The sequence below is a fragment of the Mercenaria mercenaria genome, chromosome 2 (genome assembly GCF_021730395.1).
Source record: "Mercenaria mercenaria strain notata chromosome 2, MADL_Memer_1, whole genome shotgun sequence".
In the NCBI taxonomy this organism is placed as follows: domain Eukaryota; kingdom Metazoa; phylum Mollusca; class Bivalvia; order Venerida; family Veneridae; genus Mercenaria; species Mercenaria mercenaria.
The window spans coordinates 92981278-93103981 of record NC_069362.1 but is presented as its reverse complement, the minus strand read 5'-3'; the positions used below and the strand labels follow the sequence as shown (position 1 = coordinate 93103981).

Here is a 122704-nt window from a genome sequence, read left to right as displayed (position 1 = left end):
AAGTTGTACACCAGCAAATGAAACATATGAGCAAATGCATTGCCAGATATTATACTCGATGTAGACTACCTCTGTAGTTCAAACTCATTCTTAAACCCTAACAAATATTTTCATTACGTGTTCTTTTTGGGTACTTTAGGACACATTGTATATATTTCCAGAATTCCAGTTATTTTGGCAGACTGAAAAATTATGACAGTTTCTTTTAATCAGCAGGCGATGGACAAGTGATTCGAAGTCGACTTCTCTTACCACCTTACCATTCTAAAGTGTAGTAATTTTCCCAAACTGTAAACGTTTTTATACATTTTTGGTGACACCTTTATCTATACGAAGCGATCATTTCTGTAAAATTATGATCGTATCTTACTACTGGTTCTACTGAACAATGTGTCCTAAAAGAATGAGAAAACCGTATAAATTGTTCATCTGTACGCCAATTTCGCACGATTTTTATTTGCCGAAGTTTCTTTCAGGCCAGTTGCGCGCGCATCGATTCGATATAGGCCTACTGGGACATGCGGCTCGAACGTGTATCCTGTTTTCACCCGGTACACCGATTCCGCCCGATTTGTACCAGTTTCGGTCGGGCTTGATGTATGCGCATCAATTATTTAGACAAGCAGGACATGCCCCTTGAAATAGCGCGATCGAAACATCACGGCGCGTTTCGGTGTACCGAATGCTGCATGAATCAAGCTCATTTATCACGGCGCATTTCGGTGTACCTATCTTGTATGAATTGTGCTTACCTGTTGACTGCAACAGAGGCCTAATTCAGCAAAGAGTATTGAAAAAATAATCGGCTGGCAAGAGAAAAAATGTTAAGCAGAAAAGGTAGGGTGCGCGGTATGTATGTAAGGTACATTGTACTGTGCATTGTTGGACTTATACTTTTCCCCTGACTTTTTTGCCACCAATATTTTGAAAATATGCCCATATTTTCGAGAACCTAGATTTCACTATTATCTGTGTATGGACTTCAGAGTCTTACAGATGGCTGCATTGTTATGGATTTTAAGAAAACATACAAGTACATGATTTCTATATCATTTATTTCTTTCAAATCTCTATGTTTAGGTGATTTCTGCTGATATAAGTAAGACGGTCTATGCTAAGCGACTTGCTCAAAGTCCGGAATTGTAAACTTTTGGGAGAATAGAAATTGTCCAAACATCTGAATCTAAACTGAGTGAATCCTCTGACTGTAAACATCCGTCTTGCTGTAGAGAAGTCCTCGAGAAACTACATGATTCAAACCTCACAAAAACTGTAAAAAAGGTAAAGGTAAAGTTTCTTGTTTAACGTGGGTAGCCGACGAAAGTCCCCGCCTGGAATGGATGGAACAATTTCCAGCCGAGCCCGCGGCAGGCGTCATATTTACCTCCCCAGCATCCAGTCTAGGCCGATACTGCTGGAACAGTGTCAATTTAGGTAAATCACCCAGCACTGAACACAAGTCAGGATATCAGCCGCGACCGGGAATCGAACCCGGGCCGCTGGCATTATAGTCCAACCTGCTAACCACAGCGCCACTTTAAACCTATATACTAGAGAAAACAATATTTTAGACTTATTTTTCGAGACAAGTCCAACTTTGGTCAATCAGATTAACATCTTACCTGGCATTTCCAACCATAAAAATGTTGAGGTCGAAGTAAATAGATCTACTTCCTCCAAAAATTGTTACCAAAAGATCCCACTATGCAAAAAAGCAAACTTGGAAGGAGTCAATTCATAAGTACCATTAGGAAACGTTAAAGGATGACAAATATTCCATCATACCAGTTAAACAACTATAGGGAAATTTCCCATCTACTCTAAATAACTTGTCAGAAGAAGTTATTCCGTTAAAAATGTCCTCCATTAGAAATCACCTTCCCTGGGTAAATCAAAATCAAAAGAAAATAATCAGAATGCATGATAGAGCCTTCAAAAGATTTAGGAAATAGAACAAATCCTCTGATCGTAAATATTTCTTGGACCTCAAACATACATTCCGAACGAAAATAAAGGAGGTTTATCTAAAATACGTTGTATAGATATTCTAATGTAACGAAACCAGCCTGATGCCTCCACCACATCAAAACCAAACATAAAAAAATCTGCTCCCTCCTCGAACATTCCAAACAAGATTCAGCATCCCTGCCACCCTTAAAAATACCAGAACAAACACCACTTTGATGAAAATTCAAAAGCAACAGCTCTAAATAAGCAGTCCCAGTCGATATTTAGCTCAAAGTCACCTTTGAAATTAGCATTCTGCTGCAAGACGAAACTCCAAGACACATAATTCACTACCAAGAATGCCAAATATCCATGTAAATGCCAATGGCGTAGAAAATATGACATGTGGGCCAGACAAGATTAAGCCTATCATTCTCAAAACATTTTTAAAGGAACTGTTACCTTCAGAGGGATGTATACCTTTCCATTGGAAAAAATGCAAATGTAACCTCAATCTATAAGAAGGGCGACAGGTTAGACCCAGCCAACTACAGGCTCCTATCCCTCACATGCGTACTTTGCAAAACCTTGGAGCATATAGGCCTACTGTCCTCATCAATTACAAAACACTTTACAAACCTTGATATAATGTCCAATATTGTTTTCTGTGTGTGACACAGCTAATTATGCTTGTAAATGACCTTGTAACATCAGTGTACAACAAACAACAGGTTGACCCGATACTATCATATATTTATCAATCAAAAATTATCAGAACCAAACCTGATCTTCTTAAATAGATATGCATTTTACATCAAATGAATGCAAATGCCGGCCAAAAATAAGGGCGATTTTTTTCCGCAACAATTTAAGTATGATCCGGTTGGTTAAATGGTATATTATTAGCCACATTTTGATGATTTAGCATTTATTTTCGGCATAAAGTTTGTTAAAAAGAAATTTCAAAGAAACATTTTTCAAAATTGCAGATACCAATAATAGCATTGATTGAATTTTTATTTATGTGATATCTGAAGTATTCCTGTTCCTTTGTTATTGTTTACCATGTTATTTTTTACTTCATTTCTATATTAATTCAAAGTATTTATTCTATTTTGTCATTCTCAGTTTCTTTTACCTTCACCTTTACATAAAAAGAAATCATAAGATGGCTATGGAATTGTCTATTTATTGCATGCTAGTTTTAGTTTATTATTACCTTTCCTATGAATTATCCTACTGTTATTATTACAGTTGGGGGAGCGTGGGGTCGCTGCTCTTGATTCATCACGAACAATGACGTACGGTTCAGACGGGGTTTAGAGATTTTCGGTCATGTGATATACTAAAATAGATCTGTCACGTGATAAAATCTTATGACAGGATGCAAAATGGACGACGGAGGAAAATTAAATTTTAAAACATTGTATTTCTTTTGTAAGTTTATGTCTTTGCCTAGTTTTAGATAAATAACTTTTTTATTTGTTCAGCAACTTCTTCTTTATTTCTTTGCATGAGCTTGTTGCAAAACTAGATATCATTTGCAGGATATTTTAAAATTTCGCTTTCAGTTTCAAATTCAGTCAAAGAGCTATAAAAATAAATAGATTGGCAACTTGAAAGGCATATAGAGCAAATCTCGCCAACCTCCCGTGACAAAAAAAACGAGATCTCGTTTACCGAAAGTGGTGCTTTCTCCACGCGCCATTTTGTATGCGGAAGCAATTATTCATCGGTAAAATAATTATCACCGTATGACCACGCTTCTTTCGATGGCAAAAAAAACTGTGTACTTCGTGTCTTAAGACCATTTCACATTAAACTAATTTTGTTTTAGAAGCTAACATGTATTTAAAATGTAGTTTTAAAGGTACAAATTGTAACTCCATGCTCGCCGATGTTTGTTTTTAAGTAAGATAACGCCGAATCACGCTCTGACACGAGCTCACGCGAGATTACAGCCAGTTACCATTCTGTGTATTTTATACTTCTTTGATTCAGTGAACAATATAAATTGCTGCCTTAGTGTGAGAAATACAGGGCTCAAATTTTGTGCTTGCTAACTTGCTAAATGCGATAATAGCAAGTAAATTTCATGGAATAAGAGCAGATAAAAACATCACACAAATTTTTTTGCGAGTACAAATAATAGTCGAAATTGCTGCAGTTTTTTGTTAATGTTTGCAGATTCGGTTTCGTTTGAAGACGAGGCAGTGCCAGGATTTCCCTTGCGTGCAGATGACAGAAAACAATATATCATCTTTTGTTGGTGAACCATTTTTGTTGAATGGTTTACCATATAAAGAGACAATAGGTCTATCCGCGATAATTAAATCTAGAACGTAGTCTACCTTACTACCAGTCGCACCAATGCATGAATCGATACTTACTTATAAAATTGGATACGAAATTTGCGTCGCTGTAATTTCAGCTGGTAGATAAATTGCGCCATCAATGATGCGTTCAGAATTATTTTGAGGGTCATTTTGAGCTAAAATGCACAAAATTGTACGTCAAGGAAAACCCTGCAAACAATATCAATTTTCTTACAAGATTTTTAAGGATATTTTAACATTTTTAAATGAAAGTCTAAATTTGCAAGTTAGCAGGTATAAGTAAGAAAAAAAGCTACTTGATAAAATTTGCACTTATGGTCAAAAAAGTTAGATTTGAGTCCAGAAATATACATTGGCCATATTCCTATGACTATTCAAGAGTGTTGTCCATGTTCCTTTGACTACTCAAGAGTGTTGGCCATGTTCCGTTGACTGCTCAAACAGTCAGGGGTGTAACTGTTTCAAGGTATCACAGTTTATAACCCATTTGAGTTATTGGGTTTACTTTCATTATACAGTGCTCCAGCTAGGATTAAAAAAGGGCAGGGTGCTGGCACTGAAAAGGGCACTTCTGGGGTGGGGGGGAGGGGGGTCAGTTCGGGACCATGCTCCCCCAGGAAAAAAATATAACTGGTCCATGCATTCAGTGCATTTTAACATACTTTAGGCATGGAATTTAGCATAATTTAGGCATGCTTTTTTGGCACACTTTAGGCATGGTATAAGGCATACTGTGTCTTTTAATAGGCTATGTCTGTCATCTCTAATACTCCTATTTATTAACTAAAAATTCTGCTGTTTGTATTTTACTTGGCACTGATTATCAACTTGTAACATTTCTTTGTAATTGCATACTGAATAACAATATCTATATGTTTAGGCCTATTTTACTTGTTACAATTTCAGTACACATCTTCTCCATGTACTTGATATTTATACACGCAACATATATACAGAAAATAAAGTTTAAACTTCCACTTAAATAAATGAAATCAGGCAAAGTTTTTAAATTTCAACAGTCTAAAAGCAAGTTTAGCACTTGTAATAGAACGTATTCCGGGTATCCAAAATTTTGTATCCGGGTACATAGGCCCCATCTAACGGTATCCTTTTTCTTACTATATAAATGCTTTACCATAAGGATGCGTTAGATGGGGCCTGTGTCCGGGTATGGTTACACTTTTTTTCTAAGAGTCGTCTAATGTCCAGTTTAAACAATATTTTTGAAAAAATATTATGATGCAAAGACAGTTTAACAGCATTTTACAGTATCTGACATTAAAGTGTACCCTGTCATTACATCTTAGAATACTAATTTCAAAGAAATCTTCATGAAAAATCGGCAATTTCACAAAGCAGACGACAACATACTTTCGATTTCAAAAACTTGTAAAACGATAAAATCAAAATATTTTCCTATTTAAATTTGATTGTGATCGATTTTTATTAATTAGATTTAAATGTCTGTTGTCTGGACTTAAATTTCAGTTGTGTATAAAGGGATATTTACGACTATATTACCGAAAACGAAAGTACACTTTGACAGGTGGCGCGAAAATGATAATGATTTCAGGCTGGTTTGCAAACTGTTTTAACACTAAGGTTCAGTGATTTTAATGCTAGTGGAGCAGTCTAAAATACCATGGTCTGCCTCGGGCACGATTACAGCAGGTAATTGTTTGCTAATTATGTCAATGCCCCCCAGCGTGTATCACTCGATAAAAAGGGGGCAATAAAGCAGTGTATTATAATCACTGAGGCAAAAAAAAGGGAAGTTTGGCTAAAAAAAGAAATGAATGGTTGTAAAACGGGCAGGGTGCCTGGCGGGGCAACAGGGCGGAACGAATTTCGGAACGGGCGATGCGCCCTGCTGTAAATAGCTAGCTGGAGCACTGCTTTCATAACTTGTTTCAGTTATCATAAAATATTACAAAGCCCTCCTGTGTCAATTCCTCATTTTGAATGTGACTAATGCAATCATTTCCTGAATCCTTGGCCTTTTATCTTTCCAGCTATGCAGTAAATTTTTTTACGCAAGGCTGATAAAGTCTTACGCAAATGGTTTTAAAGCTTTAAAACTCTTAACATCTCATTATGTTCATCAGGTCATGATCAGACTAAAAGAGAATTTGATTAACCACAGTTTGCTACTAATTACACTTTAAAGGTCACTTTGTGAGAACAGCAAAAACGCTTTTTTTTGAATAACTTACCTGGGTTATCTATATTTTATAACTAATACAGGTTATAAAATGCTTGAAAAAGTAACTGAAATAGGTTACATAACTTAAAACAGTTACACCCCTGACTGTCAAGAGTGTTGGCCATGTTCCTTTGACTGCTCAGAGTGTTGGCATGTTGCTTTGACTACTCAGAGTTTTGGCCATGTTCCTCTGAGTCTGACTACTCAGAGTGTTGGCCATGTTCTGTTGACTACTCAAGAGTGTTGGCCATGTTCCTTTGACTGCTCAAGAGTGTTGGCCATGTTCCTTTGAATGCTCAGAGTGTTGGCATGTTGCTTTGACTACTCAGAGTTTTGGCCATGTTCCTCTGAGTCAGACTACTCAGAGTGTTGGCCATGTTCTGTTGACTACTCAAGAGTGTTGGCCATGTTCCTTTGACTGCTCAAGAGTGTTGGCCATGTTCCTTTGACTGCTCAGAGTGTTGGCATGTTGCTTTGACTACTCAGAGTTTTGGCCATGTTCCTCTGAGTCTGACTACTCAGAGTGTTAGCCATGTTCTGTTGACTACTCAAGAGTGTTGGCCATGTTCCTTTGACTGCTCAAGAGTGTTGGCCATGTTCCTTTGACTGCTCAAGAATGTTGGCCATGTTCCTTTGACTGCTCAAGAAAGTTGGCCATGTTCTGTTGACTGCTCAGAGTGTTGGCCATGTTCCTTTGACTGCTCAAGAGTGTTGGCCATGTTCCTTTGACTGCTCAGAGTGTTGGCATGTTGCTTTGACTTCTCAGAGTTTTGGTCATGTTCCTCTGAGTCTGACTACTCAGAGTGTTGGCCATGTTCTGTTGACTACTTAGAGTGTTGGCCATGTTCCTTTGACTACTCAGAGTGTTGGCCATGTTCCTTTGACTACTCAGTGTTGGCCATGTTTCTTTGACTACTCAGAGTGTTGGCCATGTTCCGTTGACTAAGTAAGTACTCAGAGTGTTAGCTGTGTACCTTTGACCCCAGAGCTATAGTGTTGGCCATGTTCCTTTGACTACTCAGAGTGTTGGCCATGTTCCTTTGACTACTCAGAGTATTGGCCATGTTCCGTTGACTAAGTAAGTACTCGGAGTGTTGGCCGTGTTCCTTTGACCCAGGAGCTATAGTGTTGGCCATGTTCCTTTGACCACAGAGCTATAGTGTTGGCCGTGTTCCTTTGACCCCAGAGCTATAGTGTTGGCCATGTTCCGTTGACTAAGTAAGTACTCGGAGTGTTGGCTGTGTTCCTTTGACCACAGAGCTAGAGTGTTGGCCATGTTCCTTTGACTACTCAGAGTGTTGGCCATGTTTCTTTGACTACTCAGAAAATTCTGCACACACTTTATGTCAATGGAATAAAAAAAAAATGTTTTCCAGAATTTTTAGAATGTTCAGTCTTCTTCTTGGCATTCACCGTTGAGAATGTTAAATGATTTTCAGTGGAGTTATTGCTCTTTGTCATATATTTTACTTTGTCTGTGTATCTGCCCCGATACAGGGAGAAATTACACCAGTGCAGTCATGTGATAAATATTTAGCAGGTCAGAGAGATAGCTCTTTTGAACTAGGTTCAAATGAACCAGCCTTGTGCAAAAGAGCCACCTTTCAGACCTGTTTATCACTGGATAGCAGGTATTGGTTCCTATCCATTTTTGTACAAATCTCAATGGGGTTGGCACTGGACAGACTGAGAATAGTGTACAGTATCATTACTTTGACAAAAAATACCTTAAAGTTTTTAGAACTCTGTTCTGAGTAGTTTAAGGAATAGTGTGACTTATTGTTCTCAGTAGTTTAAAAAATAGTGTTACTTATTGAATGCCCAGAGTAACCTTCATTGCACCTTGTTCTCATTTAGTAAAATCTTCTTGAGTTCAGGCTTGTCTTCTATCCCTTACTCTGATTTCTTACACTTCAGGTGTTTAGTTATGTTTTATTGTCAAGTGTTGATGGACAATTACAGGTCCAGAATTCTAGATAATAAAGGTCTTTCATAGTTCTGGCTACCATAACTTAACTGATGCTATTTTTAGCTGCACTATTTGAAGAACAGTCGGAGCTATTCTACTCACCCTGGCATCATCGTCACACCTTGTTTAAAGTTTTGCATGCAAGTATGTATAGCTGTTATTAAGTTTCAAAACATGTTATTGAAAGGCAATGTTTTAACATTGTTTGTATATAAGCTTATTTATAGTTGCCACAGATAACCCATATGGGCGACTCCTCCAGAAGTCTGTTAGTAATGTTAGTAGGAGGATAGTGCAAGATACAGAAGACGCTACAATTCCAGAAGCTATCCTGGTTCTTTAGCTTCCCTCTTCAGTCTTGAGTTTCAGAACCTACCGAACGCCCTGTTGTGCCAGACGTAAAGCGTAATACACGGGACTTTTATCTCAATGTTAGTACTTTTAGTTGGAGGAGCGGGGGCTCGAACTCACAACCCCTGGTTTCTTTGTCAGACAGTGTTATCACTGGACCACTACATCTGCTCTAATGTTTTAACATGTTAGACAAGTTTGTTTTATAAGATTGATTTTCACTTAACTCTAGTAGAAATAACTAGGTTTGGTACTGTCATAACTCTACTGAAAATCATTATTATAGGATTTTGGACTTTATGTTAAATCAAGGTTGGCAAAGTATTTCCCAGGGTGGTATTTCCCAGTATGTCCCCAAAACAGCAAAAGTGGGAAATACTGGCTAAAATATAGAATAACACTATAATAAAATGACATTTAACAGTTAAATGTGTGCATGGTTGACACATGCATGGACACAATAAAAAAATAATTAATTTAATCCTCATTATTCCGATTATACATTTTCTGCATCAAATTTTCAAATAAAATTTTGAAAACAAACTTTTTTTGAACATTGTACTAAAACCACGATCATCTGATAGGAAATGATCCAACTAAGAAAATTAGTGCTCACACTTACTTGTTTTGTTTAGAAATTTATAAAAGTTATCGTCGTTTATCCAATATTGCTGCTATCAGTTTCGGTATTGTTGCAATGCTGAAATACGTGCATAAAATGGGTTCATCAGTGTATGAACATCTCAGCTAAAGCAATCAAATTGCTTGAGTTAATGGATATTCAAATTATTAAACCGGAACGTAACTATGATATGCACAACTAAGCTTTATTATGAGGACTGTGAGTAAAACTCAAATAATACTGAAGTATTTCAGCAAAATCGGTACTCTACTCAATACCAAGTAGTCCAGTACTCAAGTAATACTGGAGTACGTACACCCAGACAGTACTTGACCCAACCCATATCATGTTTAGGAATATGATTATGTAATAAGCATGTTAAAAGAGGAATTTCTAATATTCTCATTTAATACTGGTACTTTCTGAGCACCAAATCCTCTAACACAACACTAGTCATAATGAATTGGTTACCAGGTGCCCAGAAAACCTGTAGATGACAAGCTAGGCTTCCTGTAACTGGACAGCAGGCTATTTAGGTTTGAATTCAGCCTAGTATTTGTTTCCGAGTAAACATTGCTATCTTAGGCAAGCAAAAACTGATAAATGTATTTAATTCAATACACTGTTCATAAACAAATTAATTACTGGACACACAGAAAACTGAAGAGGGCAGGCAGGGCATCTTGTAACTGGAGAGCTAAAACACAGGCTATGCATCCAGTTACTGGATGGCTCAACATTCTTAATTTTATAATGAGGGTAAAAGATTAAAATTTACACATGAGTGTTTTAAATCATTTCTACTTTCTTGTTTAAGCATCATTTTGCTAAGTTTGACAGCTGTGGTGTAATTAATATGTTTACAAAACCAATGCAAATACATGTATTGATAATGTCATACTACTCCTGTTTCAAGCAAAAAGTGCATGAACAAAATACTGGTGCCCCTCTTATTTGGGTGATGATATATTGTCAAATATCGATGGTTGATAAAAGGTCCATACTCTTAAAAATAAATTGTCTGTAAGTATTGACTTGGCATTCATGAATATTCCATATATTTTAGTAAAATAATTTTCTGTGTTCCAACCTTAATAGCGATGTTACTATTGAAGAACAAATATATATGAACTTGTGCAGATAGATATGTGGACAAAAAGTTCAGCTGCCAATCTTGGGGTTGTGGGTTTGAGTCCTTTGTCTAGCCATTTCATTTTTTGCTCAGCTACCACATTCAAAGAATAAGGATGGCTATTGTACAAGTTGGCATTGCCTGAAAGAAGTAAAAGCTGACTGTCTACCAGGAGAGTTGTAATTATGTCTCCCCCAGGAGACATATTGTTTTTGCCCTGTCCGTCCGTCTGTCCGTCCGTCGTTCCGTCCGTCCGTCCCATAGGGTTGTAGGGCTGCTGGAGTAGACGACCCCTATTGTTTTTGGGGTCACTCCGTCAAAGGTCAAGGTCACAGGGGCCTGAACATTGAAAACCATTTCCGATCTATAACTAGAGAACCACTTGACCCAGAATGTTGAAACTTCATAGGATGATTGGTCATGAAGAGTAGATGACCCCTATTGATTTTGGGGTCACTCCGTCAAAGGTCAAGGTCACAGGGGCCTGAACATTGAAAACCATTTCCGATCAATAACTAGAGAACCACTTGACCCAGAATGTTGAAACTTCATAGGATGATTGGTCATGAAGAGTAGATGACCCCTATTGATTTCAGGGTCACTCCGTCAAAGGTCAAGGTCACAGGGGCCTGAACATGGAAAACCATTTCCGATCAATAACTAGAGAACCACTTGACCCAGAATGTTGAAACTTCATAGGATGATTGTACATTCAAAGTAGATGACCCCTATCGATTTTGGGGTCACTCCATTAAAGGTCAAGGTCACAGGGGCCTGAACATTGAAAACCATTTCCGGTCAATAACTTGAGAATCACTTGACCCAGAATGTTGAAACTTAATAGGATGATTGGTCATGCAGAGTAGATGACCCCTAACGATTATGGGGTCACTCTGTGAAAGGTCAAGGTCACAGGGGCCCGAACATTGAAAACCATTTCCGGTCAATAACTTGAGAACCACTTGACCCAGAATGATGAAACTTCATAGGATGATTGGTCATGCAGATTAGATGACCCCTAACGATTTTAGGGTCACTCTGTTAAAAGTCAAGGCCACAGGGGCCTGAACATGGAAAACCATTTCCAATCAATAACTTGAGAACCTCTCGACCCAGAATGTTGAAACTTCATAGGATGATTGTTCATGCAGAGTAAATGACCCCTATTGTTTTTGGGGCCACTCCGTTAAAGGTCAAGGTCACAGGGGCCTGAACATTGATAACCAGTTCCGATCAATAATTTGAGAACCACTTGACCCAGAATGTTGAAACTTCATAGGATGATTGAACATGCAGAGTAAATGACCCCTATTGATTTTGGGGTCAGTCTATTAAAGGTCAAGGTCACAGTGGCCTGTTCATGTAAAATCATTTTTTGGAAATAACTTGAGAACCACTTGACCTACAATGTTGAAACTTAATAGGATGATTGGACATGCAGAGTAGATGACCCCTATTTATTTTGAGGTCACTTGATCAAAGGTCAAGGTCACAGGAGCCTGAACAGTGACTGGAGAACCACTAGGCCAAGTGTTGAAATTTAGCGGGATGACTGGACATGCCAAGTAGATGATCCCTATTGCAGCCAACCATCAGTGTCTCTTTGATTTTTGCTCCTGACCCCTATTGACTTCTTGCCTATAGGACTTTGCATTGGGGGAGACATGTGCTTTTTTACAAAAGCATTTTCTAGTTTGAATTGATGCTGTGCAAAGGAGGTGTTGACTGAACACTCTTAAGTATAATCATGTGATGAATGTCTTTTATTTAATACAGGTTTACTGGTATGTCTAAGCCTAGGCAACGAAGAGAAAGATCCGAAGAAAGTATGCAAGCATGTGCCACAGAAGAAGATAGATACTGCATTTGTTACCGTGGAAACACATGGTCATAAAAATGTTACTGTAAACTTGAATACCATAACGACAGAATGTTATACAGTAAGTTTAGCTAAGGAACAGCTTACTAATGTACATTGCTCCTTTGCTAGAACAATCATTTTCATGACTGTTTCAATATGGATAATATATTTTAAAATTAGTCACATTTTCTGTTTTAATAAAGTGAATAAATCACTTGAGTTTATGACCTGGTCATGTGTGTTTTGCAGATGTTGGTCGGTCTGTTGGTCTGTAGAACGCTTGAGCATAGGATCATGAAAGGTGATAGGAAAGTCGGTCATGACCAGCAGATGACCCCTACATATTTTGAGTTCAGTAGGTCAAAGGTCAAGGTCACATTGACCCGGAACAGTTAAACAGTTTCTGGACGATAACTTGAGAACCTTTGGGCTTAGGATCACGAAACTTAATAGACACAGAACAGTAGAAGTTTTTTTGCCAAATAACAAGAGAATTAATGCTTTAGTCTAAGGTCACATTTGATACCGTGTTCACTTATGACTGGAAAATGGGGGCATTTCGTGTTCTACGAGCTCTTGTTCATTGTTACTTAACTGTCTTAATAAGCTATATATGATTACTAATTGAATATACATGAAGATAGAAAAATTTCATTGAAAGTTGTAAAGTAACTGTGGTGGTGTCAGGGCAGTAAATACTGGAATACTGTTCTACTGACTGAGCATTTTCTCCCCATTTTAATATTTAAGTCCTATACTGTGCCTCATGTATCTGGACTTCTTTCATCATTTTTCATTAACCAGTTCTATAAGGACTTGTAGTTTAAATTTGAACACTTTAAACAAATGAAAAATGAGCCTTATAGGTTCTTGGTCATGATCCATCTAACATAAAATTGCAAATGACTGATAATGACATTATTGTCTTATTAATTTTAAACATTTTATTATACTTTTTTATTAATAAATCTCATAATGTAAACAAAACTCACAAATCTAGCATAATGTAAACAAAAGTAACTTAGTCATGCTAAATGATAGAGCTCCTTGTTGCAGTGTTATAGTGTGGTTTGTTGTAAAATACTTTTTAGCACATAACAAAAGGATTGTTACAATGGGGCTCCATCTGGAACGTTTTGTTTGGCTGTCATAGTTTTTACAAGACTGGATCACGCTTGATGCTTGCAAGCCTAATGTGATCAAGGTCTGAAAAAATCCATTCTAGTTGAATACAGCATTCAAAATCAAGCTACTGTTATAATATTTATCCTTCAAATCGTACTGCCCTTCAAATGAATTTGAAATGAACTTTATTATGTTATTTTCTGTGTACAGTGTGACCTGCAGTTGACAGCTGTGGTAGAGCCACACCATAACACATGTACTGTACTAGTGGACACACGATGGAAAATGAAAGTCAGCATCAGTACAGATAATGACAGTTTTAAAGTGTTACCTAGCTGTAGGTCAGTATATATTGGTTCTTCCTTTAAAGCAGTTATTCTAGTTTTATTCATGTTAGCAGGAAAAAATTGTGAAAAGAATTCTGCTTCAGTATAGACCCAGCAAGTCTGTTCAGAAAGGATGGAAATTTTTGGATACTAGTTAATATTTGGGAAGAAAAATTTTACTTGTTGTTCTATATGTATGGGCTTGCAAAGGAGTTATAAATCGTTTCCTTCCCAATGTTTTCCAAGTCTATGATTAGGTTGTATTCATAGCTCAACTATTTGTAGAATAAGGTGGGCAATTGTACTTAACCCTGGTGGCAGTTACGCCTTTGTTCTGAGGTTAAATTGTTACGGCTTGCGTTTCAATTCACATATATTCTTAACCACTGCCTCTGTTATCATCTGACTTCACATAAAGGTTGGTCTTGGTTATGGGCAGACATCTCATAGATTACTTTAAGGTCAGGAATCTTAAAGGTCAAGGTTACTGGGGTCAAATATTGCTAGTTAAAGTTTTATGACAAGCTTCTCAGTTTCGCTATATTTTCTTAACTACTGCACCAGGTCCTATAATCATTAAAATTTATGTAAGGATTGATCTTTTAGTAAGAGGCAGACATCTTTAGGTTTGGGTCGGGTACCTCAAAGATAAAAGTCATGTGAGTCACATTTTGTAAAACTATCGGTAAAAGTTTATTTGCAACCAGTTACACTGTCTGAACCTCTACCTCCCTCAAAAATGTACATTCTCCACACCTAACTTCTATTTCAGAATGTTTCTTAGGTTTTTTATGCCCGCTTTCTTTACCCCTCCAGCCAAGCCGCCCCCACTCCTTTTTCGAAGAAAAGAAATGTTTGCTTATATGCTTTAATAGTAACATTTTGGTGAGCCTATTTAAATAGCTAACATGCTATCCCTCCAGCAGCTCTGTTATTTTATGTATTTTTTCAGTGTGAACAACTTAAGTAAATGGTTTCTGGAAGGTGGTAATTACAGTATCATTGTTATGATAGAGAATGACAAGATCACCTGTGAGAAACCTGTCCTGCAAAATGATACTGTAGATAGTAATATACGTAAGTTGATACCTTTATTGTTTTCCTGTACAAAGATTCCATATCAGTTTATTTTAATAGATCTAGTTTATTCCCTTATTTATTAAAAATTTAGTCTGTTTAAGCGTAGTTCTGCATGTTTGAAAACTTGAAGTCATAGGGTAATGTCATTTATTACAGGATTAAACATGCAGGAAATAATATTCTAGCTCATCAGATGGGCGTTTCCAGTGATTTTATGGATGCCAGCAAATATCATCTTGCACCCCCAGTTAATGACAACTAACGATTCATACAACGATAATGTTATGTTTATGTAAAATGCATTGAAAGTCAAATATGTTGGCAGATGCACTGTGTTCCTTTTAGTATATTTCTCATTTGTTTTATGGAAAAAACATAATGTTACACTACAAATGATGCAACTAAACCACAGTTTTGTTTACTTCCCTGAAAAGTTATGACTTTAGTCATTAGTTTCACGCGCTTTGTTAAAATATGCTACTGTAGGAAATCGTGCTGCAAAGAAAGCATTTCGTATTGCTTGGTAAAATACGGTAACAAGAAAGCCAAGTTACTGCCAAAACAGTTACCCAAGAGCCAGATTTTTCCATCTGCATCTACGTCCAGTGACAGATTATTGTATTCAGTCCTTAATATTAGCTTAACTGTTGGAAGAATAAGGAGGGCAGTTGCACTTGCCCCAGGTGTCAGTGTTAAATAAAGTTTTTATGAAGTTGAAATACTTAAGATATTAATTTGAAACTTGCTATACTTGGTCATTGTGGCAATGTTCATTAGTTTTCAAGTTGTGAAAATCTACCTGCGATATTTCCAGATTTATGCCCCTTCTTAAGTTAAAAAATTTGGTTAAAGTTTTTATATACAACCAAATGTAGTCCAATATCTTCTTCATTACTTAAGACCTTTAGTTGAAACTTGGTGTACTTGCTCATAGTGACATTGTACATTAGTGTGACAAGATGCATAACTCTTCCTGCAAAATTTACAGAATTCTGACCATTTTAAACTTAGAAATTTTGGTTACAATTTTTATAAAATCCAATATCTTCTTTCATAAGAAATTCAGTTGAAAATTGCTGTTCTTGCTCATAGTGACATTGTACATAAGTGTGGCAAGATGTGTAATTTTGCCTCAGTACTTCCAGAGTTATGGCCCTTCCTACTTTTTAAATTTAAAGGAGTGCAATACCGTTTTTAACCCTGGCAGATACTGTGTTAAAACTTCACACTTAACTTCAGGTAATAACACAAGGTAAGGGCGTCAAGTCCCATAACTCTGTCAACTTTTACAATAAATAGATAGAACAGCTAAAAAGACAAATATCGTAGTTTTTCTGAAGAAAAGAAAACATAGACTAGTTTCTTTACTTGAAGACTTTACATGGTTTGATAAATGTTATTTAGTACTTTTCATATATTTCTGTTTTATGATATGTACTTTTTCAGCTATTTATGTTGCCATGGGAGCATTTGTTGGACTGGTACTGTTGTGGTGGTTACTGAAGTATATGTATAGGTAATTCATTTTATTAACTAGATGAATTCTTTAAGGTTGGTAAATATGTTAAAATAAGCAGTCATCTGCCCCGCACCCAGTCTAGGTTCATGCAGTCGGAATTAATGCTCATTGAAGTAATCACCGAGTACTAAACAATAGTTGGGATATCAGTAGTGGCAGAGAAGTAGACCTGAACCAGTTGACTTGTAGACCTGTTGACCTCTGTACCACTGACTCCTGCTTTAAGCATCATATTTCAACTGTAATTAGATTGATCAGTTTGAAATGATGGCAGTACAAGTCCTCTTGGATTTCCATACCAGTACTAACTTGTTCTCTGCAAGTGTCTGATTACTTCCTTACACAAACCAGAGGTGGAAGATGACTAGCCTAGCCAAGCCATTTGTACAGCTTGTTTGACTTTCTGTAATGGATATGGGATACCTACATTATATCGAGTGGATAGGTTACAGGGCAGGACAAAAGAATGACTGCCTAGATGTATTTCTCCAGGCTCATTGTCATGGAGAATATTTTCTTGCCTGGTGTATTGGGATCAAACTTATGGCTTCTTGTTGTCCTTGTTGAGATAATCCAGCAGGCTTATTTTTCAGATAATGAAAGTTTAAAAACTTATGTTGTCACAGAAATCGTTTCTTATTGTTTGAAAATACAAAAAATGAGAGATAAAGAAAAAACAAGAAAATTATTGTTACAGGGTAATCTGATTGATGTTTTGCTAAAACTTCTGTTTTTGAAGCATGAAATAAATTGATACGATTTGCCAACTGATTGACTTAAACATTTTGACCTGCTTTTGTATTTTTGAATAAAGTTATTTTTGTTGTTTTTAGAAACCATTTGTTACGTAGGCTTCAGTATTGTTTGTTCCCAGACTCTGCTGCATTTATTGATCCGGTAAGTGTTTTTTTACTCAGTAAATAGAGTAAAAACTCCTAAGCTTAAGTGTTCATTATGTATGTAAGTGTATGTCAATCTTTGTAATATTTAGCCTTTCTTTAACCCTTACCCTGCTTAATTTCTAACATGAACTGGTCCATCATTCAATTTGGGCAGTACCATTTATCATTCAGAGGGGTGTTCACTGAAAATTTACTGTGCAGGCTGATCTTGGTCTGCATTGGTCGCAAAGGCAGAATGGCATTGCCGACAGCAGGCTAAAGGTTAAAGATGCACAGTACAGTATAATCTTTCTTAAAAACACTATCCAAGGTAGATATTTCATTTGCATTTAACAAAATTATTTATCAGCATGGTTTATTGTATGATTTACCACAGATCAGACGTGCAGAAATTGAATCACAAGAGTATTAGCCGAGTCGTTAGATATCCAAGAGGCCAAAGGCCAGATACAAGAATGACTTTGTCCGGAGCATTTCTTCTTCATGCATGGAGGGATTTTGATGAAACTTGGCACAATTGTACACCATCGTGAGATGGAGTGTCATGCGCAGGTCCCTTCTTTAGAGTTACTTCCCTTTGTTGTTACTATAAATAGCTTATTTTGAGGTGTATTTTGACCTATCTCTACCTGGTAAGGATTTTTGTGTGGACATACAATTTTTGGGGGGGATTTTTTTTTTTTAAAGATTAACTTCCCTTAGTTGTTACTATAAATAACTTATATTGTAACTTTTTTATGATGACCGTAGGGAAAAACCAAGACCACTTTTCTGTGGTACAACATAGAAGTTACTTTCAAATTTTAGGTGTATTTTAAGGTATCTCTACCTGGTAAGGAGTTTTTTTGTGGACTTAGAAAAACAAAAGAATTACAATAATTACTAAACAACCACAAAATTAAAATTCCATTTGCAAATACAGGTACTAGTGTAAAGAAATTTGCTGTGATGGGTGTATATTGTCACATTCTGGCACTCTTGTTTTGACTAAAAGACAAACCAGATCATAGTATAGTATATTAAACTGTCTTGATCAACAACCTCATTTAAACAAACACAGTAAATTATCCCAGTGGTGTTCGCTCTAGAAAGGTTGAATTGTGCCTATTCAGATTCTTAAGATAGCATGGTTTATTCAGTAAAATGTATGTTGCACTAGTTACTTAAAAAAATGTAGATAGCTGGTTGTATGATCGTTGTTTCTCTATTGGTTTAGTTTGGAAACTGTTATAAATTCTATATAAAATGTTTGCTAAAGTATTGTGAAAAAAAATTAAAGAAACTATTTTTTTCCATGAAAAAGTGGTATTTATAAATGATAGAATTACCGGTATGTACCCACCAGCCTGTGTTTTCCTTCTGCACATAAAAGTTTAACTTGTTAACTATATCTGCATCTCTTACTTTATATTCTCGACACAACTCACTTAAAAAGCTGTTTCTTTACCAGTAACTTCCTAGTGATACGATTATAACTGTATGAATAAATGTAATATTTCTTAATGAGCATAACACAATGGAAAACAGCCTGACTGAAGTACACTCGACCCTACTTAGGTGAAGTGTTTTAAGGAGAGGCAGATTGCAATGAGCTATTGAATTATAAAATGTTGTAAATAGTTTCTTCATCCCAGTGACAAGGTCACTGACATATTTCTACCTAGTTAGGTACAAATACCTTTGCCATCTCTGTGACCAGGTTGCTCTATGGCTAGCTTTACCTTTTCTTTGATCAAATTCCGAAGTTTTTTTACTCTGTGATCAGGATCCAAAGAGAAATGCAAACAAGACTGAATATGATGTTAAAAAAGACAAAATTGAAAAGCCTAGCCCTCCTGTTAAGCGGTATAATCTACGTAGGCGAAAAAATGCAAAATATGAATCAGACTCAGCCCCTTCAAAGGTATGGTGGTGTTTTTTTCTCATATTCTCTAATAGAGGGCTAGAAACCTTAAACTTATCTTTAATTACCGTTTGGAAAGCATGTTTGGTGTGATTGGTTGCATGTTCCTTGTATGAGGCAAATCCTGCTGTCGACAGTATGGAGTACTTTGAAGGTCAGAGGAACTTGGGGTACTTCAGGTGATTAAGAGGTCCTACCTGTTTTTTACATGTTTAACCACAATAAATTTTCTTTGTACTTAGCATGTATACTTTTGTACTGCTTTTTGCATTAAATACCGCACAGCACACCCTCAAGCATAACTCCACCCATAAGCTTACTCCAAAAGATCCTTTGTAGACTGTACTTAACAGGGAACTGATCACATGTTGAAGGTCAAAGTCCATTTTTATTTATGCCAGTTTTTTTTCTTCAAAGAACATGATGTTAATTTTTTATATTTGATATCAAGATACTAGATTTCCTTTATGACAGAAATGTAGAGCAGTTTCTGACTAGTATACATGAAGGGGATACCTTTAAATCTAACCACAAATATTGTTTAACTTTTTCTGCTATTTTAATTTCCCAGCCTTCATTTTCAATGTTGCACAGGTGTACTGGAAATATTGTAAGAGTTCAAAAATGAAACAAATTAAAACAATATACTTTGTTAAAGCCTAGGTTTTATTTTCTCACTTAACTATTCAGTTACATGTACAAAATCATAAGTTATATTCATCTAACTCAGAATGAATATGCCGAACAGGATCTGGGAGTGCCAACTAATACATCTGAAGAAGATGCTGTGAGACCCAGAAAGGAGCGATTGAAATCACTGGATACATTCAGAGGGTAACAACATACAAATGTTTATTGAATGTACCATGAAACAGCTGTTTTTGATTACCTTGGCTAATAAAATGCATTAAAGAAACCAAAACTTTTTATGCCCCCGGCATATACTGATGCGGGAGGCATATAGTGATCATCCTGTCCGTTCGTACGAGGTTAACCAAATGGGACCGTTTTGTCTAGCATCAATACCCCTTACTAGAATGACTTGATACTAATGCAGATGTAACCTGTGACCATTCTTCATCTTCAGACATCACCTGACCTCAGTTTGACCTTGACCTTGACCTCATTTTGGACTTAGGTTGCTTTACATGGGCCATCTCTTGGTTAATAAAATGGGACCATTTCGTCTAGCATCAATACCACTTAAAGAATGAATTGATACTAATACAGATGTAACCTGTGACCATTCCTCATCTTTAAACATCACCTGACCTCAGTTTGACCTTGACCTCATTTTGGACTTAAGTTGCTTTATATGGGACATCTTTTGGTTAACCAAATGGGACCGTTTCATCTAGCATTAATACCGCTTACAAGTATGAATTGATACTAATACAGATGTAACCTGTGACCATTCCTCATCTTCAAACATCACCTGACCTCAGTTTGACCTTGACCTCGTTTTGGACTTAGGTTGCTTTGTATCGACAAGGATGCCACCGGGGGCATCAATCGTTTATTGAACCCAGCTCCTTGTTTTTAAATAAGTCCCTTACCCATGAAACACCAAAGGGGAGTTCTGGTTTGTCTTCAACCAGTCATTGTGTCTGTCACACAAAACTGGATCCTGCCATGAATTTAAAAATAAAGATAATTTTCAGGAAACTTGGTATGTGGATAGAGGACAACTTGGAGAATATATATATCCTTTTATTTTGTTGCTATTGCAAAAAAACTGGTTGCTTTCATAACAGATACTCCAAAATATAACTTCTTCTTCTTTTCGTTCCCTCTGCTTAGTCAAGTTGCAGAGAAGAACTGTGTCGTACTTCTGAGATCCCCCACGTTACCATAAAGTTTTTGGTTGAGTGGGGTCTCTGTTGGCCATACAGTATTCTTTTCCTGGCAGTGCCTTTTACTCCTTTGGAGGACATGCTCTGCCCTCTGTTCTTCTTCACCACATGGACAGGTTAGTGACGGTACCAGCCTGAAATTTCTAAACATATGTGCATTCAGCTCGGAGTCTCATCATCAAGATTTGTACTGGCTTGCTAAGGTGATAGGCATCCTCCTGTCTGGGATTAAACAATGTCTTGATGATGATAACTTCCATCTGGTATTGGTCACTCTCATTAGGTTGATCTGCCTTTGCACCTTGTTTTGCAAGCTTGTCCACAGCTTCATTGCTTGGAACTCCACAGTGGGAAAATATAGCAAATAAGTGGCAAAGTGGGATCCTGTTGTAACTAGAAATCAAAGATAATATTTCATGAAGCTTGTTACATAGATACATTGCAGCATGGAGAATATACATATCCTTTTCTTCTGTTGCTGTGTATAAAAGTGTAGTTGCTGTAGCAACAAATAGTAAAAAAAATATGAAACAAAATGGATCCTGTGATAACTTTAAAGGTACAAGATAAACTTGCTACATACATAGAAGGCAGTATGGAGAATATGCATTATCTTATTTTTTGGCTAAAACTATGGTTGCTATGGCAACAAAAAGTCCAAAATATTGATAAACAAAAAAAAAATATCTGCCTTTGTAGGAAGGCATTTGCTCTTTAAGGATGTTGTGAATGGAGTTTTCTGTCAGTATTGTAGACCACAAGTTTATGTACTATAAAAGTGAGCTTTGAAACCTGTATCTCAATGCAACCTCTGATTGAATGGTGTCAAAATCTTAGGAAGAAACAATCAGTTTTAAAATTGGCCGATAAAACCCAGTTTTATAAGCTTAAAGACTGTGCCTTTAGTATGGTTGTATATGAAATGCTTTGCAGATGAGTTAGTATTAATTTAAGACATTTTAGTGGTGATATCACTCACATTTAGTGATAGATCAAGTTACTGTCAATACAAGGTTGTCTTGTCTATTGTAATACTGTAACATTACAGGATCTCTATAGTTGTCATGATATTTGTCAACTATAGAGGAGGGGACTACTGGTTCTTTAGACATTCTAAATGGAATGGCCTTACTGTGGCTGACCTCGTCTTTCCATGGTGAGTGTACGTAGTCAAGGTCTCACATCAAATACTCGTAGTCTAGTTTTTTCTTTCTGCCAAAACTACAAAAAAAATACATTTTTCTTGTCTGTGTTGAAATGTTTATTAAACTTATTTGTGGTAGTGTTGATTAAATAGTTAAAACAAAAAATATCGCCATTTACCCAAAATAAAAGAATGTATGGTTTTCATGCAAGTATTAGACCATGGGTATTTGAACAGAAGGGCTTGCGTTGTTTGGTTTTGGCTTTGGCATGCTCATACATTACTAATATTGGTTTATGGTATACACTTATTGACTGGCAACCCATTCAGTAAGTATTTTATTGCATGACATCAGAACTTATTTTCTGTGTCTTTTCCCAGTTTTTATCCCCCACCGATGAAATCGGGAGGCGGGTATTGAAATGGTGTTGTCCGTCCGTTCGTGCGTCTGTGTGTCCGTCCGCAGCCATTTCTCAGTAACTAGGAGGTAGAATTTCATGAAACTTGAAATAAACATGAACCAACATACTGCAATGATGCCCGTCAAGTTTGTTTTTTGATTGGTCAATTTCCCTTAGTCTAGAGTTATTGCCCATGATTTAATGAAAAATCCACGTCTGCAGCCATTTCTCAGTAACAAGCTGGTAGAATTTCATGAAACTTGAAATGAATATGAACCAACATACTTCGATGATGTCTGTCATTTATTTTTTAATTGGTCAGTTTTCCTTAGAGTTATTGCCCTTTAATTGTTTAAAAATCTACAGATTTGTACATAACAAACCAACCAATTGGTAGAATTTCATTAAACTTCTTCCATTCTTTTCCATGACCATTTATTATAAACATGTGAAGTTGGTCACCTGGTCACCACCTTGCCTTGGTCACACCCCCTCCCCCTCCCCAAAAAAAAAAATTCTTTCCTTTTTATTATTATTTTTTCAAACCTTCCATGAATATTTATCAACATGCAAAGTTGTACCCCACCTCACTCCTCCACCCAGTCATGCCCATCACCCCGATCAAGCATCTCCCCGCCACCCCCACCCCCCATTTTATTTTTTTCATTTTTAGCTCATCTGATTTTTTGAAAAAAAATGATGAGTTATTGTCATCACTTGAGCGGTTGTCGGCGTCGGCGTCTGTGTCAGCGTTGCCTGGTTAAGTTTTGTTTAGGTCAGCTTTTCTCCTAAACTATCAAAGCTATTGCTTTGAAACTTGGAATACTTGTTCACCATCATAAGCTGACCCTGTATAGCAAGAAACATAACTCCATCTTGCTTTTTGCAAGATTTATGGCCCCTTTTGTACTTAGAAAATATCAGATTTCTTGGTTAAGTTTTATGTTTAGGTCAACTTTTCTCCTAAACTATCAAAGCTATTGCTTTGAAACTTGGAATACTTGTTCACCATCATAAGCAGTCCCTGTACATCAAGAAACATAACTCCATCTTGCTTTTTGCAAGATTTATTGCCCCTTTTGGACTTAGAAAATCAGTTTTTATGCCCCCAAAGGGAGGCATATAGTTTTTTAACCGTCTGTCTGTCGGTCTGTCCGCATTTTTCGTGTCCGGTCCATATCTTTGTCATCGATGGATGGATTTTCAAATAACTTGGCATGAATGTGTACCACAGTAAGACGACGTGTCGCGCGCAAGACCCAGGTCCGTAGCTCAAAGGTCAAGGTCACACTTAGACATTAAAGGTTATTGCATTGATGGGCGTGTCCGGTCCATATCTTTGTCATCGATGGATGGATTTTCAAATAACTTGGCATGAATGTGTACCACAGTAAGACGATGTGTCGCGCGCAAGACCCAGGTCCGTAGCTCAAAGGTCAAGGTCACACTTAGACATTAAGGGATAGTGCATTGATGGGCGTGTCCGGTCCATATCTTTGTCATCAATGGATGGATTTTCAAATAACTTGGCATGAATGTGTACCACAGTAAGACGATGTGTCGCGCGCAAGACCCAGGTCCGTATCTCAAAGGTCAAGGTCACACTTAGACATTAAGGGATAGTGCATTGATGGGCGTGTCCGGTCCATATCTTTGTCATCGATGGATGGATTTTCAAATAACTTGGCATGAATGTGTACCACAGTAAGACAAAGTGTCATGCGCAAGACCCAGGTCCGTAGCTCAAAGGTCAAGGTCACACTAAGATGTTAAAGGTCTTTTTTCATGATAGTGCATAGATGGGCGTGTCCGGTCCATATCTTTGTCATTCATGCATGGATTTTAAAATAACTACGCATAAATGTGTGACACAGTAAGACGACGTGTCGCGCGCAAGACCCAGCTCCGTAGGTCAAAGGTCCTAAACTCGAACATCGGCCTTAACTATTCATTTAAAGTGCCATCGGGGGCATGTGTCATCCTATGGAGACAGCTCTTGTCTTGGTTAAGTTTTATGTTTAGGTCAGCTTTTATCCTAAACTATCAAAGCTATTGCTTTAAAACTTGCAACACTTGTTCACCATCATAAGTTGACCCTGTACAGCAAGAAACATAACTCCGTCCTGCTTTTTGCAAGATTTATGGCCCCTTTTGGACTAAAAAATATCAGATTTCTTGGTTAAGTTTTATGTTTAGGTCAACTTTTTCTCTTAAACTATCAAAGCTATTGCTTTGAAACTTGCAACACTTGTTCACCATCATAAGCTGACCCTGTACAGCAAGCAACATAACTCTATCCTGCTTTTTGCAATAATTATTGCCCCTTTTGGACTTAGAAAATCATTTTCTTGGTTAAGTATTATGTTTAAGTCAACTTTTCTCATAAACTATCAAAGCTATTGCTTTAAAATTTGCAACAGTTTTTCACCATCATAAGTGGACACTGTACATCAAGAAACATAACTCTATCCTGCTTTTTGCAAGAATGATGGCCCTTTTTAGACTTAGAAAATCATGGGTAGGACAATATTTCTATTACACAAAAAAAATCAGATGAGCGTCAGCACCCGCAAGGCGGTGCTCTTGTTAATTTTCCATCAATATTTCAATATTTATAATCAACATGTGATGTTTTGTACTCTCACCTGGTCACCCCCGCTGCCCCCGACCCCCAGCCAAAAAATAGCATTTATTTTCTGTTAAATTTATTTTGACTAATGAAATTATTTGCTTCTTAGTAACATCCTTAACTTTTTGCCGGATATATTTTTTTGCCATTCCTCACCACAAACCCTTTTGGCGGGGGATACCAGTTCATCGAATTTGCTTGTTAATTTAAGCCAAGCAAGTCTATTTTGAACTGTGGACTGTGAACTGTCAGTAGCACAAACTATGGACCAGTAATTAATATAAGGAGTCATGCGATAATGTATACTACCGTATTGCATTTTACTTCCTAATCACACAACTACTAATCTCTGTTGTTTGAACACTTAAACAGCAATTTTGGTTCTGCACCTGTGTTTCTATATGTACCAAGGGAAATAGTGAAATACCCTAATAAAAAAAAATATATATATATATATAAGAATTATTAAGAAGAAAAACATTTTCACACAAAAAAATGTTTAAGTTCTCATTTTATTGCTGAAAAATAAGTGATTTCTTTTGAAACTAGAATGGTTGCAGAATCAAATACTGACTGGGAGATTTACTATGTGTATGTGAGCAGTCATGTTAAAATGTACCATTAGGTTGAATTGAAGGTATTATGACACTTGGTAATTATGTCTCCCACACCACTGTGGTGGGAGACATATTGATTTACTCCTGTCTGTGTCTGTGTGTGTGTCCGTGTGTTTGTCTGTCACAAATCTTGTCCGTGCTCTAAGTTGAACATTTCTCATCTGATCTTCACCAAGCTTGAACAAGATGTGTTTGCCAGTAAGTCCTCGGCCAAGTTCGATAACTAGCCAAATCGGTCCTGGCACTTCGGAATTATGGCCCTTGAGTTACCAAAAGCAGTGATGCCAGTGATACTGGTCTTGGTGCAAGGTTGACTTAGATACGTAATGAAGAAGAAATGCCAATCTAGACGATTAGGCAGTTGTGGGAGACATGTGCTTTTCTTAAAAGCAGCTCTAATTTTCATTTGATTATGTAATCTCCCTATTCTACTTCTTTAATCTAAGGCCATTACTGTAGCTAAAATAGTCACATAGCTTTCTGTAATTGCAAAAGGAGAATATGTAAATTACCAGTCAACTACCTTTAGGAAATACAAGTAGTGGATTAGTCACCTAACAATTACATTTTGAATTTTAAACTTTTCTTTGCATTTAAATGTTCTTTGGCAAATTTATTGTTTTTTAACATGGCTTCTCACATATAGTGTTATCAGATATATATTGTGTAGCATAATTCTTGCATGTTTGTATGGTCTCTACTTGTAGACTAAGTTTGGTGATAATGTGTTTTGTGAATTATGGTGGAGGAAAATACTGGTTCTTTGATCATTCAGACTGGAATGGAATCACAGTAGCTGACTTGGTTATGCCCTGGTATCATAACTACCCCATCCACTACACTTTAATTGCCCTTCACCACTACCATAAAATTTATATTTGTATCCCTATAGCTGAAAGTCAAAGGACACAATGTTTAAGTTTCACCTATTGTCCTGGGTTAGTAAAATCTGGATATGGACAGAACTTGGAATAAATCACGATTTCTGCATTGATTAATTGGTGCTGCCTGATATTGTGTTATTCATGACTAAATAATTCAAAAATCAAATAAACATATTTAAAAGAAAAGGTCAAAACAATTACTTTCTTAGATTTTGGGTAATGAAACATCCCCCAACATTTCACTGATTTTGAACAGAGAATCCTGTCAAATTGGAAATAATTTTATATTATGACATGTATAGACAAGGCCAAAAGTGCTGTCAGGCAAACAGTTACATAACACTAGATTTATTGTACCCCCCGACAACAAAGTTGTAAGGGGGGTATACTGGTTTCAGGTTGTCTGTCTGTCTGTCTGTCCGTCCGTCTGTCTGTCCATAGACACAATCTTGTGCGCACCATCTCTCCTCATCCCCTTGACACAATTTAATGAAACTTAATACAAGTGATCAGTAACAACAGTAGTTGTGCATGGGGCATGTTAGTTTCTTTCAGAAAAAAAATGTGCAGAGTTACGGGACTTTGTTTTTTGTTACTATACTATATACATAGACACAATCTTGTGTGCACCATCTCTCCTCATCCCCTTGACACAATTTAATGAAACTTCACACAAGTGATCAGTAGCAACAGTAGTTGTGCATGGGGCATGTTAGGTTCTTTCAGAAAAAAAATGTGCAGAGTTACGGGACTTTGTTATTTGTTACTATACTATATACATAGACACAATCTTGTGCGCACCATCTCTCCTCATCCCCTTGACACAATTTAATGAAACTTCACACAAATGATCAGTAACAACAGTAGTTATGCCTGGGGCATGTTAGGTTCTTTCAACAAAAAAATTGCAGAGTTATGGGACTTTATTTCTTGTTAACATACTATGTACATACAGTCTGCATATGCAATCTTGTGCGTGCCTAATCTTCCGAACCCTTTCACACAATTTAATGAAACTTCACACAAGTGATCAGTACCAACCCTAGTTGTGCATGGTGCATGGTGCATGTTATGTTCTTTTAGATAAATATTCTGCATAGTTATGGGACTTTTTTTTGTTACTATACTGTATACATACAGTCTATATACATACAGTCCACATAATTATGCAATCTTGTGCGTCAAATTGCAATGTACTGTGTCAGTGCATGCGGGGGGTACATTCATCACCTTAAGTGATAGCTCTAGTTTTACACTTGCATAAACAATTCTTAGGATGTCAAATTTTGTTGATGATGGTTTATATTGATGATCTTGTCATTGACCATTAATTAATGACATCATGATTAGTTGGCACTGCACTGGAGAAAACTTGCAGACAGTTGTCTTTATGAGGAGTTAAATTTTTGCGATACATGTAACATTTCATTTTTGTCCTTTTGTTCATTTACCATATGTATGTACTTATGAAAGGATGGCCAGTGAACTCTACTTAATTGCCATTAATACCCATTGTAGAAATGCACACCATTGCATTGTATATTAATTATTCTCAATCATTATGCAATAAAATGTACACTACATATTCCTGTTAGTGCAGGGCATTTCCCTGTTTTGTCATCATTCACTCACCAGTAAATGTTTATTTCATACCTAGATAGTTTTTCTTTTTTTTTTTTTTGGCTTTTGCACATTGTTTGCTTGTTCCTAAATAAAGGGCAAGTTACAAAACTACTTGTAGCTTTAGAATTTATTAATATTCATCAATTGCAGCCATGATAACAGCAGACAAATCTAAGAACTAGTATTCCTATTGAATAAGTATACATTATTTTCAGTGCAAATCTTAAACAAATCTGTATTGCTATAAGTGTATAGGTTTACAAAAAAATATTATTATCATGGTTTGATAACCAGGTTGAAAAATCAAAACTTCAGTAATAGCTCCTAACAGTATTTAGCATGTATCAAGTGCTCAATGAATTTGAATAAGAGAAAATGATCAGTGTTAAAAGTTTCTAACAAATCCATAAGGTTAACCACCTTTTAACATGTTTAATGTTTTTATTGGCAAGAAATTTGAAGTGTGGGCCAGTACATGTATTAACCATATGTAGCTTTTGTAACGGCACATGTTTCATATGCAGGTTTGTCTGGATAATGGGAACAGCTATGGCATACTCCTTCCATTCTCAGCTGCGAAGATCTACACCAAAGACAAAAATGTTCTGGAAAATATTCAAACGATCATGCATTTTATTTGCTCTCGGATTGCTGATAAATTCTTCTGATGGTCTTAATCGTAAGTATCTACTTGTCGGAGATAAATATTTAGAAAAACATTTGTACCTGGTTGTGAAATATGCAAGCAAGTGCTTTACATGAGAGGGATGAAAGCAAAAATATAGTACTGGTAGTCTAATCTATATAAAACTTGCAAAAGGAAAAGTAGTTACAAATTCTGAAAATGACTTATTAGCAGCTTCTCACGGACACCTAGCTGCAGATGAAAAATTGAAGAAATTTCAAACAAAGTACAAATCATCAGGATCATTCCATGACAATATATTACATTGATATATTTAGAGAGGAAGTGGATTTATGAATAATAGCAACATCAGCAAAAGATGGTTTTCAGTTAATTTATTAGTATGGCTAAATGACTCAGTGTGTACCAAGGTTTATTCTGTCACCATTTCCAATACAGCCTTTCATGTAAACCAGTAAAGAGGTGTTGCATACACCTGTGTTATATATTTCAGCTGTAAGAATGCGAGAGTTTCGTATCCCAGGAGTTCTACAGAGATTTGCTGGTACATATCTCATCGTAGCAACACTGCACATGTTCTTTGCTAAACCAAATGATCCAAATCAGGTAAACAGGATTCAACATTGAACATGTAGACAAACAAGTTGAAGTTGTCAGTTGTAAATCTGAAAGTTTTATTTGAGTGCATTGATATGTCATTATTTTAATGAGTTTTCTTTTATTTTACACGGTTGATTTAGGTAAACTGATTGTAATACTCAATAAGTTTGTTACTTCCATTGGGATGTTTATGCATAAATATTTTAAGGGAGAAAAAAGTATCCAAAGTTTATTTAGTCACCACTTGTAACCCATATGGTTGACTATTTTTACAAAGATGCAGTGATTTTAGTTATAGGATAGTGCATAATACAGAAAATGCCTCAATTTCAGAAGCTTCCCTGGTTCTTTAGCATACCATCCAGCCCATTGAAAAAGCAACTATATTTGGGACTCTTAGCCTGAAGAATGTTAATAGATTCATTTGGAGGAATAGAGGAGTCAGACCTGAGACCTTAAATTTGTATTGCTGTGCCTTATCACTGGACTACTGCATCCACTGTTTAGGGAACATTTGAATATTAACCTTTAGCCTGCTAAATTTTTAAAATGGACCGGTCTAATATTCAATTTGGGCAGTACCATTCATTATTCAAAGGGGAGTTCACTGAAAATTTACTGACAATAGCAAACAGTGCAGACCATCATCAGCCTGCACGGATGTGCAGGCTGATCTTGGTCTGCACTGGTCGCAAAGGCAGAATCACTTGCCGCCAGCAGGTTAAGCACAAGGGCATGTTGAAAAGTATTTTATGCAAACAAGTAAATGTAGATTTCTGTTAAGAGTTCAAAATAGATGCTATGTTATTTCTCCCCAGTACACATGGTGGAGTCCTATTCGTGACATCACAGACTACTGGTTTGAATGGGTATTCAACATTGTTCTTGTTGTTGTGTGGCTTGCACTAACATTTGGTCTAGAAGTACCTGGATGTCCAAAGTAAGTTTCAGTGAGTCTATGGGGAAATTATATTTCGTAGTTAACAAGAGCTATACATAAAGCTTACTAGTATGCCCACCATGATTGTCTGTCTGAGTCAACTGGGCATGTAATTTTGTATATGTTGACCTTGAACTTTATCTTAAAAAAAGAGGTGTCATCCACTGACTACAAGCTATCTTAAGTAGCCTAAAGGCCATAAGCATTTATTGAGCAGAAAGAATTTTCAATCTTAGTTCATTGTGACTTTGACCGATGAGATACCAACTCCAAAAATAATAGTAAATTTTTGCAGTTTTAAGTATTCATAGGCCAAAGAGTGAGTGGGAGGATCCAGCTTTTTTTTCTTTTTATGCCCCCACTTTTGGGGGGGAGCATATAGATTTCCACTTGTCCGTCTGTCCTTCCTAGAATGTTGTGTCGCGCCTAGCTCCAAAAGTATTTGACGTAGAGTCACAAAACTTTACAGGAATGTTGGTCAGCATGTGTAGTTGTGCACCTGGGGTTTTGCGTCTGGATTCATTCAGACATTTAGGAGTTATGGCCCCTGACTTTGTAAAAATTGGTCATTTTAGTGTTGTGTCACGCCTAGCTCCAAAAGTATTTGACGTAGAGTCACAAAACTTTACAGGAATGTTGGTCAGCATGTGTAGTTGTGCACCTTGGGTGGCGCGTCCGGATTCATTCAGTCATGTAGGAGTTATGGCCCCTGACTTTGTAAAAATTTGGTCATTTTAATGTTGTGTCGCACGTAGCTCCCAAAGTATTTGACCTAGAGTCACTAAAGTTTACAGGAATGTTGGTCAGCATGTGCAGTTGTGCACCTAGGGTTTCGCATCCGGATTCTTTCGGTATTATAGGAGTTATGGCCCCTGATCTAGGAAAAAATTGTCATTTTAATGTTTTGTTGCGCGTGGCTACGAAAATATTTTACCTACAGTCATTACGAAGAGAAATGAGTTAGTTGATCTGTGTCCTTTGTCATGTAGTGGGGGCATCTGTGTCCCATGGACACATTTCTAGTTTTTCTTCACTTTCCTGAGATATTATGCCCATAAACATTGTGACCAAGTTCAATGAATTTGATAAGAAGTACTCAAGTTAGCATGAGGACACCATTAGTTTTTGCAATTTTTAGTAATTAAAGGGCTTTATGTCCAGAGTGACTGGAACGGTCTAACTGGGTACGGAACTTGGCTGAGATACCCTGCCCATAAACAGTGTGAACAAGTTCGGTGAATATTGTATAAGAACAACTCAAGATGATCAAGTAATATGTCCCTTCTCACAGGCATATAAAAAGCAGTTGGCACCAGCTTTCTTAAGTTATCAAGGACAAGCGACCACTTGTTTACAGTCTCCAGGTAAATGTGACCTTTGACCTACTGACTAACAAAGCAATAGTAGTCATCTGCTTATCTGCTTACCAGAACCATCATCCTATGATGTTTGAATTACAGGCTAAAGCATTCTTGTGTTATTGAACTGAAACCATTTTCTGTCATAATTTAATTTTTGGCATTCACTTTTAAACCTACTGATCCCCAATACAATTGAGGGCCATCTACTTACCACAGGCTATTGTCCTGTGAAGCTGGACAACTGTAGGCTGAAGCTTTCTCTAGTGAATGGTCAGAGACCAAATTGTCTCTACCTACCATTGAACAAACAGTCTGACCCACGGACAGACAGAGCAAAACAGCATACCAACTCTTCTTTTAAGGGGAGATAAAAAGAAAATGAATGAAATATAGTCTGTTCTTATACATTCATGTTCATTATCTTAGGTTAGAAGAATAAGTGAATTCCTTCCTTTGATAGATTTACTGTCTAGAAAGATTTATTAATACTCAGATTTGTTCAGTACAGATTAGAATTCTGTACTTAACACTGCTATGTGAGAGAATATGCTCTTCCTTATAGGTTACATTCTACCAATTCAATTCCTTATTTATTTCATATTAATAACAAAACATTCAGACCTCATTTTCAGCACTTTACAGCATTTCAATGATATGAAAACCATATATGGTCATTTAGTATAACATGTCTTCTTATCAAAAATAGAAAAATATTGACATGTTATGTTGTATATAAGAAAAATCTGTTCTGACAAGCATCACCCTCTAAAAATGCCCCCATGAAAACAGCCATTTAGCAATTACGCATAGGTAGACATTTTTCGCAAAGAATAAAACTTATTCCAAGAAATTTACAATGAAAATGGTCTAGATCTATTCTCAATACTATAAGCAATAAACATAAGCCAAAAATTTAACTGTCACCTCCTCATGTCACTCATTATAACAGATTTCATGAGTAGTCACTTCCGGTTTGGTGTAATCCGTCCTTATAAAACTATCCTTTGAGGACCATGTTTTCTTCTAGATCAGAACACAACATATTAAGAAATTGTACTTTCACATGATCATTCTAGGGGATATCTAGGACCAGGTGGATTAGCCAATGATAGCGATGGTAAAAATGTCTCTTTATGCACTGGAGGAGCAGCGTCTTATATAGATAGGACAATTTTTGGGAAAGGAAGAATTTACCAGACTCCAACCTGCAAGGTATGATGTTTCATCTTGCCCCCTTGTACGACTTTTGGTTAAGGAATATGGGATGTCATATGTTGAACATATACATAAAAAAATTATCTATTTTCCACCAGTTTGAAAATGAGTGTTATTCAGAAAATGATATAAATAGATGTTAAAGGCAGTTAACAACTGCAGATTTTCAGATATGCTAATGAAAAGCCAAACTTTTTACATTATAACATTGTGTATTTAGCACAATATTTATACGTCATTGACAGATGTTATACTGTAGTTGAGATTATTAGTCAGTACTTCATTCACTATTTTTTTAAAGTGGGGGGTGGGGGCACTTAGATTTGTCTCTGTTAATCAGTCTGTCTAATTTTGTTGTGCATATTTCAAAAAATATTTGACATAGAGTCATCAAACCCCTCAGGATTGTTATTCAGCAAGTGAAGTTGTGCACCTGGAGTTTTAATTGGGCTTTCATACAGTCAGACCAGAGTTATGGCCCATGACTTGGTCAAAATATGCATACAGCGACAAGAGTGGGGTACCAGTGTCCAATAGACACACATCTAGTTGATTTGTAAAAGGATGAAGACTAATTTCTAAACATTTTTGTTGACAGGAAATATACCTGACCACAGTACCACATGATCCAGAGGGATTGCTGGGAACTCTTACTTCCTGTTTCATGTGCTTTTTGGGTCTGCAGGTCAGTATTGTTGACAGGTTGCATAAAATTTCTGTAACTTTCTTCTGGGCTTTAACATTACTTTTGTCTCATACAGAGTTGTTGAGAAATAGATTGATGCCCTACAAGTTTCTAATGTGGTTTTTGAACACTTATTCACTTGTAAGCATTTACATTAATTTTGTAATCCTCATGAACTGTAACAGAAATTCAACATACACATATTTAGAGTCATTGGACATGTTCAGGAGATTTTTTTATCAAACATGTTTGTTTTTCAAAGTACTTTAACAAACTTAGGTAACTTTCCTATTTTTTACAGGCTGGGAAAATTTTACGAACTTTTCCAGATTGGAAACAAAGAGTAAAGAGATTTATAATATGGGGAATTATATTGGTAAGTAGTTTATAGTTCGTTCTTTGTTGGGGCGGCATGGGGGCGGGGTGAGGCATCACAGTGACACAGCTGTGTTTTGTTCTTTGTTGGGAGAGGGGGTCACAGTGACACAGTTGTGTTTTGTTTTGCTATTTATTTGAGGAGAGGAATCATTCATAGTTTTGTTTTGTTTTTATTCTTAATTAGGGGACTGGGGTGTCACAGAGACACAGTTGTATTTTGTTCCTTATTGGGGACTTGAAGGGGGACACAGTGACACAGTTGTGCTTTGTTCTTTATTGGGGGAATGTTGGTAGTGGGGGATCACAGTGACACAGTTGTGCTTTATTCTTTATTTGGGGACTGTTGGGAGGGGGTTACAGTGACACAGCTGAGGTCATATAGCAGTCATCTGAGACTGGTCTATAAACTTGGATCCAGATTCCAGTCTAGGACTTATTTCATAATACCCAGGCTACTGTGCAGAACCATCCATCCCCATAAGCCATCCTCTAAACTATTAAACACAGCTCTGTCAGATAGTACAGACATCCAGTATTTCCCTGGTAACATGTTAGCTATGTAGCAAGTTTTTCAAAAGTAATGCTATAGAGGTAGACCCTGTGTAGAACAATACACTTGGCTGGCACAAGCCAGTAGGAGGACTTCCTCACATAGTAAGGTACTTACCAACAGTATTGAGGACAAGTGGTTTTAACCATTCAGTTGCATAAAAGTATGAACCAGGTGACAAAGGTTGGTGTTGTGCTGAAAATTTGCCTTTTTCAGTAAATGAATGATATTCCCTATAAATGCAGAGTCTACAGTTGACAAGAGATCAAAGATATGCTGTTGAAAGGATTTAAATTCATTGGCATAAAATATCACTGTTTATGTGGACATGGCTACTTTAGGGACCATGACTTTGTGGAATTTTGATTAAAAAGATAACACAGATGAGAGTTTAATCAGGTTGTTTGGATTTCATTTTGTGTATTAGCATAATCATAAAATCTTGAAAAATTACCCCTCCAGTTGCTTGGATTTCATTTAGTGGATTGGCATAATCTTAAAGTCCACAAAAATTACCCCCAGCCCCCAACTGATAAAGATTTCAGAGGAATACCTATTTCTTGATAATTTTCTTAAGGTACATTTCTGTAGATTATCTACTGTGAAGTCATATTCTTGCTGAAATTATACCAATGAATGACATTTAATTCTTATGGACAAACTTGTTTATTTAGCTTCAAAATCTTAAATCAACAAAAGTAGCGTAGTTTGCTAAAACCACCCAGACTTCACAGGGAATGAATAAATTTGACATCTTCATTTATAATTCCAGGGTGTTATTGCAGTCATTCTGTGCAAAGGAGAGAAAAATGGTGGCTTTATACCAATCAATAAAAATCTCTGGTAATCATTATTCATAGCTGTCCGGAATACTGGACTTCCTCTTTAAAAAGGTTATTGAAGAAGAATTTGTTTCCCCGTATGAACTTTGAAACTTGAAGTGTATTTTTGAAATAAGCATTAGTTCATAGACACACTTAATGAAACATTTACAGGAATAGAACTGCTGATATTTTTAGTAGGATTTTAATTTGGTTCAGTTTTAATAAATCCCATAGGCCTCCATTTGCTTTAATTTTAAAAAAATGTCTCCATTTAAATCCAATACACATTTCAGTTAAACTGTGTTTTAATGTTTCATTTTTCAGGTCACTCTCATTTGTGATATGTTTGTCTTGTTTTGCATTTTTCCTGTTTGCATTTTGCTATGTAACCATAGATGTGTACAGGGTATGGTCTGGGGCACCATTTTACTACCCAGGTAACGTTTTCTATATTCATTTTTGTTTTTCTGAATTTTGACAGCTCAGCTTTTTACTTATAATTGAGTCTTCTTAACAATGGGTAAATAGTGACTGAAATTGGTACATATCAATTAAAATACTGTGAAATCATTAACATTTATGGGGGAATAATTTTCATGGATTTCTGGATCGTATCCATCTACAAAATAAAAACCAAATGAACACTAATTTACCATTAATTATATATTCAAAAGTGAAAATCTACAAATATGTACCGGTACACCCTCAAGTAGCAGTTTTGGTAAAAAACAATTTTCATGTCCATGAAAGTAAACTATTCCAAAGTATACTTGTTCTAAGTAAAACATTGTTAACAGTAATTAGTCAGTTTGTCATATTTCAGTTTGAAAATTGATAAGCAGAGATTTCAAATGGTTTCATGTGATATTTACATGTATATATAACAGGCATGAACTCCATCTTTATGTATGTGGCTCACCTGGTGTTTCAACCATATTTCCCAGTCAGCTTTTATGTGGAAGAGACATCTCACTGGGCTCAGCTTGCTATGAATCTATGGGGACCGTCATTCTGGTGCCTGTTTACATACAAAATGTTCCATGACAAGATCTTCATATCCATCTAGTTATACTGACAGCTGTTGTTTAAAGTGATCGACTTAATTTCACCTTTTACTGCACAAAATACTTGTCCCTAATCCAACTGCTATGTAACCATTTTAGTTTACCCATGATCAAATGGAGCAATACAGCTTGACTGATGAAAGGTTTTAGGCCTAGTTTGAATAATTTGTGAGCTATTTGTGATCACTTATTTACGTACACATGACCATCTATCCCTGCTTTTCTTCAAACAACATCACCTCTGAATCCATTTGAAGGAAGTTGATAAAACTTGGGCAAGCTATTCCTTAGCTGGTTATCCACCAAATTTATTTCTTGCAGAACTCTGGTTGCCTTGGCAACAGAAAATAAAAAAATTTAAGAATCTTCAGCTCAGTCGTAAAACTCTTCTTGCCTAAACCTTCAAGGCCTTGAGCTTAGGTATTTGGCTCATTATAGCTTTGTGTAGTGTTCGTTTACCAAGTTTCTTCATATCGTGCCTCTAGGGGTCAAAACTGGTCCCACCCGGGGGCCACTTGTTTTACATATATTGACCTATATAAGAAAAACTTTAAAAATCTTCTTGTCTAAAACCTCGAGGTCTACATCTAGAGTATTTTGCATGTTGCATTGTGTAGTGGTCTTGTACCAAATTTGTTCAAGTCATGTGCCTTGGATCAAACTGGTCCTTTTTGGAATTCATTTGTTTTACATATATAAACTTGCATAGGAAAATGTTAAAAAATTTCATATTGAAAACCAAAAGCCCTGGAGCTTGGATATTTGGCATGTAGTATTGTAAAGTGGACCTTGACCAATATTGTTCAAATCATGCCTATGGGGTCCCACCTGGGGGTCAGTTTTTATGCCCCCGAAGGGAGGCATATTAGTTTTCAACTGTCCGTCCGTTAGTTCGTTTGTTACGACGTTAACTTTTTGCATGAAGGCACTTTACTCACTTTACTCGTGAACCACTGCACCCAGGACCTTCAAACTTCACGTGCTGATAGTACTTATTGAGTACACGACCCCTACTGACTTTGGGGTCACCAGGTCAAAGGTCAAGGTCACCAAGTCAAAGGTCAAGGCACTGTGGGGGGCATTTGTCACCATTAGTGACAGCTCTTGTTTTATAAATGAAACACTTTAACAACTTATGTGATAGCTTTCTCAGATACAGTTTAATTAGCTCACACAGTATTTATGGTGTTACTTGTTAGCAACTTCCCCATTCATAACCAGCTGTAAAATATCCTGATTTTCAACCATATTGTATTTACAATATTTGCACCATACATTGATAATACAAATATGATCATATGTTGCATACTGTTACATCCTGGAATGTGTACGATCATGAGCGTCTGCCTTTCATATATCATATGTTAAAACGACCAGTTGGACTATAAGTGATAGGTACCCATTGAGATGTGAGCGAAATAAGGCCATCATGGCCCTCTTGTTTAATTTCAACACCATTCAAGATATAGTGGGTTTTTTGGCGTAGCACAAATTATTTGTACTTCTGTAACTACTTTGTATGCTTATACTCAAAATATTGACAATGGACTATCAGTTTTCTGAAAATTTAAAAGGAAAGATAGTGGTTTCATAGTTTATTTGTTGTTTTAGTCCTTTTTTATTTACAATGTACAATCAAAGCTACATCATTTGTGAATAAAAAACCTCTTCTCCCAAATATAAATAAGACTGCGATTGTAAAAATATTAAAAGTTGAGATGATAAATATATACCTTACAGAGAAAAAACACACTATACCTAGACATACACCCATTGTACTCATATATACATTGCCTAAAAATGCCCTTCATTTCAGCACATTGCCCTCCTGTAATGTCTTTATATAATTTGTAAAATATTACTCTTGCTAGAAAAGTTACTTGCTCAGTAAGTTCATTAAAACAGGACTACTTGATATTTTTCAAACGAGAATTTATGTTGTCACTTGCAACACAAGTTTTACATGAGCAGGTTTCTCAGAAACTACTTGACAAAAGGTTTTCAAACTCTGCCACATCCTCGATATCGTGAAATTACCTCTAGTGAAGGTTTAGTAACTCTGGTTTAAATAAGACAAAATTATGCCCCCTTTTCACTTAGAAGTTTTGCTAAATCATTCATATGTAAGCTATTTTTCATATGTGGAAGGGGTTCCATCAAGCATGCTGTCTACCCATGTTCGAGGTTCAAATACAAGAAGTAGTGCCACTTCAGAAGCAACTTTATTTACACTGCAAGTCTCATCTTATCTGATTTAATTATTATTAAAATGATAAATTTTGTTTGTAGTGACAGAAAATATCTTAACACTTTTTTTTTATTTTAGGAATGAATGCGATTTTACTATACATGGGACACGAGTTTTTCAGCCAGCCATTCCGGACGTTCTTGGGTATACAACCGAACTCACACATGGTGTACTTGCCAATCAACATCTGGGATACAGCTGTCTGGATCATTCTCTCATACTATCTATACTACAAGGAAATATTCTTTTCTGTGTGAATATTGTTTTATTATGCAAGCTAGACATTGGAATCACTGCAAAAAGTCTTCATTCAGGGGAGTTGACCAAAGATATTGAATGAACAGTAAGTTAGTGGACCTATAAAGACTATTGTAATTATCTGGTGATTAGAATACCTGTATGCTATTTGGACATTCCTTGTTCAGTCATATGCACATGGTTCCATATGTAAGGGGATTTTCTTTTATAGTTTAGAGCTGCATGAACACAGTGCAAGTCATATGGGGACTTTAGCTTTTAATAATGAAGGAAGACCCCAGGTGCCAATCCAGCATTGTTTAGACATGGATTGGCACCTGAAAAAAAAAACACCAACCATTTGTAAGCCAGTTGAATGTCTTTACAAATTTTATACCACAAGCAAGATTTTAAACCCACAGCAATGGATAAATGATACAAAGTCAACTACCTTAACCACTTCTTACAGAGAACATGTAATAGTAAAATATAGCCGATTGTGATTATGAGTCCATTATCTTAACATGAATTTTTACAGCGCAGTGTTATTTTTACTACATTTGTATGGTCTGTAAATTGCAGTTTATGTAAAATATCCCTATTCTAAAAGATTACTAGCCTAGTACTCTGCAATAAATGCACATTTTTCTATTGTAAAATATCAAATTTGACTTGAACATGTCAACTGTACCATTATTAAATAAATGGCAGTCAGAGTTTTGATGTACATACAATATGTGCTTCACAGTGTTCAAGTTATGTTGATAACAATTAAATTGAGTTACAATACAATGCCCTTTGATAACAATACCACAATACATTGTTAAATACTTTTGAGATTACTTTTACATTGATATTTTTTATGATTTAATGTGATATATCTTAGGGCAAGTCAGATAAAGGTTTGTATATGTATATATGAAGAAAGAATCATTAAAACTTGCTTCATCATTTTTTTTTTAGCTCACCTGAGTCAAAGGCTCCTGGTGAGCTTTTGTGACCGTTTGATGTGTGCCGTGCGTCCATCTACAATATCTAAAAAAAATCTTCAAAACCACTGGGCAGATTTACACCAAACGATCCTTGGGTGGCCCCCTTTCAAAATTGTTCAAAGAACTGAGTTCCACACAGATCTCTGGTTGCCATGGCAACCGAAAGGAAAAACTTTAAAAATCTTGTCCAGAAGTGCAAGGCGTAGAGCCTTGATATTTGGCATGTGACATCATCTAATGGTCCTCTTAAGATTGTTCAAATTATTACCCTTGGGTGAAAGGAGGCCCCACCTGGGGGTCCCAAGTTTTTCAAAGAACTTTAAAAAATCTTGTCTGATCCACAAGACCTAGGCTTTTGATATTTGGTATGTTGCATTGCCTAGTGGTCCTCTACCAAAATTGTTAAAATTATGCCTCAGGGGGTGGAGGCAAGACTTATGTAGGAAAAAACTTTGAAAATCTCTGAAAGTTCAAGGCCTGGGCCTTTGATATTTGGTATGAAGCATTTCCTAGTGATTCTCCAACAAGATTGTTCAAATTATGCCTATAGGATAAATACTTCAAGAAGTATCTGATCATATTTCCTGGACTGTTTAATTATAATTACCTGATGATCCAAAGTAATTAGGGGTCACTTGACCTACTTTCTTGTTTTTAGCTCACCCGAGCACAGTGCTCAAGGTGAGCTATTGTGACCGGTCATGCGTCGTCCATCAACATTTGCCTTGTGAACACTGTACAGGTCACATTTATGACCCTATTTATGACCCTATCTTAATGAAACTTGGTCAGAATGTTAGTCTTGATGATCTCTAGGTCAAGTTTGAAACTGGGTCGTGTGGGGTCAAAAACTAGGTCAGATCAAAGGAAAAGCTTGTGAACAGACCACATTTTTGACCCAATCTTTATGAAACTTGGTCCGAATATTGTCTTGATGATCTTTAGATGAAGTTCAAAACTGGGTCATGTTGGGTCAAAAACTAGGTCAGTAGGTCAGATCAATGGAAAACCTTGTGAACACACAAGAGACCACATTTGTGACCCAATCTTTATGAAACTTGGTCAGAATGTTAGTCTTGATGATTTCTAGGTCAAGTTTGAAACTGGGTCATATGGGGTCAAAAACTAGGTCAGTAAATCAGATCAAAGGAATAGCTTGTGAACACCAGTCTTTATGAAACTTGGTCAGAATGTAAGTTTTGATGATCTTTAGGTCCTGTTTGAATCTGGGTCATGTTGGATCAAAAACTAGGTCAGTATGTCACATCAATGGAAAACCTAGTGAACACTCTAGAAACCACATTTATGACCCAGTCTTTATGAAACTTAGTCAGAATGTTAGTCTTGATGATCTCTAGGTCAAGTTCGAAACTGGGTTATGTTGGATCAAAAACTAGGTCACCTGGTCAAATCAAAGGAAAAGCTTGTGAACACTCTTAGAGGCCACAGTTGTGTCCCAATATTTATGAAAGTTTGGCTTGATAAATTCTAGGTAAAGTTTGAATCTGGGTCATGTGGTCAACAAAAGGAAACGCTTGTGAACACTAGAGGCCACAGTTGTAACTCAATCTGTATGAAACTGGGTCAGAATATTTGTCTTAATCATTTCTATGTAGTTTGAAACTGGGTCATGTGGGGTCAAAATCTAGGTCATTAGGCCAGATCAAAGAAAAATCTTTTCAACACTCCAGAGACCACAATTTAAGTTTGAAACTCATGAGAATTAGTCAGAATGTTTGTTTTGATAATCTGTAGGTTGGAATCTGGGTCATGTGGGGTCAGAAACTAGGTCACCTGGTAAAATCAAAGGAAATGCTTGTGAAATCTCTAGAGGCCACAGTTGTAACCAAATCTTAATGAAATTTAATCAGAATGTTTGTCTTGATGATCCTTAGGTCAAGTTCAAGTCTGGTCATGTGGGATCAAAAACTAGGTCAGTAGGCCAGATCAACTCTCCTGAGCAATATATAGGGCCATCATGGCCCAATTTGGATGACACACCGATCTTAAAACTGACTTTCAGTGACCATGAATTTGACCTACTGACCTACTTTCTTAATATTTTAGTATCGGTTTGACATTTGAAACATGTTCACACAACTTGGAAGATTTCAATGCTTACTTGTATTTGACTTTCTTACCTGATCTCTTACACTTGTCTATGTAGCTCTTATTACTCAGGTGAGCGATCCTTGGCCATCATAACCCTCTTGTTGTTTTGTGGGAGTGTTTTTCATTTAAGGTTGACCAAGACTATTTCAGAGTTTTAAATAATTTAAGGTTTACTTTATTAATCATTTTATACTACCAATATTTTTTTTTTAACTTTTGTCGTCGGTTTGTATTGTATTCAAATGGTTTTGTACAAATGTCTTTTTAAACGTCAGGCAGGTGTAAATTTTGTTATTGCTATTAAACTGTTAAAGAAATCCTAGTGTTTGTAGTTTATTTCAAAATAAGTCAGAACATTTAGGTGACATAACTTTTGGCTAAACTATTTGACACAACTAGACCTTTTTTTTGTCAACCATCAGTGGGTTTGAGTACTGTCTGTCAAATGTTATGGACCATTCTTTTAGTACCACCCTTGCAGCCTAACAAACAAAAGCAATAAAGAGTTTTCACACCTATGATTGTAATTAAAATAACAAGCCTGAAAACCTACTTTCTTAAGGGAATTCCGGGACCAGTTCTAAAAAATCCCATGTCTAATTTTACTACAAATTTTTTATCCATTAAATTCCAAAACTGCCAATTTTAACTGTTTCTTAAAATTTCTTTCAGTTTCAAGAACTATAAACAAGTAAGCTTCATTCTAAATATCCCAAGGGGTGGGTGATAGGAACTTTTTGAAGCCTGAAGGTATCTTTTAATGTTTTATTATGGCCAAAAACGTTTTTCCATGTGAAAAAATCTGGGAATAGTTTTTTTTTACCGACACCTGCTGCTTTTATGCTAAACTAAGATCTAAAATTATAAATTGTGGTTATGTACAATCTGACTTAAGTACTTGATCTTCTAAACGAAGATCTGAGAATGACCCATTCACATTCGTCTTCTGTATATTTTGGATTTCCAGCATTGCAATTTTTATTTTCACAAATGTATTTTTATTTGAACCAATCAGACAACGTGTTCGAATGTCAAAGAGTAAGAAAAATTTGCAGTCAATCCAGGGCTCGAACCCGGGACCTCTCGCTTACAAAGCAAGTGCCCTACCGACAGAGCTAACAGGCTATCTGACATCTTTCGACACAAAAATTGTAGATATAAAAAACCAAGGCTTTTCAAAGCTTGCAGAATGTTGTAAGTTAGCTCTTGATTGGCTAGCGGAAGGGTCGCCAGAACGAGGCTATCAATAGCTCGTTGTCAGATCCTATGCGTAGCGTTATAGGAGATGTACTTTAGTCAGACTGGGTTATGTAGTACTTGGTTATAAAATATATTTGGTTCTTTTCTAGTGTGTGGTGGCCAAACGCTTTCATCCCCTCGAGATTATTTAAACTAGATTTTTATATCTATATTGTAACTAAATCTTTGCATTGACAGTCCTGTTTTTTTCCATTCACATAGACTTATTTGAACCTTTATCTCTGAAAATTGTCAACTACCGACGACTGTTTGAATAGCAAACACTTTCCAGAGTTTCAGAGTATATGTGTGTGTTTGTGTTGAGAGTAGGGGTGAAAGTTGATTTTAACACTACATCCTCTCATAACCACCACCTCCTTCTGTCAATACACAAAATATGATGGATTTTACCTGCGAGATCAGTTTGTGACCTTAACCTTTCGCTCAGCACATGGTTCAATCAACACCTACCTATATGCAAAGTTTGATTTCAGTATCTTGAATAGGTTAAGTTGTACTCCACACATGAAATGTGACAGATTTGACCTCTGAGATCAGTTTGTGACCTTAAAGGCCAGTCTAGTGTATGACCTACATCCAAATTGCAGGCAAAGCTTCTTATAAATAAGTGAATGAAAGTCTGATCAAGAAACGTTCAGATGAATCAGCTGGCTGGCCCTGGTAAAAGATACTAGATCCTTGTACCACCTTCCTTTAATGATCTACATTTGTGTAGTTTCATGAAGACCCATTGATGTTACTTAGATATAGTTAGAAATCCCTATTTTTTACCAAATCAATGAGAAAATCCCTGCTTTTCCTGGGTCAAGGGGGATAATACTATACATGAGCAAAGGTCGTGTGCTATTTAGTAAGTATTTAAGAATTTGTGATAAGATAAAACGCACTGATTATAATCGTTTTCAATTTCCAACAGACAAAAGCCGGATAAAAATGCTGAGTTTATGTCCATCTACCTTCGGTGGGGGTTAACAATAGCGGAATATATATTTTGTAAGAATTAGTCTTACGACAGGTTATCAGATTATTAAATCACACATAATCACAAACAGACACAGACTCACATGCCATCACATAAAACGGCCTTTTATTTCCTAAACAGACATCTTATCAAATAAAGACAACAAGATCAATTTAAGCAAAATCGTCTTTAATTTTTATCCATTTTTATCGCAATAACGTTTAAAGAAACAAAAATTGACACTACTGGCATATAAAATGATAAAAAGTTTACAACAAAACTAATCCTCAGAAATAGAGTTTTTTGATAAAACTATTACAAGAACATATTTAGCACAGTGTTTATTACCTTAAATGTCACACAAAACTATCACATATTACAAGGTGTAATCATAACTTTATATTACTGTGTATACAGTTCACAATTTAGTTTGTACAATGTTTCATATAAACAAGATCTGAGACCCCAAATGGCTGCTGTACAACATCCTGTTCCTGGGTGTAGTGTACCTGTGGACTAAAGTTCTATGTTTACACGATACTGGAATATCTAAAACTTGAGAAAGTAATTCATCAAGTACATACAAATTTTTTGGTTGCTTGTATGAGAACATAAGACATTTCTTTAAAAGTTTTCCTCTGCAAATACATTAACATTAATGACATGCTGCAAAATCAAGAGGTTTAAACTGAATTTGTATCAAAAGTGAGAAATCTGCATTTCTGAATATCATTTTCATATCCGTTTTGTCATATTCTTTGTGAACTTTTGCCTTCATTCATAAGTCAGTTCTAATCCAAGTGTACTGCTGTAATAGAATATCTCAACAGGAAAATGTACAGAAATCTAAATTTTCTCAATGTGCCAAAAACTGTTGGAAACCTTTTGCAAGACTATGGTCTAGAAAATTCATCAGACCTAAATCTTTCTTCATCAGCAGGCAACTGATTTCACTTTGTATATATGTATCACAATCTAAGCAAATTTTCTAATATTTTTCTTTATCAATATATCTGATGCACATGGATAATTGTTAAAATTATTTCATCTTGTAATATTTCTAACCAACATTTTTGGTAACAGATTATACCAGATTCCAACATATGGCTGCCTTGTAAACTTCCTTGCATAGGTCACAAGTGGAGGATAAATGACCAGATTTCTGCTGTCAAATCCTACTGGCATTTTCTAGCCCCATGTGGCCAAACTTGCAACCTCTCAATTTTGCTTAACACACTGAGCTAATCCAGCAGTCAATCGTAACAAGAAATGGCAATAACTGCACGATTGCTGCACTGCACTTTCTGACCATACTGATGTTGCAAAGGCACATTAATATTTTAAAGGGACACAATTTAGTACGAACTAATGCGTCATTGCATCATTTAAACATTGTTTAAAAATGCCCAAAGTCAGGTTATTACACTTATATAAATCATTGCAGTCGCCAACTTGATGTTGGGGGTTTAAAATCCAACAATGCCTTCAGATTTTTCATTTAGTTACATAATATTTAGATGTGAAAAACCATTGTCTTCCATATAATACTGCCTAATTGTCTCAGTATTCAGAAAAGTATGAAAAATCTTCAGGATATTGTGACTGCCTCTATAAAAACGTTTTAGGTAGTGGATCCTTAATAACAGTCATCAATTTCCATTCGATTATGCATTCTGCAATTTCAACTTTCCTAGCTGATACAGATGCTTTGTGCCCATAATGAGCTACATTACCAGACCAGAATGCTGAAATGGCATACTAGAACATGCATTCTCACAGGATCTGCCAACTGACATTACGGATCCACTATCTTAATTCATAGTAATTTCAGCTTACTTAACATTACAGAGTCACAATAGTTCATCTGAGCTTCTAACCAGTAGCAACATATCTGAGAACTTTCTTACTAAGCATAACTTGTGGTGGTGGAGGGAACTGACGATTTGTCAAACTATCATGAAGATCTTTTGTAAAATGATATCTTTAATCTTTCTTCCTACCAAAGCTGCATGCAAGCATTATTTTCATAATCAATAAATTCCTACTTCAAATTACTACTCTTAAGTACATTTATTCACCTACCCTTGATTTAAACTGTTGACTACTTCATCTTCAAATTTCACTGTTAAAAGAAAACAAATGCCCCTGATGCAAGTTTTCAAATCAATTTCACACAAGGCTATACATTTCATATAATTTCATAGCATGAACACCTACAGAACTATCATTTTTTTGTGAAAAATAAATTTAAATATAATTGATCTTCATAATATGCATGTAATATTTTACTGTGATAAAGATGTCTTCAAATGTTGCTACTTAATTATTAAGAAATACTGAGTAGTAACAATTATATACATTTATAAAAGCTGATGCATAAGCATGAAGTAAAAACAAAGGTAGTCACCAACATAATACAGACTATCATGTTGGGGGCAAAAAGGCCCAACAGCAATTTGCTGTGACAACTTGCCTGCATTTTCAGGATTTTCTAACTTCTCAATAATTTACAAAGTGAACTTTTTTTTTAAATTTCATTTTACTTTTAAAACGATGAAAATAAGTCACAAGTCACCAACACAATGTTGGGGGCCAACAAGACCCAACAGCAGGTACTGGACCTCCTGTGACGACTTGCCTTTCAACTCTTGAGATCTCTGCAGTGACAGCCTTCTATAAAACATGTAAGATGAGCTTAAAAATTTACTAAAACAAGTCACCAACTTTAGTTGGGGACCAAACGCCAGAAATGCTAATATTTTGAAACTGAATCAATGTAATATACTGTTTTAAGGATTATCAATATCTTGTTTCAAAGTATGATATTGCAGCGAAATACTGTCAACTCAAGAAATACTTGTGTGGGATTAATTTGAACTAATTTCACATTTTCAAATCTTATCAAAATATTTCGAAATCATTACCTTGATTTTAAGTATTTCCGTGTGAAAAGAAGTACAATACCCGTAGATAAAACCGAACATAATTAGTGTGTTTTTATATTCTGCTAAAATTTGGTCATATGAATATCTGACATTTCTTAAGTTTTCTAAAAGTATGTTTGTAAATACATCTGTTGCCTAGGTTGTATACTAGCATCTCTGAACGGCCCAACAGTAACACAGAATGTTACTGTGACATGACTTGCCTTGGTTCTGCTTCCACTTAATTCCTTGCAACTGAACAAATATAGTTAGTTAAATTAACTTCACATATTAAAACTAAACAAAAAGAGTCGCCAACAAAAGTTGGGGGCGTTTTAAATTTGCCCAACAGCAACTAAAGTCTATTGCTGTGACGACCTGCCTGTGTTAAGCGGCCAAGTTCCCAGTCTTCCAATCAGAAGCCACACTACAATCTTCCTTATTGAAATCAGCCATTCCATTAATTTTTTTTATTATGTTTCATTTTTCCTTTCATTCAAGTTATATATTCCTTAGAATTTTATCTTCTATTCAAAATTATGGAAGTATTTTCACAACACTTATTTATACTATTTCAACTAAAATGTTCCTCATGAAAATCAAATTAGACACAGTAATTTTACCTTTATAACTTAATTTAAAACACAATCAACTTTACATACCTTTCAATTGCATTGGAAGCAGAAAGATCTGTTCAATATTTACATAAACTACACATATATACATAATCTGTAATTTGAACAATTTAAAAGTAAAATAGCCTTTTTCTGCACTTACCGCAGACCTTTAACACACAAGCACAGAGAATTCATTTCTGTCCGCCGAATTTAGTCTTACCTTTTCACCTTTAAGGGTCAACTCTCGGCTGAATTGCATTTTTATGTTTTAGAAGCATTTAACACAGATTTTTATTTTTAAACACAATGCTCTATGCACTTAACTGGTGATTTTGTCACAGCATTACACATGTTAGATCAGCAATGGTTGCACTTTTTCGATTATCACAAAGACAACAAAATGGCTGCTTTCAGTATCGTCCTTGGAACATTGGTGGTCTGTTTCCTTGGAAACCCATATTATACATTCCCTGATTCTGCATACCCATCATTGCTGAAAGCACAGAAGTTACAATCATTTCAATAAATGTCTTTTTAAGCTTTTTTCTTGTTACGTCAAGTAACAGGAAAATGTTTCAAAGTAATATACATATAGTCCAACAAGATCCTTCCTAGAATAATTAATGTAAAGCATTTTCTGGCGACTGTGCTTGTTCAAATATTTATACAAGAACACCAGCCACATGAACAAGGCAACTTCCTAAGGATTCCCAGTGAATGCTAATTGGTAAATCAAACAGTGATAAATGAAATAAGTATTTACCTTGTGGAGGAATTGGTGGTCTCATCCCTGGTGCACCAGGACCCATACCTGTGAAATAAATACACTTTCAAATACTAGTATGTTCAGCAAAAAAATTTCATGTACCATTGTCAAAGTAACAAATATATTCATTTTTCATCTACGAAATAACAGCAACATCAAATTCACCATTACAGTGAAATTCAGTCAAAAAATGTTAGTGAACTCAAACCTTCTTAATATTAGTGATACAAATGCTACTCTTACCTCTTGCATTAGCTCAGGTTCATACTTTAGAATTTTTAACCCTAAAACAGACATCTTATTACTATTTCATACTAACAATGCTTACTGAAGAAACATATAAAGTTGGTACATTAATACATGACATATTAAAAATTTGAATTTTACAACGAAAGGGACCCAGCTATGTAACTGATAAGAGTTAAAGATTAAGATAAACCACAAAAGCAAGTACTTACCCATTCCCATGTTACTAGGAGCCATACCCATAGCTGGATTTGGAGCCATGCCCATGGCTGAGGTGGGCGGCATACCCATGGTTGAAGTTGGAGCAGCCATGCTTTGTGGCAAAGGTGTGAAACCTTTTACCGCAAAGTGGGCATACTTTGACATAGATAACCTTTTCTCCTCCTGTTGTATAAAATAGAGGCAAACACATGCACAGTTAGATCTTTTTATCTACATATACAGTCAAAATATATTACATCTTACCTGTGAAACACCTTTTGACCTGAAATGTTTAAATCAGTTTTATACATTTTCAATTTTTATAATTTTAGTAGTGACCTTAAATGGCAGCTTACCTGCTTGGCTTGTTTGGTACTCACCTTCAAAGAAAACTGTAACAGCATCAAAATGTATGTTTCAACATGGATAAATCCAATCTTAGCAGTTGAAGATGTCTGGAAATCCCATGTGAACTGAATATAACATCTAACTTTTAGGCTGAGACAGAAAAATTTTCATGGTTATGCCCAACTAATCTCTATATATAAATTTAATTGTCTTAGTGACTAAGATCAGATTTGCCCAGAAAACAAATGAGGAGGCAATGGTATAAACTGTCTACATACCAGGGAGATATCTTCATCAGGGTGCATCAATTTAGATGTCAAACCTGAACTAGATTCTGGTTTCTTTATCTGTGGTGCTCCTGTAATTGTGGCACCATTTGATGCAGATGGTGAAGATGTGATGGCGGCAGCTGCTGGGAATGTCGGCTTCGGCGGACCAGCCGTCGGTGCTGAGGATGTTGATGATGGGGAGGAACTTGATGACTGAAATATTTTTGGATAAAACTTTTAGCATCCCTATCTCTACCAATTTTAGTACTTAATTCAATGGTCCAGTTTTTATTATCAAAGACGAAAAGAGGTCCTATATCACGAACCTGAATATCTGAACAAGATAGTAACTAAATTTATACCATATAAAAGTGAAAACACAGCAATTTTTACTAAATCAAGGGTCATAACTCCAGTATTTCATACTGGTTTTACTCCAGTATTTTATACTGGTATGTCATTTTGCCCAATTAATTTGGGATCTTTTTATGATAACTGCTAAAAAATGTCATGACAGTTAGCAACAGTATAACATATAAATTTTAAAAACTAGATTGAGGGTCATAACTCAAGCAATCTTGTACGATAGCACTTTGCTGCCATATGGAAGCAGATCTGTGTAAAAATTGCCTACAACTGATTATTCAGACATCTCATAATGTGGCCAGTTTAATATACCTCAGTAAATACAAGTCCTACTGATGATGTTAACTGATGATGACACAGATCACTGTTTTGAATTTTACAAGCAGATCACATGATCTGAAATGAGATCCTTTAAAAATTCTGAACAAAACAGGTTACTCACTGCTGCTGCTGAAGGGAATAGAGGTTTTGATGGTGCTGACATTTGGGATGTTGACATTGGTGGCACTGCGGCAGGTCCTGGCATGCCTGGACCTCCCATAAACGGTCGTGGTGGCATTGGACCCATACCTGGACCCATCCTGCAACACATCATATGTATACAATCTACGTAAAATGATGACATACAACATAAAAAACTTTTACTTTAAATTTCTATCTTTCTAACTGTAACACTAGCTCAAATAAAGCTTTTAGTATTTAGTATCAGTGCTGGTGACACAAAATCAAGTTAGTACATTTGTACAAGTGATACCCATCAAGTCAAAAAGACATGTACCAGAATGAATTGTCTGTCATATAAAGCAGTGTTGCATAAAAAACAACAAAACTATGGTCATATCATTCTGGAATGAAAGTACTGATTAAAATTTAAATACAATCACTTATAGAAGAAAAGTCAACTTACATATGTCCCATTGGACCTGAAAAGAGAACAAACAGTATAATAAGTATCAATTTAAATGTTATGTCACTTTTAGGCAATATTAACGTTGCCTTTCACAAAATGTTAAGCCCATTCTACACAACATTGGGCTTTACATCACCCGGTAGGACCTTTCACACATAACAATACTAACAATACTCTGTAAAAGGTGTACAACCATAGCTAATGTGAGTCTGTTTTGCATAATAAAGTCACTCTCTTTAAACCTATTTATTTTACACTGCCTTTAAAGAAAGTATTTGCGAACATATCAACTTTTCTCAGAAACTTCTCCCTAGATTTCCAACCAGCATCTGTCCTTTCATACATTTAACAGTACTACAGAGACTGCAGCCAAATTCTACTCTTTATTTGTAGTGCCGCGACTTTAGAATCAAGAATCTGAGGAGATGCCCCTGCACAAATTTAACTTCCTCAATTAAATGATAACAGATAACTGAACTTACCCATAGGCCCCATTCCAGGCCTCATACCCATATGTGCCATGCCCATTGGTGGAGGCATAGGAGGCATTCCAGGGCCCATATAGGGCATTGGTACTGAAGTCGGGACTGGCGGTGCAGGAATGCCATTGGCTGCAGGCACTGGAGGCTTGGGTCCTTGGTTTGTTTCCTCATCACTCTCTTCACCTCCACTTTTAGCTGCTTGTGCTACAATAAACAACACAAACAGTTTCACTCCTTATTTGTTAAGCTCAAAGAGGAATAGTTCTGTACTGGAATTATCACACATACTGATATAAATTTATAAACTAGTTTAAGATTATATAATGGTGCGACTCCAAAATTAGAATGTTAGTCTCTCCTTAATCTAATGACCAATATCAGCTCAGTCAGACCAAACTCAAATTCTGTTATAAACAAGAGACTACAAAAGGGATTCTTTTCAAAAGCTGTCAGTAAAGACCTTATAAATACAAAGCTGAAAAGCTGTCATGATATTGTCCTAGGTTTTGTTTCACTTTTGTTTTACTAGCTATAATCAATTCATGATACCTTTATTGTGTTTTTGTCTCTCATGTTCCCTTAGATCATCATCAGGAATACCTTCCATACCATATATTTCTATTTCTATATTGTGTCTACCTGGCACTGAATTTGGTACTTTGTCTACTTTCTCTTTGTGAACCTACGAAAAAAAAAATTAACTTGTAGAAATTTACTTCCGATTTCATAATGGAAGATTTTAATGAGGTTATGGTTATAAGTAATTGCATTTTGACTTAAGAATCAACTATACATACAGGATTTTTTTAAAATTGAAAGTACCCTTCTAAATGTTCTTGCAAGGTTAGCACTTCATGGATTATAAATATATTTGCTAGCTTCATGACCTGCTAAACAATATCAATGGGTGTCAAATAATCCCCCAAATCATTTTTTTAGAAATAATGCTTTTAAAATTTCAATAAGATTTCAAATAATTAACTTCACTAAATGGAAAATATATATTACTAAAAGTTATATCAACTTCTCAATTAAAATTGATAATTTTGTGTTTTGTTAACAACTGTTAACTGTGCCATGGTAATTGCTCTAAACTCAAATCAATACAAGTAATGTGAGGAGTTACGTCTGTCAATTTCTTACCTGCATACAATGTATAGACAAGCCTGGTCCTGTGTAAAGCTTCTTGTGACATATGTGACATTTAAAATGTTTTGCTTTCTGGTGCTGAATCAGGATCTTCTCATCATCAAACTCTCTATTGCAATACCTTAATCTTGTCAAGGAAGCTTTTATTTACAGATATTGTTTTATTAAGTATTTTTATATAAATCTACAGTTTAATATTAAGCAAAGAAAGATTAAACAAAACTGTAACCACAGTCTCGGGGCCGGAATTTATAAAAATATTATACTAACAAATTTTTGTGTAGCTTTAGAAGTTATTTAATGGCGTGCACAACTGGCCAGGTAATGTACATTTCAATACACTCAAGGACTTTTGTGAAAGTTGCCATGGCACACCTGGTGGCAAGAGAGTTATTTCTCCGCGGTGAAAGAGGGCATCTGTGGATTGCTCAAAATATGGAGATACGATAAAAACAGACAAGAGGACCATGATGGTCCTGAATCGCTCACCTGTTCCCACATGACCCAGTTTTGGGTTTGACGTCGTTTTTTCTATTATTTGACATAGTGACCTAGTTTTTGAGCTCATGTGACCTAGTTTTGAACTTGACCTAGATATCATCAAGATAAAAATTCTGACCAATTTTCATGAAGATCCGCAGAGAGGTCAAAAGACTTTTTTATTATTTGACCTACTGACCTAGTTTTTGAATGCAGTTGACCCAGTTTCAAACTTGAACTAGATATCATCAAGATGAACATTCAGACCAACTTTCATACAGATCCCATGAAAAGTATGGCCTCTAGAGAGGTCACAATGTTTTTTTATTATTTCACCTATTGACCTAGTTTTTGATGGCACGTGACCCAGTTTCAAACTTGACCTAGATATCATCAAGGTGAACATTCTGACCAATTTTCATGAAGATCCATTCAAGGGTATGGCCTCTAGAGAGGTCACAAGGTTTTTCTATTTTAAGACCTACTGACCTAGTTTTTGATCGCAGTTGACCCAGTTTCAAACTTGACCTATATATCATCAAGATAAACATTCAGACCAACTTTCATACAGATCCCATGAAAAGTATGACCTCTAGAGAGGTCACAATGTTTTTCATTATTTGACCTACTGACCTACTTTTTGATGACACGTGACCCACTTTCGAACTTGACCTAGATATCATCAAGATGAACATTCTGACTAATTTTTATGAAGATCCATTCAAAAGTATGGCCTCTAGAGAGGTCACAAGGTTTTTCTATTTTTAGACCTACTGACCTAGTTTTTGATTGCACATGACCCAGTTTCGAACTTGACCTAGATATCATCAAGCTGAACATTCAGACCAATTTTCATACAGATCCCATGAAAAATATGGCCTTTAGAGAGATCACAAGGTTTTTCTATTATTTGACCTAGTTTTTGGCAGCACGTGACCCAGTTTCGAACTTGACCTAGATATCATCAAGGTGAACGTTCTGACTAATTTTCAGGATGATCTTATGAAATATATGGCCTCTAGAGAGGTCACAAGGTTTTTCTATTTTTAGACCTACTGACCTAGTTTTTGATGGCACGTGACCCAGTTTCGAACTTGACCTAGATATCATCAAGATGAACATTCAGACCAACTTTCATACAGATCCCATGAAAAATATGGCCTTTAGAGAGGTCACAAGGTTTTTCTATTATTTGACCTACTGACCTAGTTTTTGACGGCACGTGACCCGGTTTCGAACTTGACCTAGATATCATCAAGATGAACATTCTGACCAATTTTCATGAAGATCTTGTGAAATATATGGCCTCTAGAGAGGTCACATGGTTTTTCTATTTTTAGACCTACTGACCTAGTTTTTGACCGCACGTGGCCCAGTTTCGAACTTGACCTAGATATCATCAAGGTGAACATTCTGATCAATTTTCATAAAGATCCCATGAAAAATGTGACCTCTAGAGTGGTCACAAGCAAAAGTTTACGCACTAACGGACGCACGGACGGACGGACGACGGACGCTGCGCGATCACAAAAGCTCACCTTGTCACTTTGTGACAGGTGAGCTAAAAAAAATTTATGTTATTCATTTTTATATTCTAAATGAAATATGGGAAACATAGCAACTGACATCACCAGGACCTCAGCTCCAAAATAAGTTTGCAAAGTATGATATTCAACAGGTATGATGCCATTTATTTTAATTTTTTTAAACAGTGAATATTTTCTCCTGAAATTTCACTTTTGTTTAAGATGTGAAGAGTTTTGTTGTAATGAAATATGTATGCCTCTTTCTAGTAATGCTGGCATAGTGTTTCCTGCAGACTCTAAAAGGGGCATGGTGCTTCACAAGAAAAAGGGCACTTTTAGCACACTGTTTGGCACTGAAAGGGCATTTGTCCAAGTGCGCTTGCTGGCATCATTTTCCAAACTATTTTCACATTACACCTGAAAATCTTCCATATCTCATGGTAGATATTTAGTATTATTCTTTATATAATTCCTTAGTACCATGTTCAAGGGGGGTATTCGATCTACTCCTTACCACCAAAACAAAATGGCGGCCAAAACTGAAAATGTGAGTTTTTCTTACTTTTTATCTTTTTTAAGGATTTCTAGACCATGACACATGGCTATCAACCTGCTCCACTGTTTTTTCTATCTATCGGTACCTTTAACATTGGAAATAGTGCTGTAGTTTGTCTGGAATGCTGGTCATGGGATTTGAATCGATGGAAAATCCTCCGGTAAACACGGGATAAGGAATAGTGCGATTAGCAAATATAGTCTTTTTTCCTTATAATTCAAATAATTGTGAGCTGTTTTTCTAATTAGAAGAAAAGAATCAATATATATTTCCATCATGGTTAGTCTGGAGCCGATTAAAAGTCGTAATTTTAAATTACACAGTTTTTTGTCTGATGGTAAGGAACAGTGTACGAAAATAAGAGGATAAGGTGCAGTCCACTTCTTCAAGCAACTTTTTACTTTGCTCTTTTCAGAGACAATCAAGTGAAATTCTATTACAATAATATTTTGGTGATCATTTATAACTATCTCTTGCTAAATGTAGTAAGATTTAAAAGGTATCCGCCTGTTTATCAGACACGTGATGTACTGAAAGCCAAAAGTTCAGCAAGTATTTAATATAGTATCCCTCGCCAACATTTAAGTATTTTTAACTTTCTATTTGGTATAGCGCCCAAAGTCATTAACAACAAGCAATTGCCTTACAAAAATGTTGAAATATTATTTTATTTTTTTTTTGTCTTAAAAAACCATTAAAAGTTAAACCTACTTAAAATACAATGTGTTTTACTAAAGATAGTGAAAACTCAGCAACACCACTTAACTTGTTTAGGTGTTATGCATTCTTTGTAATTTTGCGTTAAAATACATATGTTATGCGACATTTAGGCACACTAATTCACGATTTTATGGATACAAAGACCAGAAATTATTCGTGGTTGAAGCTATAACTATGTATACGACTTTTCATAATTATGGTTAACTCTTACATTTTAAGTTAACGTTGGCTTAGAGTTATTAAGGAATATTACCTCGCGAGTTCGCTAGTAGATTATTGAACGAACATTTAACTGTAACAAAACATATTTAAAAACATTGACAAAAGGCAAATCGCAAACATAATAAGCTCATAAAACCATAGATATACTCTTACGATGCCATTAACATATATATCTGGAAGAGCAATTTGAATATTTTATGTGTCCTGCTTGTATCTTAAGCTGCATTGCAAAAGTAACGTAAGTATCATTGCACATAGGTATGAGAAAAAAATACATTCAAGTAAGGCTTAATATGTGGCAAATATGATTGTTATTTACCAACATTATGTATCTTATACCACGAATTTAAGAACATTTAATCATCAAGCTTTTCTTGGAAACATTTATGTCAATCAACAATAACACATATTGAACTTGTCAAAACTGATCAGAAATATGCTGATGGTAACGTATGTATCCCAAATTAACTAATAAATTCATTTTCGGGTATCAAAATTCGTGTTCAAGATTGCCATCAAATTGAAGCCGACCATTGTAAATCAAAAGCACAAATACTTATTTATTCAAATTAATTATTTCTTACGATTGTCAAATTAATTATTCGTATTTTCAAAGGCGGCTTTGGTAATCTCGTTCTCTTGTATATTTGTAAGTGGCAGCTCTTATAACAAGTGCTTTTGTCACTGAATCCATGAATCACACCAATTTAAGCTGTATATAATGAAATGCACAAAGAAAAAGTACTTACTCTAATATTAAAAATTAAATATAACCACAAGTCACCGTGTCAAAACTTTTCCAAATAATGAAGAAAAGATAATTTTATTTGAGTACAACCACATTCATGAACCAAGCACCAACAAAAACCAACAATTCTACATATAAAATTTCATTCAGAGTTAACAGTTCTATTAAGTCTGTCTTTACTGTAAAGACTTTTTCAAATATATTAACGGTCTTGTAAAAAAATATTTCAAGATATATCACGGTTGGAACAAAACTTTATGCCCTTTTACTTGCAGATTTTTACCTTAACAGTAATTAAAGCTAGCTCTTTTACCTTTCAGCTACCAGTTCTACGGCAGCGATTTGTTTTAAGGTATCGATTTTAATAGATACGAAAATAAAGTAATATAAGGTCGCATACGTTCTTAGCAAAACTACAAACACTATCTTTTCGGTTAAGCCTGCGCCCGAACAACCAAAGCCTATTCAACAAACTAAGAAACAGACTCTCGATACTCCGAAAGAAACACGGTACATTTTCACAGGGAATGTATAGTGTCATATTATACATTTCTTGTGAAAAAGTACTGTTTTTTTTTTTCGAAGTCTCGAAGTCCGTTTCTCGTTTTGTTTTTCTTATTTTCTCTCCTCCATTTTCTGTTTGCCAAAGGATATAATTAGCAGGGAGGTAATAGTTTCACTGTCTGATTCTCTCTTTTTAAAGTAGCGCACTGTCTTTAGCCTTCTCACATTCTCGATACACCTTTCAGATTTTAGCCCTTGATGTTACAATAATGTTAACCTGATGTGCAACCCACCACAAGTCAACAGTGATACACCAATAACCTATGTATTGATACATACGTTACCGATCACTGTGCTATGGGTACCACGGGTATGCTGTTTCCATTCATTTTGTATTCAAAAATATGTTAAACATGTATCTTTATGCTAAAAACACTATGACATATGACCAATTCTGTAAACAAAACCTTTTTAGCAAGAAATTAATATTAAAGCATATATTATTAGATTTTAAAAATAGAATTTGCATGACGTGTTTTAAACAAAAATAGTGATAAAAACAAAACTTTTTAGCAAATTAAAACGCCTGAGCGTATTATCTTGGAACCTTGACTTCAAAAAATAAAAGAAGCCTCATGTTGTATAAAAAGTAATATATCAGGCATGAAAGGATACATACGTTACCATACGTAACGTATGTATCAATAATTTGTACTGTGTTTATGGCGTACTCAATATGTACAACAACATAAATTTAATTGAAACAAAAAAATATAATTGTCATATAATCACAAATAGGTTTTACTTTAAGCTTCCTATTTAAACCGAACATTACCAGCGGAGCCTATTGAACATTTTCAGAAAAAGAAAACACTTCTTCAAGGACAAATGTGCGACTTAACCTGTGTGAAATCTGCATCTTACGACATAGACGATACAAACTGATGACACTGTCAATTAAAACTGAGTGACACTTTCTTGTTTATGTTATTTTAAATAAGATTGGTAACGTTTGTATCGATCACGTATCATTTTGCCATTTCTTATGCCATTTAAATTAAGAAGGACCTCTACTTCATAACAGACAAATGATTGATGTATTGAAAATGCATATACTGTTTTGGCATGAAAAAACTACTCTTAGTTCAACATGAACTGCTGTGATTTTCAGTGTCTTAGAATAAATGTAACGTTTGTATCATAGAAAGTGGAATCTTTACATAAGGAAAGTTTAAGTGAAAAATATATCACTACTAAGTATATCTTGTATCAAATGTTATAACATGTAGTTGAAACAAAACTAGAAATAACCTATAAAGACATAAAAACCATATTCTTTATATGTCAAGCTCATATATTCATAGTAGGATAGATCCATAACCAAAGTATTCCTTCATTGGCGTCATATCTTTTTTATTGTTTAGGAATCGTAATAACACAAACATACATATTATGATGCAGTTATTAATAATTAGGGAACATGTATTCTTTGCATTTACTAAAAAATCCGTCATTAACTATAAAAGCGGTCAAGCGTTGTGAATTTTTGTATAAAACTTGCGCATGGCGCCAGTAACGTATGTATCATTTTAAATTGTCTTTTGTACATTTTTTGGATTATGGATATGATAAATCCAATTGACATTAGGTAACAAGTATAAACACATATTCATTGGAATTATAGTATGTTTAATTTGCTTCCGGAGCCTATTTTTAAACAACCACGATAAGGAACACTCGATTGTTCGTCATTTAAAACTTAACGATAGGAGGGTTTACACTATGGTTCATCTACAATATTAGTGTAGTTTAACAGCCAGGGTCACGATTCAGACCTCTTTAATTATTACATGGTATAAAAATGTCAACTGGTTATCTCAGAAATGATGAAAGAAAACTGTAAAATCCGTTTATAAAAATTGCACTGCACCTTATCCTCTAATTTTCGCACACTGTTCCTTACCATCGGACAAAAATTGTGTTTTTTTGAAAATACGAACTGTGATCTGCTCAAAACCAACAGTATTAGATAAATATGTGGAAATATTCCTTCAAATCAGAAAAATAGCTTACAACCTGCGGTATATTAGGTAAAAAGACCATTTTTGCAAGTCGCACTATTCCTTATCCCGTGTTTACCGGAGAATTTTCCATCGATTCGAATTTCATGACCAGCATTCCAGACAAATTAAAGTGCTGTTTCCAAAGTGAAAGGTACCAGTAGATGGAGAAAACAGTGGAGCAGGTTGATAGACATGTGTTATTGTCTAGATATCCTTGAAAAAGCAAAAAAGTAAGAAAAACTCACATTTTCAGTTTTGGCCGCCATTTTTTTTCCATGGTAAGGAGTAGATCGAATACCCCCCTTGCATGTTGTGAATGAGCTTTCCTTTCTTTTGTTCAAAGAGGACTTTTTTTTAAATGCTACTGATGATTCATACTTTCAAACATTCTCATTCTGATAAAATAAAAGGGCACGTGATGCGAACGGGCAGTTTGGAGGGCAGCATGGTGGCACTTCAAAAGGGGCATGGCGCTGCGCCATGTTAAAAAGGCCTGCAGGAAACACTATAGCATAATTTAACTGCATTATCCAGTTACAGTTCCCTATATCTATTAACAGAATGAACAACAAGAGCACTGCCTTGTGGGTGCAGACGCTCACCTGATTTTTTTGTCTCTGTATAATAGAAATATTGTCCTACCCATGAATTTCTAAGCACAAAAGGGGCCATAATTCTTGCAAAAAGCAATGTAGCGTTATGGTACTTGCTGTGCAAAGTCAGCTTTTAATGGTGAATAATGCTCCAAGTTTTAAAGCAACAGCTTTGATCATTAAGGAGAAAAGTTGACCTAAACGCAAAAAGCAAGATGGATGTCAAGTTTCTTGCTGTACAGAGTCAGTTTTTGATGGTGAACAAGTGTTGCAAGTTTCAAAGCAATAGCTTTGACAGTTTAGGATAAAAGCTGACCTCAACACAAAACTGAACAAAGAAATCTGATTTTCTAAGTCCAAAAGGGCCATAATTCTTGCAAAAAGCAGGATGGAGTTATATTTCTTTCTGTACATAGTAAGCTTTTGATGGTGAACAAGTGTTGCAAGTTTTAAAGCAATAACTTTGATAGTTTAGGAGGAAAGCTGACCTAAACATAAAACTTAACAGGGCAACGCCGACGCAGACGACAATCCAGTGATGACAATAACTCATCATTTTTTTCAAAAAATCAGATGAGCTAAAAATAATAAATGGAGATAAAATATATGTTGATTTAGTAACTGTATTCATAGCAGAGCTCCAGATAAGCTTCTGGTGCAATTGGGTATTTCCTCCAACACTTTTTGTTTTAATAGGGTATTAGAAATATGCATTGGGTAAAAGTAATATTATTACCCAGCCTTTTTAGAAGTAATTGGATATTTGCTAAAACCAATTGGGTTAACGTTTAATGTTTTCTGGGATACTTTTATTCCATTGTTTTTTTTGCACTTTTAATGCTCAGAGATCAATTCATCCACAACATCCCAAACGATGTGTTCAACGCAATATGTGCTCTCCCGTTAGATGTCAGCCAATATCGGTGACACAATATCATCACAAACAGATAACTGTCTTTGCTGAACCACAAAATATCCTTCTGTTTCGTTTGTTTGTGCTGCAACAATGTTTACAGAGCGTCCAAATAACATTGATAAGACTGAATGGTCCTCACAGACCTATGATTTTTCTGATAATTAGCAACCTGTTCTATAATATAGACAAGAGGACCATGATGGTCCTGAATCGCTCACCTGTCCCCACATGACCCAGTTTTGAACTGAGTATGATGTCGTTTTTTCTATTATTTGACATAGTGACCTAGTTTTTGAGCTCATGTGACCCAGTTTTGAACTTGACCTAGATATCATCAAGATAAAAATTCTGACCAATTTTCATGAAGATCCATTGAAAAATATGGCCTCTAGAGAGGTCACAAGGTTTTTCTATTATCTGACCTAATGACCTAGTTTTTGAAGACATGTGACCCAGTTTTGAACTTGACCTAGATATCATCAAGGTGAACATTCTCACCAATTTTCATGAAGATCTCATGAAAAATATGGCCTCTAGAGAGGTCACAAGGTTTTTCTATTTTTATACCTACTGACCTAGTTTTTGACCGCACGTGACCCAGTTTCGAATTTTACCTAGATATCATCAAAGTTAACATTCAGACCAATTTTCATGAAGATCCATTGACAAATATGGCCTCTAGAGAGGTCACAAGGTTTTTCTACTTTTAGACCTAATGACCTAGTTTTTGACCGCAGTTGACCTAGGTTCAAACCTGACCTAGATATCATCAAGATGAACATTCAGACCAACTTTCATACAGATCCCATGAAAAATATGGCCTAAAGAGAGGCCACAAGGTTTTTTTTATCATTTGACCTAATGACCTAGTTTTTGACAGCACGTGACCCAGTTTCAAACTTGATCTAGATATCATCAAGATGAACATTCAGACCATCTTTCATAAAGATCCCAAGAAAAATGTGACCTCTAGAGTGGTCACAAGGTTTTCTTATTATTTGACCTACTGACCTAGTTTTTAATGGCACGTGACCCAGCTTCAAACTTGACCTAGATATCATCAAGGTGAACATTCTGACCAATTTTTATGAAGATCCATTGAAAAGTATGGCCTCTAGAGAGGTCACAAGGTTTTTCTATTTTTAGATCTACTGATCTAGTTTTTTACCGCAGTTGACCCAGTTTTGAACTTCACCTAGACATCATCAAGATGAACATTCAGATTAACTTTCATACAGATCCCATGAAAAATATGGCCTATAGAGAGGTCACAAGGTTTTTTTATCATTTGACCTACAGGCCTAGTTTTTGACAGCATGTGACCCAGTTTCGAACTTGACCTTGATATCATCAAGATGAACACTCAGACCATCTTTCATAAAGATCCCATGAAAAATGTGACCTCTAGAGAGGTCACAAGGTTTTCTTATTATTTGACCTACTGACCTAGTTTTTCATGGCACATGACCCAGCTTCAAACTTGACCTAGATATCATCAAGGTGAACATTCTGACCAATTTTCATGAAGATCCATTGAAAAGTATGGCCTCTAGAGAGGTCACAAGGTTTTTCTATTTTTAGACCTACTGACCTAGTTTTGGAACGCACGTGACCCAGTTTCGAACTTGACCTAGATATCATCAAGATGATCATTCAGACAAACTTTCATAAAGATCCCATGAAAAATGTGACCTCTAGAGTGGTCACAAGCAAAAGTTTACGGACGGACGACGGACGCTGCATGATCACAAAAGCTCACCTTGTCACTTTGTGACATGTGAGCTAAAAATGCGATACGCAAGCGTTTTGTAATGAATTGGGTATTAGGAATTTTAACTGCGTTTCAGCTCACTGCACTGTATGAATTCAACTGGGTTTTCTGCAACTTCAAATGGGTAAATATGCAGCTTATCTGGAGCTCTGTGACATTGTTATAAGTAATTAAATTAAGTCAAAGACACACACTTCATTACTTAGAGGGGACTATAACCGGAAAATGCCAAGTAAGCTGTAATAAAAATTTAAGGTATAAATAACCTATTCATAATTTTAAGTTCAACATGTCCAAAACATTGTGGAATGATACTAATTTAACTTCGGTAATGATTACATTTTACTCAGACTTTATCATAGACTCCCTGTGTAAAATCTTTAACTTTTTACTAAAATAATGGTATTAAAAAAAATTAAATTAAATCAATATAATATTTCAATGAAACTTCAAAGTTTTGTTGTTTGTAGCATCATCTGGGGCATGTGCAGTGAAAAATCTTAATTTGATTTCTAAAATAGTGTGATATTTATTTCTAAAGTCACTATATATGTTCATTGTAAATATACTTCATTATACCCAAGTGGAAACTGGCAGGTACTCGAAAATGCAGCTCTCTGATTAATCAATTAGAACCCCTAAAGCTGTGATGTCCTGATAAAGTTATGAATGAAATCTTGAAAAGGGAGGTCTATACTCCCTACTGGCTTATCTACCCATCTCTCATTAACGTCTAACCCTTCACAGGTTAAGTTAAGCTTTATTTAATGTCGCACATAATCTAACATACAACACAAGCTAAACAGCTCTTGTGCGACAAACTAGGTATCTGTGCTTATTTTACCTCCTGGTGTAACACTTTAATGCAGAGTGCCAATACATTTCCTATTTTTCAAAAAGTTACTTCATTTCTTTAAGGCAATACCTTTCTAAAAATGTTAAGAAATTAACTGAATTTATTGCAGAAAAGATTCAGCTCCATAAAATTGTTTCTCCTACTTTTTCTCTCACTGCGGAAAATGGTTCCGTATACGGGAGTGTACGCATTCCGCATACTCCTAATATACAGAAACATTTTCCCCGTATATGGAACATTCCATATACGGGAATCACGTATTCTTTAATTGGACATTCATGTTTTTTTCTCATGGATCCGTTCATTCATACTTAGCATAAATACCTTTCAACAGTTTATTTCAGTATTCAAAGTTAGGGATTGTCAAGGTCCAAAAAGTCTGGTATTTGGGGGGGGGGGGGGGGGGGGTCACTTATATAGGAGATTTTCTTTGCCTTTAAAGACACTGATTCTGGTATGCCAGGTATGTGACCTATGGGAATGATAAGGTCTGCGTATTGGTGGTAAGGGCCAATACACAAGACTGGACCACTGATAGACTTGCTTCTGTTTATCATAATAAGCTACTGTATAGCTACTGTGCAGTAAATAAATTGCAGGTGATATTTCTCACCTTTATAGCAAATCAGTTCTCACCTTTATAACGAGTTTAGAAAGCTTGATTGAATTAGGGCTAAATAAACAAAGTGATAAGATACAACAGTGTTTTATCATATTTTTAATAAAGTAAGTTTTTTAACAATTTCATCTCATTATTTCTGTTTTTTATTATCAAAAATATAAGAAATGCATTCAGGCACATAGCTTTTAGAAGTAATAAATTATTGTGTATTTTGAACAATGATATATCTTTATTGCTGGATTTTATTATACATAAAAGAAAGTTAACATTATTTAGACAACACAAGAGGAATTAAGCATTTTTAATATATAACATCCTTCTGTCTATATACCTTCTTTATCTATTAAAAATGCATCTGAACGCTTCTTTAATTTCTAATAAAATCCAGCAATTATCTTTTTTTTTTTTTCGTTTTTATTTTGTTACTTTTGATAAAAAGATCATAATCATTGAATAAACAAACTTGTAATTTCTCTTATTAAGTTTTGAATAATTATTTTATAGTGAGAAATGCTTTGCTATAAGAGTTATAATTTAATTGGCCAGGACATTACTCAACATGACTGAGCAATCAAAATTAGTATCTTATCAATTAAAATAATTTTGTGTACATGCTGAAAAAAGACTTTAAAAAAAAACACAGCATTTCAATTAATAAAATGCAAAACACAGGAAATAACCAATTTACCTGTAGGCAATAAAATTTATGATTCTCTGACAATAATTAGGCTACATGTCAAGTCTACAGGGGTTTTATGGACCCTTATCAGACTGGACCAGACAGGATCTTGTATATTGGGGATTAAAAAGTCTGGTATTTGGGGGGGTCACTTATATAGGAGATTTTCTTTGCCTTTAAGGCGTAGGTTTTGATCATACTTTCATGAAAGATACCTTTTATATGATATTCGTATATTATACATATATGGGACCGTATACTCCCGTATATGCACATATTTTTCATAGTGTCTCTTGATGCAAGAAAAAATGTAAACAAAAGGGAGACCACTACTTCCAACAAAGGCATAAGTTCCAGAATGCATAATTAGTAATGTTTAAGTTACTTCCCCTTTAGTGATGATAGACCATAAAAAATACAGGAAGTGAATAATTGCTTCTCCCTTAGAATTTCATAACTTCCGCTGCGCATGCGCAGTGAGCACTTTACGATTCGAAGTTTTGGAGGCAGATCGCTTGTAAATGCAAGTTGATAATGATTTAATTTCTGCAATAATAAAATAGTTGTGAGGTAATCCATCATCTGTAGGAATTTCTTTTTGTTTGCTGCTGTATTTATGAAAATTGAAAATCATTTCCAACTTTCTATGTTAAAATAAAAGCAAAGTTTCACCGCCAATTTTGTTCCTAAAGAACATGTCTTTTCCATAAAAAAAATCACGAGTGTATTTACGAATTTTCAAGCGAGTTGCACTTTCTACTTTCAATCGACGGCCGCCATATTTGTTTACATTAAAGGTCAAGGTCATTGAAATACCTAGCTAAGCAAGGGAACCAGTAACTTTTTCCACATCTATGGTACGACGCGGCCTGAGATTGTACCCTAGACCTCCTGCACTCATAGCACACACTCTACTAGTTCTGGCTACCATAACTTAACTGACGCTGTTTTAATTTTCTGATGGTCGCGTCCATTACGTTATGGAGAAATCACATTTGGTTAACTAACCAGTATCAAACCACAACATCTCGCACAGTCTCTCGTGAGAAACTGATGACGTCATGCAACAGTTCAAAGCACACGTGGTTATTTTTGAAAATTAAGATCAAAATTTCACCTATTTATGAATTTAATTTAATCATAAACATAACCATTTTTGACAAAATGCATAGAAAGCCTACCTTTTAAGGTTTAGAGGTCAATAAATAATTATTCTCTATGGTCTATTGGTTTTCAAAATGAAGAGTACCCTGATCAGGTGACAACTGTAATGGCCCACAAAATATTGCAGACAGGGGTACCAGTTTGAAACTTGAGTGTATAACTTGTGTTCAAATTATGTTGCATAGATTATTTTATGCCAGATCAAAAGAAAAATGGATTAGAAATATTTTAAAGTAAAAGGCGAGTCCATTGCATTTCATTTGATGAAATTACAGCGTGACAGACTTCTGGCACGATTCCTGGTTAGGTTTCAGTACGGGAGATCCTAACAGCATATAAACATCTCTGAGCTGAAATATTTCAGCCAACACTCTACCACTTCAGGCCTTTTTTTATGCTGATTTTAGGGCCGAAATTCGGCCCCATTCCCCAATCTAAAAAGTATACTTTTTTCCCCACCTTGTCCAAAAATTCCCCATGCAAAAAAAAATGAAATTAGTTTTGATTTTCAGTCCTGATTTTAACAACTTCTAAGCAAATATATTCCTCCAAACAATGATTTCGCGACATAAATTTCCCCTCCAAAAGGGACCTGGTACCCTTCTCCAAATTCACAAAAAAAGGGCTGCACTTAGCTGGAACTAGTACCGAGGCAGTATCCCCACATCACTTATTACCGGTGGTTACCTATTACCGGTGCAATCCGAAAATCTCGAATATTTACTTCCTGAAGAGCACTTCCGGAATCCTTTGTTTACAAAATTACACAACTATTCATCAAGTGTATCTTCCGTGAAATATGTCCTTCCTAAGGGTAAGTTACTTATTTATTCTATATGAATTGATAGAAAATATGTTTTTCCAGTGTACTTTACTGATAAACTTCAATAACACTCGATGAATTATGAATAATTCCCCAGAAAATAAGTGACAGAAGGAGTTTCCTCTTGTAAATGACGTCATCAAGCACTGCCTCACACATGCGCTTTTTGGCGCCCTTTTTTATGAACAATACTACTGGACTAAACTTCCGACTTTTCATTGTTAAGAACTGAGAAATCAAATTTCATTCAATATTGTGTGCATGTTATGCATGTGGTAAGGTTTTTTTGTTTATTTCATTACAGTTACAAGCTAAAATGTGATAAGTGTGGTCATTGGACACACCTGAAATACTGCTGTGCTGTGAAGTTTTTAAGCAGTCATGATGAGTTCTCTAAATCACCACTGCATGAATGTGATAATTCTGGTTTATCTGTGATTTTGACAAAAATGTGACAAAGTGCTGTTTGTGATATAGGAGAGATCGCCGTGACGTCACGCGTTAACATCTGTTTATCTGGTGGTTGGCAAAACAAATGATTTTAACACCGTTTGCGTATTGAATCAGAATTTTTAATTTTTAATAACTTTTTTGCTCATTTATGGATTTTCAAAATTCAAAAAGATTTGAAATACTAACAATCTTCATATTTTTGTATCCAAATATCTTTTTTCAATGAATAACCGTTTTAAATGACATATAATTTTAAAAGCAGGGGTTACGCTGTCGATCACCACTTGAGCCATTTGCGACAAAAAATTAAATGTGGCTCCGAAATTTTCTAATTGGCGAAAATGGCCCGAAGCTATGTCTGTCTGCAAAACTACGAATATTGCTAGTTTTACGAACCAAAAGGTGTGAAAAATCGATAATCTGTGTAGACACAACATCCGTTATTGAAAGGGAGGGAGCCAATTTGCAATTTTTTTATTTGATCAGGCAGTTAATTGGTGATAATTAGATTATTGAATAACAAACTGGATAATTATAATCTTCATTTTGTGCACTTGATACGATTTTATGAGCAGTCGGCCGTTAGACAAATTTTCTATGATTGCCGAGGGTTAGTTTGGGCAAAAACAAATAAAAATGCTTTAGACAAGCAGAAATTGTAAGTATTGAATAGCTATGATGATAGAAAAGCAATAAAACATAGGTATTTTAGCAAATTTTTAATTCTAACTTACGTTTTCCGAATTTATCACCCGTTTTCGCAAACGTGATTTTCGGATATTTCTGTCATTTCTGACGGAATTTTTTAGTGCAATCTTAATAAAAAGTCTACATTTAAGAAAAATATGACAAATGTTGCAAAAGGAGCTCTTATTTTGAAGTAATTTTCGAGAATAAAACATGCGAAGGCAGTGTACCCCACCCACTTGTAGGCAATGCAAAATAAGACACTGTTTTTTTTTAAACAATTTTTTTTTCTTTTTTGACATCTTTATTTTAAATGTGATTTTCAGAATTTTTTTATTAAATGGCAGATGTTTATAAAAATGATAATTTTAGAAATTAACACAAATTGATTTGCTAAATAACTTTTTAAAGGGTTAAGAAATATGTAATAACTACATTAATTTCTTGAGTAGTATGAGTACTTTGGTTTATATAATGTAGTCGTACAAGAACGTCAATGCTATGCGCTTTGCCGTTGTTGGCCTCATAATTTTATCTTCCGAAAAAGCAGTGGCTCAGAGAAAAAAATTCCCAGTGTGACCCCTGAAAAGCGGCGTAGTGATTTTCACAACCTTTAGAAAAACAGTGTAAGTTAAGCGTTCATAATTAATCCATTTTATTTCGAAATAACAATTAAAAGTAATCAATAAATTGCTTGTTTTATAACCTTTCCATTGATCAAAAAATTATTTATGTAATTTGTGTTTTAAGAAAGTTTAGACCGTTAGAAAAACATCACTGTTTACAAAAAACATGGACGGTCGGCTTCTGCCCACCCAATCACTGTCTTATCAGTTCTAAAAATAGAATTTGTATACAAACACGATCTCTCCTATTATTCATTTATTTTATTCATATTATATGTTACAATATACTGTTCTCCACAGCAGATTAAATAATCCAGTAGCCAGAACTTTAAGCTGTGTTTACTTGTTATTTTTGTGTTTCTGGATGGAAGTTTAATGCAGTAGCATTATTTCCCACAATTCCACCAGTAATAGGTAACTGTAAACATGCAAGATGGCGACCATGGTAGGTCAAAACATGACCTATAATTGACGAAAATTCTGTTCCCAGGTGAATAAAATTAACTTTTAATGAAAAGAAAATACTTTTTTCATCAAAATGAGTTTAATTTTAGTAAGCATAAGAATCAAATGTCATGTATTGTGAAATATCAATCATTAATACACCGGTAATTGGTACATCCAGGATAACTAAGCTATCGACACTAATCAAATTTTAGCAGTACAGATCCTCCTGGATATCTCGGCTCCTTCATAATATTGAGAGAATATCATAGCCAGCTAAAACATGTAATTAAATTATGTAAGACATGACTCCATATTGAATTATTTCCTTTGTTTTTTGGGGCCTTGTTTTTCTGAGGTATGGAACAGTCCCTGTTTTCAACATGTTGAAAGTTGTGATATTTTGCTCCATAATATTTGGGTAAGGTAATTCTTTGAAAGGATACCAACACCATGGCTTTAACTGCTTCTTCTTTTTTCTTCCCATTTTCGAATTTTCTAATTTGACTTAATATTTAGTCGCAACAAAATTTCTACGGAAGTGGCGTGTGAAGTGCCCGTATGCTATTTAGTTAAACGCTGTATGGGCCCGTATTTTATCCGTACAGTAACAGAGTGAGTGAGTGAGTTAGACTTTACGGCGAATCGACACAAAAAAGTCATATATCGCCAAAAAGAAGTTGTATTGAAAAACGTCAACTATAAAGATCTCTGAAAACATTTATGTAAAAATGTATATACATGTAAAGGGTTAAGATATCAGTGGCAAACAATAATATTGCAAAATGTGTGAATAAAAATATATGATGTTCAGATTTTGTGATAAATACCTATCAGCTTTAAAAAGGACAAAACATTGCTGATAAAACTCTTTCAAAGACTGAACGTCGTAGTATGCACTTCGCTGTAAAGCGAGGTCCACATAGTCGGTTTAAAAAGTGTTTAATAGTAAGCGCGTTGTTTGACATGGTTCACATTTCAGCTAGGTTGATCTTCTTTGTTCAGACAAAGAGCTATAAAAATAATAGTATTTTATACTTCTTTGGTTCAGAAGATAAGAATGAGTCAAACGGGTTGCCATTTAGATAAAATGTATTTAGTTACATTTGATTTAAAATCAGTTCATGGTAATTCATATTAGATTGTGATAATGAAGACGATTTTTTTGCTCCAGTATCAGCATCCTCGTTTCTATTAATACCAACATGACTAGGAATCCAGCAAAATATGATGGACTTTTTTTAAAGATAGTGCATGAACCCTGAGAAGAATATTTTGAATAAAAGGATTTACCATATTTCGGCTGTGAATTCACTGTAAAACAGAAAGTGAGTCGGAAAAGATAATAAACTTTTCTTCACTAAATTTTGATATTAAATGTAGAAATCAATAGCTTTTGAATCGGCTGAAAATATTGTTGCGTTATTTTGGCAAACAAATATAATTTTGATTGATGAATGTGACTGACAGCAGCACAGCCAACCTTTAAATGAGCCGTGCCATGGGAAAACCAACATAGTGGCTTTGCGACCAGCATGGATCCAGACCAGCCTGCGCATCCGCGCAGTCTGGTCAGGATCCATGCTGTTCGCTTTTAAAACCTACTGCAATTAGAGAAACCGTTAGTGAACAGCATGGATCCTGACCAGACTGCGCGGATGCGCAGGCTGGTCTGGATCCATGCTGGTCGCAAAGCCACTATGTTGGTTTTCCCATGGCACGGCTCAAATCATCTTTCGAACCGTTTGTGTAAACTGGGAAATAATCCTTGTAAGCAGACTTGATTTCATTTCTATTTGCATTTGAAAATTTCAGGGTTAGTTTCAGACTTTTTAAAGGCAGTTTTCAAATAAAAAATAACTGTAGTGGAAGTAATGGTCTATGGTGGTGTATCTGGAACTGAGTTATAATGGACAGGGATAAAACTTGATACTATGTCCAGTATATGTCCAGTATATAGTTAAAAATACTGATGTTAACAATTCAAATATATCCTGAATTTTGAAATACTTTGAACTTTCAAACAAATTTATCTAAATATATAAATCGCAATGTAGGACACATTGTCTTTTTCAGTGATAGATTCTAAACCAAAATCTATTCATCTGATCGCCAAACTACTGATATTTCGGACATTTAAATGTTTTACATATGTTTTTTTTTTTCTTATTGTTAAGTTTATTAATGTTTAGTCGTCGCATTGATAACCTCGCCGTTTCGTAACTAGATCGTTAAACACTTTAAAATCAAGTTCACCATCGGTTAGAAACATTTAAATTCTACAACTTTCGAAACTCAAGACGCCAGGTTTAAAATTAACATTTGGCCAGATTTGAAAAACTAACAAAAATTTTTAAAAAATACGTGATATGGCCTCTTTCTACGGTGCCCCTAAAGTGACATGTTACACACTTTTTTTCCAATTAGGTAATGTGAGACTTTTTTTATTTCGTTTAAACGAAATGATTTCGTTTAAACGAAATAAGTTATTTCGTTTAAACGAAATGATGAGTTATTTTGTTTAAACGAAATGATTCGAAATAAGTTATTTCGTTTAAACGAAATGATTTCGTTTAAACGAAATAATCATTTCGTTTAAACGAAATAGTTATTTCGTTTAAACGAAATGATTCGAAATAAGTTATTTCGTTTAAACGAAATGATTTCGTTTAAACGAAATAAATTATTTCGTTTAAACGAAATAAGTTATTTCGTTTAAACGAAATCATTTCTTTTAAACGAAATGATTTTCATTTAAACGAAATCACTTATTTCGTTTAAACGAAATGATTTCGTTTAAAGAAATGATTTCGTTTAAACGAAATAACTTATTTGTTTAAACGAAATATCTTTAAACGAAATAAAAAATCTCACATTACTAATTGGAAAAAAATGTGTTTAACAGTACTTAGGCACCGTAATCTTCCAGATTACTAATTAACGAAATTGTGATAACATGTCATTGTTACACAATCCATACTCTCATATGTTGCTTACTGTAGCCCAATGAATATATGTTATTTTACACAATAACTCATATGATGCTTACTTGATTTTACATAATGAAAAAGTTATAACAGTAATGTGTTTATTAATTTTATTTATAAATGTTATCATTATTAAATCTATATTTATAGTCATTTAATTCCATTGGACTACATTGGCGTAGGAGCGAGCTCAATGTTGGATGGTGTGTGTGTTTGTGTGCGGGGGTGGGGGTGGTCGGGGTGGGGGTAATGGGGACTGGCCAGCTAACCGATCCATATTTTCCGTTTTTCTTTTTGACAAAAAATATAAAAAAACAAACAAAAAACATTCTTCCACTTATTGACAATGCATATCACAGCAGATCCTTATAAGTACAGCTAAATGCTGTCTCAAATTTGCTTTCTTCCCCTTTATGTACTATTATTTCTAATAAAAAAGTATTTTGGGTCAAAAGTTGGGGAGGGGACGGAGGCGCAAAGCATATGCTTGCTCCCCCACTCTCAAAATTTGAGGGGGCGGCCCCCTCCCCCTATTCCAACGCCTATGGACTAAACACAGTCACATGAATAATGACAAAAAGTAGTATCAATTGACTAGTAGGCGGAGCAAAAAAAAAACACACAATATGTATTGACCTCGAGCTGTGAGGTCATGACATTTTTACTTCAAACAAAGCGACGTTGTACACAATTGAGCAACGCTATCAAACCTTCAAGATGTTGGATTTTATAACAAACTAATTGTTGTCTTTAAACTCCAGTATCGCAATAATGGTATAATACATTCCGGATACTTATTATCTAAAACATGAACATTTTATTGTCAGCGAGTGGAGATAGCATATATTTTCGTACATTATACTGCACAACGTTTAAGAACTGTTACTGAGTAGTCTAGTCCAGATTTCAATAACTCTGAGAGGCACAGGCATTTTATTAGTATTTGGTCCCATATACTTTTTAGTATCATTATGTTATGCTGATTTCAAAAATATAGTGTGGCCATCTGACAAATAATGTTTTACAAGTCAAAATTGCGGAAAACAAAAAGGCCGCCAAATTAAAGGGAAAGGCAACGTTGTTCTAATGTTAATTGTGTCAGCTGGGATTTCTTAAATCATTTCAAAAACTGAAAGTTTACAAAATCGGAGTAAAAAAGAGAAAGTTATGAGCATTTAAATATTTGGTCAAATTGGCGGCCATTTTGTTTTTATGACAACAAAAAAAAATGGCGGATTTATTAAATTTTTAGATACACATTTGAACTGCATTTACTCATTACTGTAAAAGAATTTCTCTTCTTTTTCCAGCTATAATGAAAGAAATTATCATGTTTTACACCTTTCACTCAAGGAACATATGGAAATTAGTCTTTTAAAAGGTTATTTGCTAAAAAAGTATTCAGCAGTGTGTAAATGACATCATAAACACACTAAAATGGCTGCCTCCATTATCAGCCATTTTCTTAAATTTCAAACAGCCATATCTTTTTCAATAGTTGTCCGATTTTTAAAATTCTTTCAGCGTTATGAAAGACTTGATGATGGCTTTCACATAAAATTAACTTATTTTCAGGCTTTCCTTACCCTTTTAGATATTTTTAATACAAATATGTAATAGTATCACAATTACCCAAAAATATGTGGGCTTCTTTATCAAATTGATGTGTAGCAAAGTAATAGATTAGATAAACAACACTTTTCAAAGATAAATAGCTTTTAATTTAAATGTGTGCTCAGTTAAGAGCAAAGAATTTAAAAAACACACTCTGACATGACTATTTTTGCCAAAGTGAAATAATTAAAAACAAAAATAATTCACGTTGGTTATAATTGCACAACTATTGTTGTATACATTACTTTAATTTTTGCAAGCAGGTCTGGAATGGGAAAAAACTGCTTGATTCCACACCAGAGCTCATAGTATCTAGACCATACATTATGCTTTTGCAAATAAAATATTCACAGTTTTTCATCACGTCATAATAAGACAGTTGCCCATGTTCAAGACCTTCTATCAGTTTTGCAATGGCTTTAAATAATCTAAATACAGATATTTTAGAGATTCCACAAAAATATGATGTTGTGTTACAGCCAGTGAGTGCATGAATGGCAAGCAAATTTCTACGCAACTCTTTAGTTATTAATAATCTTTCCAACACTGCTGACATGCTTGTGTTTTCGTTTTTTCGCTGTTACAGCCATCATCCATACTATTTCCTGCAGGTGGCAAAGTAAGAGCAAAAACCCGTCAGTATCGCTGACAGACACAGCAGCAGGGTTATAATTTTATCGTTTACTGCAGTGAACAGCCTAAAGAATGTTTCTTGTGTCAGCTTGCACCTGTTTAGCCTATAATGCATCAAAATTAAGTTCACTGGCAACGCGTTCAATGATTTCTTCTCCTTGAAACCCACCACCACCAACAACTAACGTATTTTTTTCTGTAAGGGCTTGCATGATCAGCTCTTAATATAGAACTCTAACCAAGTCAATTTTATTTGCAGGAAGTGCTAAAAAGTTAGAACAGTATTTCGACAATAATTTACATCCCTACTTTCATACTCTTCTCACTGGTAGATATGTCCTTTTGATTTTATTGAGTGATGCCTATACCAATCAAACACTACATCGATTTTTTCAGATTTTTTCCTTTGTTTAAAACAGCACCAACATAAGTATAAATCAGCATACTGACCAAATGTTGTTTCTCTTTCTATTTGCAGACTTTGGCCATATTCAGTCTTTCATTGTATGTTTATTTGATTACTCATCTCAATATCCTTGACAATCCCATCTAATAATATGAACTTCTTGCCCGTTTTGAGAGTTCTATTTGTTTCGGAAATGGAAACTGAAACTGACAACAATTCATGTTATAGCAGTTCCTCCATATGAACATCCCTATGTATACCTGTCTTATATGCAGTCGCTAAACAATGCAGGGTATTTCGATCTACTTTTAATATTTTGCCATTTACTGGACTGGTCAGCCCGGTGTCAGTATAATGTGACTGGGTGGGGTATCATGCCGCGTGTCTACGGCGTGATATTCCAGTGAGGCAGCACTATAAAGTTGGGCATTATGCTCACTGCTACAAGTAGACACCGTCGTTTATATGACTGAAAAATTGTTGAAAAAGACGTTAAAACCGAACACACACACACACACACACACACACACACACACACACACACACTTGCCATTTTCTACTGTTGACTTTGATGCTTTGTTAGTGATATACAACGAAGAAAATGTAGGTGGAGTGTTCTTTTTTATTGTATCACATAGCTGAACTTATGATACATTCTCACTGAGTTTCTCTCTGACAAAATATCAACTTGTTCGCGGCTTCAGGACAGACAATTCTATGAAGTCAGTTGCAATGGCTTTAGTTATTACATTCAGCAAACTTTCACCTTGCAAATACGGATCAGCCACATTATATCTTTGTAACTTACTTAGAACTGATTCTTCAGCTTGTTTGTCAACAGCTTGTCGCCTGCTCTTTGATGTTTCCTTGTGCACAAGTATGTCTTCGTCATTGACTTTGTACATACACTTGGTCAGAAGGCTTATGTGAGACCTCAGATTGTATGGTAAAGACAAAGCTGTATGTGTTCTCGTTATATCAATTATTCCTCCATCATTCTTCCAAGTTGAATCCAACCATTCTTGGCTTTGATCAGGATCCACCTGATTGAATATAATGTTTGACCGCTTGTAAACTCTTGTAAGACTTCTTGTGGCAGCTGATGTGCATCAGCTAGATAGACAGTTCCCAAACGTGCATATAAAGTTTGTATGATCATATCTATGAAATAAAACAGCATGCACCGAAATGTGTAGCATATTTCTGCTAAATCGGACTAGACTATAGGATATCTTGGACAAAACTATGTAGTCTGTGCTTGTCATTCAATTTGCCAAAATTATAGTTGATAAATACTTTATATATTTTTTCCACTAAATACTTATGCTTGTTAATGTTTGTTTGTTTTTAAGCCTATAAATAGTCGCCATCGGAAATTCATATTGGTTGTTCCTCCAGAATAGTGTTAGTATAATTAACAGGATGATAGTGCAAGCTATAGAAGACGCTCTTATTCCAGAAAATTCCCTGGTTCCTTAGCATGCCAGGGGTGAAGCACTCATCAGTGCAATCGTTTATTCTATTTTAGTGATTTTAGGTTTAGGAGCGGGGACTCGAACTTAAGACATTTGAGCATCTTTCATGTCATTGGAGTGCTTTTTAATTTTAACAGTTTCTGAACTATTTCCTCAAAACATGAAAATTTTAATTTCTTTCAGCATAAACCTGAGTACTTAAAATTCCTACCACTATTTCATTTTTATCAAGAGAAATATTTAAACAATCAAACTGTTTTAAAAATGTTTTCTGCTCTTTACCATCAAATTAATGAATTTTAGACCATACCACAGACGCCTGTGCGCCACGTGTTATCCGACCTGGCAAAATTCACTCCAGCAGAATACAGCATCCCAGATCAAGCTACTATTACAATAACTCTATTGTAGTTCCTATGCCTACATTTTCAGGTACCGTCAGCGATCAACTGGAAAAAGAGTTCTGCCTCATCCGGACATTCACCCACGTTGCCGTCAGCACCAGTTCCTCCGGCGGCCTCCCCTGGTTCAAACAATTATCAATTGAATGCTTAGTTTGCAAATAACCCTTGCATTGGACATTACTACTCTCTGCAAGGGTCCGCCTGTGCAATCAATGTGTACTCCGATTACCCACACCTTTAAGTCCTATTTTCCCACATAGCACATGTGATTAACCATGGTTCAGTCTATGATGTCGGAATTAAACGCCATTGAATCAAATCAAAATTCTATGAAAGAGAATCTTTCAAAGCTTGATAGAATCGAATCTGATATGAGTAAAACCTCACAAAAAGTGTGGAAACACGTGTATCATCACTTGAAATGAAACTTGTTAATACCAGCCGACGGGCAACAGACATGGAGGTTAGCTGGAATTTGATATTCAAGTTTACAATGATTTGAATAATAATTATTTAAAGAAAAGGAATTCGAAACAAAAGACCGAAAAAAATGAAAATGCTGCTTAAGTGGAGCCTGTTGAAAAAAAATGAGACTATAAAATGAAACCATATCCACACTGGCCATAGCTTTATCAGATCAAGTGGTTCCAACGTTGTTTGAGCGGTGAATTTTACGCCGATCAGATGGAGAAATATGGCTGATACTACAAGTTTCCGGTATTGTAAGTGTGATTTAAAGGAATTTCTACCTGTTTAATAACTAATAAAATGAAAACGATGGGTGCACCTGGAGCGCAAATGTGTCTTTGTTTTAGCACATGTGTCCGTTTAGCTGAGATATGTGCCGTTTATTCAAACACTTCTGTACAGTTCGGCGGGGGTAGGAGATTTTTGACAGTTTTTGACAATATCGCATAAAGTATAGTATTAATCGGGAACAAGTAACTGAAAAAAACACTTTTTATGTAAAGGGCTACCTCTTAAAACAGAGTATATGTATTTTCATAGAATTATTTAGGGTTATTTCTGAAAAATTGGCCGAAAACCTAATGCAACGCCGTTTCGAGTGGGTCGCCATGCAACGCGATCAAGTGGATACCGTTCTGTGTCTTACTTGCGAAGTATTATCCGTCTCAAAAACAGTCATTCAAGCCTAACAATGAATAAAATTAGTGAGTTATACAGCATTATAATATCCCGCCATTTCTAATATATTGTACTTTTACATTTTTATGTTAGCTTAACATTTAACATATTTTTGTGGACATTGTCAAAACACATCAACACAAAAACATAATGCAAGGACGAACATCGAACAATATCATTAAGTAAACAATAGTAATAGTTCGTAAAAAACAAGTACCATTTCACGGATATTTTTCTCCTCCACGAATGGTACTGAACTGCATACCAAAAGCGGGTTGACTCTTTAAATCAGTATAGTTACAGTTGGTAACTTTTTAGTCCCTTAAAACCAATACATTGCGATTTCCACTGATTTACTGTGCATTTAAGCCAGTCATACAAAATAAAAAAAAATGTTGATCCATGATAAAAGTATTATTCAGTTGTTTGTATATATTTTCATTCATATTGTTGGTGTAGCGTTCATTTATTTTCAGAGAGATAAATCACAGAGAACCTTAAAACTGGCCAGGGAAAAGACAAGATTTTATTTGGCCTCCATAAAACAGAAACAACGTAATAAACCTCTATGGTCGCCGTTCAAAAATGAAAATACAAATGAAATACAGACACCAATGCAGGGCCGGATCCAGACATTTTTGACTGGGGGGGGGGGGGGGGGGGGGGGGGGCACCAGTCTTTGTTCACCAGTCTTGAACAAAGACATCAACGCCGAGGCGCAATGTTTTAGAGGGGTCGCCTTTGCCCATGTTAGGTAGGGGGTCAGGGGCGGGTACGGTTAACTCCCCTGGAAATTTTTTAATATAGGCATAAAATGGTGGCCTCTGGTGCATTTTAGGTCTAAATTTGGAGATATTGGAGGGGACAATATTCCCTCTTGATCGTGGGTGGGGGTGGGGGGTCAAGGGGTTCTCCCCCTGGAAAATTTTGAAATACAGGTATTAAATGGTGGCCTCTGGTCTTCAGTCAAAGTGAATAAAGCAAAAGACACATTATTTTGCAATATTTCTAACTGTTATCAAATCGAATTAGTACCTATTGGCTTTTCTTCTTTGGTTACAGAAAGTTAAATAGTACAACTGTGGTACATCTCTATTAGTATTGCTAATCCGGTTTATTTTCTTTCATTGGTGTCTGTATTTCATTTGTATTTTCATTTTTGAACGGCGACCATAGATGTTTATTACGTCGTTTCTGTTTTATGGAGGACAAAATTAATAAAATCTTGTCTTTTCCCAGGCCAATTTTAACGTTCTCTGTGATTAATTTCTCTGAAAATAAACGAAAACTACCACAGCAATATGAATGAAATATGTACAAACAACTGATCAATACTTATATCAAGGACCAAAGTTTATTTATTTTGAATGAACAGCTTAAATGCACAACAAATTAGTAACGAAATCTCAATGTATTGGTTTTAAGGGAGTAAAAAGTAACCAACTTTAACTATACTGATTTAAAGAGTCAACCCGATTTTGGTATGCTGTTCAGTACCATTCGCGGAGAAGATAGATATCCGTGAACTGGTTCTTGTTTTTACGAACTATTACTATTATTTACTTAACGATATTGTTCGATGTACAATATATTAGAAATGGCGGGATATTAAAATGCTATAAATCTCACTAAATGTATTCATTGTTAGGCTTGAATGACTGTTTTTAAGACGGATAATACTTCGCAAGTTAAGACATAGAACGGTATCCACTTGATTGCGTTGCATAACGACCCACTCGAAACGGCGTTGCATTAGGTTTTCAGCCGATTTTTCAGAAATAACGCTGAATAATTCTATGAAAATACACACGTTTTGTTTAAAGAGATAGCCCTTTACATAAAAAGGTTTTTAACAGTTACTTATTCCCGATTAACACTGTATTTCATACGATATTGTCAAAAACTGTCAAAAATCTCCTTTCCCCGCCGAACTGTACAGAAGTGTTTGAATAAACGGCACACATCTCAGCTAAATGGACATATGTGCTAAAACATAGACATATTTGCGCTCCCGGTGCACCCATCGTTTTCATTTGATTAGTTATAAAACAGGTAGAAATTCCTTAAAATCATACTTACAATACCGGAAATTTGTAGTATCGGCCATATTTCTCCATCTGATCGGCGTAAAATTCACCGCTCAAACAACGTTGGAACCACTTGATCTGATAAAGCTATGGCCAGTGTGATATCAGAGGATCTTGTGGGAATTATATCTCGGCTGATGAGAGGTAATTTAATATTCTTTAACTTTGATGACGAAAAGTCATGTGACGCTCAAAAATTGGAAGACAGTACGGAAGAAAAATGTTCATCCCCAGCTTTTATTATATTTGACTGGCTTATCATAGTAGGTTGTCCCCCTTGAAAATTATCCGATAATCAATATTGGTTTCCCTATTGATATTACTTTGAGCAAAAGATTATATAGGAAATTTATTTTTAATGATTAATTTCAAATATGTCTTTTGGTTTGTGAATATTTTACCAGATATGACAGTAAACTTCAATTTCTTCTCTTCAATTTAATGTGAAAAATATCTATTCTAACTGAATATCTTCTTGCTTCCAACTTTGTTTTAAAAGTATCACCGTCGCTTATATTGAACATATAGTGAAAAACAGTAAACTTTTCAATGTCTTTTACTTTAGAAGCAAATAAATCATATTTTCCAAAGCATGACAATTTATTATCACATATGTAGGTATTCTTGACTTTATAAACAATACAATAATATAATTTTAAATGTAATAGGATAAAGGCTTCTTGCTTCCATTTTACTTCAAAGTATATCAAGAAATAAAAAAAACTTGTGGATTTCTTAAAGTTCTGATGTAACTTAAACGGTGTTAATTTACTGAACTGCATATACCAACAACTGACGTACAATTCAATATAGTCTTTTGAAATAATAACGTTCGTAACGTTTCTTTGCCTGTCAAATACAGTATTGCTTAGTTTATTACTTTATTTTATAATGTTTTAAAAAGTAAACTTCTAGGCATGAAAGTTAAACAAATGTACCGTTATATGGACAAGAAAAATCAGTCAAAATGTGAATACATGCATCTTCACACAAGTTTCGTTTTTCTCGAGGAAAACTATTATGTATTCATGTGTTTGTGGGAAAGCTCGTTTATGAAATAATTTTCAGGTTTCAATGTTTGGCGGGATTCAAAGTTTCAAAAGAAAAGAAATTTATTTAAATGTTTTCATTTTCTGTTACATGACAACACGAATTTCGCAGTATCATAAACTAACATTATGGTTTTTTACAGAAACGTTTTATATCTTTACATGAATAATACTTCTATATGAATCTATAAAACAACATGATTTATATCAAAAACTGGCTACATGTTTCGTTGCTTTCTATGGAGTAACATGCGAGCTTAATTTCCGTGTATTACCTAAAGCAAAATATTAGATCAATGCAAAATCCATGACAAAGAATTATTGACTTAGGTCATGAATGACACGACTTTAACTAATGTAAGGGAGGCAATCCAGTTTGAAGGGAATTACTTTAACACATTCAATAATTAAGGGAGAGAATTCTTGCAAATTCCCGTTAAAAGCTGACCATGTCCTGTATTAATGGTCTTGATATCCAGGATGCCGGAACAAGATATAAAATCGTTCGTGCACATTGTATTACATCAAATTCGACCAAAACAAGACACGACATATAGTTGTGAAATTTAATTTCCATGGCGATAAAATTGAAGTTAAACAGTGGGCACGTGGCAAGCTTGAGGGAAAACAAAACCGTATCAGCGGCCAGTTTCCGAAAGCTATCCCAGAACATTCATTCCCCATCTCGTACAAGCTAGATGTCATCTTTACATTGAAAATCGCACATATGCAACTGACAACCCACCGCCTGTTCCAACCCCGCGTTCAGCAATCTAGAATTTTAAAAATCTCAAACATTAACATTGAAAACTTTTTCATGCCCTACACTAAATATAACAAAATGGCAAAGCGTAACAGTGGTGGCAGTGTAATCGTTTTCTATAAGGATACATTTCCAGGTCATATTGAGTTCATTTGCTTGAATGACAAAGGGGGTAATTTGGACTTTTTTTTACAATCTAGAACTTGATATCGTCTGTTCACTGAAGCATAAAAGTAAACCAAAAGTTAAACGATCACCATTCTTTTTTTTTATCTATGTGAATCAAGTAAAACTGAGTTTACATATGTAAACGGTTACTGAATGAAAATCCCAATGACATAAATAAAGGGCTTTTTTAAATGCCCGGAAAGAGTTTTGTACAGTGAAGCGAAATTCTAAACGAAAGTATATGATGAAAGAGAAACACACTTCAAACCTCAGTAAAGCTACTCTAAGAAATCAAGAAATATAAGTGTAAGTCGAATATGACTCGTAGTGATGCTGGTTTAAATGATTTTATTGATATGTCAAATTCACAGCATGGGAACACTTTTACCCAAATCATTTTGTTGACAGGGACGAATCAATTATTATTGATACCCTGTATCGCCCTTTCTCTGTTGAGGAAATAAACAAGACAATTTGCAGTATGAATAGAAACAAAGGTTATGAAATTACTAGGAATGTAGCTGAATTTTTTTATTGACTTGAAGGAGTTAATTTCACAGTAATTATTTGCAAGGAGGAGAACATTCTGAAGCATGGAGTAAGGGAACAATTGTTTCTAATCACAAAAAGGTGAACGCGCTGATCTGTCTAATTAGGGATAACTCTTGTGAACGTTGTTGCTAAGGTTTTTTTTTTCACTTTCCTTACGCAATCGTATTAATAAATTTTGCGAAAACGAAAATCTGTTTGATTATTAGCAGTATGATTTTAGAGATAAATGTAGTACAACAGATTGTATCTTCCCTTCATGCAATTATTCAAAAATGTCATTAATCAAGGCTAAACTCTACTGTGCCTTTATAGACTACGAAAAAGCATTTGATACTGTAATACATGAGGTTTTGTGGATACAGTTAGTGCAGTCTGGAATGAGTTGTAAAATTTTCAAAATGATTAAAGTTTTAAACCAAAATGTTACGTTGTATGTAAAAGACACATATAAGGTCTTATTCACATTTATATAAATCGCCCGGATTGACACAAGGAGAGCCATTCTCTCCTCTGCTTTTTAGTCTTTTTGTAAATGGTATAAGTAGTATTGATTTTTCATAACTTTTGAATGACGACATAAATTTATCTATGTATATGCTGCTGTTTGCAGATGATATTGTATTATTTACTACGAATCAAGACAGTCTTCAGCTTCAACATAATAACCTCTTTGAATATCACTCAAAGGGGGTTAGAAAAATAAATGTTGTTGAAACCAGAATTTGTAAATTTGAAAAAAAGAAAACATAGATATAACATGGTTTATAAATGGAAAATATGTAGAAATTTTAGACTCTTTTTGTTAGCTCGGTATAAAGTTCTCACGTACAGGTACTATGATAAATGCTGTGAAAACGTTGAACGACCAGGCGGTCAAAGAATATAATATCCTACTGTCTATATTTAGTTCAATTATGTTTGACAATAATTTTGTATGGCTCAGAAGTCTGTGGAGTATATCATTACAAAGAAATTGACAAAATCCATCTAAGGTTCTGCAAATTTGTTCTAGGTGTTCGTGTTCACAGTTCTATTGCTGATGTTCTTGAAGAGCTTGGTTGTTTCCCACTTTCTGTCATACGTAAAGAGCTTGCTTGTAAATCATTAGTACTGGTTAAAAATAATGAAAACACCAGACTCTCTATTATACAAAATATCTATAGAACAGCGTGAACTGTCAAATGACATAGCATCAGCTGTTAAAAAACAAGTAGATAACTTAGGTTATAGTTATTTATTGAATACATTCAACTATAACTTTAACTACATGCCTGGACTACAAGACTGGAATGATGTGGTAAGACATCAGTCTAAATGGTAAAACTACAGAAAGTTTAAAACTGTGTTTAAATACGAGTATTTATGTAGCATTTAGATGTTGTAAGTAATGAACTACTAGTATCATGATAGGAAAGAAATATCTCGATTAAGAATTTGTTCACATTATCTAGAAATTGAAAGTAGTAGAATTGCTGATGTGAAAAGAAATTTGTGAATATGTAAACTTTGTTAACAAAATATAGAATCTTAATAACATTTCCTGTTATGCTGTCCATGTTATAGAAACCTTCGAGGAAAAATATTGTATTACCAATTCGTTTGCATGCATACATAGATTTATTAGAATATTATCATCGAGTAATAAATAAATTATTTGAAAAAAAAATACAAAAAAAAAAACAGCCAAATATGTCTGTCCCATTTTGCAAGTAGGAAGCGAACAATTTACAGATGTTGCTGCGTCTTAAACGCTTCACCATAATTGTTAATGATATAATTTTGTAATTGTTGTATGCTATAAAAAATACAAATGTTCAATTAATATCTTGGCCATCATTTTTTATATGTATTTGTAAATGGCCAAAGCTGGTATGTCAATAAATCTGAAACTGAATATCTAAACTCCAGTATCTGAAAGTATCTGGTATAATTAATAGTATTAAAATGCCTACGCAAAATATGATTTAGTTCTAAAATATATATTTCATTTAATTTTGTAATAGTAAATACGTCACTCGAAGCAGTAGTAGTATTTATATGCCTTCTTCTACAGTGTTTGACAGCTTTGATTATCAGACTTAATATCAAGTATAAAGCCTTATTCAAACAATTTAGATTTTCTGGAATTTGCATTATACACACAACTTTATTGACGATATAACTACCATATACCTGCTCTCTGTAAAAATTAGCAAAGTTATGATAGTCCATATTTTCTGGAAAAAAATGACCATGCAGCTAACAACCTAGCATATCAATTATCAAATAATAGTTACTACCAACATTATGAAGCTTTCAAACAAAATGTACTATGTGATGTATTTATTTAAAATGTACTATGTAAAATGTATTTACAAAAATTGGCCGCAGGCAGGCAAGAATTTTGGATATCTTAACACAGGACCTCTGCTTTCACTTCAGAGAGAGGGATGAACATTTTTAAATTAGTATTGATGACCAGGGAAAATATATATTGTGCTTATAATAAGCAAAAGAGCGAAGAAAAGTGACTGACTTGACATCATACGCACCACTGCCGAAAACTATTTTATCACCAGACTTGGAGGGCTATTCCATTTCTGTCTGATCGTTTCAGATAAACTGCATTTCATCAACTGCTATATTTCGCCAATATAGCCGAGCGCTTGATTTCAGTACGGTACGGAATAGATAGATTGGATAATTGTTGCGACATTTGAAAAAATACGCAATATGTAAATGGGATGATATTTTCTCTATGATACGCGTATGAGATCCCAAGTGTAAACATATAACAGCGATTAATCTTTTTATATGTGTTTTTGGTGACTTCTGATCCAGCGGTTGTATTCAAAAACATATTTGGTAATATCATTCAGTCTGTGAAAAATGAGAAGTAAAGATCACTAAACGTATTCGGAAACGGACGTTTTTACAATTAGAGAAAGTGCTGGGCTTTAACGAAAATGTTGGTGTTTGACTTGATAAAAGCTGTCTGTGTCCGGGTAGTGCTGCTAATCCACAGCCTGCTGGTAATATGGCTAGCGTCAAGTATTACCCACCAGCGCTTGAACTGGATCCTGGCAGTGGCTAACATCGGCTTACTCGCAGAATCCTTCGTTACATTAATAAAAAATAAAGGACAGGAATGGAAGTGGTAAGTTTTGAAATATTGTAACTTCCTTTGTATAAATCAACAACTTTGTATTGTTAAATTTAGTTCATGGCAAATACGACAATTTATATAAAGGCGCTCAACTTTTTTTTTTTCATTTATTTACTTAAAATATTTATGTGACAATGGTAACTTTTTACCTATACTGACATATTAATTAGTTTTAAAAAATACACAATGAACTAGTGATTAATAAAGAAAATTGTATGAAGAATTTACATTATAAATACATGCACATGTGATGTCAATACCGTGATTTATCTTAATTTTTATTATTTATATTGTTATTTATTTACTATTAGCTTATTAATCATTTATTCATATTTACTTAATTATATAGTTATTTCAGTTATTCTTTCTGAATCGATTCTTTATTTTAACAATTATTTTCTATATGTGTCCTTTCTACAAAGGCATTGTTTATATTTTAGAAGCATTTTAAGCAAAGGTAAATAATGTTAATATATTTTTAAACATGAGAAACATGTAATTTTTCAACTGATTGTGTTACTGTTGTAGCTACCAACATTATATTTCGTTTTAAAACATGCTTTTGTTGAGAAAAAATAGTTTGTTTTTTGCTTTCGGAAAAAACGTAAGAGATTCGTTTTTGTTTTAATATAGTGACCAAATTTCATATTTGAAGATATGAACAAATACTAAACAGTATCTATGACAAAGATAGAATAAATATATTTGTGCATAAATAATACTGTTTGTCAGTTTTCAAATGCTACAAATGTATAAGTACACACTATGATTAAAAATGGAAGTTTTATTAACACAGCAAAATTAAATATATTTGATGAGGATTTTCTATCTAGTTTTAACATATTCTAGTGAATGATGGACACGGTATGTTTTTAAGAATACGTTCATTGAGTACAGTCTACGTTACCCCAACATGTACCACATTATCTTCAAAGATGGCTTCAATTTTCACACTTTCTAAATATTAAAGTGCCAAAATATTTTGAAGGCTTGTTAATAACCAAATGCCAATGTAAACGTATAGTATTTGATTCATTGTTGAAATACAGATAACTGGTGTTCTGTCTCTATGTAAAGAATTGTCATATTAAAGCCAAATGTGAAATATTGCTTTCATTTTTATCAGTTAATATACCTTCCCTGGCAAGTATTAACTTATAAACTGGACAACAGTTAAGATGTTCTTACATAGTGGTCAATAAGATACGTATCTTAGGTTCCAACAATCACATGTACTTACAAACTTCTGTTGAATTAAAGATATCCAATGGCCATCTATCACTAAAATATTTTATCTTCAGATATTTACTTCTGCTGAATAAAGTCCCCAACATATGTATTTAACTTAATTGTATATATAAATTAAACTTGCATATATAGCTACATTCGTAATTAAATGCCATTTAGTAACAGCTGACTGTTTAAAAAAACAGCCAGTTTTTTAGTGTGCACAGTGCTTATCTATACATATTTGCAGTGTGTGCTATTTTAAACCTAATAATACACGTAAACTGTTTACACAAACTATATGAAGTAGTTATTCATGTTTTTGAATATGAAATTTGGATCTAATATACCTTTAAAAACAAACTTTTAATACCATTTTAGTATACAGTTCTTACCGTGCTTCTCCTTGCTGTTCTTGTTTCTATAGTAATAGAATATACGCACGCACTTTAATTCATTATCCGAATAACCGCACATACGGAATGCTCCAGCTGACTGAATTTCATTTCATTCTTTAGATTTTAAAAATACTCAATATAGCATTGCTTTGTCTGATATTTTTAATGTGGGGATGGAACACATGTGTGTTTTTTTCTTGCATTGTTTGTTTGTTTGTTTGCTTCTATTTATTCTTCCTTTTTAATGCGGGGATGAACCATTGACAGTTATTCGAATTCAGAAAAAAATCTTTAAACGTTGTTTTTTTTTATCACTGACGACATGGACATCCTTAGTATTCTTAACCTGACTGCCAAAAGACAGCATTTTAAACAAGATATATTTGTTTTTGTATAGGCAAGTTTTCAAACGTTTGTATCATGGTATCAAAAATTGTTTTAAAATAAGTTTTAAAAGACGTAGAGTTTTAAAAAAAGAGCGAAGATCTGAGCCCACAGTAGTGAGAGGCGAATTATTCGAAACCAGTCACTTTAACCACTCGGCCACATTAGCCCCTGAAAGTAATTTTGGAAGCATGAAACACACGCATGAAACTGTTACAAAATATCTTAAAGCAGTATAGTATAATCTCAGTAAAATGAAATTGAGAAACAGAATTAAGTTTTGAAATCATATGAAATAAGCATCGATACAGGACCATGGTATCTATTTCTGATAAATTTGCGAGGTTATTTATCAACACCAATATATTATGGAAGAAAAAAGACAAAATAAAATGTCAAAATATCACTTATTCTGTTTACTGATAATTGCAATGGGAAACAAGGCTGTTGGTCCTTTGGGGTAGTTAGGATAAAAAGTTAATATTCAGTAATGTAGCGCAGTAATTATCTTGTTAGCAAGATAACCTTTGGACCATTTTATAATCAAAGACTTCGTGATAATGGATATGAAAAATACATTTCTGCTAAATTGCAGCTACTGTTTGTCAATGCAAACAATGATTTTTTCCCCAGGAAATTTTTGGGCGATTGCAAACGTATTTTTTTATGTTCTATTGACTGACATTTTTTGATGTTTTTGTATTTTTAATTAATACAAGAACACATAATCATTCTCGTGCAATGGTGTTTTATCTGATACTGTGTAGCGTTACACTGCTTGATAATAATGACGTCAAATGAGCCGTGCCATGAGAAAACCAACATAGTGGGTTTGCGACCAGCATGGATCCAGACCAGCCTGCGCATCTGTTCGCTTTTAAAGCCTACTGCAATTAGAGAAACTGTTAGCGAACAGCATGGATCCTGACCAGACTGCGCGGATGCGCAGGCTGGTCTGGATCCATGCTGGTCGCAAACCCACTATGTTGATTTTCTCATGGCATGGCTCAAATGCCAACAAAAGCTTGCGCTTATATCACACCTACATAATTAGTTATTATCAAGGTCATATGGCGACTTCTTTGTTGCATCCAACTCTCTGAGCATTACTATATGCATGGGCGGCTTCCTCACATTAGAAACCCAGCAGCACTTGATATGTGCAAGTCATTCTGCCATCATAACATAAACATTAACTTTGCACAAGGCTGTGAATGTATACTAGTAGTTGGTTCGTGCTGCTGACAGTTTCTGGAATGTTGGTTTAAATATATACAACTTTGCTTCATTTCTTTGTAGGTTTTGCCCGTGTTTCTTCTTTTACCTGTGCAGTACTATACCTGGTATCTGGATCCTAGAGTTGGACCGGATGCAAGGATACCAGGATAAACAAGACGCCGTTAACCAGATCAACACGGATACTAGTAAACACAACGCCACCAATACAACAGACGCTAGAAAGAGCCATCCTTTTGATGACATACAAGGGGTAAACTTTCTGTTACACCTAAAATGAGCCGCGCCATGAGAAAACCAACATAGTGCGTTTGCGACCAGCATAGATCCAGACCAGCCTGCGCATCCACGCAGTCTGGTCAGGATCCACGCTGTTCGCTTTCATAGCCTATTGCAATTAGAGAAACCGTTAGCGAACAGCATGGATCCTGACCAGACTGCGCAGATGCGCAGGCTGGTCTGGATCCCTGCTGGCCGCAAACGCACTATGTTGGTTTTCTCATGGCGCGGCTCAAATGTTTTTTAGTTGCACGTACAGACGAAACACTGCTTTTTTCAAATAATTCAATAACCTCTCCACAACAGTTGCTTTCTATAGTGGTTCAATATTGTTTAAGTATAAGGTGGTGTTCAAGAGGAGTTTGTTTAGCATATTAAACAAAACTTCTTGATAATTTACCAAGTCTTGGTATTTGCATGTTTTATTTTTATTTTACAGGAACATAATCTCCTTGTCAAAGTTAACGTTAAGATAAATTCTAAAATCATACACAGAGTTTGAGCACTAAAAATAACGATTACAGGAAGATAGAACAGTTGCATATCCTCAGCTCCATAAGTATAATCTGGTATGTGCAGTAAAAGTTTAAACCAAAAAAGATGACCAAATTCAGTCTGATTTTGGTTAAGCAATGAATTTATTCGAAACTTATATGATTGCATGGTTAAGCTTATTATACCTCAAAGTACAAGGGGTCTATCTTGGACTCACACTGTATGTTGGTCCGTCCGTCCGTCCATAGCGTCTGCTGCATGTAGGAAAATTTACATAAAACTAGCATCAGTTGTTAACCTTGTCAAGACGACAGGCAGATCACACAATCCATGCCACTAGGTCGAATGTCAAGGTCACACTTGGAGGCCAAACGTCAGAAAGTTAACTTCATGTCCGCCCCATATAGTCTAGATTGCTTGAAAGTCATCAAGACGACTTGCAGAACGGATGATCCAGGCCAATAGGTCCAAGTTCAAGGTCATGGAGGGTAATGGTCAAATAGCTTAACCAGTTATCTGCTCCATATCTTCTGAACAGCTGGGAAGATTTCCACCGGCCCTAATTGTCCTATCAAGAGGACATACAGAGTGCACAACCCGGATCATAATGCAAAGGTCAAGGTCACATTTGGAGGTCAAAGACCGAATAACTTAATTATGTGGCCACTCTGAAAATATCTTCATAACAACTGGAAGGAGTTTTCATTAAGTTTGCACCAGTTGTTGGACAAAGGTCATGATCACAACTTCCCTTTGGGGGTATTACTCGCCATTAGTAATAGCTTTAGATCCTGTTCATTGTGCTCTTGATACTTGGTACAAATTTACTAATTTGACATTTCCAAACAAGTTTTACAGTAAGAATATATTTGATCACTTTTCTTTGTATGTCATGCCAAATTGATTTAAAGGTCTTCAAGGCGACCTTATCAAAAATCTAATCTAAAAAAATAATTGGAATTTAAACACAATGTTTTAATTTAAAATGAGCAAACCTCTTAAAAATAAGACCCTCTACTGGGGTTATTTTTATTCTCTTCAAAGTTAACAATGTCAGCTTTTGACGCAGTACACTTATACTTGAAAAATCATCGTAGATTTACCCAAATTAATATTCGTTTCACAGTCTTTCAGAACACATTGTTCAGCAGAATCATTAGTTTGCTGTTCTCGTAATTATACACAAATAATACCTTTGTATACATAAACGTGTCACCTATGAACTGGACTACCTGTTTTAAACCAAGTCCATTCGATTTCGAAATTTCGTCAACGTCAAAATGTTATTACACGTGACTTTGTTTCACTACCATGACGTCAAATGTCATAAATAAATTTGATTGGAAATCAGTTTTTATTTTAATGTGATTGACTACATATTAAATGTGGTCAGTCATATTTAAGCAACATTTTATGACATTTTTCAGCATTTGTATATTCTGTTAGATATTTATTTATGGAACAAAACTACCCTATACAAAGAGTTAGATCCCTGTAAGAAATGTATGTTCTACTATCTTTTATGAAATTTTGTAATTACTATCCTTTGATATGAAAATATTTTAAAGACCGGCTCTTTCTTTTTTTTAATATGATTTCTAGTGAAGTATATTGGGATGTTACAACATTCTTACCCAAAACGCAAGTTTTTAAACCCTATTCTTTTATTTCCTATCTATCTTGGTTGCATAACCAAGACAGGAGAAGGGAGGTAATAACATTTTTACAAACCTGCATTTCAGCTAAATATATAATTGTCAATGCAGATCTTTGTAAAATATCAACAGCAGTTCCTATATTCATATCATTTCTTAGACAAATTATGTTAATTAAATTGTTATACTTATGCTAAAATAACTTTATCTTTGTTTGGCAACCAGGATAGGGAAATCAAAATATTAAAAATATCTTCAGTGAAAATATAGCATGTGTCAAACACTCAGAGAACATAATTTAGTGAAAATGATCGGTTTTAAAGCTTCGAACAAGCCATAACTTCCCCAAACATTGATTAAACACCCTTTAATAGCTAGACCCCATTACTGTGTGTAAATATGATCTGTAAATTTTTGTCTAATCCACTGATGATTTGAGAAATGCTTTTTTACATCTACATAACCATAGAATTATTACTTTTCTTATTGACATTTGTGTTTTCTTCAGGTAACCATCCCAATAACTATGGAGACGGAAACTTTGGTGATCATAATGGAACAATTGTTCTTGTATCTTATGATTCTGGCCCGTTGGATATTGCCAAGAGGGGAGATAACTCGCAACGAATTGTCTCAACTTCTCTTCGTCTTCATCGGAATAGCCTCGGACATTACCGAACTATTTGCGTTATTCGAAGAGCATGCAGTCCGCATGAGTACGAACCTCACCTACGTCATTTTATGCATTTGGAGCTTCAGTCTACTTCAGTTTACGTTTGTACTTACATCTACACACAGCCCGAAGAAGACAAGGACCGCCCTTGCCACAGTATCTGCTCCTGATGACGAAGCAAATGATGTGAAAGAGAATGTAATTAAAGCTTTCTTTCAGACCGAGGTTTGGAGCATCTGTGTCAACTTCCTGCTGCAAGATGGACCGTTTTTGGCTGTCCGTCTGTACACAATGATTGAGTTCAAAGTTCTCACTTATAGTATCATTTTCTTCACGGCTAAAAACGGCCTCCTCGTCATGCTGTTGGTCTACCGTCTCTCAGTCCTCTGCATTGAAAGGCAAAGCAAGGTCGGGGCTACAGAGGAGGAAGCGTCTTCCATTGGTTCAAAGAAGGCATTAAGCGAAGACTCCAAAGCAAAGTCTGTCGAATTTATAGAGAAAATTGATGAATCAAATAAAGATATTCCTGCTGTGACTGACGCCAGAAAGCGTAACGGAAATAATGAAAGACAGAATGAGCCGTAATTGCAATCATTTACATTCTAAACTGGTCGATTTTATTTGATGTTTATAACCGGAAACAAGTCAAATTATGAATTATGACTTAATTGAAGTTTACGTGTTATTATGTGTAAAAGTCCCCATTTCCATCACTAGCTTTTTTTCCTGTATAAACACTTACAAGAAACTCTTTAAACTCTAGTGAAAAATGAGTTATTCAGTGCAGTACTCGTGCACACATGAAATCATTCACAAAGATTCGTTTCTAGTGAAACACACTTTAATATGGTAGTTATAAATATTCCAAACATGAGCCAGGTGGCGACTAAACGAGAATCACAAAAAGATGTTTTGGCATGGTATGGGCATACTAGTACCTTCTTATTTATTTTTTCTTAAATTATCAATATTGTGCAGTTTTTTATGCTTAATCATTTGAAATAGATGTACTTTATATCAAAATATTGTGTTTCTGTCAATATTCCGTGTACAGTGGATATGTATGCTGTTTACATCAATACATGTGGTCTGCTAAGGACCTGAGCTGGAGAAAAACTGATGCGTATATGTATAATATTTTTAGTTGGAAGGTAGAGAAGACGCTCTTATAACGAAGGTCTCTCAGGTTCTTTAGGAGGTGTAAATCATCCATACAGTCGCGTGATACTTATCCGGATGTAAGAAATTGTTGTTCAAGCAGCTGAGGCTCGAACTCACGACCCTGGTTTCTTAGTCAAATAGTGTTACCAGTTGACCATTCTAATAACCCTGATTGTGTTGCATTTACCAAAGTAATCTGTTTTTAAAACAAATACATGGTCATCGTTTATACACTTAAACACAACAGAAAGTCACTGACCTGACCTATTAAAATTAACTGTTCAACTTAGTTGTTTGAGATTCCTTCTCTTACGTCAAAGCATTTCGAGGAGTGAGAGCGAAATATCTCTAACTCTCTCAATATCGCTATTTGATTTTTCTCACACTTAAAATACACACAGCCATGTTGCAAGAAGCAGCAGTTACCAGCCTCTTTAAATCTTTTGGGGTATCTGTATATCATAAAAACTGTAATAATAGTACGAAATTCCATTCTCACACAAATGCCTCAATTTTCAAGCAGCAAAGTAAAGAGAAGCAAGATGGTCCATTTTTGGAACTGACCATTATAAGTAGGACATTAATCTTTGTTGAAAGTTGTCAAACGAACTCGAAGGAATGGACACTAGTTAGAGTTTCAGGCCAACTCCTGGAAGCAAAACTGATCAAAGGGGCTCATGGAAGCCAAAGAATTTGTGACATAGAGTATTATAACAATGTTATGTCCGCATGTTCAAACTTACTTGTAAGAACAGATACCTAGCTACAGGTTTTCACAACACTCAATGATCTGTGAAAACCACAAAAGACAGCTCTTGCATGGAATCTGTATAGCGTTTGAACATTGAGCCTATCACATTTTTACCATTTCTTCAAAAAGATCTGTCACGAGTTCTATCAATATTTTATCATACATTGACATCCAGGTATCTTTATCATACACGGAACTTGGATATCAATTGAAGCTTATTATATCATAAGGCACCTATCCTGGCGGCAAAAAGGCATTTTAATATGAATTTGCGGTTGGAATCAAGCCTAAAGATTTACAGTCCAGGCACCCAGGCGCGATCATGGTGTCTCTCTTCCTTTTAGCGAAAAAAAAAACAACATTACATACTTTCAACAAACCTATTTTTTATGAGTTTGGTCTATGACCTCAGACCCCGGGAGGTCGGGTTCGAACTTAAAACATACATATAACTTGTTGATTTTTGTCTCTGAAAATACACGAGACGTGCAATCTCATTGAATTAAAAGGCGAAATTGGGGCGAAAATTCAAAATGGGGTTACGGAAACATGACAAGCGAACATGAGATGTTACTAACAGGATCCGTTAATATTTCATTACTTTACAAAAATATTATGTTTGTTTATTGGAATGGCATTACCACTTAATATGAACCACAAAGGTCAGCACGTGGGAACTAATGCTCGCAAAGAGACTAGATGCCACTACGATCACGTTAATTTATTATTGCAGAACAACAAACGACAAAGAGTTAATTCATTTAGATGAAAATATCTCAAGCTTATATCAGATTAACATTTGCTGACATACTATAAGTAGGGCAATAGCTTTATAACTGCTTGTATGGCAATAGCTGAAACTTCCAAATTCCCGTAGAGATAATATGTATCTTAGTTCAAAAGAAGGCATCATCTGTCAATAGACTTATTGTCTAGTTGGTCCAAAACAACTATTGTAACGGTGGGTTGTAGTTTTGGTAGTTATACCAAAATATGGAATACGATCGAATTTTGATAGTAACTGCACCAACTTATGTTGGTTAGACATGGTGTTAAAGCCACAAATGTTTCGGTTATGTAAGTTTTGTAACGGTTGTGAAGACTGATGAATGTTTGTAAGCATCAACTAGATTTAAAGTTCAAATTTACCTTTTTAGTACAGCAGTACACATACGTAAATAATTCTAAATACTTTCCTTTGATACATTTTCGTAGAAATCTAAAGATTATATCTGGCTTCATTAGATATCTCAATCATTCCATCAGTGCACAAGGTTGAAAGGTAATTTTCATTAAGAAATACCTTTATTAATGGGCTAGAAATGAATTTGTCATATTGTCTCAGTTGAGTAGACGGGTATGTTTTTCATGTATTGGCTGTAGGTCGAGAGCGTACCAGTTTCGAATCATGAAGTTTGATGTTCAATGGCACATACGATGACAATATATTGAAATTAAGAACAATGTTGACAAAAACGCTCATAAAAACATCTTGACAGTGTAGGCTCCCATTAAACAATTATTTTTTTACGGCTCACAGTTTGTTTTTGTTCGGTTTGATAATGTAAGTTAATATATCAAATGTGGTTAATCTAATTTTGGTCAAGTTATGAAATTACGCTTACTTACGTTGACATGTTAAATTTTCACTGTTGGTATATTTACCCTAAAAATTACTATTGGAAATATATTGTGAAAATTATATATTATCCAGATTTCATTAGAAATGCATGTAAAAATAATATTACCGCAGTAGACTAGTAGATTTAATTCCGAAACTAGATTTAAAATAAATGAATTCCGAAGCTACAAACAGTTTTAAAACTTCTGTTTAAGATTGTTGGAGCACCTTGATATAATTTCACCAAATGCAAATCCCTATTAGAATATATGGACAATAATATTATAAAATGATACTTGAATGTGAATGACCACCTTTTAAATATCAATGTTCGGTACATCAAATAATTGTGATTTAATATTTTTACATTAAAACCCTAAAATCTCGTAAGAGGAAATAATTTGTCAAGCTAATTGTACCATACACTCTCCCACGAGGACTTAAAGCAAATATCGCCCTATAAGTCCTTTTATCTGGCTTCTGTGATTTTAAAAAGTATTTTGTTAAAAAGTATTCACAGTCACATAGGAAAAAATGATAATTATGTTAAAATTATGTCTGACTAGTCGCTTAAATCTATTACATTTTTCGTGCTGTGTATTTTGATCGTTTTGATGGTCAACAGCTGCTCACAGTATACTTGATATTCTTGCATAAAAATACTTTTTTTCACAGGATCCGCCCAAGTATTAACGAGAGAAAATCGTGTATAAACAAGGCAATTCAAGTGTTGTTAATACATGTTTTTTTAATTTTGAAATGCTTTGCCTGGGACGTATATGAATTTCTGCGCAGATGGACATCTGGTATCTGCGTCTTGTTTCTCCTATGATAACCTCTTTTTGTAGCATAAAAGTTGCAATCTAATCCATAGTATGTTTTGCTGTATCAGTTACCAAATCCAAACGCACTGCCCTCTCTCATACAGAGTCAACATGTGCTTACTGGCTTCTCTTTCTGTTTACTCCTTTCTGAACTCAGCGTCGGTTCATTTTATTTGTCGATAACCGCGGGTGTATAAAATCACGTGTAATTTGTACGATTGTTCGTTTTTAGGAATCATAGCAATGATTTTGGGAAGTTTTTATTTAATTTCTCACAAAATTCGAATAACTTTTGAAAGCTTTTCGTACTCATCCGTACACTAAATAAGTGTTCGTACTCAAAATAATCGAATGTAAATTTATTATTCTTGAAATTGTGTTCCTATTTACCGAATTTTAAGTGATGTGCTACATTATGGGTATTGTCATGTTTGTAATAACGAGAAATGAAAAAAAAAATCAATAGAATGGTACTTAAAAATTGTACCCAAATCGTAAAGTCAAAACATATGAAAACAATATATTTAGTTTTCGTGTCATGTTTTTATGCAGAATAGCGATAATACACGTATGGCTTGTAAATTAACGTCTGCAGAAGACTTCTGGATATGTTTGTGACCGACACGAACATTCCTGTGGGCTTCTGCAGACATTAATAGACTAAATAATATAGAATCTCAAGTTGAATGTTAAAACCTTTGACAAGATAAAAAGGTATCGAAAATAAGAAAAATAAGACACAGTTAAAGTCTAATAACGCTTTGAATTTTATGTTGAAATAGAAGAAATAGATGTCCAAATAGATATTATGCATCTGTACATGGTTGGAAAATGACTACTTTCAATACTGCACATGAAATTATACAGTTAGAGCATTAAAAGGAGGTAATCTAAAATAATTCATATAATAATACGTTTTACTTTGTTAATCAATATTCAAACTTTTGACAAATAAAAAAGAAAACTATTATCGAAAATAAAAGTTAGCATTGAATTAATATGTCCATAGCAACAAAAGGTGGCAGCCACATTATAAACAAAGGCATTATGAGCCTTTAATCAAAATAAATCATTTTCGGTGCTCAGGTAAGTCACACTCACCTGTGTGAGAAACTTACTGAAACTGAAACTTACTTCCAGCTCTTTAAAAAGTACAAAAAACAAGACATTTATCGTCGCCAAACTCGTCTTCCACCTCACGTTTCCTAGTGACGCTCCTTTGGAAAGGGGACGTCAATGTTGAGCATATTTTGTAAAACCAAACATTTCATAACTACTGATTATATTTACAATATTGAGAGGTTAATATATATGCTATTATATCAAATGAAATGTGCAGAAAAAATATGTCTGATTACGTTTTATACCGTTAAAGCTCTGTGTAGACGATGTGGGCACGTAAAATATACGGAATTCCGTTAGGTCCATCGCCTTTGAATGTATTGATCTGAAACGCGATACTCGATAGTACGATGATGAAAACGCGAAATCACGAAACCACGATAACGAAAACGCGACAGCACGATGATGATAACGCGATACTACGATAACGAAAACGCGATAATACGATAGTACGATGATGATAATGCGATACACTATCGCGTTTTCATCATCGTACTGTCGCGTTTTCACCATCGTACTGTCGTATTATCGCATTTTCGTTATTGTAATATCGTGATTTCGCAATATCATTATCGTACTATCGCGTGATCACCATCGTACTGTCGCGTTATCATCATCGTACTGTCGCATTATCGTCATCGTACTGTCGCGTTATCACCATCGTACTGTCGCGTTATCACCATCGTATTATCGCGTTATCATCATCGTACTATCGCCTTCCGGTGCCCATACGCACAGAAGAATTTCCTCTCCAGTGTTCTGGTTTCTATTTATCTTGTTATTTAAGCTCTGTTGAAATTAAAAATGATTTCTATTGCTTGCTAATGGGTTGTAAAAAGTTTTTTCAGCTAAAACCAAATATGTACTTAGGCAAAAACTCTGCAGGTCAATCGGTTTGAGTTTTCTATATAGTATATGATAACAAGAAAAAAAAAGAATGTTATATTGTACCATGATCAGGGCGTTTTTTGTTTGTTTTTATTTTGGTCTGACATGAATATTTTCACAAATATGATGGTTTATATTTCAACACTGAAAAGCAAATGCATGTCTTGTAAAGCTCAGGTCATTGATGTTGAATTCTGTAAGACGCATAACAACACTGAAACCGGAGCATCGCAAATATTCGAAGAATATTGTTTGCAGTTTTCATGGCACATAGTTTCTTTTAATGCATCAAAGTCTGGCAATTTTCTGCAAAAATAAAATAAAAAGTAAAGCAGTTTACAACCAAAAGTGAGTTAACGCCCCCTTACTCAGACATTTTATTTATGATTTTACAGGAATGAGAAATGCAGTAAAATTATATCTGCACAGCATTCTGAACCTGTTCAACATCCAACACGCTTTGTCTCCCTAAATTCATTTTCTGTAAATGACTCTTAAATTGACGAAAGCTAAAAAAGCATGGAAAAATGTCAATTATTTTTTGCTTTTGACTAACTATCAGCTGTAGCTATAGGAGGATCTTCAATACAAATCAAGATTTTCACACACTAGCACCCGCGTTCGAATCTGCATATCGCCCTATCGCTAGAGCAGGGGCTGTAGTTCTAAAAGTTAACTTCTAATCTTCTCATTTTTAACATGCACATGCGCACCGGAAGGCGATGGTGCGATAATGATAACGCGACAGTACGATGGTGATAACGCGACAATACGATGGTGATAACGCGACAGTACGATGATGATAATGCGACAGTACGATGGTGATAACGCGACAGTACGATGGTGATAACGCGCTGTACGATGGTGATCACGCGATAGTACGATAATGATATTGCGAAATCACGATACTACGATAACGAAAACGCGATAATACGACAGTACGATGGTGAAAACGCCACAGTACGATGGTGAAAACGCGTTAGTATATCGCATTATCATCATCGTACTATCGTATTATCGCGTTTTCGTTATCGTAGTATCGCGTTATCATCATCGTGTTGTCGCGTTTTCGTTACCGTAGTTTCGTGATTTCGCGTTTTCATCATCGTACTGTCGAGTATCGCGTTTCAGATCAACACATACAAAGGTGATGGCCCTAACGGAATTCCGTAGAAAACGCGTTAGTATATCGCATTATCATCATCGTACTATCGTATTATCGCGTTTTCGTTATCGTAGTATCGCGTTATCATCATCGTGTTGTCGCGTTTTCGTTACCGTAGTTTCGTGATTTCGCGTTTTCATCATCGTACTGTCGAGTATCGCGTTTCAGATCAACACATACAAAGGCGATGGCCCTAACGGAATTCCGTAAAAATAGTATCAGATATTTTGGGACAACGTATATAGTGACAGCTAGAATTCTATTATTTCACTCGGCTATGACCAAATGCTGCTTTGGCATTCCCATTTATCCAGACTGTCCAAACCACCTCACTCCCGACAGCCCAGTCTAGACATTGAAACGTATGCCTTTTTACATATATATTTAGAAAGTTTATATAATACATTTATATTTTCACAATAGGGGTTTGCAGTGCCCATGATCCTCTCATAAACAGACCCTATAAACCGAGTCTGCTATTATTTTGCTTATTTGCTGTCTATGCTTCAAAACAATCTTTTCAGAGAATTGATTATATACATGTGTTTATGACTCGCATTTAATTATATACAATATATAAAAATTCATGTGAATATGCCTCAAATCTGATTGTATACCTCTATGTACGCTTTGAACAGACTTGATTATATACATGTGTGTATACCTCAGATTTGATGCCTCAGATTTGATTACATACATGTGCTAAAACATCAGATTTGATTACATAAATGTTTCTATGTCTCAGTTGCACCTTCCTGGCTATATTTAAATAGTTCCGTTCGCTTTATCATATTTAAAGTTATAAAGTGTAGTTGCGAGTGCGTGCATGCTACATATGGGCACTGTATAGTATTTGGAAAAAGACGTTTTATAAAAATTGTAAAGTTGTTCTGTATTTTTTGTGAGCTTATTTAAATTATAAGCTGTTGTTTGCAGTTGTTAAATACATATTTTTTGTTGTTACATGTGTTTTTAGAAAATTGTTCTATGCATATACTTCTCTGTACAATTGCATTACAAAAACTGCCAAGAAGTCACGGAATTACCTTGTTACTACTTTCTAATGTTTTATTTACAATTACACTGCACTAACTAATGAAAGTATTTTTTACATGACGAAAACTGACATGCATAAAGAAAATGTAAATCTGAAGCGTGCCATGATAAACTAAAATTTTGTCTACAACACAGTTTGAGCCAGTTCTGAAATATGCGTACAGAAGAAAAAACTGGCAAAAACTTAAAACATGGACCAAACAACTTAAAAAATGCACATAACATGTTAAATGCCTAAAACAACTTGAAGAATGTACAAAACAACCAACCAAATGTAATTTAACGAACGCAAAGACTACTAAATGCACAGAACAATTAACCAATTGCACAAAACAAATTATAAATGCACATAACAAATTGGTAAATGTACACTTTCGAAGGTACAGAACAACTTATACAAAGTGTGTACCTATCTATTTATAAAATGCACATAACAACAAGATGTACATATTTACATCGATTGGAGAGAAAAGCCGAAAGAAATGTCCTGTCCTCTAAATGCCTAGTTATTTGCAGAAAATTTTCTATTCGTGAAAATGTTACCAAAATTGTGGTGTTCCATAGACGCCAATTATGAAAACTTGTTTGAGGTTCATTTTTTTCAATTCAGTCTAACAAAAAGCACATGGCCCTATCTTTTTTATTTGCAGAATTTTCTCAGTATATACTACAATTTTGAAAAATCAGGGATTAATCAAATTCTTCATTGTAGAATTTTTTTATCTGAACGTGCTTACAACCTTAATAAGCTTAAGCCTGATATTACACATTAAGATCTACATCGATATTGGAGTGTGTGCTAAATTGTACATTATGTAAATTTTGCCTTTTTCTTGGTCATAATTTATTATGTAAGCTGGTTTAGAGTACATCTTGCTATAGGCTTGAGTTTATTTAAGGTACAAATGTAGTTCTGCACTTTCGGATAAAAACAATCTGCAATGTAGAATTTGACTAACCCTGAATTTTCAAAACTTCAGAATACAGAAAAATTGACAAATAAAAAAAGATAGGGTTGTGTGCTTGATGGTTTTTTTTTTTTTTTTTTTTTTTGCTAGACTGATTTGAAAAATTGGACCTCATACAAGTTTTCATAATGGGCGTCTATGGGAAAAAATAATATTTTGTTAACATTTTCTACAATGTAGATTTTAATGAAACTCCTCACAGTTGCAAGTAATGGTATGTCTATGATATGCTGGAATAAAGTATATAGTTTTTGAGATATTTGCCCATTATTAAAGATATCCGTACATTACACGCTGATTTTTAGACATTATTTGGAATTATTTAACGTGTTAAACGTTATGATATTATATTTTATCTTTATAAAGATAGTGACGTTGCCATTTTGATAGATTTTTCACGGGTTGCTATTAATTCATAAAACGGTTTTCATTTCCGTGTATCGAGTCCTGTCTGTATTCAACGTTTATTGCACACCAGACTGGCGTTTACGGTGATTTTACCGAGGCCGACAAAATCCATCTGCCCCCCCCCCCCCCCCCCCCCCATGCCAGATCTTAATGACAACTAGCGATTCATTCTGTTCTGTTCTGTTCTGTTCTGTTCTGATTATATATACTTGCATACCGGACTGGTGTTTCCGGTGATTTTACCCATGCCAGCAAAACCCATCTGGCACCTCCATGCCAGATGACTCTCGTGCTGTTAATGACAACTTGCGATTCATGCATTGATTATATATTTATGTAAAATACGAAAAAATCAGGTACCTTGATACTTTCTCTCCGTTACTTTTAGTATATTTCTCGATCAAAATACGTTATTTTACGGTAAGAACATACCGTTGCGCTACAAACGACAAGACTAAAATGGAACTTTGTTATTGTGCGCCACTGAAACGTCATGACGTCAGTTCTCATACAATTTTACTTTGCCTGCGAAGTCTTTCGGAAGCGTTTCGGCTTTCGTGGTTCCGGTGAAATGGCTGATTGTGACTTTAAAGCAACGGCAGCTTTTAAAATTTTCAAATGTTTTTCGTCAATATGCAAGGAATCGTCGGAATCTGAATCCGGCCAAAAGGAACAGGGAGTTGCCCCATTAGGGTCAGTTTCCCTTGGGCTCTTCTGTTTCCCTGAGGTCTTTTTATGGTTTGATCGTTCCAGCTCCTGTTGTCTTAGAAGATCAAGAAAGCTTTGTGTTCGCTTTTCTTTTTCATCCTCTGTATCTTTATACGCAGACGACACAAGACAAAGAGATGTATTTCCGGAAATCTTGAACATAGCTGCAATTTTTCCAGGATTAGATGCGAGCTTCTTAAAGTTCGGTATTATAGCACCATTAGAAATTGGATGCAACTGCACTCGCTTCCATCCATAAAGCCCCCTTTTTTAGACCGTCTTCTGGGTTCTGTTCCATGGCGAAACATTTTTGAAATATTAGAATCTCCTGTTTATATATGACATTTACAAAAAACGCAATATGTAAATGGGATGATATTTTCTCTGTGATATGCGTATGAGATCCCAAGTGTAAACATATCACAGCGATTAATCTTTTTATGTCTTTTTAGTATTTTCGTGACCTCTGATCTACCGTTTTTATTCAAAAACATATTTGGTCAAATCATTCAGTCCGTGGAAAGTGAGGAGTACAGGTCACTAAACGGATTCGGAGACCGACGTTTTTACAGAAGATTAGAAAGAACAGGTTCTTAACAAAAATGTTGGTGTTTGACTTGATAAAAGCTGTTTGTGTCCGGGTAGTGCTGCTGATCCATAGCCTGCTGGTAATATGGCTAGCGTCAAGTATTACCCAACAACGCTTGAACTGGATCCTGGCAGTGGCTAACATCGGCTTACTCGTAGAATCCTTCATTACATTAACAAAAAATAAAGGACATATCTTAATTTGTATAAAGGTTCTCAACTTTTTTCATTGATTTACTTTAAAAATTGTTTATGATGGTAAATTTTGTATATTCTAACATATTAGTTCTAGAAAATGTACGGTAAAAGAAAATTGTATGAAGAACTTGCAGTATTGAATCAAACTTATGTATACATGTACATGTGTTGTCACTATCGTGATTTATCTTAGTTTTAATTATTTATATTGATATTCATTTGATAGTATCTTATCAATTATTTAGTCATTTTTTGTTGAATTACTTAGTTATTTCAATTATCCTTTCTGAATCGATTGTTTATTCTAACAATTATTTTCTACATGTGTCCTTTCTACAAAGGCCCTTCTTGTACCTTAGAAGCAGTTTTAAGCATACCGAAGAATATTCCTCCGGCCAATAATCGACAGTGGTCAGATTTTCTATATAGAAATAAGAAGGGCATTTACACATTTTACTTAATAACAAAATAACTAAAAATAAGAAACCTTAGGTGCAAAAATATTACCAATGTTCAATATTTGATTCGTCGCACGGTATTTTTAAAATAAATTTTATCTTTTTTTTTTGATTCGTAAAACATACGATTTATAATGCCATCATTTGGTCATTTTTCCTTCTTTTTTCTATATAAAATGTGTAAAAATCTCATATGCGTTTATTCAAAGCAATTTTTTGTATTCAACCATTGATATGAAAGCTTAGGTGCAAGTGATTTCCTACTCTCAATGAATTTATCTTTTGAATGATATTTATTTCATTTTTGTAAAATAAAAATTTGATGCGTCAACAGTTTATTTCCACTAATTTTGATGAATAATTACCTTCAGCGCGAAGTTGTTGTTGTTGCGTCAAATGATGCCGCGTGAACATGCGGTATCGTGACCAAAAGGTTAAAGTAAATGATTTAATCAGTTTAGTTAATTTGTGTTTGAATGTTTTATTCGACACAATGAGTGTAAGTTTTAAATTAATTTTACTTCGCGAATAATTTCTTTTGTGTTAATGTCACAAATTTCACAACATAAGTAACAATAAATAAATTCAATACGTTTTTTAAATTCATGGAAAACATCTGATTTTTTTGTTGTTTTTAATGTAGGCTTGGAATATGTTATATATATTTTTTAATTAATTTTTTTTTTAATGTGAGGATGGACCATGATGTTAAGCAGAAAGTATTCTTGTCGGGTTTAATGTCATACCTACACAATTGTTAGTCATAACGTGATTTCCCAGCTTTTGGTGGTGGAGGAAGACCCCAGGTGTTCCCCGGAATTACAGGCACGAGCGTGCACCTGGGTAGAACCTCCGACCTTAAGTAAGCCAGCTAAATTGCTTCTTCATATGAAGGAACTTCACACCACTGCAGAAGATGTGAACCCACACAGTGAGGGGCGAATGATTAAAAACCAGTGGCCTTAACCACTCGGCCACATTGGCCAGAGAAAGTAATTTTGGAAGCTAGAAACACACGCATGAAACTGTTACAAAAATATCTTGATGCTGTATAACATATAATCCCTGTCAAATTGAAGAAGTTAATCATCACCAGGATAACAATGATGGAAACAAGAAGTATCTTTAAAAAAGATACAAGGCCACATTAGGCAATGCACACTTTAAGCTACGAAACATGCACTCTGCACTTTTACAGACGATCTGGTATTTATAAAGCAAAATAAAATGTAGTTTTTAAAGTGAAATGTTCATGTTTTGCATGTAGAACATATTTTACAGAACACATATTTTACACCATACTTTAAAGAAATAATTTATAGCAAAACCTATTTTAGCACTATTTATACACGATGGGCGGTTATACGTCGGGTGTAATTTCGTACGACGTATAACCGCCCTAGTTAGGATGTGATTAGAATATAATCTAGGAAACTATGACAAAAAATAAGACTAAAAAGGAGGGGCCGAAAAGTGAGGGACGAAATGACCATTTTTGAAATTGTCAAGGGATACAAAATGACCAAAATGGGACCAAGTTGACTAGGGAAAGAGTTGACTAGGGGACGAGTTGACTGTTAATCGTTTACGGGAGATCACTCCGTATCACACCGGCAGAGTTGACAGGTTTGTAGTCGAACTCTGCTACCTCACTACCGAGGGGACGTAAGCTATTTCCACAGGACTTTTGCAACGGATTAAACTGTTTAACAATACAGCTCAGAGCACTTGCACAACCCTTAATAAAATATTATCTATACAATTGGAAAACCTGTGGAATTTTCCATCCACCAGTCAAAATGTACAGTTTTAATCAGCTGCTTAATGACCTTTGCCCCAGATATTTTACAGGAAGTAAAAGTGAAATCAGGCCGTGAAAAGACGAAGCAAAATGTCAAAATATCATTTATTTGGCTTACTGTATTAATAACAATTTAGGAAACAAAGCTATTGGTCTTTTTGGGTAGTTAGGTTAAAATATTAATCTGTAATGTAGCGCAGTAATTATCTTGTTAGGCAGATAACCTTTGGACCATCTTCGTGATAATCGATATGAAAAATACATTTCTGTTAATCTGCAAGTGTAAAACAGCCAAAACCGGACAGGAGGGTGGATGACAAGGGCGTCTTCAGAGGGGGTGCGGTGGGTGCGAACGCACCGCCTTTTCGTTCGGGCAAAGTTTGCAATCTGCATTCCATTAATATACCTTTAAAGCCATTTCTATATGTTTTCTGCATTTCTTCCGGCCCGCTTCGCTCGCCAATTTGCATATATACTAGTCAAAAGTTACAACGCCCATATGTACATAAGTATCAATATTTCATTTAATATTATACCAAATACACTGAAATTTGAGTATCTATTTTTGATCCTATACTATATGTGAATATTACGCCAAAATGGGTAACGTCTTTTGACGTCGTCATTGACGTCGTACTTTCCTGTGACGTCATACTATTTTGTTATTATACTCTGATGAAGTCCAATGGACGAAACATGTTAGTTTTGAAGTAAAAAGTATATTTCTGGAGTTAGTTCTTCACTTTATCTATTTCTTATAACTATCCTGTAACAGAATAAAAAACAAAAACTTATCAAAATACCACAGTAGACTACGATAAAATGCATTAATTGATTCAAGGGTGCATTTTTAAAGTTTGCAAGATAAAGTCAGAAGCGCGGATGTGACCACTAGCAGTATTCACTACGGCTTAAAATTGTCGTCGCATTGATGCGATCAAGCGAATCACACGGTAGTGGGAATGTTATGCCACTCCTGGATAATTGCTTCGGTTGGTTTCACGAGTTGCACATGGCTCGTATAAATATGGCATACCTGCAGCAGAACGGCTCCAACATTCTTGATTGGCCTGCGTTATCTTCCGATATGTCGCCAATTGAGCACCTGTGGGACGCGCTAGACAAGGCGATCCGCCAGCGTCATAGACAGCCTGGAAACCTACAAGAACTAACCAATGCGATTATCCAGTAGTGGCGTAACATTCCAATTAACTTTGTGCGTCGTTTGATCGCATCTATGCGAAGAAGACGTTTAGCTGTGGTGATACTGCTGGTGGCCACACCCGCTATTGACTGATCCTGCGAACTTAAAAAATGCACCATTCAATCAATTAATGCATTTTATTGTTATCTACTGTGTTTTTTTTTTTTTTTTTTTTGTTAAGTTTTTGTTTTTCATTCTGTTACAGGATAGTTATGTGTTACTCATGTCAAATTTCATTGTATTTGGTTTAATATTAAATAAAATATCGATACTTATGTACATATGGGCGTTGAAAACTTTTGACTAGTATACTTACTTAAATTACTTTGTAAGTTGTCGCATATGCAAATTTGATGCATGCAAACAGTTAAACAAGTTAAAGCATAGCAAAAGTTCCTTCTAGGGCATATCTATATAAATATAAAATGATCATCTTGTAAAATTTTGGTTGCACTGTCTGTTTTATACTGCCAAAAAATTTCAAGTAAGTATTTACGCTAGTTATTAAACATAAATTCTTAAATCCAACAACAAATTAAATCTGTTACCACTTTCAGTAGAGTAAATACGGCAATAAGACATTGACCCGGTTAATCATTTACGATTCGATGCGTGAATTTGTTGCGCATAATTAGAGGGTCGCAATGGGGTTTGTTTTCATATATTAACTATGCATTTCAAGGTAACGATAATATTTAAATGTTTACATTTAAATTTGCTGATATATGTCTATCTGGTCGACTGAATGTATGTTATGTTCCTCAAGAATGGAGGAAATAACATCCTCGGGTTTAGTAATATGTAATCCACGGAACGCGTTCAGTCAGAGAGTCGCCTCAATTAGGAAAGAATAGTCTAACGTCAGAGGTTATTTCTAAGGTCACGGAGTTTTATTGGCCTTCTTGTAATGACAACAGCTTTCGGTATCAGTAGCTCAGTCAAGTGTGACTTATTTAACTATAATATTCCTTCTCAAGAGAAGGAACAAGAGAAGGAATAATAATTACTTTATTAAGATTGCAAATTGTGTGCTCCTCCTTCAATCTGGCGAGCATACACGTTTGATAGAGTAAAACTGAGATTTTAGACATTTTAGTCAAACTTTTCGTTCGCTCGCAAAACTTTATTTCAGTAGTATTTATAAATACTGAAGGGGTTGCAGACCAAAAGCACTACTTCCATCGCAATACCTGCCACCGGCGAAGCAGAGGAGGCCCATTAAAATCAGGAAATTCACAGACTGTGATACGACAAACGTTCTTGAAAATCAAGTGGTTAATAATTCACGTGGTTTCTTAGTAAGAAACTGTAAAACTGAGCAGTTAAGAAACTCTTTCTTTGTGAAAACGCCATCTGGAAGATTATATAATGTGCGCAAACTTAAGCCGGCCCTCCGATATTACTAGCACCTCCCCCCGGCGTCCGATTCCGTAACTGGTCCTGCGCCACAGATACACAAAAGCTATCCACACTATTACACTATACATATAAAATGGTTTAAAATATTCATGTTGAAATATGTCAAAAATTATGCATTAGAATATCTTATATATAAAACATTATACAGTAACTTGAAATAATAAAATATTTTTAAATGACTTCCATATCCTATATATTAAATAGACGGTAGAAAACATGCAGAAGGCAAGTCTAGAAATCGTACGCGAAACCAATAACAAAGAAATATAATTATGTCATTAAAAAGTTTTGTTCATGTTTTGCAGCAAAACTGATAGTGATTTATATTCAAAATCTGCCTAAATTTAAAATCCTTCTGAGTAATTTGAAATAATAAAAAAAGTTTAATGAAAAGGTAATGTAACTTGAGTAAAGTATGCTACATATTGATTTTTTCTTCAATGATATGTTTACGAAATATTGTAATATAATGCAGTTCACTTAATCACACATTCATTCGAATTATGTTTAAAATGATATAATGTACATGTTAAGTGAATTTGCAGATGGTCAATTTACCCCACCCACCTAGCCTTGCATTTATTCCATAATTATGCCAAACATTATCTGTGTTACAGGTAAAACAAATAAAACATAAATCAGATTAGGCTATAAAACAATTTTAGTAATACTTGGTTGCTAAATCGTCTGGAAAAAGTAAATTCCAATGTGTTGATATTAAACAATGACAATTTTCCGCCCATTTTACCATTATAAATGTGCATATTTTATACAAAAATTGATATGTTCGGCAAAAAACTTATTTGGGTATGTAATCAAACAATATTAATCAATACAAAAACAAACAAAATAATCTTACTTTCCATATTCTAACACACGTTTTTATAAAATGTGTGCAGTTGTCGTAAAGCTTGGTAGCCATGCGGCGGCCATCTTGAATTTTGGCCGCCATATTGATTTTGAGGTTGGAGTCTCGATCGAATATTAAAGGCAATGTGTCAAACTATAATCATGCAAAGGGATTTGCTTGTAGAATTATCTGAACGATTCGGTCAATTTTGAGCTCTAAGCACTGTAACTATTGTTGGTTTATGTCTCTGAATATACATTACTGAATAAAAATGCGGTAATTGCGCGAAAATTGGAAATAATGTTTTGCTTCATGGAATATTGCAACACGACAAACGGACACGAGATGTTACTGATTGTACACCGTAAATATTTCACTGGTTTACTAGAATATTATGTTTTTTTCATTAATTTGGCATTGCTACTTTATATGAACTGCAAAGGATGGCACGTGGGAACTAACAAAGACGTGATGGACTAAATGCCAATACGATCATGATCATTTATTGTTACAGTAATAACAAATGGTCAATTCATTTAGATGAAAAATTATCATGCTTATATCAGATTAACATTTCCTGACATTCTATACCAGTAAGTAGGGCAAAAAAACTATAACTGCTTGTGTGGCAATAGCTGAAACGTCCACATTAATTTTTCCAACTTCCCATAGAGATAATATGCATATTAGTTCAAAAGTGGGCATAATCTGTTTATAGACTGTATTGTCTGGTCGATCAAAAAAAAAAAAAAAAAAAAAAAAAAAACAACTATTGTAATAGTGGGTTGTAGTTTTGGTAGTTATACCAAAAGTTAAACTTCGGTCAAATTATGTTGGTTGGACATGGAGTAAGGTCACAAATGTATCGGTTATGTAAGTTTCGTAACGGTTGTTACGACTTTTGAATGCTTGTAAATAATTTACATGAAGAAATACCTTTATCAATGGTCTAGAAATGAATTTTATCATATTGTCTCAGTTGAGTAGACGGGTATGTTTTTCATGTCTTGGCTGTAGGTCGAGAGTGTACCAGTTTCGGATTATGACATTCAATAACTCATACGATGATGATATAGTAAAACAGCGATGGCAAAAACGCTCGAAAAAAACAACGTCTAGACAGTTAAGACTCCCATTAAACAATTATGTTTTTACTCATTGCATAAGCATAAAATGGATTCGATGTTTCGTTTCTCACTTGTTCTCTGATACTGAAAATGTTTTGATTTCAATGTTCATGCGTGTTTTGCTTGTGGCAAAAAAAAAACCTGTTCAACAGTTAGTAAACCTACATAAAATCGTTATTATATATACGAATTGCATTGCCATAATAGTAAATATTTTGATCAAACATTTATTGTACAGAATGCCATGATAAGAGATAGGCATGTTATTAATTATATCTTACATGAGGTTCCGCATTTTTTCTTATATATTGTCCGTTCGTCCGCAAGCATTCTCAAGTCTAGATCCACTCACAAAAATATAAACTTCTCACTTACATTTTAAAATGTTATATTTTCTTTCATTTTATCTGTCATAAGAGATTTTTTCCTAAAATAGCTGTAGTACATATTTTTCTCCGACTTGAATGATATTTATTATAAACTTTTAAGAGATACGGCTATTGTCACTGAAGTGGCTTTTTATAGTAATACTAGTATATGGGAATTATTACGTAATTATTATGCAGCTGACAATAGGTCACCTTGGTGATTAAGAACATGATATTGGACTTGCTTGTGATTTCGACCAAAACTCATGTTACCTAGAGCCGTCCCTGCGGAAAGGAGACATCAGTTTTGAGCATATTCTGTAAACCACACTTTTTATAACTACTGTTTATATTTTCAACATTGAGAACTTGATATACACATGCTATTTTATCAAATAAAATGTGCAGAATAGTTTTGTCTGACTTACAGCTCTGTATAGACGATATGGTCACGCAAAATAGTATCAGATATTTTGGAAGGGCGTATATAATGACGGCTAGAATCATATCATTCTACTGATATGCTGCTTGGACATTCCCATAGACCATGACTGCCCAATCCCTCTCACTCCCCTGATCACAGCCAAGACATATTGAAAAATGGAGGGTATGCTTTTTCACGTGTATATTTAGAAAGTTTACATACATAAATATTTTCACAATAGGGGTTTGCAGGGCCCATGATCCTCTCATAATAGACTTTATAAACCGAGTCTGCTATTATTTTGCTTAGTTCCTTTCTAGCCTTCAAAACAACCTTCTTATGGTTTTGATTATATACATGTTTTTTGCCTCATATTTGATTATATACTTGTGAGTATGCCTCACAGTTGATTATATACCTCATTGTATGCCTAAGATTTGATTTTATACATATGTGTATACCTCAGATTCGATTTTTGTACATATGTATGCCTCAGGTTTGATTACATACATGTGTTTAAACATCATATTTGATTATATACATGTTTCTGCACCTTCCTGGTTATATTCTGTCCGCTTTATATGTTGTTCAGTATAGTTGCGAGAACGTGTATGCTATATATGTGGCACTGTATAGTATTTGGAAAAAGAAGTTTTATAAAAAATGTAAAATTGTTCTGTATTTTTGTGAGCTGTTGTTAAGTACATATTATTATTTGTTGTTATTGCATTAGATTGTGTTTTTCGAAAAGTCTTCTATACATATTTTACAAGTGTTTTTATGTATAATTGCATTACAAAAACTGCTTAGAAGTCACTTAATTACCTTGTTATTACTTTTTTTAAATATTTTGTGTACTAATAAATGAAAGTATTATTTGAATGGCGAAAGAATGGCATGCATAAACAAAATGTAATTCTGAGGCGTGCCATGATAAGCACTAAAAACTTGTCTGCAACGCAGTTTGAACCAATTCTGAAATATGCGTATTGTCATTATAGTGTGTATAGAATTAAACAAGAAATATCTTTAAAAATGATGGTCGGCGAATTGTAATAAGGAAAGAAGTTTATGAATTTATCATCTAACATTCATCTTTCATCTAACATTTTTCAAATTGCAAAACTAAACACCGCACTTTAACAATTTAAATGGTTCTCTTTTAATTTTTCGCAAAGGTTTCGTAGGGTTGCAATTTTGTTTCGTTTATCCTTAGACGAATAATTACAGCAGTAGTTTGATAAAGATTCAATAAGCGGTTCATGAGAAGAGGTTATTAAACGTGTTTATATTTTTAGCTTAATTGGTCCCTATCCCCATTTGTAACAAAATAGCAGGAGACCTAACGATATTGTTACACATCGAGTTTGATAAAAATCCATTACATTTTAGTGGTTAATGCGAAGAAAGGCTTATCTACTTTTAGCTATAGTGGTCCCTAATAGGGGCCAAGTTCCTATATAAATAAATTTGGAAGAGGACCTTATAATGATGCTCCAGACCAAGTATGACAAAGATCCACCAAGCTGTTCAAGAGACGCTGTATAAAGGCATTTCTAGTTTTAGCTCTAGAAGCCCCTAAAAGGGGTTAAATGCCCCAACTGAACAAAGTTGGCTGCGGGCCTAATAAAGATGCTACAAATCAAGTTTGATTAGAATACATGAGAAAAAAAAACAATTAAAGGATTTTTTATTTATTATTTTTATTTATTTCTAAAATAGGCCAACTGATCCCGTTTTAACAAATGCATATTCGCTATTCATGAATCTTTGGACAATGACGTCACACGTATAAAAAAGTGAAGGTCAAGCAAAACATACAATTGTAATTATTTCAATATTTCTGTTTCATAAGCAAAGTTTGACCGGAGTCATATCACATAAATAAACTGTATGCAGCGTACCTTCATTTCAGTGTAATGAGATTCAGTCATTATATAGCATATATATAATAAAACAGATTTCAACTGAGTTCAATATTTGCATATCATACTAAAGAAAAATATTCATATATAATATATCATTTAAATAATTTATAACAAATATATCAAAGCAAACAAGTACTCATTTTAATATGCAATCTGAATAAGTCACAAAAGCAAGAAACCTTTTCATATACAGACGACAATTGTAACAAGTAAAACCTTTTAAAAAGCACTTCTCTACATAAAAGACTCTTATCACACCCTTATTCATGTGATACGCAGACCGTATTCAGCTTTTTCTTTAATTTGATATATGTTGGTATTTGAACAGGTTTTTATCATATTTATTAAACTTACTTATCATTTTGAGATATATAAATTTTCTTGCTAAATATACTGAGCCAAAGTTAGCTTTAAAACTGTGAACAGCGTCGTTTAGGATAAACGCTTTGTCTACATTTCACTCAGCGTAGCACAATCAACAGAGTGAAAGAAATTGACATTCGTCCAATGTCAGAGTGTTGCATAAATCTTCCATTTTGATAAATTATCTATAATGCGTTATCAAGTAGTTTGATTTGCAAACTGAAGTCACCTGGCATAGGTAACGAAAACGAATTTAGACGGCGTCGCCGAAAAAAATACAAAGGGAAACTTGTACTACGTACAGGAAAAAAACTGGCAAAACCCACAGAACTAGTTATTATACATACACAATGTAACAACTTACAACATGGACCCAACAACTTAATTTAATTTAATTGTTAAATGCCTAATACAACTAACATGTACAAAACAAGAAACCCAATGCACAGAGGGTCATGTAATTTAACGTACACAAAGACATTAAAATGCACAGAACAATTAACCAGTTGCACAAAACACAAAACAAATTACAAATGCACATAACAAATTGGTTACTGTACACTTTTGAAGGTTTAGAACAACTTATACAAAGTGTACATATCTGTTTATAAAATGTACAGATGTACAGATTTACATTGATTGCCGAAACATTTAATGCCCTGTACTCTAAATGCCACTAGGTGGCTAGTGTATTCGCCCTGTGAACTACATTGTACGTAATGTAAATTTGCATTTGTACGTTATGTAAATTTGCATTATATAAATAACATTTTTCTCGGCCATTTATTATGTAAGTTGTTTTAAAGTACATTTTGCTCAAGGCTGGAGCTTATTTAAGGTAGTTTTGTACGTTCGAATAAAAAAATTCTGCAATGTAGAATTTGGTTAATCTCTGATTTTTCAAAACCGTTCAGAATGCACACAGAAAATACAGCAAATAAAACTTACAAAAATTATAGGGTCGTGTGCTTGATTTTTCTTTTTCTTTTTTTTTTTTTTTTTTTCTTTTTTGCTAGAAATGATTTGAGAAATTTGGACCTCAAACAAGTTTTCACAATTATCGTCTATGGGAACATCACAATTTTGATAACGTTTATGTGAATAGAAAATTTTCTACAAGGTAGATTTAAGTGAAACTCATCGCAGTTGTAAGTAAACGTACGGTCTATTATATGATGGAATACAATGTGTATGTCCGCGGTATGTTTCTGGACATTTGCCTATTATTAAAGAGATCCGCACATTACACGCTGCTTTTAAGACATCATTTGGAAATATTTACCATGTTAAACGTTTTATAATATCATATTTTAAAGATAGTGACGTTGCCATATAAACAGATTTACTGACTGGTTGACATTAATTCATAAAACGATTTTCATTTCCGTGTACTGTACCTGGTCCGGACATTGTTCTGCGTTATCCGGATAAATGACGTTACGCTATTACTTCTAGTTTTATATCAAACGTGCAAAATTACCTTAAAACCACAAAAGATCAAAAGAAGTCGTTAGGTTTTTGTTAATTTTAATACTTGATGTTTTCTTCCAATTAAACGGTAGTGGATTTTGAACAAACGAAAATTAATACTGTATGTTTTATGTGTCTTCGCTAGAACTATAATAGCTCCCACTGTCATCTTCGTAACTTCCGGTGGTGTAACTTCCGGAACCAGTTGAGTAACTTCCGGTACCTTCACTTATTACTGAAAATAAATCCGGACTAGATTCCGGACAATACAAGTCTTCCATGTCATGGACAGGCGGGTCACTGTATCTCGAGTGAGACCTACGCCTTATTGATAAGGCTTCGCTGAGAACAGATTCAACTGATGACCTCGATCTTGACATGCGGCGATCAATAGACTTACACAGTGACAAACGATTCTGTAAAACCTGGCCCAGATTTTGTTCATCCTCACTTTCTTCGCTGTCATTTAATATTTTGTTCTTCGAAAAAGATGGACGCCAGTGTAAAGCATTTTCATGTTTGTCACCACATATCGGACTATTCTTATCTCCTTCCACTTTCTCTCTCAATGAATTCTCTTGAATACTTTTCCGCACAGGCGGTCCTATCCGTCTGAGTAAATCCTCTTCCCATACAATTTTACTTTGTCTGCGAAGACTTAGAAGGAAACTCCTTCGTAAGCGTTTCGGTTTTCTTGGTTCCGGCGAAATTGCTGGTTGTGACGTCAAAGCAATTGCGGCTTTCAAAATTTTCAAACGTTTTTCGTCAATAGGCAAGGAATCGTCGGAATCTGAATCCGGCCAAAAGGAACAGGGAGTTGCCCCATTAGGGTCAGTTTCCCTTGGGCTCCTCTGTTTCCCTGAGGTCTTTTTATGGTTTGATCGTTCCAGCTCCTGTTGTCTTAGAAGATCAAGAAAGCTTTCTGTTCTCTTTTCCTTTTCATCCTCTGTATCTTTATACGCAGACGACACAAGACAAAGGGGATGTATTTCCGGAAATCTTGACCCATAGCCGCCATGTTTTCCAGGAATAGTAGCGAGCTTCTTTAATTTCGGTATTAAAGCACGATTTGAAATATTTGGAAGCTGCTGCTGTATCCGATTTGCTTCTTCTTTAAGCGGAACAAACTCGTTAAAATACACATCATATATTTCATGCTGCACTTTACTTAATCGTTTGTGACAATCTGCATCAAAAGCACTTTTCTTGACTTCTAAAGATTTATGGAAAACAGCGTTTTTATGGTGTGCCCTTATCATGCGCTCACTTCCAGCCATAAAGTCCAGTTTTCTAGGGCGTCTTCCGGTTACTGTTCCATGATTAAACATCATTGAAATTTTAAAATCTCGTGTTTATTCCAATGGAATATTTTTTTTCCAATTGTCTATGGGAAAAGATTCACTAAATCCAATTTAGAAATTATTATTTTTGGTCTGTTCGATCTTTTCATATTCGTATATCTTCGGATAGTGTCCTTGTGAACTTGCCAGTTTGTAATATTAAGACATTTCAAGTAACTGTTTATGCATATCGCAGTTTAGTTGAATCGAGAAAGGAGAAACTTTATATTTTCCTTTGTCACCACTTTAAGTGTTATAAACAAGTTTAACTGTTTGAAGTGACTGGCGAGAACAATAAATGGTTATTACATTCTTGTGTTTTGATTTCGTATCTTGCAGCAGATCACCAGGTAACAGGATATAAACAAGAAATGTTTTGCATCTTTAATTTAAAGCTAATATCAAGAATGTAGATATGTCTAAATCTCTCAGATGATATCTTCTAAAATATCATTTTTGAGTACAAACCCAAAACCCACCTTCCTCATATTTCAGTTGCCATTATTAAACTATTTTGTCGCAAAGTTTGCACAAGAAGTTAATTTAAGAAAATGAATAGATAAAAGTTCCTTAAACCGCGGTTTATTTTCTCCGAGTGGAATTTATTTTTAGGGCGTGGGAGGTAGAATAAGAGGGGCTCAGACTGGTTTGTCTGGCGTTTCTCTTTCGAGTGGGAGGTGAAATGAGTGGGGCCAGACTGCTTTGTCTAGTGTTTCTCTCGAGAGTGTGGGTGAAATGTGAGGTGGGCCAGACTGGTTTGTCTGGTGTTTTCTCGAGAGTAGGAGTTACTACTTCATTTATAATCTCATGTCTCATAAATCAGCAGTGGCTTTGACGTATTTCTGTATTGTTTTGAATTGTTTGCCCCGGCATCAAGAGAATTTCTCCAGATGTATGTCTTTCTTTTTCCAAATTATAGGAACAAGACCATAAATTTATCTCAAGTCTTTTAAAACACTAATCATAAAACGCTTTCATTACTGAAAGTTCAAAATAAAAAGTAGGACTTTATTCAGTGACTTCTACGATAAAAACACCCCTGTAGTACAGTGAATAAACGTAGAAACCGTTGGAAGTTAGAAAACCCTTGAATAAAAGGTGAAGTAAAATCTCAAAAAAAAAAAAAAAAAAAAAAAAAGAAACAGCCATATGTACCAACATTTGCTATTTACCTTTTACAAAAATCATTTTTAAAGAAAGCACTTGCCTCCAGATCGTACGACAACCAAAGAAAGAATTTTTTTAGATATCAGGAAATTATTGCTATAGTTCTTAACAAAGCTTTGAAACTTAGCTACCGACAGATTATATGTTATAGAAACATCTGAGTATCAGCTGTTTATTCAAAATTGCGAAGCGTTTGTAACGGGGTACCGGCGGAAAACTGCCCAAATTATAAATCTTTATATTTAATAACAGTACTTTTTATGTATTCTTCCGTGGTATATTGGTTAAGAACGCGGGAAAGTTTTAATTGCCGAGCCGGCCCGGGTTCGACACCCAACTCGGGCATCTTGTTTTTCTAGATTCGGCATTTTCAAGATAGTTTAGAAACAAAAACTCATTTTCTAATGTTTATAATATGACCAAGTTTCAATTTTAAAGTAACATCATTTTAGCCAGAATCTGGAGGTCAGTGCCTTTAAACGTTTATTTTTTTATTTGATTTTTTAAAAACACGCAGCAAAGTTTACTAAATACAAAATCTATAATTAAATATGATTAAATTTGATTTGCTCTGATTTTGCATCATCTTTCTATATGCAGTAACAGTCAAATGATAAAAACTTCCAGTTTTTTAAGTACACATGTAATACACATTTATTTAGCTATATACATTAAGTGTGTACTTTTTAAGCACAAAGCATAATATTGCTGATGTGCATAAACAATAAACATGTTAATTTTGTTTACATAAATATATGTAGAAATTCCTCTTATTTACAAATTTTGGTCTCGTACATATTTACAACTAAAGCATTTTCTAATCAGTTTTTGAAAATCTTGAGATGTTTGTTTTAATTTTGTCAGTTTTATTTGAATTTAAGAAAAGAAGGGAAAATATCTGGAGACATTCCCTTTATACCTGATACAAGAATATAAAACTCTGTTCCAAATAACAGCACAATAGAAATATGTCATTTGCAAGCTTTTGTACATCAAATAATAATTTCCCCTGTTCAAAGTGTCCAAAACACGAATCGTCTGGCATTTCTATGAAATGTTTATAACAAATCTTTATGCATTGGAAATAACCGAGATATATAGTCTTTTCAATGAGAATACCAATTTTATTTGTATATTTCACGTGGTTTCCATTTAAGTCCAGTAATATACAACACATTTTAGCGAAAATCGAATTCAAGGCAAAATTAAAAGACTGAAAATAAAAGTTAACGTTATTCTTACTTTAAAAAATCAACTAAGTACAAGAACGATGTACTAAAGCATGGAAGTAAACTAGTTTTATATCTAAAAATCAAACAGCAGATTTAAAAGTAAATAATAACATTTTAAGAAGTTTTCGTGATCGTACTTTTGTAACAATGTGGCCATACGGTGGCAAGAAAACATTTATGCCAAACAATGGCAATAATCTGCGACTGATGGGAAATAATAAGTATCCGTATTGTAAACAAACTGGTTCTCCTAATAAGGAATATTTTAATCAAGTTACCATGTCGGTATCCGTCGGATTTAATGGATTTCCGGCCAATAAGATCGCTCCTGACGGTCGGATTGTGCGACAGTATGGAATTAACAGACATGATGTTACCGATGAATACTTAAAAAGAAGTCGTTCAGGATATAAACAAAGGAACATTGTGGAAACAGGTAAACAACTCCACAACCGGAATGTTAGTCAGCTAAAACTCGTGTTAAATATGCCGACACGACAACGCAAGGATTCCCTGTCTCATATCACGACGGCAATCGTAAAGAATGAAGTGGTACCGCCTTTTTCACAATTACAGAATGATGAGATGCTGAGCGAACATTTGAAAAAATCAGCAATCAACTTGCAAAATATGGCGACAAAATTACCACCTTTACGAAAAAAATCCATGCAGAAAGCGAAAAGGCTGGAGCAATTTTCTTTGTCACAGATGTCAGAAGGAAAAGAGCGCCGACTGTCAGTGAAACTGGATGAACAATCTGACAATGATGAAGAAGACGGAGTTCCTTTCGACGGCATGAGACTTCCCCGACGAAGAAATAGTGAGCATTTTGATGTAACCAATGGTCCAAGGTCATCTGCGCCAACAAACTGGAAGGCAGGTCTCATGCGTCGAAGAAAAAGTTTTAGGCTACCATTCGGCTTAAAAAGCGCTGCATGTGAAAATGATTCTACGTCCACCGGTTCTGAAAGCGGGTATTCTAAAATGTTAGACAGGAAAGATTCAGTCGGGAGAATTTCTGAATCAATACGTGATCAATTTCGTGCAGCAGTACAAGAACAATTACAGTCTCAAGATCGACAAAATGTCTCCAGAGGCTCTGGTTTTGCTGATGCCAGTTTGGCAGTAACAGGGCGTGTTGGGAATGAAAGTATAGTAAAACAAGTCCCGAAAGAGAAAACAAAAAGTGTTACAACTGGGTATAAACTGCGACATGAGTATGGCAAAAATCTCGAAAGAAATTGGTTTAAGAATCAGTATATGAAGAAGCAGGCCAAGGAAAAAAGGTCCAATCAGAGTCCTGGGGAAAACGGTTACGATTTGCGCCTGGATATTTTCTACAGTCCGGAACCCCAGTCTGACGAGCTGGAAGACTCAGGTGACGATGATACAAATTTTTTCGTAGAAGACGATGCTAGTATGCAATGTGGCGGGTTTTCAACCGCAACGGCGGAACACAGGTCCCGAAGAAAACGTTTCAGCTTGCAGTCTCATAAAAGATCCTTATCAATGGATCCACCTAAAGAAATAGACGAAGACACCGATGAAAATTCATCCGGTTCTGATATCGAGATCATTCTGAAAGATAATCAACTAATACAGAGGAAAACAAAACATAAAATGCTCAGAAAACGCAAGAGGCAAATTGAAAGGTACAGGCCTTTTATTAACCAAGAGATGGATGCAGTTCGCGAGCAACAAGAAACTGGAGAATGTCCTCCACTAACCGATCAAGAAATTCGAGCTTTGAGACTGAACCTGAAAAACAAAGAAAAAATGAAAAGACTGAAAGGTAAAAGGAAATTTCTCCAAATTGCTAACGTAGTGTTCGCTGTCGTTCAGTTCAGAAACATTCTTCGACAAATCAGACGAAGGAAGAAGAACATCATTCGAAAAAGGCAACAGAGAATTGCGCAAATGGTTTCGAAAAGATGGTCCAAGAAAGTGCAGGATAATTCGGAAGAGTCTGATCGTGATCAGACACCGAAGCCAACTTTGAAAGAACAATTTTTGCAGGAAACTGGATTTAAACTTATACTTGACATAGAGAAACTTAATATTCCGAAAGAAAAAGTCAGTGTTCAGCAAGATCTGCATAACTCAGATAGTGATTCTGACAGTGACGAGTCAGACCAACAACAACGACCAGAACCATTAAAACCTGATCCCGCTCGACAGATGAAATTTGCTGCTGAGCTGAAGAAAATATCAATGAAAGACCTTGAAAACGTTAACAATATTCCAAAGAGGAAGAAGAAGCGGCACCGTAAACGGCGACATAGTATACCAAAACTTAGCCGACCATTTGAATTTCTGCTAGAAATTCCAATAAAACAACGCCACCGACAGAGCAGACCAAGAGCGAGTATCGCGAAGCAAAAGGAAGTCCGCCGGACGTATTCCCCGCCGGCACCAAAATGCTCGTGCCACCGAGCAAAGCATACAGACGCAATGCAAAGATCTGTGTCACAATCGAAAAAATGCCCACATCAACCGGAAGTAAAGAAACCTAAAACAAAGATCATCAAAGTGCAGACAGCAGGTTTGATGAGAACACACAGTCTGGAAAATCTTTCCAAGAAACGTCCCATAGAACTTAAAGATCTTCTAGCAGATATCGACATTCCTGCGAAGGAAATTAAATTACAGATACTAGCAAGAAAGTTTCGGCGTCAACGCAGAAAGAGGCAACAGATTCGTCTATCACCGTGCCGACTTCCGGAACGTCCAGTTATACAACCGGAAGATACCGATGCCGAATCTGAGTCTGGCGGAACTGATAACAGCGATGAAAGTGACTACGATTTTGTTTACGGCGGGCCGTTTGTCGGCTCAGGAGTTATGTGGAATCAAAATTCGAAAGACGCCAAACGGCCGACGTGGTCAGAAGCTGATGTAGACAGGGAGGTTAAGCGAATAACAAGACTTTTTCACGAAATGAAGGAGTGCACATATCTAAGATTGGATGGCTTTAATGATGCTATTATGAATAGACTAAAGGAAACTTCGTATAAAAAGTGATAAGTTTTAGACAGCATTGTAACTGGTTATACAGCTATTTCAGCGGTGCATTATCTCACCGAGCACGTAGTGCCCATGGTGAGCATTTAGGATCTCTGGATGTCCGTCGTCTATCCGTCATCCACAATTTGCTTCAAACAACTTCTTATGATCATCTTAATGCAAATTTCACCAAACTGGCATCCTGATAATGCAATTTCTTAAATTTGTTCAAATGATTGAAAATACAACATGGCCAGCAGAGCTAAAATAGTAAGAGTCTCAAGACCCAACCCTTAGATATAATGTTCTGGTCGTCTACAAACTTTGTTCAAATCATACCCACAGGATCAAAATGAGTCCCGACCTGATGTTGATTTATTTTACACGGACTTGCATAGGAAAATCTTTTTTTTTTTTAATTCTTGTTTAAAAGCTTAAATTAGATACTTGAAAACACTGTACAAATTTAAAATCATACCTCTTTCCGAGGTAAAAATCGACCCCGCCCGGGGTCACATGTTTTTTTATAAAAAAAACCTTGTCCGAGAGCTTATGTATTTGGTATGTAACCTCAACCAAGTTCGTTGAGGTCATGCTTTTAGGGTCAAAGTCGGTCCCGTCCTCGGGAATCACTTATTTTACATATATTTATGTGAGAAAAACTTAAACAATCTTCTCGTCTAAAAACTTCAAGCTTAGATATTTTGCACGTACCATTGTGTAGAGATCCTATACCAATTTTGTTGAAAAAATATTACCCATTTTGAGTCGGTGAGCGATACATGGTCACCATAGCCCTCTTGTTAATAACTTGTCTGTATCCTAATTGTGACTTCACTTGTAATTGAATATGTTAAGAAATATTGATATAAATCTATCTTTGACACTGGTGGCATCTTCGACAGACTCGGACACCATTCAAACAAAAAAGAAGGAAAATCGTATGCACTTTTTCTAGTTAGTTATGTGTGCCTTTTTACTGTTTTTGATGTTTCTGAATATAGAATTTTAAAATGTTCAGACAATCCTGATGTTGGCGTTAATTATTCTAATGTAATAAAATGAATATGCAGTTAAGTCTAATT

General features: G+C 35.0%; 3 protein-coding genes across 12 annotated transcripts; 2 read left to right on the top strand and 1 right to left on the bottom strand.

The window, feature by feature from the left end:
- The first annotated feature begins 3319 nt into the window (after window positions 1-3319).
- Window positions 3320-42596, top strand: LOC123564591 (heparan-alpha-glucosaminide N-acetyltransferase-like). Of its 9 annotated transcripts, none has more exons than XM_053537236.1 (19): window positions 3320-3384; window positions 12337-12500; window positions 13757-13887; window positions 14825-14949; window positions 16399-16468; window positions 17305-17368; window positions 19139-19276; window positions 20007-20110; window positions 22178-22285; window positions 28952-29106; window positions 29567-29679; window positions 30492-30613; window positions 33051-33186; window positions 33788-33874; window positions 34176-34250; window positions 35575-35645; window positions 35951-36063; window positions 36514-36716; window positions 39017-39153. In XM_053537236.1, the coding sequence occupies exons 1-18, from the start codon at window positions 3324-3326 to the stop codon at window positions 36690-36692; spliced, it is 2016 nt and encodes a 671-aa protein (XP_053393211.1). In that variant the 5' UTR covers window positions 3320-3323; the 3' UTR covers window positions 36693-36716; window positions 39017-39153. The 9 variants fall into 9 exon arrangements, 8 of the variants coding, with proteins under 8 accessions (XP_053393211.1, XP_053393212.1, XP_053393209.1 ...); XM_053537239.1 differs by lacking the exon at window positions 36514-36716 and adding an exon at window positions 8683-8886 and having other exon boundaries at window positions 3354-3384; window positions 39017-42596; XR_008369944.1 differs by lacking the exon at window positions 36514-36716 and having other exon boundaries at window positions 35575-35695; window positions 39017-39039.
- A 2076-nt stretch (window positions 42597-44672) lies between these two features.
- LOC123564589 (BUB3-interacting and GLEBS motif-containing protein ZNF207-like) lies at window positions 44673-69803 on the bottom strand. Of its 2 annotated transcripts, XR_008369943.1 has the most exons (11): window positions 69678-69803; window positions 52773-52899; window positions 52179-52311; window positions 51630-51833; window positions 51145-51160; window positions 50680-50818; window positions 49881-50084; window positions 49266-49437; window positions 48805-48852; window positions 48368-48534; window positions 44673-46625 (listed from the first exon to the last, which is right to left on the bottom strand). XR_008369943.1 is itself a non-coding variant. In XM_045358279.2 (10 exons), exons 1-10 carry the CDS (start codon window positions 69716-69718, stop codon window positions 48452-48454), a joined length of 1167 nt encoding a protein of 388 aa, XP_045214214.1. In that variant the 5' UTR covers window positions 69719-69803; the 3' UTR covers window positions 44673-48451. The 2 variants fall into 2 exon arrangements, 1 of the variants encoding a protein (XP_045214214.1); XM_045358279.2 differs by having other exon boundaries at window positions 44673-48534.
- Window positions 69804-84972: 15169 nt separating this feature from the next.
- On the top strand, window positions 84973-93000 carry LOC123562905 (transmembrane protein 26-like). The gene is made up of 3 exons (XM_045355490.2): window positions 84973-85651; window positions 88969-89158; window positions 91843-93000. Exons 1-3 carry the CDS (start codon window positions 85461-85463, stop codon window positions 92590-92592), a joined length of 1131 nt encoding a protein of 376 aa, XP_045211425.2. The 5' UTR covers window positions 84973-85460; the 3' UTR covers window positions 92593-93000.
- The last annotated feature ends 29704 nt before the right edge of the window (window positions 93001-122704 follow it).

Coding starts and splice junctions, on each gene's coding strand:
- LOC123564591 (XM_053537237.1), top strand. CDS start 3,324: ATGACAGGATGCAAAATGGACGACGGAGGAAAATTAAATTTTAAAACA. Junction 14,950..16,398: donor TACTGTAGATAGTAATATAC/GTAAGTTGATAC, acceptor GTACTTTTTCAG/CTATTTATGTTGCCATGGGA. Junction 19,277..20,006: donor CAGACTCAGCCCCTTCAAAG/GTATGGTGGTGT, acceptor CATCTAACTCAG/AATGAATATGCCGAACAGGA.
- LOC123564589 (XM_045358279.2), bottom strand. CDS start 69,718: ATGGGAAGAAAAAAGAAGAAGCAGTTAAAGCCATGGTGTTG. Junction 52,900..69,677: donor CAGTTAAAGCCATGGTGTTG/GTATCCTTTCAA, acceptor GACAAGATTAAG/GTATTGCAATAGAGAGTTTG. Junction 49,438..49,880: donor CTGATGAAGATATCTCCCTG/GTATGTAGACAG, acceptor TTTATACAACAG/GAGGAGAAAAGGTTATCTAT.
- LOC123562905 (XM_045355490.2), top strand. CDS start 85,461: ATGTTGGTGTTTGACTTGATAAAAGCTGTCTGTGTCCGGGTAGTGCTG. Junction 85,652..88,968: donor AAAGGACAGGAATGGAAGTG/GTAAGTTTTGAA, acceptor ATTTCTTTGTAG/GTTTTGCCCGTGTTTCTTCT. Junction 89,159..91,842: donor CTTTTGATGACATACAAGGG/GTAAACTTTCTG, acceptor TGTTTTCTTCAG/GTAACCATCCCAATAACTAT.